This window comes from Astatotilapia calliptera, chromosome 11 (genome assembly GCF_900246225.1).
Source record: "Astatotilapia calliptera chromosome 11, fAstCal1.2, whole genome shotgun sequence".
NCBI classification, from domain to species: Eukaryota; Metazoa; Chordata; class Actinopteri; order Cichliformes; family Cichlidae; genus Astatotilapia; species Astatotilapia calliptera.
In genome coordinates this window covers 29,435,184-29,579,362 of record NC_039312.1, presented here as the reverse complement: position 1 = coordinate 29,579,362, position 144,179 = coordinate 29,435,184, and the positions used below count along the sequence as shown (strand labels likewise).

Genomic DNA, 144,179 nt, shown 5'->3' with positions numbered 1-144,179 from the left:
GATGCTTGCTGGGAATCCCGGGGGGGAAGGGGGGGAGGGTGCTTCTTGAATGACAAAGGCTAGCCAGCTAGCTTGCTGGTCACCAAGGAGGACTTCCTCTGGGGTAGATCTTGTGGCGTGGGAATGTGGTCACCAGTTACCAGATTCTTGTCAGGCCCTGCCACAGGAAGCTGTTTGTTCTTCATCTTGGCCTTGGCCATGTTGTAGTCACCCGAATCAAAGTACTTTTGCTGCGTGAAAAGAGAGAGCAGAGGTGCTACAAAGTTTAGCGACATGCTAAATACTGAGAACAGTGCTTACATATTTGTACAAAGGGTTATTGCTGATTGCACTAGTGCTATAGAAAACTTTCCAAATGTATTCCTGTGTAACAGATGGAGGAAAATTCATACTCATCTTTAGCAGCCTGAGTTTAACTACCATATTTTTTTAATGCTGAACACCACAATCATACCCATAAACCAGAACAGCTTTAAAAACCGGTTTTGTGTGTGCCTAATAAAATTTGAAACAATGCTAACTGAATGTAGCTTTAAGACCCAGCCGCATCATCTTCTACCTCCTTCCAAATTGCCTTTTATAAAATGAGGATACAGTCACCATATAAGCTGTAATCATTATAAAGCATGCTTTGCATTTCCTTCTTTAATATTGTTCCTTACTATAAATTTAACAGTGTTCAGTTTAACAGCTAAAGAGAACTAGAACCAGCACAATAACAAATATGTTGATAGTGCTCACACATCAGAGAAGATACCACAGTGGTAATGCTATTCTCTTTAATCAAATCATATGCTTATGTTTCAACATTTAAAAAATTTAAGTATGAGATTACCTACCTCCTCAGTCTCTGATAGTGTTTATTATCTTATGATAAAACGCTTTTCCCTCTGAATGTCTTGGCTACTCCTACTCCTACCCATGTTTCCCAGAATGACTTTCAACAACCTCTAGAGGTGGAAGCATATAGAGCATGTGTAGGTGGAGAGAGACATACAATTTTAAATCCGGGAAAAGTGAGATTGGAGTTAAAGTTTCCTTTGGGTGCTCTGTTCTGCAGTTCAAAATACAAATTAAAGTTACTCTGTCACACAAGCTGTACTGCACGTGCCATCAATCTAGCAGCTTTGTATTCCAGTCTATTGAGGATGGAGAAATTATTTTTCTCTTCGTTTCAATTAATTTACCCTTGTAGCACTGATGAATCAACAACTCAATGGTGGTTCTAGGTAGAGCCTTGATTCTTTGGTTTCTAAGGTGAGCATAAACTTTATCAGTTAGGTTTTTAGATCGCTGATATCTTTATTAAAAATTAAAGATATGTTCACTGCAATTACATTCAAATTGTTCGTTGTTCAATAATAGTAACAGCAGCTTGACCATACCAAAACAACAGCTATCCTTTTTCAATTTTACGTGGGGTGCAGGTGTTTAATGACTTGTTTTCTGAGAAGCTCTCATTAACGCACAGTCCTGTTTTTCCACTGCTGTTGCGGCTGCTGCTGTCTCTGATCGCATCATAGGCAAACTATAGTAACTCACTCCTTTTTGTAGTCTCTTCATCAGGAAGTCTGACCCACCGGGTCTCTGGCCCAGACCAGGATATTTGGCCTTCAGCTTCGCCTCTTCTGCTTTAACTGGGTTTGCATTTTTCTCTTGAGAGTCCTGTAGAGACAAAAAAAAGGTTTAACCCTCTTGTTTTGCAGAAAAACAGGGATCCTTTAAAATGTCGGTGGATGCAGCTTCAGAAAAGTTCACAACTAGAACAGCTGGTCATGTGATAGCCACTCACTTCTGGCCACCCTGCAATTCTACAACTTTTTCCACAAAGACTACAAGTTTACTGTGGAGCACAGGACCAGTACATTAAAAACACCTAAAAGTAATGCTGTGAAAGGGATTCAAAAGCATGACAGTGACTAGCGGAAACTTCATATACTCCATGATAGCATGAGTCACAGCATGACTGTCCTCCTCTTACAGTCTCTCATAACACCATAATGCCTGAGAGGAAACTTGGTACGACCAGGGACCTTAAGAATGAATGCTGAATGATTTTAGAAGCTTATGATAGTAACAAACAACTAAAGCTCTATTGGAAAGTTGTGTTGCTAAAGATCTTGTGACCAAAATATTGTTTATGCATATATTAAAAATAAAACTAGAATGTATAAAGCTGAAATCTCAAAATTACTATAAAACTAAACGCTGTAACAGAGTCCATTATTTATAGTAACTGAATTCTGCAACTTTCCATTTTTTAAACAAGACACAAAATCTATGCTATTAATTGCTAAATCCTATTGTGATCTTGTGCTCAACTGTGTTTCTGGTAATAGTAACTACTATGTTATGTAGTCATACATTTAGAGAAAATCTGAAAATTTGGGTCAAGAAATAACAACATGACCGGGCTGTCCAAACAATGCTAGGCTTAGATTGCTGAAGCCTACAGTGGGAATTCTGAAACAATGGAAGGGCTTGTGCTGATGCCTCTGCCGAATACTAGTAAAACTAGTCAGACATTGCCATTCAAGTACCCGACAGGTAGATACTGAAGCTACTAATCTGGGGCACCACCCTGTGCACACAGCAGGAGTCAAGCGCTTGACTCCATGTTAAAACTATTTCAGAAAACAGGCTAGTGCAAGACTATAATGGACAAACTCCAAAGGGCATTTAGACATTCCTTATAAACACACCTCAAGTGAGCTGCACAGCATAGACCTACTTCCACTATAGAGACAAGATAGGGCACTCAGCCTATAAAGCTTGCTGGGGCAGGGATAAAATGTGACCCAGGACACAGAAGCCGATGAACAGATTCCCTTGGGGGGGTGGGGGTGGAGGAGGTGTTGCACAGAGTGTGCTGATTCACTTGGGTCCATGAAGAGAAATTTATGAGGTACTATATTTGGTTTTGATGCAGGGAAACTGCAGATTCCAACACAGTCTTTGTGTACACAGTGGAACTGGGGAATATTTAGTTACAGTATAACTAAATATTCCCCTCAGGAAGGACTGTCTTTTTTTGTTCACTTAAAGCAACAGACAGGGTTAAAAGTCCTGTTTATAAGGTTTGCTTAAACTACTGGAAAAGCTTAAATGCACAGGCTGTGTCGCCATACGAAGAGATGAAATATTAAAATAATATTTCCTTTTGTGGCATCAGCTTAATTCACACAGAATCTCAGTAACAAAAACTCATGATTCAAATTGAGTTATGACAATATCAACAGTCATAAAGCAACATCTGTCACTGCAATACAAACAATTTCTATTCCCTTCAACTTTATGATTAGTAGGGCATGAACAGTAATGCACGGTTATAAACAGAAATCAACAAGTTTGCCAAGCAAAGTCTGAATTTTTAACTTCCTACCTTGTAAAGGCTGGGCAACGTTTAGTTTCCACTTTTCATTAGTTTTCTCGTATTGAGTAACGCAATTTAGATATGTGAATAATAAAAACAAAGTTAAAAGTACTTAAAATGAGAAAACTAGACTTTACATTATAACCTTTGCTTTATAGTGTTAGGACTGAACATCTTTCTTGTAAAGATAATAGATACTGACATTAATGTTAGCATCCACCACGGGTGTTTATCTTGTTATTTCTGCCCCACTGTTGGTACAGTGTAAATAAACTTAACGAGTGTCAACACTAATCTAACAGATACTGACATAAGAATGTTTGGCAAACCCTCGATCCTAATAATGGACTACATGGCATCGCTGCTGTGCTTATGGCATAGTATGGAAATGCGGAAGCACTGCAGCTGGTTGTCACAGTCAGTGCAAGACCACCAGGAATCCAGAAACTGCTAGCCATTCAGGAAAGACAGTTTTCTATTCGACTTTAGCGCAGTTATCTTTACTTACTCAGTGTGCACTGAGTGAAATTACCCAGTCATGCCTTTATCTGGAGACCGCAGGCCACACATTTAGTGTGTAAACCCCCCCTCGGGTACAGACCAATGAGGCCTGAGCTGCTGTGGACTCGCCAGCCAATGACACCAAGCAAGGGACAAAACAAAGTGACACACAAGCAAGGTGCTTCTATGCTATGGCAGCTACAACTAAACCACTTCCATTATACAGAGCAGCTCATATCGGCTGTACGCATCTTCCAGGTCTTCCCCGGTGCATTGGTGCAGCGCTAAGCTTACTGCAAACACTTATGCTAACTGATGCTAGCCACTGCTTAGTTAGCATGCTCTGAGGTTAGCTAACAACATCAAGATAGCAGGCAGAAACCCACCTGTTTTTCGTCCTCGTAGTCCACCTGAGTATCCGAGTCCAGGTTTTCTGACGACATTTTGTGAGTGTGGAGGACACGCAGGTGTCTCGTCGGTTGCTGGACCAACTCAAAGAGATGATTATTCAAGGTACCGTTTTGTGTACCTGTACTGGATCTAATCCTGCTTTTCTGAACACGACTGCTCTCCAACAAAAATGGCGTAACGACATATGACATCACCGTTAGGGCCGGCGTTTCCCTTGTAACTAACAAATACAGTAACCAATAGAAGTGGAGTAATATCCCACACGAAGCCAATAAGATTACGTTGAATGTGTCCCGGCTGTGATTGACAACCGGTTGGCCAATGAAATTACAAAGTGAAGACGGAGGCGATGCGGGGGCCGCGCTGCATCAACACAAATCACCACAAAAAACACATTTGGGGTAAAACGTTAGTTTTCAGTTAACGTTTGACATATCAAATCAAAATTATAACAATAAAAAAACAAAACAAAAAGCGGTAGACAAAAGGCTCTGAAGCCCTCTTTGTTTTTAGTTTTTATCTCCCTACTCTGTGATTGGCTCCCTGGTGGTGAACCTGTTGCTGCCATTGATTTCTACAGGTTGCTGCCCGTTAAACATTTAGCGGGAACCTTTATAATAGCTAACACCAAAAGGTTAGCTTTTATTTCCTAGTTCCCCAGAACGACTGTACCGTGTGTTTCTGGTTATTGTTCCCATGTAATTACAAGAGCATAATCTATAGAATAACTTCACGGTAGGTCAAAGTAGTGTGCTAGAGACAAGTAGAGGGCTACATCAGCTAGAAACTAGAAGGTCAGCTAGCTAGTTGCGATTTACAGTAAGTACAGTTTTCTGAGTAGACTCCTATCTGTCCTCAAATTTTCTCTCTTTGCTTTGCTTTTTATTTTATTTTAAATTTTGTTGTTATTTTTCACCAAAGGTATGGCGTGTGCACAGCAAGTGAGAACATCACAGGTAAAATACATTACTCATATGATTTTATTGTGATGTAATCCTGCAAACACTAAGTTGCTTAGCTAGCAGGCAGTTTCCTTTTTTTCCAACGGCAGTTTTTAGTTTTGTAAAAAGTAGTTTTTGTATTAACAATGGATCACTATTAGTGCAAGAGCCAAGGCGTCAACATTATTGAAATAATGTGGAATCACCTTTAGTGGGAATGGAACAAAAGGAAGCCAACATCCAAAGCAGAGCTTTGAATGTCCTTCAAGAAGTGATTCATTCATGTATGGTTTTACTGCAGTAGCAGTGTGTTTGGGATTATTGTTATGCTGAAAGATAAGATAAGATAACTCGTTATTGTCATTGCACAGTCATACATAGTACAGTAGTACAATGAAATTGGAAAACTGTCCTACGTCGGCACTACATATAACACAACACAACACGATATGACACATCACAACGCAACAGAAACACAACACAGTATATTAACTTAGTAATAAAAAAGAAGAAGAAGAAGAAGTGTATGTGTACTGCACACTGTTATTATTGCAACTTGTTATAAATATAAATATTATTATTGTTATTGTTATTGTTTTTACCATTGTTGCCTCCCCCCCAAAAAAGTCCAGGGAGGTAGCCAATCAGGTCAGCTATTTGCATTGATTAGGGCTATTGCCCTCTTGTAAAAGCTGTCCTTGAGTCTGTGTGCTGTGGTGTAGCTGGAGAACCATACAACGATGCAATATGTCAGCACACTTTCAATGGAGCAGCGGTAGAAGACGGTCAGCAGCTCCTTCTTCAGGTCCATTTTTCTGAGGATTCTCAGAAAAATGAAGCTGTTGTCAATCAGATGCTTTCCAGCTGCTACTGCATGGTGGATCAAATCTAATGTTACTTTTTTGCATTCATAATTACACTTTTGACAAGCTATCCAGTATCACTGACCCCAATCCATAACAGAGCCTCCACTGTGTTTTACAGATGGCTGTAGACACTCAGTGCTGTACCTCTCTCCTGACCTCTGTACATATTAATGTTGATTTGCAACAACATTTTCATATTTGGATTAATTATTTCATTTGAACTGTTGTCAATAATCTTCAGTCCAATTCTTTTGTAATGTGGCATACCTCAGCCTTTTCTTGCTATTTCAGTCCGTAAGAATGGCTTCTTAAAAGCCACTATTCTAGTGAGACTATTTATAATGAGACTTAAGACTTATGAAGGACATGGTACAGATACTGAAAGCCAATAAAACTGCTGTAGATAGTTTTTAAGGCTTGCCACCTTTGTCCATCACTTTTCCAGTTTTCTAAGATTTCATTGTAAGAACACACGGCACACTATGCTGAGATATGAGATATACTAACAGTAGAGTCACTTGGTTTGTGATAAAAGTATTGTTTGTCATGCATGTTTCATAAGTAATTATTTAAGTTGCATCATGGGTGAAATAACATCAGTGCTTTTTTTTCCAAATATCAACAGACTTACACAGAAACAAATTGTGGCACTAATATTGAGGTCCACAAAGATTAGAAAAATTCTGTTTGTGTATGTATTAAATAAGGTGCTATAGCTGAAACGCAGCTGTTGGAGGGCAGGATTTCTAATAATTGTGTTACCTGTCATGACTAAGCAGTGCTGAGTCTGATTAATTTGTTTCACTCATACAGAGCACTCAGCTGTTTCCTAATCAGATTGCCTCGGAGCAGCAGTCATTGGTTGTTATGAAGAAGCTTCTGGCCATTGCAGTATCTGGCATCACATACCTCAGGGGCATTTTCCCGGGGAAAGCCTATGGGAAAAAATATGTGGAAGGTTAGATTACATATGAACCTAATTTGACTGTACATCCTATTAGCTTTCAAGTTCACTTACCTGGAAAAAGTTCCATAGAACATTCACGCGTTCTATTTTTTCTTTTTAGATCAGCAAGTGATGATCCTCAGAGAGGAGCACAGCTGTCCTGGTGCCACTCAGATTCTTCAGTGGTAAATTACAGCAGCTTGACATTTGCTAGCAAGAGCTGTTTATTAGGGTCACTAAAGCCAAATAGACACCATCTTGTGGAGTCATATCAACTGCTCCATTGTGATGTACCAGTTTTGATTTTGTCTTCCAGTGTTATCCCTTTGACAAAATCTGTTCATAGACAAACCCCTACAGAGGTACTTTATGATAGTTCTCGTTTTAGTAGGTGTCACCAGAACTATGTTTTACCATAGGTAGACAAACAGACCTACAAGGTAAAAATAAGACCATCATATCTTTTGTGGTTGGTCAAAAATTGAACTTGATTGAACTTGGTGAAGTTGAAATGATATTCTTGATCTGTTTTCATCAAGAAGATATTTACATGCAGTGAACAAATATAATCTAATTAGTGCAACAGACAATTATGCTTCATAAATAAAACGTTCTAGCTCTTAGGGTCATGGAAAATGAGATGAGAAGTATATTGTTATGTTACACGCAACAGTTTCAAGTGTGTAACAGTGTAAATAAGGGACAGGTTGTTGAAGAAATTAGTTTTTTTTTAATTTCTTTTAAATTTACATTACAATTAAATTAATGCCAGTTTGTTCATCAAGAAATAATTTCAGTGGCTCCTTGTTCTTGTTTCATTTTTTGTGCTTAATTTTAATTATTATTTTTTCTATGGATCATAATTGTTTTTAATTTCCACCAGGATGCAAGGATGTTTTGATGCCATCGAAAAGAAATACGTAAGTCACATTTGACCTTTATCAGTCAGAAGATTTGTAATGTACACATACGTTAGGGGAGATTTAAAAAAATAAATTGTAATTTCCACTTTTTTTTGTATCAGAGCAACTAATGCAGTCAAAATGTTGTTTTTTCTTCCTCACCAGCTTCGGACAGTCATTATATCTGTGAGTATTTTGCTAATACTTGAATGTGTGTTCTTGAATAATGACTCTTTGTATTAAAACCAGTTAGGGTCAGCCTGGAAAAGCGAGTGTATCTAACACATGAGCAACTAAATGTCGGAAGAGCTGTAATGTTTTAGATAATTTAGTCTTATATTCTATGCGGTACTGATGTTTGTCCATTTGGCCTTATTTTTTAGATTTATACCGACCCAGAGAACCCACAGGTAAATATCAGGTTATCTTTTTGCAATATTCACTGTTTAACAATTTGAAGGCTGCTCCAGTCTACAGTCTGCATGCCTAAGTATCTATGGGCAAGATACTGAACCCAAGGTTGCTGTCCCATGTGTTCATTGGGGTATGAATGTGTGTGACCGTTAGATGGAAAGAAACTGGTTATAGAAAAAAGTTCTTGTATTATTGGGTGAATGAGGCACTTTGAGTAGAGTAGAAAAGTGATATATAAGAAGTGGTCCATTTTCCGTTTACTGTCTCCATAGTGATTACCTATAACATCTGGCATGTCGTCTTTTTCAGAAAGTGACCGAGTTTTACCACTTTAGGATCCAGTACTCTGCAGCAGGGGCACACATGGATTTTGAAAGGTGGGGTGTGTTTATGCTTACAGATTACACTCACGTATGAGAAAGTAACTTGAGTTTCTGTTTTAATTGTTACCTAGTCAATCTTTGAATTTGCCTGTCTTTCTTCGGGCCAGAAGTTGCTTGAAAGTTGGAGAAAAGAAGTGAGGAGCTTAAAGAGTTTTATGTATGAGTAAAACTTAAACCCAAGGTGATATGTCTGTTATTGTGTCAATAAATCGAAGCCTTGAAAGAATGATTACTATATCATTGTATCAGCACTGGGCTACAACTGAATTAAAGGGTGGAGCTCTTAACATCTCTCCAACTGCATCATCTTTGAAATGTGACTTCAGAGTGACTGGCTTATGTTAGACCACCCCAAGAAACTATATACCCTTTACCTGCCAGTGTAATGATTGTCTGGCAGAGCAGCTGAAGTAGCGGGCCCTTTTATGCTCATTTTTCTTCTTGCTTGACTTTCTTGATCAGCAATAACAACATCAAAGTCTCATCAATGTCATGTGGAAACACCAGGAAAGCCATCATCCTGCTGGTGAGGAAGCTCTACACTGTGATGCAGTACCTGGGCCCTCTGCCAGAAAATGTCTACCTCAACATGAAGCTGGCTTACTATGACGATGGTAACACTCACATCAAAATTAATGATTAGCATTAATTATATAGAACCCACATTTTTTTAAGGCTTTGAACATTTTTATTATTATTTTTTTATTAATTCATTATACCAATCACAATAAAGACTCTTAAATCCAGTGTTTTAGGTGGTGCTGCTTGATGTCTCATACGTGCCCCAGCTTTGATCTTTTTTGGCAGTTATTCAACAATGGTGATGTGCTTTTCTGTTTTTTGAAAAGTAGACAAAAAGAGATGAAGGTCTGGGTTTAGATGATTCATACGCAGGAAAAACAGAAAATTTTTCAGTGTGTTGTTACGATTTGCATATTTTCCTCAAATGGTGTCCAAGTGAATATTAACATATTAACAACAGTTCATTAACTTTTTTGTTTTTTTTACTGCCACTAAGTTTCTACACATACTCACACATTATATATCTATTCAGCTAATGCAAGTATCTAATCACACAATAACATAGTGAGAAACCCAGCCCATGCGCCAGACAGCAGTTGAGAGTACCCAGTCCTCTTGGAGTCACTGGATGGGGTGCTGGAGAGTGCTCCATCCAGAAACTTCATTGTTTCGCAGAGAGACTGTAACACTCATATGGGCAATAACAATGTGACTTGGAAGAACTGCCTGCCCTGACTTTGAATGTGGCATGGTCATTGGTTCAAAACAGGCTGGTCTGCGTATTTGAAAAAGCTGCTGATTTTCCCTTTCACTGTTGCTTCACTCTGTGTTTGCTTTTTTATTTTCCAGTTACTCCTCAGGCATACCAACCACCCGGCTTTAGGGAGGCTGACTGTGACACTATGGAGTTTGAACAGGAACCTGTCAAACTGACCATGGGGGAGGTGGTCAGCCCCTACCATACCTTAAAGTTTGACATGGCAACAGAAAGACACAGGCTAGAGCAGGTTAATTGAGAGAACTGTAAGATAAAGGGATAGAAAGTGATAAAAGACATTAAAATGCATATAAAGGTTTTTGTCTTTCTTTTTCATGAGGTTTATGTTAAATGTGCAGCTTTTTCATATTAGCCCTTCTGAGAGCTCAATAAGGCATATTCTTTAATTATTCAGGTGGAGGAAAAGTGGGTCTTGAAGATAGATGAAGAAGATGCCATCACCCGGGTCAGTGGACAAATACTTGGTTTTTTTAGCCCATTAAGTGATTTATGTTGTTTACAGTATTATTTATCCTGCGTAATAGCACATTATCATTTTAGACACAATAGTCTTTACAATGGCCAAAAAAGCATTGCTAAATGTGTTTTATTTACATAACCCTGGTAAATCAACATGATGTGTATAACTCGTTGGCGTTTTTATAGCAGATTTTACAAATTTTCCTGCTTTTTTTCCTCGAAAATGTGCTCTACATATTCATTTTATGTTAGAATGAAGTATGTTCTTGAGATCATTGTCCAATGCACTGAAGTAGTAGCTTCACTACTAACATACAAAGTGGGAAGTACCTAAATGATGCAAAAACCGGTGAGTCAGTGTCAGCATTTTGTCATTGTGGTAAGTTTTGACATTTTCCAGTCATGATATTCAGTAAAGCTGTTGTAACCCCATAGAGTGAAGACCCTAAATGTGTGGAGGAGGCTCAAAAGGAGAACACAATCCTGGAGAACACTGGTAAAAATCTGTAAACATAAAACAGTCTAAAACAAAGCAATAACTGAAAGTCTCCCATCTTATTTTGTTAAACTTATTTTCAGGATGTCTCAGTTAATAAACTGAAAAATCTTAAACTGAAAGATGTAGAATAAATATTATTGCTAGACTCTGTTAGTAGTCTTGACTAAATATGATAATAATAACTCAAGCTGAACTAAAACAATCTTAAGGTATTTGTGTTTTATGAATTCTAGAGGTGCAGGTGAGCTGTCATGAGGAGATCAATACTTGTGAGGAAGTCACAGAGGTATGTGTGACTCACTGATGATGCTCAACACATTGTGAACAGGTGACATTTAAAAATATATGACGACTTGGCCGTTAAAATGCACTATATCTGTTACATATGCCTGTGGTTTGTAGCTTTGTTGTTGTTTGTTGCATCGACTCAAAATATAAAAGCCAAACCAAAGAAAAACTTCTTTTGAGAAGTTATAGGAGAAATTATAATATTTTGTATCTGAGCATTCTGAATATTGATATTCTAGCGTTTTTTGGGAGCTGAAACTAAAAAAGTGTTTCAAGAACTGTTTTGTAAAATTGACTGGTTAACTGATGTGGAGGTTTATGGCGAGGTGAGGCTTATCCCCTAATGTTTCCATGACAGATAGAAAAAATAAAAATAAAGATCTGGATTTGATTCCAAATGTTGATCTTGTAGCTGTTCATCGAAACTCTTACTATGAGGTCCAAAGAGATACAAGTTAAGGAAGCCATTTATGAGACTCAATAAAAGGAATGAAACAGTTAATGCATTATTTTTGTGAATCCTTGAGTTAAAGCTGAAAGTCTGCACTATTTACAAAAAAACAGTGTTATTATCCAGAAATGTGGGGGGTTAACTTTGCCTTCAAGAGCGCTATAAATGCTAATACTAAAAAGTTAAGGACCTCTAATCTGTTCAAAACGCAAAAATGCTGACGGCAGCCGAGTGCCTCAAGTGTACTTAATAATCACTGGCTTTAAGGATCATCTCTCCTCTGTCAGATGGACACTCTGGTGAAGAAGACTTCTTATATGGAGGTGGGGACGAAAAGGACCAGGAGTGGAAGGATCATCAAGCCAACTATGGTCAGTCTAACATTTAAAACCTATTAGCTACAGGTCCTCGCCTCACTCTATTACAGCTTGACAACCCCCTCCACACTAAAACACTTTGTAACTGTGCAGAAATTGAAATTGTACTTATGAAACTCTCTAGAGTTTGTAACATTTTGAACAGTGGAAGACTAGTTGCCTTTTTTAAGGCAGCAATTACTATATTATCATGTAAACCTGATGTCTTAATCAGGCACATCTTTGAAATATATAATAGATATGGGCCCAATAAGGTCATCTCTGCTCATTTAGGATGTAATGGTCTTCAAGCACAAAAAGTAAGCACAAAATCAGGCATGAAAATGGTCATGTAGCTGCTTAAGTAGCATTGCTAACATCTTCTGTAATTCTGTATTAATGAAAACTCTTTTTATTATACAGACTTTTGTAGATTTTGCAAGGTTGGAAAAGTAAAGTGTGTTTCTCTACGTTTGTCAGCAGGAGACAAACCTAAGCATGCATGGGCAACAAACAGACTGTAGTTAAATAAATGAAAATAATTTGGTAGTTTATCCAAAACTACTACCTGTTGTCAAAAGAAATGTAAATGTGGGTGGAAACATGTCCTCACATGACCTATCACTCGGTTCGTAAAAACACGATTTGATTTGTTTGATAATACTGCAGTATTCGTGCATAACCAAGATGTGTTCTGCAGATTTAGGATTAATAAGTGGAAAATGCGTAGGAACCGTTTGTTCCACAGATGAGTCAACACTGGTCGCTTTGGTTTCTCAGAGTGGGATGGTGCCTGTCAGTAGACACATAAAGCCGTGCTTTACTAAATGTCAAATGCATGTTTCTTCTGCTGTTTTCAGGCTTCTCAGTTTCCCACCAGTCAGGAAACGCCGTCCACCGACTTGCCTACGAAGAAACGTAAGTTTAGCGAGCCTAAAGAACGCTACTGACATCACAGCCTACTGTTAATCCAGCAGTGATGTTTTTTCTTTTTTGAATTTCGATTTTGATCACAAGTTCCACAGTTTGATTTTTAGAACGTGTTACTGACTTTTTTTGGCGATGTTTCAGAAACATTTTGAGGTTGTGCCATTACTGTCCGATGGTTAGGTTTGTTGTTTGAATGACATAGTGATCTGAAATACATTGTTAAATGATGTTCATCAGTAATGTTGGAATACCTATGCCCAAAACAGTGTTTGTTACTTTTTAATGGTTGTTTGTTTTATTGTAACCATTATATATGCCCTATGTATAAATCAGTTTGCAAACTTTAATTAAATAGAAAGAGGGCATCAAAGTATAACCTGTGTTTTCAACTTGTTAGTGGAAAGGGGGACAAGGTACTACAAATTTGGCTGTAAATTATAAAAATGAGTTTTTACACATAGATATTTTTGCTGTATTTCTAAGTTTGTGCATTTATTTGCTCCATAGTGTAAGGGTTTATACATTTTCCACTGGAGTGACAGAGCTCCAGTTTAATGAAATATGCAGCACTACCTGCTGTGTCAATATCTTATGAATAAAATAGGGCATTTAAATTTTTTCAGATGATACATTTTTCATTATTAGGTGTCATAAAAACACTGTGGTCATTTCTTGATTTGGGAAAAGATGATGTACTCAACCACTAAAGCTTAAGCACTGAACACTTTCAACCCATCTCTGAAAGAATGTTTAAAAAAACCCTGCCTGCCTCTTGGAAAAACAAAACCTCAGTCTTTGAATAGACCCTGAAATGCCACCATTTGCATGCGAGGTGCCTTAAATGAAGCTGTTAAGTGAAAGTGGATTATATCTGTACACAGTGACCTTTGGGCCCAGATAAGGGCCCATCAGCAGCCTCCCGCCCTGCAAGCTGTGTGTTTTTAATCTATTGTTTTTCCCAGAGAGAGGGACATTTGCTGATAGACTGCCTTAACCCACTGCAGATCAATACTGCAGGAAGCCTTTGTGATGCATATCCAAGCAGCCTGCCCCCTCTCCCCACGTCTGCAGCAGGCCAGAGTGGAGAAAGAGAGACTCCATCAAATCAGCCCTCACTTCCTAACTCAGGCATTGTCTTGGTCGTCACATTTATTTCATAGTCTTTGTGTTTTATGGGCATTTCTGAAAACAGAGAAGCATAAAGCAGAATGGACTGGGAAATCCATGGTGGACAATACCCACTCACCGATGCGTTGGTGCTCTTTATGAGCTGTGAAATGAATCAGGGTTACCTAACCTCTCAGCCTGACTTTAGTGCCCTTTTCAGCATTTTTATTATTTTAACAGCAGGAGATTCTCTTGCTGTTGATAAGTGATGAAATGCCTTGACAACAAAGGCTTCTTTACAGGTGTTTTCATGTATTGTTGATAAACAGTATCTCAGTTATAGTAGAGATATTGTTACAAAGAAAAAATGCCTCAAGGCCTGGAAAATATAATGGCCTGACAAATAAAAATATTGAGAAATTATCTTCACTCAAAGGGGTTAACCTCTGGTGATTCAAGACTTTAATGCTTAGAGACGCAGACACTGTTCACATTTTTGTTAAAATTGTAAGAATGATATAAGGCCATGCTTTAAGGGTTGGTCAGTGTTCCTGTTAGGCACGTTCCAAATATCTAATGATAAAGGGTGGAAAAGAAATCTAAATTGCATTTTTACTTAGATATCAGATGAAACCATCAATCCTTCATTTGATCCTGGGACTCTACATCATTTCTGTACACACACGTCCCACAGAAATGAATTCTGAAATTAAATTCAGAGACACACGTCCAGTGGCCAGTGTTAACAGATCAATCACCTGGTCAAACAGCAGGAGGGGCCCACCGGATGGCTCTGCAAACCAATCACAAATGTGGGTTCGGATTGTCTAAGTCGATAGCTCTGGTCCATGGCTGCTTATGTACGGTCAAGGCAAGACACACTGACAGGCTGATGGACAGACAGCCGCAGTCCATCCCAGGGCTCCATATAGATTAAAGCCAGCTTCTGTTGGCCTATAGTGGCGTTGCTGTGATTGTGCCTGCAGGGCCTATAGGCCCCAAGGGGAGGCTGGGCTTTACAGCAATGGGGGAGGAGCACAGGATGGAGTGGACATCCAGCCCAGGGACCGTGACCCTTTTGACCTTGCCAGAAGGGCAGCAAATGTTTCCGAGCTGATTAGCGCTTCCCCAGCAGAGTGCCCTGCTCACAGTTAACCCCTTGGAATCAGATAGTTGGCAGAGATATTGGATGAAATCCAGAAAACATGTCATTCACGTATCTTCTGGAAAACCACATAAAACAGTGAACCATATCTCAATGTATTCTTGATCACTATAATTAATGTTACTATTAATACTATTACTATTGCTTCGCAGTATTTTTTCTTTGCCTTATTTTACTGCCTTTCACCGATTCTCCTTGAAAATTTTGAACTTTGAATTTCCGAATTTGAAAGAGAGTTGCAAACAGGACTTTCCAGACAGTTTTATTGGTTAATATGATTAAAAATGTATCTTAATATATATTATTGAAATAATTCCTTCTGCATAATAAGTAGAAACTCACGTGCATTCTGCTAAAGCAAAGCAATTTTATAAAATGTAAGATAAAATGACATTAAAACAAATTAAAGAAACTGAAACAATTAAAAATGCAGATCACTTTGATTTTAAAGTGTTACAAATAGATATAAATAAGCAAATACTCAAAACAACTTTACAAGATGTAAAAAAAAAAAACCAACAGCCTTAATTTAAAAATGTATTAGTGTTGCACATGTTTACATGAATCTCATGTTCATTCTCCCACAGTCTGAAGTAATTCAGTAAAAGGACGAGATGTCCTTTTCCTGTTTTCCTTATGTGTGGCAGAAGGGCAGCGTTGCTGGGTAAACACTGCCCTTCTGCCATAAATAAGATAAACATTACAGGTACAGTGCGGTGGAAAGGATCATCCAATAATAATTTAATCTGATAAATGATAGTATGTAACAACATTGAAAAAGTTTACATACATATAACCAGGTAACCATATAGACCAACAGTCTCACCATAAAAAGAGTGGACAAATTTAAAAGCAGGAATGATGTATGCTGAATGTCCACAAGGGGGTGATAAGTAGCCATGGACTCTGCTGTACGTATGAGGCCTACATAGATAACTCTGTGCCCTGTGTCTTGGCAGAAAAGCATCTTCTCTCTCATGCACGCCTTAATCAGCTCATGCAGTTTTGCTGCCACACTGTAGACAATTTAAAAAGCATGCGATCCTACTGAACAGCCAGCACAAGGCTATTCAACTTGTCTTTTGAGAGATACTGCAGTGGAGTCAACAGTATTGATCCAAATAAGGAATAATAAAAGGAGGGGAGGATGAGAGCAGGTGGTAGTGGGCCAGCAGATTCAGGGATTTAGTTGCACACCGTGTTTGTATGGTCAACGCTGCTGAGCAGCGAGGGGACCAGTACCTACTCGAAACAGATGCTCAAAGCAATGGGATGTGCCCCCATTGTGATCAGAGTGGACAGCTGAATTGTTTATCACCAAAGGGTCCTTTTCTTCAGTGGAAGACCCGTGCACAATGGAGCCCCCACCGTACTGACATACTGAGGATTTCTGCAGGGTGAAGCATAGAGGTGGGGGGTGAGTAGTTTGTGTGCATTGAGTAATAGGGGGTTTGTAGGGTGAGCCTCTGCCCGTACCCCCTTTTTTCTTTCACTGTGCTCAGATGGACCTCTCTGTGGCCCCCCATCTACTCCATAAAGCCCCCCTAAAGCTACCGCAGGGCAGGGGTTTAAATGTCACGCTTGGCCATCAGAGCGCCCAGCCCCCGGCTCGTGTCTCCTGGGGGAAGCACGCCAAGAGACAGGGTGAGGGAGAGAGGAAAGCTTAGGAGAGGGAGACACTTGCCCTTGCCCCATTGTCCATTATGATAGGCGTGAGCTGGTAACTGACTCCAAATCAAGTGTATCCTCTCACCACGTGCCCTAGCCGTGTCCTGCTTCTGCTCAAACACAAAGGCCCTCTGTGTTTTTATTTTTTCAGCCATCCATAGGTGAATAGCTGCTTTGGTCATGGTATGTCTGAACGAGCAGCTTAAAGGAGGCTGCAGAGTCTAAATTCAGCTGGCCAACGGACTGAATGATAAACACAGTTTGTCACCCCGAGATGCTCGAGATCCATCCACATTGCACTCTGGTGAGCTCTAACATAGCAAGAATCAATGCTAACTTTTTGCGTTCAGTCACACAAGAGGGACTTCAAAACGTTAAAGTGAGTGGAGGGGGTGTGGGGTGACAAAGTGTCAAGCTGAAATACAAGTACAGGACGAAATATACGAGCTGCTGGCCAACTTTATCCCGGCCCAAGGTCCTGGCCCATACCTTATACACACACAAGATTGAGTGTTTTATGTATCTATTTGTTCTAAATAGTGGCACACTTGACCTTGAGGCAAGATGTGTGTGGTTGCAGCTTGGCCCGGGAATCATCCCTCCTGTCAGAGACGGGAGGGAGTGACCTTGAACTGCCGAGGCACAGGCGTAGCTGAGTGCACAAACTCATTTAACTCCTGGGTTTGTTATCGACATGCTGTAATCGTTAACATTATGGATGATGAATAACTACTGACTGCCTTATACCTACGCAATATGTTGCCGTGCCATGCAGACTTGGACCAGCTAGGGGCCCACAGTGGCATTCGTGATGGTCAGGTGACTAAAGGCCCACATCACTTAGAGGTGTTTTTCTACCCACTTACAGCGACAGCTCATCAGGAGAGCCAGCAAAGCACACCAAGGTGCTTAAGGACATAGATCACTTCTGCGCTTTACGCTTTTCTCTCATATATATGTATATATATATATATAATTATTTATTTATTTTTTAGCACACATACCCCGATGTGTACTCAGGAACACTTAACCTCTAGCATCGGCTGTTCAGGCATCTGCAGTGGATTTTTTTTTCTCTGAGTCTGTATTGATCGTTCTAAATGGTTGAATTTACTGTAGTTTCTGAAAAAACTCAGAAAACAGACAAAGAAATTATTATGGTCAACATTGCCACAGCTGGGGGCATGAATTTTACATTTTTAAGCAAGTTAATTAATGTAGAAGTCATTTGTGAAATGAGCACAGAATAAAAACACTATAGAACATTGAGTTCATTTTTTTTTAGAGCTGGAGTGATAGCAGTGTGGTCTCTGATCACCAGATGTTCACAGGAACTAAAGTAAAAAACTAAAAGTTCCTTTGGGCATTCTTATTTGCATCTCCCCCGCATCTGATGAATTTATCTTAATTTTGAATTAGATTAAAAGATCAGCCAGACACAATTCTGAAGTAAGTCTGTCAGCATTTTAACCTGTTAACAAGCTATAAGGACAAAAAAAGCAGATGTCAATTTTAGGCGAGGATGCTCTACATTAAAACAGAATCTAAAATATTCTTTCAATAAAAATTCTAGAAGCAATCAATCAACAATAGTCTCTCGTAGTCTATCAATATGTCAATATGTTTGTTTAAAAAACAAAGAAGAAAACAAAAAATGATGGACAGAAAACCTTTTTCATTACTAGTTAAACAGATAAGGAAACTTCATGTACTTTATGGTAACACTGACTTGTAAATGCTTTGTTAATGTCGCATAAATTTTGTTTGTTAGCACACTGTGTCACATTTGCAACATAAAGATAGTATTGTATATGGTTATATTTTGTATCCTTACCTGAGCTCACCTTTTTCAGAAAAATAGACCCGTTCACTTAAAATCAGCAAGTGGAGCAAAACAAAAAATACATAAATAAAACAAAAAACCCAACAAAACAGCTGCTATTTCAATGAGAATAGAATCTTTTGTGTGTCACACATTATTCAGAACAACATATGTATTTGTCAAGCATTTTAAGAGGTAAATGTTGCTCTTGCTTGCATCACATACATATTGTGTAGTGCTCAAATGTCATGTGTTTGAGTAAGAATAATCTCATTTCAAGCCCTAATTATAATTGCAGGTTTGTTCTGGTACATTTCACAATAACTTTTATCAAAATTAAATAAAAAATGTACTACATGATGCAATCCCTTGTGCAAAAAACATAAAATAAAATTGTGCTAAAAATTTCTGAAATTGTACTTGTCAAACTCACTGTACAGTGAAATACCAAATGCAAAACCAGGTCACTGCTGTCAGGCAGCTTTTCACAAGTTGCTCAGAAGTTTTCTGTGGCACTGAATGCACATTTCATATACAATAACTCAGTTTTAACACTAAGCCCTCAGTTTGACCACACACAATCTGCCAGAGGATACAAGAAAAAGTTTGGGATTTTTTCTTCTCTCTCTCTGTGGCCTTAGGAGTTTGACTTTTGCCCTGCCAGTGTTTTCCTGCTCTCCAGGCTTTGAGAGCTTTTCATCTCACCAAGGTGCAAGGGCAGCCACTTCTCTCCACTCCCAGCCCCTTCCCTCCCGTCCAACATGGACGTACACATGCGGATTTCCAATTCAGCTATAGTGTGAGATTAGCAGCTCCACCACCCCAAGGCTGGCTTAAGACAGGAGGGCAGACATCCAGCAGTGTTGGTGGGATGCATGCGGGGGAGCAGATCCCACAAGACTTGTTTGAGGCCACTGTGGATTCGATGGATGAATCCTCAAAACACTCATGTGGTTGTTTAGGCTGAGCTGTGTTCTGAAGTGTCAATTTGTTGTCAACTTGATGACCTCACATATAGCTAACTCTCCACTGCGTGGGGAAAAGACATTTAAAGATATGTTATGTTGAAGAAAGCTATTTGATCTGTGGGCTTTTTTTGTTTTCTTTACTACAAAAACCAATAAAGCTGCGTGATTTTTGTTTTTAATTATTGAGGTAATGAATTGATCCATATAACATGATCATGCACGCCGCCTTATTGTTGTATAGGCACAATGGTGCTGTAGGCGCTCTTTTTTTTTTAAACAAAATTTAACATATTTTCTGATATGTTTCTAATTGTGCCAGCTGAACTGTAGCAAACCAGATCAGGAAACAAAACATGCGTAAAAGAATGGTAAAAGTTTTCAATAAATGCACACAAAGGTAGTAATTTTAATATACTTTTTTTTTGTTTATTGAACTTACCCTGCACCCTTAAGAACAAAATAGACCTTATTTATTTGACAGTATTACCATGACCTGCAATTGCACATTATTCTGAAATGCTTTTGGCAAAATTCAGCAGACTTACATGGAGATCTATATTAGTCAAAAAGTGATAGGACACCCAGGCCATTTGGCCACAAACCTCCTGCAAAACCCATCAGATGGAGCAGGCATCCGGTAGCAATAGCACCCATTACAACTGACCCGTAACATGTGGCCCAACTACAACTAAATTGTGGCTGAATTATTGATACAGTGGCGTCGGCCGCTTTGCAAGTGGGGGCATGAAAGGAAGCCAACATGGGAATGGTCTGCTAATTTTATATGGGAGCCTCAGGGCACATTCCTACCACTGAAGACCAAACATATTGACATATGTGTGTAGGGGGAGAGACTGTATATAAGTGCAACTTGGTTCGAAAGGAGAAAAATGGACAATATGACCCTCCATATAGGCTCAACCTCATCCACATGTATTAAGTCTTCAATTTTTTTTGTAAATATGGCTATAAAATGTGAAACTTTGAGAGGTGAAGTGGTGCATGAAAGGAGAACTTGACTGGTGGAGTAAAAATATATGCAATGTCCTTTACACTTTTGCTCTCCTGCTTTTCAGATTTCTTCCTAAACTCATTACATCTAAACTGCCTGTTTCACATTCATTTGTCAGTGTAATATCAATACTGTACTGAGAAATGGTGAGTTGAATGATGAGTGATGTATGGGATCATGTCATTTAGAAGGGTGGGCCAAGGGGGGGTGTGGGCTGTTTGTAGCTAAGCCAAGGTGGTTGACCATCAGTGAGCTGACCGGCTAATTTCTCCAGAAGTGCCAAAAGCCTTTGTGTTCTCAGTGCACTTTTATTTCCACCTTTCTTGGAATTGTGATGACCGTGCCTCGGGGCGACAGAGACACCTTGAGGAGTGCCCACCTTTAAATTTACTGCTCCATGACTTCAACCATGACCCCTCGCTTGAGGGATCCCTCAGGCGAGATTTAAACGAGCTCCCCCAGGTCTGCAGAGGCTCCTCTATTCATCGTCACGTTTTTAAAGACATGAATTGGACCTCTCTGATGGTTGATAGTAAAACTTAATTTAAATGAAAAAAGATTTCAGTAAATTGAAATAAAAAACATGCGGGTAAATGCAGCATGACACGTATGTGAAAATAGTCTGCCAGAGAGAAGTAAAAGGTAGAATTTGAAGTGACTGTGACAGAAGGACAGGAGGAATGTTGAGGTTTTCTACAACTTTCTGTCTTTCTTGTTTGCTTGCTTATTTGTTTTGGTAGGAATTTTCAGTTTCCTTAATACAAATACAGCTCCACAGTATTTACATTTCATCAGACTCCAGGCATTTTTCTCTTGATTTGATTTTTTTTTCAACTCATCTTTCCTATTAAATATGATCGCTTACATTTTTACAATTCTGCCTCTCTCTCTCTCTCCCTGCTGTTTTTTTTTGGGGGGTTTTGCTATTATGGAGGGCGAATGGTGAGAAAACCATACAATATACAGGCTATTGATCCACGCCCATCACTGCAGAAAAAAAGTCGGTACAGGGGGTGGGGGAACGTAGGGGGACTGGACACAGCGATCGATAACCTACTCTATCAGCCGTTTCCATGGCAACCGGTCGAGCAAGGACAGAGGGTTGCCATGCATTTTGCACCTGTCTATTTCCTATACCTATCGTGATAATGAAAATGTCAGAAAAACGAATGCAAAGGTGACAAGGGGCTCCTGTCTGGTGTCAACTTTCACAATTAAAAAAATTACATAAAGGTTAAAAGCTTGCTGGAAATCAGTGGTGAAAAATGGCAGTGAGGATAGTGGTTCTGTGGAGATTTAGGTGACCCTCCTTATGGGGGTTGAAGGACGCTCGAAGGCAAAGTAGGTTGCGGCATGTTGGGTACAAATCCAGGTTCCTTGTTCTGTGTTATTTTCAGAAGAAGACGTACAAATGACAGTTTGAAAATGGCAATTGTTTCCTGACACTGGAGACTTGGCCTCTTTTGTTGTTGACCCCAATTTGGAGGTCGAGCAGGCATGATCAATGTGGTGGTCATTAGCTCGCCATGAGCAACTGTAGACGCAACAGCAGAGAATTATGGCGTGGTAGATACTGAAAAGGACTGAGAAGTGAAGACAGGCAGGAGGGTGGGAGTGGTGCTGTGGCCAAGGTTAGCCCGAGCTTTCTTCAGATCAAAACCCAGCAGGCTGAGCCAGACAGACTGTCAGGAGAACTTGACACCCAGGCGATCACTGAGTCTCTGTCTTTCTGACCATCGCAGGCACTGAACTTCTAACCCCGATTGAACCACAGGCTCCAGAGCCATGGCGCTGAGATGGGTTAGCCCTTAGAGAAGGGAATAGATATCATGATCTAGGGCCCGTGTCGATCATATACTGTATTGATCGCCAATTGCAACTACTGCTGAAAATGCAGGATTGAGAAGGAGAGAGCAAGAGACAGAGTGGGAGGGAAGGCAATCAGCTGTGGCTTCTTGCTACGCTCAGTGCTCCTGTTTCTGGCTGTTGCGGTTGCTGACATTGCTGCATAGGAGGAGATGGTGGTTCCTGAGAGTGTTGTATGAAATGCATACGGCTCGTGCATTTCTTTGAAGACTGCCCTGTTTTACAAGTGTATTCTGGTATTTTCATTGAGGGAGAAGTCATGAATGACAAATCACAAACTGCTGCGGATTTGCTTGAATGACAGCATAGAGAAACTCGAGCGTGAGCACAGCATGCTGGTGTGTAGAAGGCAGCACTGCTGTGGACAACACAGCGGTTGTCCTCTAGCACCAGAGGCATTCTGTGTTTTGTGAGCTGTGACAGCGAACTATTGACAGGCACGTGGCTCAACACTGTTGTTCAGGGACCACTGGCTACTGAGCTGACCTTTGACACCCCATCCATGCGCTAGCCTTCATTGTTAGGGGTAGAGGAAGTGGGAGTAAAGGGGAAATAGATGACCCTTGGGCTCCAAATGTTTGGATCCTCCTTCCCCCACAGCTTCACCCCTCCCATCCCAACACTATCCATCCCTCCCCCTTGCCTTACCCCTCTTCCCCCACACACTCCACCTTATGCCGATCAATGACAGTTTCATGTGGCTTCTCTGGGCTTGCAGTGACGTGTGTCCTATTGATTTATCGACATTACTCCAGGCAAGCAAACCCAGAAGCCCCCTCTCTCAGTAGGCAGCCAGACTCCAACCCAGCAGAGGCGTACCTCCCTCTGCGCCGGGTGAGCCCGTGCCAAGTCATCCAACTGTACCAGTATCTGGAAGCAGCAGCGCATTAGTTGCAAACAACTGAACAGTATTCTAGTCTGACTGCATGTGTGCGTATGTCACTGAGAATGCTTTTAAGCATCACCCCTCCCTTTCCCAGTCTAGTTTCAGCCTGTCCCCCCTCTTCTCCTCTGCCCTCCATGAGACATGTAATAGGGACAATGAGTGAGACACCCTGGCACTCACAAATGCATTTACTGTCGCCTCCAATTTCCAGAGGCGACTATTCCACTTTTATGGTTAAAAGGTTCTTTTCTTTCGTCCGTGTCAATGTCATGCCTATGTGGTCATCATCCTTGTGGCTATTGCTCTCATCTCCCCTTTTTGCTGTCTTTTACTAAGGGGGGAGGCTCAGACCAGCCCACCCTTTTACACTCTTCCCCACCCCCCTGACTCTCCTGTGTCCAGTGTATTCAGGGAGGGGAGGGTAAGAGGGCATCTGGACACTCCCTGTGGCCTGGCTAGCCGGTGATTTGGGGGGTTTTCAGAGGGGAGGTGATCCAACACCATTAGGCTAGGACTGTGGCGATGGCAGCTGGCCCCAAAAAAAAGGAAGAGGAGGGGGGTCAGGGGCAGCTAAGAGATCAGTGACCTGGCCACAGTGTCCAGCTGGGGGGGTCATTTCACAGTCCACCTCCAGCCACGTGCTGGATGACCATCTGGGGATCTGGCAAACCCCACAACAGAGGTAGAATCATCTTCTTAGTTGCAGAGATGGACAACAACAAAAGTCAAGAAATCTGTCAGCCTAATCCGGAGTGAGGTGGGAGGGAGCACTGCAGCTGCCTGTTGTTGTTTAGTATTAAGTGTGCAGAACTACTTTTTAATGCAATAGGGTTGAATGTTTGCACTTCCAAGAACTTTAGTCTTTGCGAATAAATGCAAATAGATTATTTACTGCTTGAAGTGTTACTTGTTTTTCAATATATTTTTCTGATTTTCTTAACAAAGGAATTTCAGATATGAGTTATATCAGTATCACACATTTCCAGACACCACAAATAACTTGCATTGTCTAGCAAATAGTTTCCAAAAATTTTGTTTTTCATCCCAATAGAAACGAACAAAAAGCAGCAAAACTTCGCATCAAAATAGCTCCAACCATTCTACGTTTTGAAATTAATTATTCTTTCATTTGATGCGACATTCATGAGTTTACATTGTCAAAATTAGTAAAGATAACTATAGTTCAGATATCTTTGAGAAACGGGAGGTGTCACACAGGACCCCAGATGGACCACCGGATTCTCTTTTAGCTAAGCTGCTCAGTTTGATGACTCTGATCAGAGAGCAGCAGATGAGCACCGGTTTCTTGTCATTTCTAACCTGACCCCTCCTTCTTTGTCTCCACCCCTTCTGTCTTCTGCTTCCAAGCTCTGTCCTCCCCCATCTTTTCATCGTCTTCTCCTTCTCCCAGAGCCCTCTGTCTTCGAACTGTTTAAGGTGATCGAATTTTCCCCATCCTCCCAACGTGGTCAGAGGGGATCAAAGGTTGCTGACCCCAGTCTGATTGTAAAGATTTCAGTGAGGAAACTTCATCATAAATAGAAGTCCTGCTAAACAGATCTGACCTTCTAGATGTTTTTATGAGCTTAAAAAAATCACATTTTTTGATTTTAGTGGGGACCTTGTAATCCCTTTAACATTTATCATTGTTCTGCTAATGAAAGTGATCTTTGTGTTCATGTCTGATAGGCTTCTAATTAGATTCACATAGACCCATGTGGAAATGATCCAAAAGATGAGCCAAGGGAGTATTGGAGTGGTGGAGTTATTGCTCTCAGAAACACCAAAGTGCCACAATGTGCTGAAAGAAATTCATAAATGTGGTGGCGGAGTGGGGTGAGCTGCAACTGTGCACCAATGTAATCTTTGGTCAGCACTTCTTCACGGCCAATACCATGAAAGGAGAGAAATGCTCCTCTGAAATTTGATTAATTGCTGTCTCTCCGCCTCTCAATCCAAACATTGGTGGAAATGGAGGCCAGTTGACAGGACAGATACATCAGCCTCGGGACCTGCAAGCCCCTGGCAAGCAGAGGCATTTCTTATCCTGTAACAGGATATCCACGTACACTGAGGTGTGGAAAAGTGAGAACTGCATCGTCTTCATTTGGCCATAACAAGGGAGAGAGGGAGGAAGATTGTGAGGAGGGAAGGTATGGGGAGGAGGGGGGACAGCCAGCCAGCCAGGCAGGCAGGCAGCTCTCTAGGTTGGGCTGAGGCGTATCGATTGATTTCCCAATAGCCTCTGGTCCATGAGCAGCGAACTCTGGCCCCGGTTGCTAGGTGACCACACCATCCAAGATGGAGAGCAGGGTGATGAAGGGTGACAGCAGCTCTGAGGGTCAGTGGGGCCACTGGTCATTCTGCAGCCCCTCTGGGACACTCCGGACATGCAGATAATGCAATGAAATTGGACCTCAGCTTGCAGCGAAACTCGGGCAAAGCAGAAATATAGAAAAACAATATCAGAGCACAGTGTTGTTGTGTGGCATATTTGTTGTGCTCGGCTGTGATCGATGCTCGGTCAACATGTACTGTATCATTGCACGCACGTTGCCATATGCACGTTTATGACATACATTAAAACAGAGTACAATTGGAAAGCAGCTGTTAGATCAGTTTTTTATGAGGTTTCAGGTTTCACGTCACAGCATCTTCTGCAAAAATAGATTCCCTGAAAAATATTTATGGCACCCGTGTGATTTCAAAACGGCCGTTGACCATATATGAAAATATTGATTTGGAAAACAAAGGGCTATTCAGATAGTCATTGTCTAAAACATATTGCCTAAATTTGAAAATGGAGGTTATTGTCTTCTTGCAGTCACAGTAAAAGTACACCACAGTTCTCATTACAGAGCCAAAGCAATTTACTGAAATGTACAATTTACAAGCAGAAGAGGTCGAGAAATTTATTGTCATGGTTCTGCCAATATAAATATGCAGCACAGAGTTCCTTTTGTCCGGAGTGAAATTTTTTATCCATTGTCGTTGTAGGCTTAAATGCAGTTTATAATATAAAGTGCTTTTCCTTTCTGCAGACTGATTATAGGCGTGCAAGTAGAATGTTTTACAGCTTTTTATTCCAACTGTGGTTTATGATAAGACATCTTACATGAACATGTGTTTTTACTTATATAGTCTTCTGTTTTAAATAATCAGTCAGCGAAAGCTTCAATTTAAAAGCATTATAAATCTTCGTCAAATGCAGGCTACACACAAATGGCAAACAGTACAAAAGAAAAATACTGTAAACATGAACTGACCATAATCTATATCACATATTCCACAATGATACATGATACCGTAACGCTTTTCTACATATCGATTGTTCCACTGCGCGAGTGAAAAATGATATGGAGGTAAAAGAGAAGAAGAAGAAGCAGAAGTAGGAGGAGGAGGAAAAGAAGAAGCACGGGGGGTGGAGGGGTGGGGGGATAAACTGGGAGACAAATGTAAAAGGATCTACCTCACACTGTAAGCTTTGCACTGAGACAGAAGTTACCAGAAGGCAAAAAAGCAGCACAGAAGGGGGTGGGAGGTTTGTGTGTGTACTTGTGTGTGTGTCGGGGTGAGGGTCATGGGGAGAAACCCATTCAGTCAGCCCTGAAAGGCCACCTTGCATTCTTGCAGTTGCCTGTGTTGTTCCTGTATGAAGGATTTCCCTTCATCCTGTGCCATGCCTCTAATGTCCTCCTCAGAAGGAGCCTGAGTTTTTTCATGTCTGTTGGAGTTCCATATCCTGAGGAGGGAGGACTTATGTGTCTTTGTGTGCGCGCTTGTGTATTTTCCTTCCTGCTATCTATTAATAATATTGGGGAGAGAGACAGGGAGATAGAAGTGGATGTTTGCTTTGGTATAAGGCGAGATGTTTCTCTGTTTGCAGCCCTAAGCTGTGTGAGTATTCAGCTCTTAAATATTCCCTTCCCTTGTGATTTCAAACTATCTTGTGCCCTAAAGGGATGCATGGACCTCCCTGGCCAAATATCCACATACCTTTAACAGCAACTGGCAACTGACTTTTTTTTAAATGGGAGAATTTAGGGCTTGGTGGCTGGAGACAGAGTTAAAGATGAGAACAAATGGAACAGAGCAAAAGTACAGTGCTGGATATAAAGGCAGCCATTTATTAGGAGAGATTGGTACCTTAAAGCTTCAAAACTCAAAAACTGTAATAAGTGAAAAGCATGAAAAGTTCAATACAAGCTAAATGTTTTAAATTATCTGCCTAAAACCTTTTTTTTCTATTCCAATCTCGTCTTTGAGAAGCATTCAGTCCTACAGTTCAGTCCACCTGCCTACAGCTGTGAATGTTTTCCAAAGCATTTTTTTCCCCTTTCATCAGGAGAAAGTTACACACTCTCGTGTTTTGTCATGTAGATCACTGTAACTTTAATGTAACGATTGAATTGCTTTCAGTTTAGTCAACTTGATCAGAATGCTTGTACTGATTTTAAAATGACGATGCTTGTTTGTATGGCGTGTATTTGGGAGTTCATGCCAGGTTTCATGGTGAAAAATCAGAACAGCTGCTCTTTCAGAATTGATTGACATAACAGGTCTTTTGACTTTACCTCCAAATTGCTGATACGTGATCAGGGCTTTTTCTTATTAAAAGAACAACTTTGCTTGGTGCATGTATAACCAGCCTTTAAAAAAATTATGATATGCATGACCATTTTCTCATCCACCATCACTCTGTACGCTCCAAAAGCATATGTCTGAAGAGTTAATTTACAGGTGGAAGAATAGTGTTTGATAGCACCGAGTGTGGGGCTTGGGGTGCGGCTGAGTGCATGTTATGTGTGTTTATAGCAGTGCAGCTCAACTTTACTGTCTGAGTTAGTTTGTTTAAGGATCAGGCAAAAGGGCTATGACTCTAAAAGTCACTGCTTTGAGCTGACCCTGTAACCTGAATTTATCTGTCACAATCACTAATGTGACTCTGAGACTAGCAAAAGGCCTCACTCTTAACAACCAAATGATTCTACAAAAAAAAGTCCTGCATCAAAGGTATTTGAGCATTTCTTTAACTTCTTTGTCAGCTGCACTCGAATCACTATCAGTGTACGTCCCAACATCTGATTACTCACACATGAGAAGAGTTTTGACATAATTTTAGGTCAGGCTTTGCTGTTTATTAATGTGCCTTCTAAATAAAATGACTTGAATAAATTACCATTAAGGGCCTCTGCACCCAAGAGAGTCCTGCAGTTGTGTGTCCGTGTGTGCGTGTTGATCCGTATGTGTGCGTGTGTGTTTAGCAGCACAGAGCGAGGGGGAGGTGGATGGAGATCGTATCAATCGCCAAGCCAGGCCATTGAATGTATTGATTAGTTACCTTTCTTATTAACATGCTGATTAAAGAGAGAAGAGAGAGAGAGAGGGAGAGGGAGTGAAAGAGAGACAGATGAGGCTGCACACACACACGCACTCCTTCCCTCAGCTCGGATGGACGGAGAGGAAGCAGCAGCCGATGCCGGGGAAAAGAAAAGGATGCAGAGTGGATTTAACAGCCGAGCAGGGAAGGAAAATCAGGGAATAATTGGGAAGAGGAGGAGAGAGGGAAGCGAGGAGCGGATGCAAGAGAAGAGGAGGAGGGTGAGGAAGAGGAGGAGGTGGTGGCAGTGGTGAGGGGGTGGAAGTAAAAGGGAGGGGGGTGGTGGTGGTGGGGGGGAACCTGACTGGAAAAACCAGGAAAAAGAGAGAAACCCTGCTGCCTTTGATCCCCCACCAAGTTACACTGGCTGGATAGGCTGACACACAGTTTTCAGCTGGTAGACACACACTTTTACACCCACACACACTCTCACAAGCTTATACACACACACCTGAAAGCTAGCGTAGACACACACTCACACACCCTTAGAGACTGACAGGCCTTGGCAAACGCATGCATTACCGCAGCCGAAAATAGCTGCGAGTTTTTATGTGATCAATATGTAGATGCTTTTTAAAAGGTATTTTTATCTGTTAGTGACCATGTTAAGCAGCATGCAACAAGGGATTTCTTAAGATGCACACCAAGGTTGCCTGAGAAAGGGCGTGTTTTATTCCGATAGGGACCAGAAGGTGTGAAGGGCAAGATGGAGGAAGAGAGGGAGGGATGAAAAACAGGATGCAAACTTGTTTATGTGTATGTTTGTGTGGAGGCATTTGAGTTGGTGTGTCTGCTTGTTTCTCAGTAATTTTGCATGTAAGAGAAGAACGTGGGTTTCAGTGTTTCACCAGGGAGCCGACTCTCATTAGAAATGGACATGTGCATGTTGTCTCATTTAGAAAAATAGCTCAGGCTGTTTGCCGCATACAGTAATATGGTGACATTTTCGGTAATGTGTATTTTGTGCAGTGTTGCTGTGAATGTATACCTGCAGCTTGCAGTGCTAACAATCCAGGCCCAGAAATGCATGTGTGTATTATACATTAGGCCATGTGTTGTTCTTGCGTCTTGTTTTTCTTTAGCATGCGTGATCTTTGTGTGGAATCTTTTTAAAATTCACTCAAAGTATGTGTCTCTCGGCCCTGCCATTAATCTGATCTCCAATCAGAAAACAAGTGGAAAATGACAACAAAACAAATCCACTGACTGAGACCAAACTCTTTTTTTTTAACATTATTTGGTTGCCTAATTACTAAAGTATATTATTTTATTTTTTATTGGAAGGGAAAAGGGTTGAAAATGACCTTCACAGTCCTTTCCCCCTACAAATGTTATTTTTTTCTTCTTTTTTCCTTTTTTTTGGGGGGGGGGGGGTAAGTGTGAGTGGGTTTGATTAATTTTGCAAATGATATTCATGTACATTCATGTGACATCTTATTGGCCTCCACTTAACACTCAAGCCCCAGAAAAATAAATTGGATTAATTATTACTAAACCCCTGCACTTTCAGCAACAACACCTATATGCAATTAAAGCTTAGACAAAAAAAAATTTGTAGATGTAAAACACAGTTACAATTTAACATATTTGTCTCAGTATAAGGTGATGAACATGAAAACATAATTTCTGACCGACCTGCACAGTTAAAGCACCAAATTTAAATCATTTTTCAAAACTTGGTGAAAACGTCTGAGTGCAGGGCTTCGTTTACTTCCACTGCTCCCCGACTAACATTGGAAAGCGCTAATTGTTTAACTTTTACGAACTTGTAATGAGCACTGACTCAGAAATAGACACATGCACAGAGAGGGGGGGGGGGAATAAACTCAGACAAGTTGCAACTTATCGACCTTTGCACCCCCTTGAGCTCCATTTTGCATAAACACTTTTTCTTTTCTCCCCTCGCGGACGGGGGCCAGCAGATAATTTCATTTACATAAAGAATGCAGAGCCAATTACAGAGGGACATATTTGCATTTTATATGAAAAATAGTTGTAGGGCAAATAGGAGGCTGTTTAAAATGCACGGATCGATATTAACTGATGTGCGCTCACACACACACACAAACACACGCACACACCTACACTTTATCCCTTACAACTTCACAAAATAAAAGCTTTTATCTTCCCATAAATAAAAAAAAATTATAAAAAGTCCGAGAGATATTTTAAACACCTTGATATGCTGTTCGAAGGGAAAATATAACAAATGAAATCATTTAATTTCTCCTCATGTTTTCTTTGCTTTTTGCAAGTTTTGTAGATTTTTTTCTTTTCTGTAGTGCATTATTGGCTCGTGGGCACAGGAGGCGAACTCAGTGAATTAAACGAGTGAATTTGCATTAATCCAGATATGATCGATAATAACATTATTCACGCTGCGAAGTCAAGTTCCACATCACGGCGTACACGATCATTACTGCAACTAAACCTGCAAATAATAGACGAAAATAATGTGATTATCATTCATTCACTTGCTCAAACTTTCCAGCAGCAGCTCCAGTAGGCTATTTTACATTTTCGACCTGATGGAGGATGGGGCCAGGTGGACTCCACTCTGTGTCGAAAAAATAGATTTTTATTTATTTATTTAGGGGGTTTTTTTTGTTAAACATATTTCTATGTTTTGAGCTGTAGGCTAACTTAACCACCGCTGAATATGGTGTGAGAATAAATATCTATTATAAATAATATAGTATAATATTAGGCTTTATTCATTTTGCTGTAATATTTAGTGTGAAATCGAGTGTTCATATTCAGTTAACAGTGTGTGTGTTTGTGTGTGTGTGTGTGTGTGTGTGTGTGTGTTTTTTTTATCAGGCCATACACTGATAAATTGTAGGCCTGCATCATGAAAACATATTTGCCTGCAGCTTATTCTTGTTTGTTTCAACCCCCCTTAAAACAGCGTATGTGAAAAGGCCATAAAAGGATCACCCAGCATCATATTGATCACATTTTCTCATATTGGTGAACAGATCAAATGCTGAAATCATTTTTAACTTCATAATGAGCCACGTGTATGTTGCGCAGAATCAGTCTTGCAGGTTAATGAGTGCGTCATTCATTCAGCTTGTCTGATAACCAGCTAAATGTGTTGAGTCAATATGGTGGTTACATCTGTGCTCATTTCTACCATTATTATCATCAGGTATATTTTGTTCATTTTCTTCCCATTCAGGTCTCATCTAGCCATACTTATTTAGTTATTGATTATTCACATTGTGATCTGTGTAACGCCAGGTCTCGTGGTAATAATTGATTCTATCGATCAGTTAGGGAAGGGAAAGGGGAGAAAAGGCAACAACAGGGGCAAAGGAAGAGAAAAACAGCGCACTGTCAAAGTGATAAAATATTATTATTCACTAGTGAAAGTTTTATTTGTAAATTATAACAGGGTAAATTTCACTGAGCTCGTGTGATGTCAAAATTAAATGTTTTTGTTTGTTTATTTTGCAGACGCAAATTGTTACATTTTATTTATTAATTTTTTCCCTTTGTCTTTGCTAGTTTTCAAGTTATAACTTAGTTATTATGTGCTTTAAAAAATACAAACATTGTCAGGCACCTTAGTAAAAACCGGTTAAATAATAAACATTTTTAGAAAATAATATAAGGAAAGTTGTTGCTTTAATTACATTTGTTAACTCTTTACAAAGTCAGTCTAAAGATGTGCATGACAAGAGCATTAAAACTAAGTCTCAGTCGGCACAAAAACGTCAAAGTTTGATTAATAAGTTTTAAATGTCTGCTTTAAAACTTCTATCTGACACAAAAAAATCAAATAACAGTGCTACCAAAATTTCTGAAGTCAATTTAATAGATAGTTTTTTGTCTACATATGGAAAAACCATTATTATTATTATTTTTCTTTTTAAATATTTCCGCTGGTAAATAATGCCAGGTATCTAATAATAAAAACCATCTTTGGCAGCATAAGGAATTTATTACTTTATTAACAACTGTAGTTGTGATTTTTTTAATCGTCTCGTGAAAGCCATATTTGCGTGTCTTGCAGAGGAACAGGTGATATTTGTTTTTTCACGGTCGCCCTTTTCTAATGATTTCCATCACATAGAAAATCCCCCACTCCCACATATTTGTCTCACATGGTTTTAGTTTGGATCATATATAAACTAGTTGTAAATAAATGTGCGACGTTTATAGCAAACCCTTCATGGCACATTGTCATTGTCAAGCAAAATAGAAGTGACAGGTAACGGGGGGCGGTGAAATGAGTGAGAAAGTTAGACTTGATGAATGTATATGTGTGAATGTGATGAATAAAACCAACATTACTGATGGAAACTTCAGGTATGAAAACTGAGCTTTTCACACCTGAAGCTTTTTTTTGTAATATCCCTGATGAACTTTGTTTCCAGTACGCGTGTTTATGAAGTTGTTTTTTGTCACAAAAAAGATGAAAACTTGTCCACTGTATATTTTTCTTTCAAAATAAGACATGGGGGAATATTAACTGTTCTGTAAGTTTTCTTACATATGACAATAAATAACTTGAAAATCAACTTGTGTTTTGTGTTCATTGTGTAGCGTATGCGTGCTGCGAGCTGAAGTGTTTACACACCCACGCAACACTCAAGATTGTAGATGCCACAAATACCAGCCATTATCGCGCGCGCGCGTGTATGTGCGCTTGCGTGATTAAATGACGCATGGGTGTGTAGATGAGATGAAAACAAACTAATCTAATATGAGAATGAAACCTTGAATCTTCCACCTCATCATCAACAAGAGATTTTTAAGGATGCATGAATATATGAAATATATATTAATGTCTATGTTTGCAACTGAACAGGCAAAATCTCATGACTTAAGTCACCAGAATGAGAAGGATGCTGCTTTTTGTCGTTTAATTCTTCAGAATAAATTCCTTTTCCCTGAAACAGGCTGCATAAAATCGTCAATTTGGGTGCTTATTTTTTTCTTTTTCACGGCTGCAAAGAGAGCGTCAATATCTCATTCAAAACTGCAACCCTGCGCGTGCGCTTCATCCATTATGATTTACCCATAAGTGATCACGTTTACTCGGTGATTAACCAGAAGATTTGAGAAGGGAGTGTAAGCTGCAGGATGAAAACAAAAACGTTGCTGTATTTTTCTCCTACAGATCAGTGTGGTGGATGTTTGCAGGCCGTCGTGTCCAGCATTCATAGCACGTCCATATCTGCAGACATTTTTTTTCCTAATAAAATATGAATTTATGAATCTTGACAAGCCAGATGCTGGAAATTCATCTGCTCGGGAGAAGCTGTCTCTCTCTCTCACACCGTCCTTAATCAGTGCAACAGAAAATCAGCCGCTTCTGTTCCTTTGACTGATTCTGTTTATTTTCTGCTGCATGCATGGTCATTTTAAGGTCAGGACAATGTCCTTTGACCCCCTGACCTTCCTGCTATTGCATGTTTGTTTTATTGGCGATGGAGGACTGCAGTCATATGTGTCTTTAATGAAACTTCAGCTAAACGGTTGCAATCTAAAAAGGCTCAGCATTGGATTTAGATTAAAAAGTCTTTCCCCACCCACCGTATCTATAAAGCAGGCCTTCCTTTGATAAGAGCTGCAGTTAATACTCAAACAGAGCATCCTTCGGTATATTTATTGCCTGTATTGTAATGGGGAAGTTGGGCATCCACCGTTTCTTTTCCCAAGTCCTTCTGAGGGCATCAGCTAAATGGCTGAAATGTAAATGTTTTGGCTGCAGTGTTGCTGATCCTGCTGCCGCTCTCATTGTGAGGAAAGTGACTCTCAGAGCATCAGCTAAATGCCTAAAATGGAAATACGCTTATTATCTGTGATCAAAAGATTTGAAGCTTGAATAAATCAGATAAATCAGGTGGATAGAAATGCATTTTTTTCATCAGAACTCATTAGGCATAAGACAGAAATATGAGGCTTTTTCAGAATTGTTATGACTGTATGTGGCTAACTTCAAAACCCAGTGTTGACAAACCCACACCCTGAACATCCTGCTGTGTGTCAGTTTCCCCTCTAGGCCCGCTGCGTAAAAGTTGGGGCGTTTTGCAGCTCGGGTGTCGGCCTGCTTTCTCGGGTTTTCCAGCCACAGCAGGTGAACTTTCACCCCGACCTCCGAGAGGACCTTTTATTTTCGTTCTGTAGCCGTTGACCATTTTTACCTCCAGCTACTTGCCATCCATACACGCATCCCTTCGTGCTTGCTGTGCGCGGGGCGGATCGATAGGGCAGCATCTGCTCCAGGAAGCCCGCGGTCCCACACCGCGCACCGCTTCGCTGTTTCCAAACGCCAGAACTGCTCATCTCTGAAAATTAAACTGACAGACAGATATGATTAGTATGCGCTCTGCCTCCCTGCTTCTGTCTGTCTCCCTGTTTCTCTCTGAGGCCGATTCGCGCGCAAACATGCACGCTCAGGTCTCGCCACACAGACCAGATGTAATTTGCGCATATTGTATGCGCATGCAGGCACTCTCATGTAAACACACAAGTTGCACAAGCCACACCATAAGTGCACAGAGCCATGTATGCAGGCGCGCATTAGCGCGCTCCCACACACAAAACGAGAATAAACTAAAAAACAAACAAAACAAAAAACAAACAGAAAACCAGGTATTGTAAGATGCTAAATTTACACACGCACGCGCTCTCCGTATTCCGGGCCTGCATTATATGTGTCTACGTGGTGCTGCGACAGCAGCAGGTCGTGGGGCTTCTGGAAAAAAGGGTCGCATTGATCTTCTTTAGGGACTTTCCAGATTGAAGTGTTGGCAGTGTGAGTGAATGGAGGCGCGTGCTGAGTGCTGATTAAGAGCTGAGCAAAACACGAGCGCCACTTGACACCATTGTTTTCCTGAGAGGTAGGATTTACATTAAACCAACACAAGATATTAAGACCAAAAGCACAAATCATTTTCTATTAATAGTTTATAAAGAAAATAATAAAAACAAATAAATTGTGGCATGGGTTGAATTTTATACACAACACACTGCTAAATGAGATATGTTTATATTATTTATTTATTTCTATTTTTTTATATTTATTTCTATTTTTCCCCTCAGTTAGTGAAGTGACTCATATAACTACATATTCACTAAAAGGGCCTCCTGTTCTGCACATATACTTGAAATTATATTAGGGGGGAAAGCACAACCTTTGACAAAATCATGACATTAATAAATGAAAATAGCATTAATAATAATTTCAAAAACAAAAGGCTCGCGTGTTAGCTAGCGTGGTCTCTTTCCGTCTTCGTGATATATTATTTCATACTGACAAAAGGAGCAACAGCATTACTTGTTACATAAAAAGGACAGAATGACATTAGCTGCAGCCAGTGAAATCAATTGATCAGACGCGATAAACAGGCGAGCGCAGCAGAATGACCAGGCTGTGCGCACATAATTCATAAGTTGTGCTTGCAATCAGCTGAAGAAGGCTTAACCTGTGGGGTTATGAGAAAGAGAGCATCTCCACCTCAACGCTTCCCCCGCCTCGTCACACCCACACCCTCTCCCCTCCTCCCCCCGGAGAGAAAGGGTTAATTGGAGTAGGAATTTCATCGCACATCTGTCAGATTTTTAAGGCCGTGACGCACTGAAAGCAGAGAGTCAATGTGAGCAAGGGGGAGGAGGAGGAGGAGGAGAAGGAGAAAGAGTTGGTGGTGAGATCGATGAAGTGGCAGGCAGAGGGAAGAGGAGGAGGAGGAGGAAAATCTCACGAGATAATGAAAGAACAAGAAGAGAGCTGCTAGTGTAGAGCAACAAACGAGGCTAGAACGGGACATTTTTTGGAGTGAAAACCAAAGACTGGGAGAAAAACAAGGACGGAAAGACCGAGAGAGGCTCGTTTGTGACCGCAGATGGTTTGTGGTGTCTGGTTTTAGTGAATGTTACACCCCGGGGCGCAGCGGACCAATTGTGTGAATCTGCAGGCTGCTTGCTGACAGAGTCGGAGAGATGCACAGGACGGACAAGAGTCGCGGACGCGCTCTGAGAAGTGGATAATAAAGGTAGGATTTTGCACGTTTTTGTAAAACCAATACGTGGTGGTGATATATTTTCTGAATCGCCACCATGTGTGATAGTTAGTTTACGTGTCCTACATGTGGAGCGAAAATGCAAAGGAACTGGTCATTTACAGCGCTTCGCATGCGCGCTGTGGGCTGCTTCTGTATCATAACTTTGCATAAGATTCAAAAAGAGCAAAAATATTACATTCCAAGAGAATATTAGGTTGGAGTGAAAAGTGATATCTGTGTTTTCTGGCGCTTTCCGAGGAGTGTGTGTGGCAGAAAAACAAAAGTGCTTTTTAATTAATTTTTTTAAATTATTTGTTGCTCTTGTTGTTGTTTGGGCTACATTTTATTTTCTCTCACTGGGCTGCTTTATTTTTTCTCTGTAACGACTGAAGTTTAAATAAAGCGAATAACAGCGCCTGTCTTGTCTCACGCAGGCACAAAAGCGAGGCTTTTGCCGAGGAACCAAGCTGAGCACCAAAGAGACAAGCAGAGCGCTGATGCACAAGCGAGAATAAAATCTCAGTTAGAGCTCCTAATGTTGTTGCAATCTCGTTTTCCGGGAGTTTGAGGAAGTACTTAACGTTATCAGATAATTAATTAGACACCCTATAAGCCCGGAAATCAATTAATTCACAAATCAATAAATCTATAGTCTGGTGTAACAAGAGACCTTACAGACTGTTGGCCCAGTTGTCCAACAACAATAACAAGAGGAGACCAGCCACACATCACGGCAAGAAATACAACTTTATTTGTTGAAATTAACGATGGATGGGAGTCTAGGGGAGATGTCCCTCCACAGCCACTCTGATCTGGCTCACAGCCAGGATGGCAGGGCTATGCTGCACTCCCGGGACCTTTCAGCTGCTTTCCCCAGGCCTTCCCTTGGGGGCTCCTCCATGTCTCTGGAACCTGAGCCCCGTCCACCAGGCTTCGATCACTCCATGTCAGCACTGGGCTACAGCGGCGACTCCCCATCCAGCTCTGGCAGCACATACACTACCCTGACCCCCCTGCAGCCCTTTGACGACAAGTTCCACCACCACCATCACCATCACCCCTGTCTCCCTGTCAGCAATGTTATTGGTAGCTTTACCCTTATGCGTGAGGATCGAGGCCTCAGCACCAACTTCTACAACCCTTATGGCAAGGAACTGGCCATGTCCCAAAGCCTGTCGCCTCCATCCACAGGATCAGGCCTGGGTTCCTCCATGCATGGCTACGGAAGTCTGGGCAACAGCCCTAATGGTAACGGCAGTCAGATGCTCCCTGGTGGTTATGATGTACATGGCGGGAGCCTTTTCTGCCGAACATCGGATTTTGGCCGAGAGATGTCACCGCCAGGCCTAGGAGGAGGTGATGTTTCAGTGGGGCATCAGCTAAATAAAATGGAGACTCACCAGCATGCCCCAGGCCATCACCCACACATCTATAGCCAGCACTACCAGCCACACCATCACCCGAGCCAGCAGGCCACCAAGATGGGTGACCACCTGCACTCTTCATCGTCTGCTTCATCCTCACCCAGCGAGGGCATGCTGCTGGGCTCACAGGGCAGTGGAGGCAGCACTGGAGAGGAGATCAACACCAGGGATGTGGCCCAAAGGATCATCACTGAGCTGAAGAGGTACAGCATCCCCCAGGCCATCTTTGCTGAGAGGGTTTTGTGTAGGTCACAGGGCACACTGTCTGACCTCCTGAGGAACCCTAAGCCCTGGGGCAAGCTCAAGTCTGGCCGTGAGACCTTTAAAAGGATGTCCCGCTGGCTCCAGGAACCGGAGTTTCAAAGAATGGCCTCGCTCAGGCTGGAGGGTAAGATCTGGCTTTACTCTGTATTTTTTCCACACACACACACACACACACACACACACACACACACACACACACACACACACACACACACACACACACACACACACACACACACACACACACCACACACACACACACACACACACAGAGGCTCAAACAGAAACCACAACAACAGACACGCTCACTCTCCTTGTTTTCCCCAAACGCCTCCCTTCTCCGTGTCTTCCAAAAAAAATCTCCTCTCCAGCAATCAGTATGCAGCTCAGGTTGGTACATGAGTAAAAGCAAAAGCATCATACTGATGTTTCCCTCCTTCCCACTGCTGTGAATGTACAACCGCTGTGTCTGTTGTCTCATCAGCCTGGGTAATAAGAACTTAGCAGCACATTAAGGTCAGTTTGATCAAGAACAGGCCATATGTGCCGTTCCTTTGTTTACTTTGCTCCCAAACAGTTCCTATTGATTTGTACAGTAGCTACAATAAAAAAAACCCCACAGACATTTGCCCTCCTCTTAAATGAACCATGAAGATCAGTGTGAGCAGCGATTGGCAATTTAATCGCTTTTGAGCCCACAAAATAATTTGCGCAGATATGCCATTCTGAAGCGATTGATTAATTTCAGCAGTGATTTATATCTGCTCAGCGCCTGACTCAAGTTGAGTTGGCAAGGTAACTGATGCAAATTAGACTTGAGCTTTTGCCAGACACCTTTTATCAACGTTGTCACTGAGGCAATTACTGCGGGGCTAAATACGGATGTTGTTCAGCTCTAAGGCAGCTCCTTCCAGGTTTCTCACATGTGGAAAAGAAGATGTTGCTGCTTAAGTGAGGTGCATGTAGTCATTAGTGCAGAATCACTCAGTCATATGGAAAATTTGACAACAGTTTTGAAAGTTAATAGAATTTAGTTACAAAGTAAAAAAAAAAAAAGAAAGTTTTTTCCAATGTAGAACACCAGCTTTCTTCTTTTGCTATGATTTGCTACATCTTTTCAGTTAAATAAATATCATAATAATAATATTTCATTGTAATTATTTCTTGCTTTTTATACAGATTTCATGGCAAATTTTAATTATTACTAGTATTATTTTTTAAAGGCACATTACAGTGTGCTGCTTGCCATTTAATATTCTTTGGGGATGTGGATTCAAGACGTGACAGCACGCCGTACAGTGCCGTGTTACAGTGTAGTCCCTCCACAGGGACCTAAGACCCATCTGATACACGCAGCACAGAAAGAGATCCAAGTGAACGTGGTAATATGAGATGAGCATAGACGAGTGTGTATCTGCAAGTGGTCGGCTCACTGCGGGGGTCTGTGAGCTGTACGTGTGTGTGAGCCTCCCCACTTGATCACCGCTTCTTTCGTTTCTGTTGGCAGCTCGACTGATTAAGCCGAGCAACACAATAGGGTTCATAGGTAATGATTGTGCGCTCTTGCAATCCCTTCACAATTATTGATCTTTGATTGTTCAACTCTGAGAGCACATGTGTACATCCTCCATTCAGCAAAACGTTAGCGCAATCACAACCAAACCTCTTTTCTAAAGATTAGTTATCTTGGGTTTTGCTCTGTAATTTGACCCAAACGCCGTTTGATTAATCCCATCCCGTGATGTGTGAATGCTTTGTACGCAAAACACCTATTATCTCCCCCACGAAAAGGCAAATCTTCATCATGATAAATCAGCCCTTTGTTCTTTGGAGCAGATTTAATCATCGTTCTTTCTTTATGTGCAGCATCCTTGTTTCTTCATTGTCACAAACACAAACATTATTTTTAACGAGTCAGACCGCCAAGTCCGAGCAGCCGATCAATCAGACTCATAAAAAATTAAAGTCCCTACACAGAGAAGCGTACTAATGTTTGACAATGCTCCTACTCTCTCTCTGCTCTCACACTCTCTGAAATTGCATATTTAGTTCTTGGCAAAGGCACAATTTGGACAGCTCGGCACTTTTCTACATAACCTACTTTCCGAAGGGGGTTGTTGTGTTTTCCCCCCCCTGGCCAACCCCCTTTTGTTTAATTACAAGCCTCTATTGATTTCCATGGGAAAGAGCAGCACGCTTTGCCCACACACACCTCGGCCGCATCGGCAAATCGAGACTGGAATTAGAATGCGCGGTGCCCTGTGCTCCCCAGTCTGAAGATAGCTCAAGTGCTCTCTGCTTCACGCCTCAAGTTTTAAGATGATCCTCCTTAATGCAGCACTTGCTTAAATACATAGAAGGCCCTTTAGTGTCAGCCAGAAGCACTGTTATTTCCATAATGTCTCTTCTATAGAGGGCTGCAGAGCTCTCTCCAAAGCTTGACGCACTGTAATTGTGGAATTTAGTTGCTGCCATTTTGTATTTTCATATGTCTTTTTTGCAGAAACCTTTTGGTAAAAATACTGTGATCCCTGGGATTTATCTGCAGTATCTTGTGTGTGTGCTGTATGGATTACTGCACTGTATATGAGATGCATCTCCAGCCCAACCTCAGGCTGTGGAGGAGGCAATCAGGATTTAGTCAGAGAAGAAGGCAGGATAAAGACCACACAGCCTTGCTCTGACACTTAAAGTCAAGGAGGGGGGATCAGAGACTATAACTTTAAAGATGATGGCCGAAGCCCTTGACTAAAGGTCTAAATGAATAAGAAAGGTCAATGCGGTTTACGTGTCAGCTCCAGTGCCCGCACCACCCCCACAGTAATGAAAGCCACAAAGCCTTGTCCACCGCTCGCTGCGTACAGTTCACGTTTTGCTAGCGAGGCTCAAAGGTCAAACCCAATGCCATTTGCATATCAGGAATTGCAAACAGGCCGGCGTGACCTTAGCTGTGCAACATCAAACAAACAGGGTTGTTGTTTTTGTTGTGTTGTGTTGTTTTTTTTTTTTTATCTGACTCTTGCAGCTCCCCCCACTCTGGCGCTGAAGGGGTTAACCAGCCTCTGTGGGTCGAGGAGTCTGAGCTGCACAGATTTAATCAATAATTTCTATCAGCCCCTGGCCCAAGAAATCAGCAGGGGGTGGGCTGGGGCTGGGTGGGGGTGGGGGGTGGAGGGGGTGTGGAGGGAGAGGACAGGGAGGGGAGTGGTGGTGGTTGTGAGGGGGGGGGGGGGGGGCTGAGACGCCAGGGGGTAGGGAAAGGGCTTTCGATCACGTTTCAGCAACACGAGACAGGGGCATACATCATGATTAGGGGCTGTTCCCACGATCATAAGAAGCCTATAGGGGAATATTTATGTCTCCAAGAGTAGCCCCGGTGCTGGGGATTTATAGCATGGTAATTGTGAGCCTTTTACACATGATTACAGCATAAGGAAGCATTTACTTAATGGTCGGCGTTATGATCGTCAGTAAGGGAGAGAGCTGAGGATAGGATGGCGGCGAGGAGGAGGAGAGCGGCAGGACACGGCAGCTCCTCCAACGAGCCATAAATCCACGCTACAAGCGAGCTAGCCAGCACTATCATGTCATTCCTTTCATTACTACATGAGCTCAGAGTGCACCACTGTATATACATTCCATAGCTGCAGCTCACATCCCAACACCCCCAACCCTGAAATATTGACCGTGGTGATGGTATAACTCCTATGAAGAATGCAGCACAAATACTATATATATATATATATATATATATATATATATATAATTTCACTTGTGGTGATATTGACATGTTGCTGACATCTCGGCCTGTTCAGATTTTAATGAGACGTGGTTCGATAACTCTCAGAAATGCAAACGAGCTCTGGATGCCTAAAAGCTAACAGGCCCCTGTAATCTCAAGTTGACAAGAGTGCATCCCCGAGTCAAAACACTTCCTTCAGATAATGATTTTAGAGGAGAATGTTCACAGGGAATTCATGGGGAGATTTATTCATGTCCAGTTGAGTACTTAAGTTTCAGAAACTCAGCTGGATGTTAGAGCAATCAAAGCCAGACGGTGCGAAGTACACACACACACACACACACACACACACACACACACACACACACACACACACACACACACACACACACACACACACACCCTTTAGACCTGCGTCTAATTCTGCTGTTGTGATTGCACTCTGTGAAAAAAAAGATGGCGGTGAGGTCACACTTTTTCCTAAAACGCTCTGCTAATGAGAGAAATTTGCCACTGTGCGTTTGAAGAGTGAAAAGACAGTCATACAGTTAACATCAGCAGCACCCCTCAGTATGTGAGATGTTTCTCAATGGGAAACTGTGAGCCAATCAATTGGACGCGTCAGTGCTGTTGTGAGAGCAAAAGGCAGCATCTGTGTTTTATATAATGTATGTTTGCAGCGTGAGTTGGGTTGTGTTTCTCCGTGTGTTAGGGTTTGAAATATTGGATCTCAAGGTTATTGCGAGCTGAAATCTCCATATAATCACATATTTTTTTTGTCAATAATAGAACTCCATACATATTTCTCTGTGTTTTCTTAATATAAGTTAAAAAAAAAATCTGCCTGTGCAGCAGGATTATTTCAACCAGCTTCAACACGAATACAGCTTATTCCTCTCTTGCTTGAAAAATGGTGTGTGTTAAATCTCGAAAAGAAAGAAAGAGTTTCTCTTTTCTTGCAATAAAAATGACACGTTTGTTACACTGAGGGCTGTTTTGGTTGGCTAAATGCTCAAAAAGCCCAAAGAGCATGTGTAACCCCAGCATCTTATCTTTCTGAGATCGAGAAAGCTTCTGACACAACATGCCAAATAACATGCATATCTAATATCATACCTATTAGAAGAATTCATATTTTATACCCCCCCTGAAAAAAACCCCACTCTCTATATAGGCACTAATCCATCTGTCCTTGCTCATTTGTGTGTGTGTATTTGTGTCTTTGTGTTTTTTGTGCACGTACACCAGTGTGCTTACACTTAGAAATGCATTTGATACCATCAGCAAAATAGTCGCCCAGCAACCGCACAGTGCTGATTGAAACCTCTTAAAAGTGTGCATTTAGGTAATTGCACGACTCTCCCAAATATGTTTTAGCCCACTTAAGGCTTCTAAATGCCCTGGGCAATGCCGACTCTGCTTGTTTCACTCACCCCTGACGTAACCTGCCTTTAATAGAAAATAAATTAGTTCCCCCTAAAGTGATTATTACTCACTCACTGCCGCCACATGTAAATGACTTTTATGAGAAACTAATGATGTTGAAGTGTCCACTAAGGGAAAGGAAAGAGTGGAAGTGGAGGGAGATGGTTAGAGAAAAAGAGCGGGATGGAGGGTGGGAGGGAAGGGAGGAGAAGTTGGCTCGGTACACAAAGGCAGAGGTTGGTGTTGTGTTTCCTGTAAATACAGAATTACAGCGTGTTAGAGGTGAAAGGTTCAGCGATGGATATGCAGAGGAACATGCAGCCTGAATTCAAAATGCTCGTCTGATTCTCAAAATGGATCTGAGCTCAGCCCACACGCATCAGGCTATTTTTCTCTCTCACTAAACAAAACTGTTCTTTGCACTCTTTTTTTTCCCTTCAAAATAAATTTCAGACTTTTTCGCGAGAAAATATCGATTATATAATTGGGCGGGCTGCCGCAGCTAGAGTGGTGTTTAACCCAGACCCCGGGATTTTATTTTGTGGTTGTTGTACGCAAGACTTAGATTTAAAAAAGAATCACCAGAAGACTTAACTGTTACTGTAGATTGGATTTGGATAACTTTGATACTGGACAAATGCTGCTAAAGCTTTTTATCTTCTGAGGACTAAAGATGCAGAAATATACGGATGTTAAATAAGGGAGAGTCTAAGAGGGACAAAACGTGACATTTGATGTGATGAAAGGTTATATTTCAAATTTTTAAGGGGAGAAATTTGATATACATCTGTTTTTGTGTTTGAATTCAATTTTTGTTTGGAAGATATTGCCATTATCAGTGCAACACCAGATTTAGTTTGTCTCCAGGCCATATCTATGTAAAAAATTAGACCATTTTCCAAAATGTAATTAAAGGGAATAATGAAAAACATCATGGAAGACTTCAGGACTTTGGTCTGGATGTAGTTATATGTTTTTTTCTCCCTAGCAGCTTAGAGCAGCTCACTGGTAATAAGATGTGATAGGTTGAACATCTTGATTCCTTTACTGCACAGTGAAACAAGTTGCTGATTCATCTCTTTTAACTAATCAAAGTTGCTTAGCTAATCTGTTTTCTTTCAACAAATCCACTTTCCCACAGCTTAATCCATTTGTCCTAGTTAGCCAGCCAGTCTGTTAGCTAACCTGCTTCCCCTTTCCTTTTTTTAATTTATCTTTTATCCATCTGCCTGCAGCCTGCAAGCGTAAGGAACAGGAGCAGAACAAGCTGGAGCGCAACCAGGGCCCGAAGCGCACCAGGCTGGTGTTCACAGACCTGCAGCGGCGTACGCTTCTGGCCATCTTCAGGGAGAACCACCGCCCAACCAAAGAGCTCCAGGTCACCATTGCCCAGCAGCTGGGCCTGGAGCTCTCAACTGTCAGCAATTTCTTCATGAATGCCCGCCGACGCAACCTCAACAAGTGGGCAGACGAGGGCCGTCCTTCTTCCACCGGTTCCTCGGGCTCCAGCATTTCCTCCTCCGCAGTGTCCTGCAGCACGGCGTGATGCTAGACCGTCGCGGAGGTGCGGTGAGGAGGGCGCTGAGGGAGCAAGGGGGCACATAGACTGGTCTAGGCAGAGATCAGCCGTAATAAATGTCCTCCTCGTTATCAGAAGGAGAGATGGAGCCAGCTATTATAGATGAGTTTATGAAGATGAAGCATTTTTCCCAAACCAAAGTTAATTGCTCCCTTGAAAAGGAAGGGGCAATGCTTAGTGATATGATTGCAAGATGTGAGGTCTTGCCTGTATAGTCAAGGGTGCAAAGATGATTTGACTCAAAGAAGAGTCACACCCTTACATAGACACCATCTCATTGCATTATTTTGATTATGTAGATTAGAGATAATGAGGGTATTGCAAATCAGGAGTAAGCATATTTTGGTGTACCTTCAAATCTTTTCTCATCTCTCCAAACGTGAAGAATCAAGAGGTGTCGTTTGCTCACATCTGGAGAGCTTCATTGTGTAACTTCCTAATCAAGTGATCGCCATCATCCGAAGACATTAATCCTTCCCCGATGTTATTGTAGTCCCTTTATTCCTCCAGAATCAAGGTGAAAGAGGAAGAAGAGGCATTTTTTTTAAGTCCTCTTTTTTTTTTTCTTGGAGAACTGAATGCCCTTTTCTTAGCATGTGTTTCCATGGTAATGGTTCCCAGGACTGTATGGCGTTGTTCCAAGCTTGGAGCCTGGAATAATCAGGAGGGTTCTGTAGCGCCTGTGACTCCCAATTGTCAATCATTTCCCATCAACAGGAGCCTCTTCTGTATTGTGTCAAGACGGTCCCACCTCGAATGAATCAGAGTTTTCAAGGGGGAATCGCGGCACATCTCACCGTATGCCAGGACAGAATCGATAAACACAAGTAGGACACAGAAACAGACTTGTTGGTGCAACCGTCTAGCTTTAAGACTCTCACTGAGCTTCCAAATTAAAGCTCCACAGCCATTTTTTTGGACTCCAAATCAAAAAGAAAAAAACCAAAACACACACACAAAAAAAACGAAAACAAAAACAATTTGAACACAAAGGCTCTCTGGAGAAGAGGTACACCTGACACAATGTATAGTGACATTGTAGTATTTTTTCCACTCATTTCCAAACAACTGTATACTCCTCCATTACAAAATCTTTTTTTTACAGATGTCTAGAAAATGGAGGAATGTGATTCTTTCCAATGTTTTTGTACAGATTTCAAGCACATCGCTCTATTTATAGTAACACGTTGGAAGTGTGGGGCAGTTTGTTTCAGCCCTGCTGACGTACAAGGTCATTTTTTTGGTCCACAAAGGAATGGCTTTAACCATGCCTCCTTATAGCCAATAGATGAATCAAACCAAGAACTTTTCAAATGCAATTAATGATCTGATCAACATATTTATTACTGCATTTGTGTATTTATTGGTTTCCCTTTTTCTTTCCTTTATTTATTTGGTTATTTATTTATTTATGCTATCTATATACTGTAAGTATTTATTTAACAATGCTCTGTATGTCTGTGTGAAACTGAAAACTTTTTGTGATGGGCACTTTTAGCTGTAGAATCCCATCGTAATACCAAAGATTAACATTGCCTCCCTGAATGTACGGCCTGAATCCCTAAACCCAGTACCCGATCCACCCGGATCCAGCCCGACCCACCCAGTGATGTTAAGTATCTCTCTATCTTTAAGGCCTGGCCCTTTTTGTTTTCTTTGTTTTGTTGTAGAATTATGGGGAATTCTTTACTCTTGCAAATGTCTCTGCTGTCAGCTCTTAACGCCAAGGCCAAAGCTTGTTTGAATGTTGTGATAATATTTATAATTAATAATACTACCAATAATGACAATAACAATAATAACAAAGATGATGTGGCATCCCATAGGCTCACAAGTTGCTTGTAAAGTTGTGTTCAGACCAATGCCATCTGGCAGAGTGCGTAATGTGTCTGGGGACCCACTTAAAGCACTGTCTAATGTTGCGTAAGTCCTTCGGGGTCACGCGCAAACATGCGTACTGTGCATCTGCCTGGGGAAATGCATGGTTATGACCCCCCACCCCGCCCAATCTCCCTCACCTAACCCCTTCCCCAGTGCAGTGCAGACACTACTGTCTATGTCCTTCTCAGTGTGATCTCACCGTCCACCACACGCAAAGGCTTCTGCTAGTTGTCTCAGTTCCAAGACGTTTAGTAGGGTTCACTCCTGACTCCTCCCGTGTTTTCCTCAACTTGAATTGAGATACTGGAGTTTTTTTCTGGGTTTGTTTGCTGTCCAATGTGATTCTTAAAGGGTGTTCCTCATCTTCCGGGGAATTGGATTTATGTACCCGTGGTTTTTAAGGTCTTTTGAAGGTTTTTCCCATTCTCGTTTTCTGGGAATCTTTAATTTCTTTTGTAAGATTCTTTAGTTTTATGACCTATGCCCTCTGCCATCCAAAGTTCAGTGTTTGAGAAGTCTTAGATTTTGTTGTAAGGCTTGTGGGGCTTGTCCCTGACCCTGTAAGAGCTTCATGGATCTTTCCAAATCATTTGGAGTTTTGGCATTTGTTCTAGGTCCTCCTTCCTTACCTGGATTTTCCATTCTGAGTAGTGGGTGCTGAAATCAGGAGAAGTCACCTAAGATTTAATTTTCTCACTCTCGACTAAATGCTGCCCAAGTGTGGCAAAGCTAGATTTGCCGTTTTCAACATTGACTCTTTCCCTGTCTCATTTTCTCTCCCTTTCTCTGTCTTTAACGTTGTAAGAGGCGGATTGCCGGGGCCCCCTTCACAGCGTGCACTTGAAAGACGGGTGGTCATGAAAGAGGCCATCGACTTTTTCGTGGACTTCAAAGGGGAGGCTTTTTTCATCCCGTCTCCTCTCTGGGTATCTGGTCTGGGGTCTGCTCTTGGCCAGACCTGTGGGCTTTAGGGGGCATTCAAAAAGGGGTGGGGGGAGATCAGAGAGGAGGCTGAATCGTCCAGAATGAGGATGGTGGTAGCAGTGTGTGCGGAGAAGTAGGAGGGGGGGTTGTTTGAGGAACAGGAGGTGTTGGAGTAGTGGGGCATAGAGCTGAATTAAACTTTAATGAGCAACAATTGTAAGCATGCTGAGAGCTACGGGGGGTGGCAGTGGGGTTGTGTGGCTGTGTCTGTACAGCGGTGAAAAAATTAAAAATAAAAGAGCTTGAAGGCTCTTCTGCTGATCTCTGCCCACTGCTGTCATTGTATCAAAGCTGAGGTGACACCTTTCAGGTTTTTCTTTGTCTCTCTGACTGCGAGTCTAAAATGGAGACAGTGCTTTTTGTATTGAGCCACCCTCTGCTCCGTGTCAAGCAGGGAAGCTCTTCCCTTTCTGTACAGAGGGTAGGCGGGAGGGAGGAGTGAATCCAGTTGGCTGCTGCAGGTGATCCGCATTGCCATTTTAGCCTGCGGCACCCCCTAGTGACTTTTCTAGAAACTTGACCCTGAGACAAGCCTGGCAGCCGAGGCCATTGCAGAGCAATTCTTAGGAGCGCGTTAATAATGAAATAGCAGAACTGAAAGTTGACATATACTTTCAGAATAAAAAATTTAAAAAGACCAAAAAAGTACTGTTTTTGATAACGTTTGAACGAAAAAACAACCAAAGATCAATGAGTAACTGCTGAATCATTATGTAATGTAGGTAGTTTTAGCAGTTCCTCATCAGAGCTACCGTAGCACTCAGAGGATTCAAAAAAGCACCAGTGGGGTTCCGTGTGCTGGTTATTTATGTTGCATAAATCAGTATTATGTTGAGCTGGAACTGAGAAACTGACATGAAGCAGTGTCTTCAGATGAAAGTCTTTTGACCCCAGTGTCTCCCCCTCTGTCCCTGTCTTCTCCCGTGTGCGTACATGAAGACTTTACCCATCTACCTCAACTGTGTGAGATGTTGTGTGGCAAAAATGTTCCTTAACCAAAGAATCCATTCTGTCAGGGTGTCTGTCTATCTATCTATCTATCTTGTCTGTTCATCCGTCTCTTCTTCTTCATGCCTTTTACTTCTTCAAACCAAATGTGCTGGAATCAATCTGTGAAGGGGCTGAAGGAACCCCCTGTCCAGCCAAAGCTCAAGTCGAGTATGCTAGTGTCCCATTGATCCATGTTCTGTATATAAATAAAATCATTCTCAAGACCAAAAAAGAAGGAGGTGACAATCCAAGCAAGGAGGATCTTGCTGTAATCAACGTTGCCTGTTCCTTGTTTTCCAAAAGCTAGAATTATGCGAATTGCTGTAATAGAAAAAAAAACCCCCAAATCAAGCACTCATCCTAACATAAAAAAAAAGATCAGAGGAGACAGAAGCTATTTTTCCACATTTGTAAGCCACCCCTCCCACCTGTTTTTTTTTCAAAATGTTTAGTGTAGTTGAAATACTGTTCAATCCCACTGTTGTAAGTAGGAATTAATAAGATCCATACAAAAAGCTTTAAACGGGAAAGAGCTGAGGGAAATATCTGACTGAGTCTGACTTTCCCCAGCTTGGACTCGACCCACCATGCTTTATTGTGCCATTCTTGTCCATGTGTTAGACTTACTAATGAATGTGGCTAACCAACCAAAGGCTTTAAAAAAAGATATACAAAACTTTAAACGTCAATCATGGTGGGACATTTTGTATCAACAACTAAAGAAAATCCCTTTGAATACCTCATGTGAAAATTGTTTGTTGTGATGTTGCACTAAAAAAAATAAAAATGACTCATTTGTAACCCAACACTGCAGTCTGTTGACTTTATTCTGACCTTGTTCAAGATGTTAGCAGGAAAGATATGTGGGTTTTAAAGGCCAACACCAATAGCTGCTCTGAAATCTGATTTATTTTTTATTTTGTCCAAAAACAAGAAAACACACTTACGAAACCAAGGCTTCCTTTTAAACGTCCTTTTTGTTTAACGAAAATGCTGTATAACATGCACATTTTAGTACTCAACCAGTTAAAACCCTCAACATCCCAGGCATGTTTACATAAATACATATCCCCCTTTTGTCAGGTCTGTGATGGCAGACTGTGTGGGGAGTGTGGACCCAATTGCAGAGTAAGGAGGACTGCAGTCAAAAATGAAAGTGAGCTTTTTATTTTTGACTGCACAAAATACAACCAAAGCAAAAGGGAGACTAAGATTAAATCAACAAAAACTAAACACAAGGTACCAGAAACAAGGAAACCTGAGACTTGAAACATGACGGATGATGAACATGATGAGGATCTGACGAGGGACGAAGGGACAAACTCACACAATAAAGATACACAAAGGCAAAAGAGAGGGAACGAAACAGAACTAACTAAAAGTAATTAAGAACCAGAAATCTAAATGATTAAACCAGGAAACTAAGTAATACCAGAAAAGGGCTAAGAAACATAAACCGCTACCATCGTAAGAAAACAAGGCCAAAAGTCCAAAGACATAAACGCAGTAACAGACACAGCACCATGACACCCTTAAAGTTAAATATTATAATTCCGTGTTCATTATTTTGTGAATAAGGAACCAGATTTTTGGAAAATGTTTTATTTTTACATTGAGTCTGATTACATAATATAAGTGTCAACAACAAAGCAGCAGTACATGTTGTGTTGTGAATTTAATCTTAATCTCACTCATGTCATAAAATATACAGTAGTCCAGCGCTAAACATCCAGTACATTCACAACTTTTTACCACAGATATAGAAAGATTTTTAATTAAACCTTGTAACCTTGAACAAATGTCTATACTTCTGGTAACCCCCTGATTTAGTAGTTAATGCTAACCAAAGTAAACATTGGGGGATAAATATTTTTCTTTAACTTGTGAAAAATCAAATCTTTTAAAGCAATTGCTGAACCTTACCTTTCAAGGAGAAAAGTAGTTTGAACTTTGATAAGCGGGTATACCAAAAATGTGTGTACTCACACACAGAGATACACACATTAGCATTTCCACAATGTCACACGCCAAATAAAGTCAGTGATAATGATTCCTCCTCAAGATATAATTTTTCAAGAGAAGCACCAAAAAGTGTTAGTTTGAAGCTGTAGTTTTTGAAGACTTAATAAAAAAAGTCATAAATGATATATTCATTTATATTCATTTTGCAAGAGATTCATTTCAGTTCCCTCTGCAGTTACATGACGGGGTAGCAGGCATCCAGAGCAATGCCACACTGATCATTCTGGTTGCGTGCCATCCGGATGTATCCCTGATCTCCGAAGGAAGTTCCCCAGCTGGAGAGTACAAAATAATGAATTATCAGATAAATGTAATTAAATGTTTTAAAACTTCACATTTTGTTATTGATGTATTAAATCATTCTTATCTTGTTTTTTTGACGTTTTTATTAAAAAAAGAAAACAAAAGAAGATAAAACCAGGTCCAGTGGATGATTAAATGCTTGTTCATATGAATTCTAAAAATGAAATGACTTCAGCAGCTGGTACATTTGTTTTTTCATCTTTGAATAAACATTAACAAAACTGTCTTTCTTCCTACTTTTACATCTAACTCAGTATAGTTTATGTTTAAGTATTAACAAAGGACAGGGATGTCATATGAATGGATGTGTCCATTAGTCGAACCTCAGATACAGGAGGAACAATGCATTTTTTTGTCCTGGTCGTGGAACACTTGACCAGCTCTTGGTCTGCAAAGTCCAATAAGTTGGACTTGTTCCTGGTGGGTGATGGGCTTTGCCAGGGCAGCCCTTAGTCACCTATTCTTTTCATAATTTTTATGGACAGAATTCCTAGGCGTACCCAAGTGGCAGAGGGCTTTCACTTGGGTGGTCTCAGAATGTCATCTCTGCTTTTCGCAGATGATGTGGTTCTGTTGGCTTCATCGGGTGATGGCCTCCAGCTCGCCTTGGAATGGTTCGCAGCTGAGTGTGAAGCTTTGGGAATGAGAATCAGCACCTCCAAATCTGAGGCAATGGTCCTCAGCCAGGAAAAGGGTGGAGTGCCCACTCCGGGTCAGGGACAAGTTCTTGCCCCAAGTGGAGGAGTTCAAGTACTTGTTCACGACTGATGGGAAAAGGGAGTGGGAGATGGACAGATGGATTGGTGCTGCGGCTGAGTGATGCGGACGCTGTATCGGTCTGTTGTGGTAAAGAGAGAGCTGAGTGTAAAAGCAAAGCTCTCAATTTGCTGGTCAGTCTACGTCCCTACCCTCACCTATGGTCACTAGATGTGGGCAGTGACCGAAAGAACGAGATAAAAGAGGCAGAAATGGGCTTCCTCCGAAGGGTGGCTAGCCTCCCTCTTATAGGATGAGAAGTTCAGCCATCCGGGAGGGGCTCAGAGTAGAGCCGCTGCTCCTCCACAACAAAAGGAGCCAGTCGAGGTGGTTCGGGCATCTGACAAGGACGCTACCTGGGTGCCCCCCTGGGTGAGGTGTTCGGGGCATGTCCCACTGGGAGGAGGCCCTGGGGCAGACCCAGGACACTCTGGAGAGATTATATCTCTCGGCTGGCCTGGGAAAACCTTGGTATTCCCAGGCCAGGTCAGTTTTTGCGTGTTGATGATATGTACTTTTTTAAAAAGCCTGACTTCTCTCTTTCACTTCTTATTTGTCTTCTAGAGTCCTCCAGTATGCACCACATTAGTGAACAGATGGTGGAAGACAATAAAGGCCCTGTCCATGAAATCACTTTGTATATAAAAGCCAGATTCAAGAGAAATCAGTGAAAATGTCTCACCTGTTCTTTATGAGCCAGTAGTCTTGTCCATTCAGAGTGCCGTAGCCCACAGCTAACACAGCGTGATTCACATTCTGAGTGCATGATGGGTCATTATACACTCCTGAAATTATAAGAAGAAATGATCAATCTGATTAAAAATTTCTAAGCAGCCATAAATAATAATTTCCAGGAAAACTGAACTCAAATTTGTCTTCTAAAAAAAACAAAAAAAAAACCTCCTTCATCCTCCAAACATTTTAAAACTGTTTTTCCATTTACTTTGCATCTGATGAGGTGTATCTTACCACTCCTATATAAAATAAACGTGGGCCGCCTAGCATCAATTCCCACTGAAATGGGTCCAATGGTAGCAAGACTCTGCTTCAGAGCGTTCTCGTCCCCTTCAGGCAGACACTGGTAACTGGAGCAGTTGGCAGCACGGGTTGCTGGGTTGTAGTGGCACTGATCATCCTGAAGTTAAAGGACAAAATGTTAAAGGATCTGATGCAGTCAGGAAAGAACTTCATACACATTAAAAAAAAATCTAAAAATATTCTTGTTTTACAACATACAGGGCTGCCCTAAGGCAGAATTGGGAGGGGCACCAACAAATTGAAAATATATTCATTAACTAGGTTTTTGAACTCAGTTAAAATCACTCCTTTAGTCTTGTAGGCTCTCCATTGATTGGACTGCATCTCACTTCTCAAAGGAATAAGTCAGTGGTGTCATAATTTGCACTTCAGGACAAAAATAAACCTAACGACTGTTGCAAACTACATAGATATTGTCATAATTTCCATGCTTGATATTTTTGGTAAGGATAGTCACTGAGTATTTCACATTACAAAGTTCTTGTTTTGTTTTTGTTTTTTCGTTTTTTTTTTTTAAATTTTCTTTTGGCTAAATTAAAAACATTGCCACCCCCGCGAGGCTGGAACAGTCTGTTGAATCGTCTCAGAACTGGCCTCCTCCACACAAACAACAGCGAACTACATAAAGCCTGGAGGACAAACATGTTGTCCGCTCCGATTAATTTATTGTTGCTCCAAAGAGACGTTAACAGCTGACCACAGACAAGTGTGAGTGTTGCTGTCTACAGCCTGAAGGATCGGACTCAACTTCTTGCTGGTGTTTATACACCCACCTAGGTGTCTCATACAGGGTTTTGTAAAGCTTGTGTTAGAGTCCTATGTTTAAATTTTTGTAAAAGTTTTGTAAAAGTTGGCTTGTTGGAACAGAATATACTGATTTCAAATTATTTAAACTCTGTTATTAATTGAATATAATATAAAGACGGTATAAACTAGGATTATATTAGGATTTTATTAAAAACATAACATTTCTTAATTAAAAGTTACAAATTGTTTTTATTTCTACACACATTTTAAACTAAGACATGTTTTTCTTTATATAATCATAATATAATCCTAGTTTATGTTTATCTTTATGAGCAAAAAATAACTTTGCTACTGTCTACTCCATTTTTGTTGTAAATAATGAATTTTGATATTTGACCTTCTGTTAACGAAGAAGGAGATACACTTTATTAATCCCATTGGAAATTAGTCCACTGCATTTAATCATTCACTCAGTGAAGCAACCACCAATACAGTGTCCGGGGAGCGGTGTGTAGAGATGCTGAGGAAAGTACCTTTCTTAGGGGTACTTGCTTCTCACATGTTTAATATTTGTATTAATTATATTTGTCCCTACTAACCTGGAGATGGCTGATTAATGAAAGGAGGGTGACAGGGATTGTGATGAATTACTATTTTAACTGAGATTTTGTTTTTGCCTTGGAATTATCACTTAAATAAGTGCTGAATGTTCTTTTAGCACAGAAGTGTGCACATGAGGTCACACATGCATGTATGTTTACTTACATGTCCTGTATATGGGTATGAAGCATCAGAGTCAATTCCGTGGTTGTCGATGACATATTGGAAAGCTCGGTCTATGTAGCCTCCGTTGCAGCCTTCGTTACCATATTTGCCAGAACAATCCACCAGGTTTTGGGGACTGAGATCCACCAGCTTTCCTGTTGTCTTGGCTAACTGACCTTCCAGGGCCCCTGCAACACTGAAGGCCCAGCAAGCTCCACAAGCACCCTGAATAAAAAAAAAATAAAATGTCATGCTCATATTCTTAAGTCTTCCTCTAAATGTCCACTTTAAGAGCATAGAAGCACTTTTTATAACTCCAATTCCAAAAATATTGGACCGCTGTGTAAAATGTAAATACAAACAGAATGCAATGATTTTCAAATCCAATATTTCATTTATAGTAGAACATAAAAACTATTTCATACTATTTCATGTCAGATATTAGCTCATTCTACATTTCATGTTAGCAAACGTTGTCTCAAAAAATTTAGGCCACTGACAACCAAAGGCTGGGAAGGCTACAAAGAAACAGCTGGAAGAATACTTTTCAAATAATAAGGTTACTGGCAACAGGTCAGTAACATGATTGGGCATTAAAAACATCTTAGAGAGGCAGAGTTTGTCAGAAGTAAAGACTGTCAGGGGTTCACCAATTTTTTTCACCAAAAACTGCTTATATGAACTGTGAAATATTTTTAGAAGAATGTTCCTCAACATAAAATTGTAAAGACTTTGAACATCTCAATATCCTGTTTTCTAACATACATGATTTATTTTATAATCTTATCATATCATATAAAAAATGCAAAAATATAAATAAATAAATATGCACTGCTTTAAAACAGTGATGATTGCTATGTTCTAGTGTGAATACAGTACAGGTTTATGAGATTTGCAAATTATTGCGTTCTGTTTTTGTTTTTTTTCAACAGTGTTACACCTTTTTTGGGATGTAAAACTATGAAAAAACATAAAAAAAATAACAAACAAAAAAACCCCAGAGAACTTTCAGGGTTCAGTAAACGAGAGGCAGTCATCTTCTTCGTAGTAGTAAAAGTGGATATGGTGAAATTCTTCTCGTGCAAACATGAACTGATTCTTCTCAGCAGCACTAATACACAAACCCTGATATAAATGACCTCTTTTTTTTTACCTGCATCTTGACACTGGTGACATAACCCTTCTCTCTCCAGTCCACAGTGTCTGGTATGCCAGAACCTGATGCCCCTGCAAAGGGAGATGGCGCCCTCTGGATGCCAGTCGGAGGTTTGAGAGTTGCAAAAGACTGCAGGATCTCTTCTTCTGTCTATGAGGAAGAACACAAATTATGGAATGAGACACAAATATCTGTTACAATCAGCCTTTTCTGTCTGAATGCGGAAATTCCAGTTCATTTAATGGATGTAGGATTATTTTGACAGTTTTTTGATGTCGCTTTCAATTAAATAATAAAAAACACTTGACATTTTTAATTCATGAAAATGCTATATTATTATTTAAGTTTTTGTTGATTTTTGCTACAATCATTTTATATGTTCCCAAAGACTGGGAACATTTTAAAATATTTTTTTCCCTCAAACGAATTATTTGTTGATTGCGGATAACCTCTCCAGGACAATAAGAGCCTTTTTAATATTGATTGAATGGAGAGAGCAGTCAAAAAAGAGAACAGTTTCAGTTTGCTGCTCCTGCTGTTGCACGAGATCATATGTAAACAAATAACTACCATTTCAGATTTTCATGAGCACATATTAAAAAAATGCCCTGATAACACTCTTGACAGTATGCAAAATAAAACCAATGTGTTAAAAAAGGTAAACATGTTTCACTGTCCACTTTATATACAGTAATCTGTGTCTGTCCTTTTCAAATCTGATTCCTCTCAGGAATCACATTTGTTTCTTTTGGTATAGATGAAGTCAATAAATAAACAGAATGGACTCAGTTCTGTCTGAATGCTCAAAAACATTCTCCAACAAAGACTAAGGTGAAGCAGGTCACTGACCAGACAACGGTTGAGATTCCAGTATGCAGTCTGAGTGCTTTGGTTATTCATTAAGTTAGCTCAGGAATATACTGTAGGGTCTTGAGTGGAGAATAGATCCTAGTCAGCCTGATGATTATTTGAGCTAAGAGGAGAAATCACCTCATTACTCCAGTCAAGTCTCAAAGGCCAGAACCAAAACTCTGCAGCTAATCAGGAAAGAAAGGTTAGAAGAGCCAAAGGGTTAAAGGTAAAGCTTGGTGCTTTACCAGTTAATGTTGCTAATTTACATTCTGCAGAAAGTCAAAGCAAAGGTACCATAATTTATTTTTTGAATATTTGATAGTTTTTTTTAAACTCAGTTTAAGTGTTACCACAGCATATTGAAATGTTATGAATGCTAACTGAATAAATTAAGAGACCTGAGATAAAATTAGCAATGTGAAACTATACATGTGTGCCCCAACATATGTTTAATATTAGCCTGCTTGACTTGTATTTGTTTTTGTTAGAGGTATCTAGCCTGCATTAATTGATAAAGCACCCAAAAGACACTAAATACAAAATATGAAGACACTGAAACATGAAAACTGACACGGAACATAAAGACAGAGAAAGGGGAACTCAGAAAACAAAAATAGGGAAACCAGAAACATGAAGTGCCAGTAATCTGTTATCTATTCATAGCTACTCTTTAAGACAGATCAGCTTTAATTCTGTTGACCTTTTCAACATCATTAATACAATCACCATTAATGAATAAAAAATATCATAAGTCAAAAGCATTAATGAAGCAAGAGAGTGTCTCACCAGGTCTCCCATGTGATTCATGCCCAGTTCATAGGTGTGAAGTCCCATTGAGGCCTCCAGGTTGTGCACGGTAATCATCTTCAGGTTATTCTCCCACAGCTTGCGGCGGTGAGCATCCTCCACCTCACATAAAGAAAGAGCAGATGAGGTGAAAATGCCGTATAAGTTAATTATAAGCCTTGTGCAGAGTTTGTACATATATAACACAAAAAAATATTTATTACTACTACTTTTTGTCACATACATCTTTTTTGTAGCTCTTCCCATGTGTCTTCTTCCACAGCTCCCAGTGTGCGTCCAGTGTGGATTCAAACATGGCTGCTGCCCCGGCACACAGGGAGATGAGCAGCAACAGCAGGCCTGCAAACACACAAACATAGACGATGACACGAGAAGACAGGATGTCACCTGACCTTTGATGAGACTGATGCTCACTAACACACTGAGAAAACAACCTGCCTGGCAGAAAGTTCTGGTTTCCAGTAAGAAACAGACCTTAGTTTCATAAAAACCACACATAGAGACTCTGGCACGACACAGGCCAAAATATTTTCAGTGCTGTTTTACATACTAACAAAAAGAAAACAACAAAAAGATGGAGATAGGCGTTTAGTAACTCTAAAGGGTCAAAAGAGGCCACAATTATTTTTCTAGATACATCCATGGTTATTTTTCCCAAATGAAAAGGCATTTTTTTCACAATTTTACTGTCTCTAATTCTCAGAATGGGGACAAAACACACTTGTAAATATTGGTTTACGTCACTTGTTATCAGATTGCTGGCAATAAATCTAAACCAAACTGATCTAGGTCACCTCTGCGTCTCAGAAACAGGGCATAAACATATCAGCATGTACTAGAATCAACAAAAAGGTCTCAAAATACAAAAAGGGAGAGTGTTTGGAAAGTTTTCTTACAATGACTAAGATGAAATATACAAAACTGTAGACATTAAAGTGATTCCACTGAAAACTGCTGTTTGAACTCAGAGTTCAAGCATGTTACCAGGCTGTAATTGGTGCTGATGTTGTCTTCAGGGGTTTTATACCAAGGTGGCTCATTGGCCTCATCTACATAGCAAATAGTGATGTGTCATTCGCGAACGAAATTGCTCTTTGAGCCGACTCTTTGAAGTGAACGAGGCAAGGCGTGTTTTTCTTTTCTTTCTCTCACCCTTTCTCTCGCACTGTTTTTCCGCTTCACTCCGCATGCGAGCCTTGTGCTTGCGCTGAGCAGAGGGGGGAGGGGCGGTAGTTAAACTCGCAGTAGCACAGGAACAGAGCGGGAGGGCAAGAGAGCCAAGGACAACAACGTCACATCAGAAAGGTACAGTGATGGGAATAACGGCGCTACAAGTAACGGCGTTACTTTTTTCAGTAACGAGTAATCTAACTAATTACTGTTCCTATCGTTACAACGCCGTTACAGTTACTAACAAGAAAATGCGGTCTGTTACTATTTTTCAACAAACAGACGGTTGAAGCTGTGTTCAGCTTAACGCATCTTATATCAGTTGCACGGAAGCAGCTGTAAGTAATCTGGGCGATACAGCTTTAAGCAGCTGCGCACGCTCCCGCGGACGGTAATCATGATCACTGTCTAGCACAACACCTGGAGCTAAGGGGGCAAAACAATGGCATGAGTGCTGCTGTTTGACTGAGGAAGAATAAAGTAGTCGTGGTAAGCCAATCACACGGCCACTTAAAGACAAAGCAACAAGGTGATATATACCAGTTTTTAAATTGTGTTGATAGGCCATGTAAAACCAGAGTCATGATAAACAATATATACGTGTGTTTTTTCCTCAATAGTTTCGTCACGTTTACTGTCTAAGGACAGCGCTAGCAAGCACGCTCTGCTTATGAGCAAAAAATAAAAAAACAAAACAAAAAATAGGGGAAGTTTTAGGAGTGACGCGGAGAGAGAGAGATAGAGAGATAGATAGAGAGAGAGAGAGAGAGAGAGAGAGAGAGAGGGAGTTTTGAGATGTGAGAGATTAGTGACGTTTAGCGTGTTTGGGGTGTGTAGTTAATGTGTTGTCTGGTGTAGTTAGTGTGTAGTGTTGTGGATAGTTTTGTGTTGTGTGTCAGAACAATGAGGCGACTGTTTTTTTTTTTTGGAATGGCACAAATAATTTGTGTGGCATCTTATTGAATGCAGAACAGCTGATTGTTCTGTAAATAGTTTGAAATGGTTATTTAAAAAAATCAATGTAAAAGGTAAATGGATGCAAATAACTTTGTTGTTTGCAAAACTTGTGCATAGGATTTTAAAATTGACAATTTATATTTCCATTTAAAGTTATGAAATATGATTCATTAAACATGTTTGCGATTGTTAAAAAATATAACTTTTTCTTCTCTGATTTTATGTTCTTTGTCTGATTTTAGATCAATTGTGTTAATACAGTATGTCAAAATGAAAACATAACTGTAAATTCAGACACATGAGGTTGTGCTGAAAAGGATGATACCAAACAAGGTAAAGTAAATCGTTTTTAAAGGTGAAATGTGGAGGGAAAATCAAAAGTAGTTAAAAAAATGGCCAATTATACCCTGGACCCCAGAGGGTTATATGTTTTTTTTTTGTTTTTTTGTTTTTTTTAAGTAATGCAATAGTTACTTTTCAAGTATTTAATTACTTTGAGAATATTGTAACTCAGTTACTAACTCAGTTACTTTTTTGAAGAAGTAACTAGTAACTATAATTAATTACTTTTTCAAAGTAACTTGCCCAACACTGGAAAGGTATAGTAACCATCCACAATTTTCAGTTGTGGATGATAAAGGATTCAGAAAGTTTATTCATGCAGACCTATATGACAGAGAATGTGGATCTTTTTGTTTTGCATATTTTAATCTAGATTTAATTGTGTTGTGGTTTGCGGTGTTTTGTGTTGTTTCACTTTAAAGCTGAAAGTTTAAATAGTTAAAAGTTGAAATGTAAATAGTTGTTCTTTTGTATTATATGATTTATTGATTACATTTTATGTGGAGTGAATAAACAAAAGTATATTTACGGTGGCCCCAAAACACGTGCAAACTCAAAACACAACAGAAGTGCTCCAGGATGCTAGGCACAGTGTTGAGCTTTTGTTACCTACACATGCCAAGAAGTACCAACGACTGGATTTGGTGTGCAACAGGTAAATGAACATTTTTTTTCAAATTATTTGACTATATATGAGTGCTTGTGTATAAATACACAAACAATACACATATGCTTTCAATTGTGTAATTTAAGTGATCTAGATATCTCTGTTTTGGAAGTTCAGTTAACGCTAGAAATGTGTTTTGGAGTTTGTAAATGCTTCAGAGTTTTTACATGCTTTTTGGAGTTTGTACAAGCTTTGTCTCCAAGGACCACCATTTATATTTATATGTAAATATATAAATAAATAAAACCACGTTGTTGTTTTTTTAATTACTAATTTCTTTTGTGCATGATTTTATATTGTTGTTGATAATAAATGAATTAAAGCAACAAAACAACCTGAAGAATCGATTGGGAGCTGAAAGAGCCGGGTTTTTTTTTTTTTAGTGAGGCGAGCCGAAAGAGCCGGTTCTCTAAAAAGAGCCGGAATTCTCATCACTAATAGCAAAAGTCACTTTAAAAAAAAACAACTTTTTGCACAGATCACTGTGTCTTTAGGGTCACTGTGTTAAGATGAGTCTCAAGTATCACATCCACATATTTAAGGCTGTGCAAGTTTTCAAAATGACTCCACAGTCACAAGACCTGAAGTGAAACTTATGAAAACGCAAAAAGTACAGCGATGAATATGAAGCTCCACCTCTTATACCTGGTACAGTTCTCAACTGGGAAGAGGACCCTCTTCAAACAATACCGGTACATACAATACCCTCAGTGTATAACCTTAATTTAATATGATATATATAATATTTTTTAACGAGAATTTATAACTCATCAGGCTTCTCATACTAATGTATGCGATTTAAAGCAATTTAAGTAAGCCATCTACTCCGTTTGTACTTGGAGTTTTACCCAAAAGTGACTTTGACTGGCTCTTTTTTCCGCTTCGCTTTGTTGTCAGTTTCATAAATACAAATACAAAAACGAAGAATTCCGGTTTTATATTACTTTTAAATTGTTTTACTAAACAAATGCTACAGCGTAGTTGTACAACACAGCCTTCATTTCTATGGTGTAATTACATAAGAATATACTAAACATACACCGAGTGTGTTTGGACAATTTCTTTCTTTCTTTCTTTTTTATTTTTTACAATTATTAAACATTATAGAAACACTTTACTTCACTGTCATGACATTATAACAAGGTTACAATGTATTTTTTATCGTTGAACACACCTGCAGCCTGAACAAAGAAAAGTCTTTGAAAGCTACAAAAACGAAAGTAAACTAAATTATGAAGCTTTTTATGGGACGATGTCCGCCTTTTTGTTTTACCAGCGATTAATATTTCTACTAAAGCTGTTAAAGTATTACTGGAAAGTGTTTCACTTGCCTTGATTAGTCGGACTCATCTTTGCTGCGCGGAAATTCAGTCTGACTGCGTTTCCTTGTTGCTATTATTTAAGAACGAAGTGTCACATGTTCTCTCGCAGTTCTTCCTCTTTCGAAAGTAAAAGCTACACCGTTTTCCTCACAGTGCAGGAAAGGAATAGTTGAACGCATAAGATATGAAACAGAAGGTAAACAAAAAAACACTTATTCAGAGGTTTTCTCAAAAATTGAACCACACAATTGCACACTTTCGGAAAGTATGACAAGTACACACACTCAGCATTTTATGCACATTAAAAGTGTCTTACTTCCCACATTTAGCCTTTTCATTACACCCTATGAGCAATCAAGTTTTTTTTAGTTTTAATTTATTAAGTTATTTATCTTTAGTTCAGTGTAGTTGGGTTTATTTCCAGATTGGGGTTTCCTCGTTATTATTTTATGTTTTAGTTTAGCTTCTTATTAGACTGAGAGTTGTGTTTCTGTTTTATATTAGTATGACAGAGGCAAGATTAAAGTTCAGAATAAACATAACAGAAGCACATCGTTTTGTCAAAGAAGGTATCTCACAGTCATGTTTCATATGCCAGAATTCCTTTCTTGAAATTACAAATTCGACCAAGCTGACAAAGTTATTTCCAACAATATTTCCTTTGAGTTTTCATTTGATCTTGTGAGTTTTGTACAGAATGGCATAAAATCATAATTTTAGCTGTAGCTACCCATATTAACTATGAGACTATCATGTGTGCAAATGACAGTTTTCTCTGAGGGTTAGAAATATGGAAATGGAAAACTTGGAGAATGGAAAATTATATTATGGCAATTTACTTATTAGAATTTTATATTTAATTCATTGAAACTAATCAGAAAGGTCAGGAAGGTCATTAAAAATCTTGGAAGTTAATTCTGCAGTTACAGAAAGTCAAAATAAATATTTGACCTGTCAGCTGTAAATGAAAGATCATGAGGTCAGTACGTTGTCTGCTGTTGGATGAACACAGAACACTGAAAGAGGAACAAACCAAATCATGCATTTCAGTCATGAACATATAAGTTCAAGCAATGGTTTCATGGCACTACATGCTTTTATAGAGTAATTCAGCACCATATAAATAATAATCATTAATGCAAACTCCTTGTGGTGCCAACTATGGCCGAAAAAATACAAACGTCACTCATTTTCCTACATGAAAATAGTCATGGAGTTAGTGTTGGAGTGATGGTGTTCCTTACTTCAAAAAATATAGAAATATTGCACACTTAGTAGAATAATTAAATTATAAATATAAACACAACAGCCACTTTATATACCTGTTAAACCACTCATTAAAACAATGACTGATTATCAGCCAATCCAATGGCAGCCACTCATTACATTTAGGCACATAGACAGGTCAAAACAACCTGCTGAAGTTCAAAATGTGAAAATATCCATTGATATTATAGGAAGGAAACAGTAACTCAAAAAAATCAGTAATCATAACCAAGGTGTGTAGAAAAGTCTTCCAAATCTTTGAATGCACAACATGTCAAGCAGCTGTTATGGCCGGTCTAGGGGTGGGGTGTTCAGAGTAAATGCTTAAGTGTATATTCGTCTTATAGTAGTCTAAGCAAAGCCCATTCCCTAGTCTGTTCACACGATGGGGTAGCTAGCGAGGTTGGTGATGCCGCAGACATTGCCACGGTTATGTGCCATCAAGATGTATCCCTTGTTGCCCCATTCCTCACCCCAGCTGTGAAGAAAAGACAAAAGATGGACTTGGAAATGACGGAGAAAATGAAATATCACCAGGAGTCAAACAGCATTTCAGCTTATCATTTTGACAGATGACATGAAAACAAATCAACAAACAACCAACACTTAATTTTAGTGGACATTTGAGCCACCTGATGCCATTCAGACAAGTGACATGTCCCACCTGTTCTTTACAATCCAGTACTTCTTCCCCTTGGTGTTCACTCCATAGCCTACTGCCAGTACGGCATGATTGACGTCATCTTTGTTACAGTTGGGATCGTAGTAAACACCTGGGTTCACAACAGAGAGAGAGAGAGAAAAAAAGAGTGAGCTGCATTAGTGAACAGTGGATAAACGATGTACCTCGCACACTTTTTAATGTTGAATATAACCAGAAAGCTGTTGATGTGTTATTATGTTTAATTGTTTTACTAGCTTATACAGACCATTATAACTAAATTTTACTGCTGCCTAATTTAAAGTTTATTGCTCAAAATGAAGGTGTGAACTCCATGTTTAGTTTATTTAATTCATATTTAATGAAGAAATCCTGACTAAACAGGCCCTTAAATTCTAGGATTTTATTCCACACACTTTCCTTCCCTTATATGAAGTAGGTGCAGGTAACAATTTCATTTGACCAGACATATGAGAAGTTCATATGTTCATATACCATGCTTGTAGAACTGGAAGCTGCTCTGTTGTGCATCGATGCCCACAGACACTGGACCAACTTTGTAGAGTGCAACAGCCAGCGCGCGCTCATTACCCACTGGGATCTCCTTGTAGCCTTTGCACTGGGCTGCCATGCCTGATGCATTGTAGCGGCAGGTCTGATCCTGCAGGCAAGACAAAGGAGGAGAAAATGCTAAAAGCGTTTGTTGCCGATTTTAAAAGTGTCAATTCTTGATATTTAAGATGCTACTTTTCATGTCCTTACCTCACAGTATAATCATATTTAGGTAGAATATCGAATTTTAATCCAATGGTTATTACTGATTAACCGACAATAAAAGAAAGTTAATAATTGCTGTATAAAATCAATAGTCAAAATACTTGCTATGCAAGGTTTTAGTACCTTGTGACTCTTCTGTCACATGTTATATCACATGATGTGTTTGGTGCAATTCCAACTAGCCAAACAATAGAGAGACGGCAGATTTTTATCATTACCGAGCAGATGTACTTCCTTCTCATATTACCAAATGACTAAAGAGGAAACTATGCTCACTCTGTGGGAGAGTTTCCACTTCATCATTTCTGCTGAATCACCTCCCTCTGGTAAGATGTTTGCAGCTACTTTACTGTCAAAATGAAATATTTTCTTCCTCGTTGCATGTTGTTGGTGAAGCGTGTGAAGGGGACAAATGTGACACCCTCACAGCCAAGTGAGAACCTCTTCACCATCTATGCATCTGCAGCTAACAGCTGATTACTGGGTATTATTTATAACAACTAGGTTAAAAGACTTTTTATGCAAAGCTTCTTTGTAAGAGTGCCTTACCAGAACAACTTCGAGCTTATCTTAAGTACTGGAAGAGGTGGGGCAATCACTCATTTAAAAAACAACAAACACCAACTAAATTATACTTGTTTATTACTTAAAAAACCCCGCTTGACTGCTTTGGACCATCTTGCTTTTATGTGTTCAAGCACCCAGTGATATTAAAATATAAGTGCTTAGTTTATAGAGGATGTGGCACTCACGACATGAAACGAACTGAAGTGAAAGGCTCAGATTAATAAGCTACTTCAAGTTTAGTTGTGTGTTTGGCAGAGTGGGTTGCTCACCTGTCCAACATATGGGTAGGCCGCTTCAGAGTCAATACCTCCATTTTCATTCACATACTGGAAGGCATTGGTCATGTAGCCTCCTCCACAGCCGTCGTTCTCTGTAACACAGTCCACCAGGTTCTGAGGACTGAGGTCAACGAGCTGCTAAAACCGTTTGTTGCCGATTTTAAAAGTGTCAATTCTTGATATTAAAGATTTTCAATTTCTACTGTGTGTCAGTGTACTGACACACAGTGGCGCTAATGAATGAATACATGCTAGGTATTAAGTGAAATATTGGGTTATTATTAGTCAAAAGATTTAGGAATTGCTACTGGAGCTCATGGGCAGTAACTAATAAATACACACACACACAACACAAAATGCTTTTGCAGGTACCATGTATTTAACCAAAACCAAAGGAAAATAACAAGGAAAGAAAAGGGAAAACTTCAATAAGCACTCCAGCTGCAGCGGTGCAATTAATCAAACATACCCAATTGGGGTGTATAAAGACAATTAAATAATCCTATACCTTTTATCAAGCAATATAGATTCTCAAATCAACAAAAAAATGTTCCCCTATAAATAACACACATCAACATCAAAAACACTGATCCACTCTGAAAGGGAGAAAGTCCATGGATTTTATCTATGAATTTTATTTATGCAGTGTGCATTAGAGATATCCAAGCACTATTGTCCATAAACGGGGGAATGGTGTGTATGAATGTGGAAATCAGTGTGATTGGATAATCTTTGATAACTTCCTACCAGACCAGTGGAAGTGGAAGCTTCAATGCAGAACGACTTCTGCTCCTTGCCGTTCATTGGCTGGCCATCCTTTTTTTTTTTTTTTTCATCCTTTTTTAAACCCAAAAAGGGTCACCTGGCCTGCATCAAATAAACATGGCCAATAAGAAATCACAAGAATATGAAAATATCAGCCAGTTGAGCTAAATACATTAAGTTATTCTTGTTCCTGTGTACACAATTTATAGATAGATAAATAATTAAATAAACAGTATATTTTATCAATAAGAATTTAACAAAAAATAGTTCAACTGCTATATACAGATTGTATAGCTTCAAAACATTTGTTATCCAACAAATATTAGTCAACTCAAAACAATCCAATTAGCGTCAGCTGCTAGCACCACAACAGTCCAAAGTTCAAACTCACCAATTCCGTTCTGTTCGGTGTATGACAACACTATGCGGCTCTTGCTCACAGTAGTCGGTGTCTAAGTCACATAAAGTTATAGTGGTTGTTAAAATAATGCATTAGAACGGGAAAGCAAGTGTTTGCCAATACGAACCTCCAGTAACAGCTCTGTCAACTGGCTTGCCTCCACGCATCTGACCGGAGGAAGCCGGGACATGCTTTTGAGCAAAAAATTAAAAAACAAAACAAAAAACAAAACAAAAACAAAAACGCCCTTTTGTGTTGGTGGAAAAATGTGCCATGTCGACCAATCAAAAAATGATATGGCAACATGACATTTGGTTGTTTAGGAGAAGTTTTGAGAGAGGGAGAGGGGGGGGAGGGGGGGGGGGGAGAGGGAGAGACAGCAGAAAAACAGAGAGAGTGAGTACATACGTATTGAATGCAGAACACCTGATTGTTATATAAATAGTTTGAAATTGTTATAAAAAAAGAGGGTAAAATGTAAATAGCTGCAAATAACTTTGTTGTTTGAAAAGATTTGTGCATATAACATTAAAATTGACAATTTATATTTGCATTTAAAGTTATGAAATATGATTCAATAAACATGTTTGCGATTGTTAAAAAATATAACTTTTTCTACTCGGATTTTATGTTTTTTGTCTGATTTAGATCATTTTTATGTCAAAATGAAAGCATAACTGTAAATTCAGAAACGTGAGGTTGTGCTGAAAAGAATGATACCAAACAAGGCAAAGTACATAGTTTTTAAAGGTTAAATGTAGAGGTAAAATCAAAAGTGGTTAAAAAAGGCCAATTATACACTGGAGCCCAGAGGGTTAAACATTTTTTTTTTAAAGTAACGCAATAGTTATTTTTCAAGTAATTAATTACTTTTAGAATCTTGTAACTCAGTTACTAACTCAGTTACTCTTTTGAAGAAGTAACTAGTAACTATAATTAATTACTTTTTCAAAGTAACTTGCCCGACACTGATTTTAATCCAATGGTTATTACTGATTAACCGACAATAAAAACAAATTAATAATTGTAGTATAAATTAATAATCAAAATACTTGCTATGCAAGTTTTGGTACCTTGTGACTCTTCTGTCACAAGATTCACAAGGTACCACTGATTACTGGGTATTATTTATAACAACTAGGTTTTTGTGAAAAGTCTGCAAAGCTTCTTTGTAAGAGTGCCTTCACAGAACACACTTCTAGCTTATCTTAAGTACTGGAAGTACTGGAAGATAATTTAAAAAAGAACAAACACCAACTAAATTATACTTATTTATTACTTGGAAAAAAAAACTTGCCTGACTGTTTTGGTCCATCTTGCCTTTATGTGTTCAAGCACCCAGTGATATTAAAATATAAGTGCTTAGTTTATAGAGGATGTGGCACTCACGACATGAAATGAACTGAAGTGAAAGGCTCAGATTAATAAGCTACTTCAAGTTTAGTTGTGTGTTTGGCAGAGTGGGTTGCTCACCTGTCCAACATATGGGTAGGCCACTTCAGAGTCAATACCTCCATTTTCCTTCACATACTGGAAGGCATTGGTCATGTAGCCTCCTCCACAGCCGTCGTTCTCTGTAACACAGTCCACCAGGTTCTGAGGACTGAGGTCAACGAGCTGCCCGGTCTGCTTGGCCAACTGCCCCTCAAGGGCCCCGGCAGAGCTAAAGGCCCAGCAGGAGCCACAGGAGCCCTGTCAGGGGTCAAAGAAAGACTGGTGAGTAAGAGGTTTAGTTTGATATGTACATACCACTATGACTGGACTGTTGCTGACAACAGTAAGAGGAAACTAAGCCGACATGGAAGCTATAATCAGCAGAAATGTAAGAAACCCAGACCAGACCAGAGTTGGTAGGAAACAGGAATAAATGTGCACATTGTAAGGAAATAAATACCCAGCTGTTCTGATAGGCATTATTGTTTAAGCAAACCATTTGCAGAGAGCCTGTTTTTTTCATCAAGATTTATCATATTAAAGAGAATCAAGTTAAACAGATTAAATCAACATCACAGCAAATGCTGTGTCTTCTCCTGTCTGTCCACCGGGAGGCAGACTGTGACCACATTGACAATGAAAGAAAGCCATTTCTGTTTGCTGATCGAAATTCTGTAACTGCTGTGAATTTGGGTTGTAAATAGAATCAGCTGCTGGGCAGTTTGTGGTGTTCAGTAATGTTGAAACAGTGTTAATGACACACAGTGAGAAATGGTCTTTTTTACAGGTCTGGACTGACACATCCAGCGCTAATGAATCACTGACACCGCCATCGTGTTTGGCTTTCACCCAGGAAACAGGGACTTGCTGTAATATAGATGAACGTTTATGTTGAATTTAAATGAAAAGGTTATTCTTGTTAACATGTGTTGGGTGTAACTAATGCTTCTGTGCCTGAAAAGGTACAGATCCCTTCCCTGTATGTTATGAACAACCTCCCTGGAGGAGTGCATGATGTAATAAACTAGATTAATGCTTATAGCTCTGAAACACTTACATGTAAACATACATTTGGTTTTAAAGTGTGTCTCATTCCCTAATCAGACGAACATTTATTAGCTTATTATTTTCTTTTCTTGGCCTTCATTTTGAAATATCTGAGTCTTCACACCTCTAATGCTCCACGTCAGTCTGCTGCTTAGAGATGCAGATGCCCCAATTAAAAACTTTGTAAATCTTAAATCAGATCGCTGAATGTTGTTTGTGGCTTTGAGCTCTGCGATAACAGAAATTTGCCTGAACTGAAGAAAACATCAGAAACAGAATTCAGTCATCATAAAAGGAGCTCAGGATGAAGCAGCAGAGCTGTTACTATGCAGAGACTGCAACCAGTTTGCTGCATAATTCATGAACCAAAGGAACCAAAGCAAGAGCTAAAAAAAAATAAAAAAATCCTGTTTATGGCTGTGTGTTCAAATACATCCGCCAGGGGGAGACAACGTAACACACAATCCCTCAAAGAATGTATGTTTTACTAATTTATATTATCTGGCCTGTGAATGGCCTGTATTTGTATAGCGCTTTACTAGTTCCTAAGGACCCTAAAGCGCTTTACACATTCAGTCATCCAAACTGTTGAAATACATTCATACAAATATAGTCACCAATTCCACCAGATGAATGTTGTTTACATAAATGTTTTTTTTAATTTGCTCTTAACAACCAATTACATCTAATAATGAAGGCCTTTGTTACCAAGTCAATTAACCATGAGAACAGCCTGTTACTTTTAGTGTTGATCTGAGCATTAAGTGGGACTGGTTACGTCTTTAAATGTTTAAATAAATGCTGCAAAGATTCAAGCTTTTTTCCAAGTTTTTCTGAATCTTTTTTTTGAGTTTACAGTAAAAAAAAAAAAAAAATCTTCACAAATTGTGAAGTCAGTCTTTTCAATTTTACACAGGTGGTTGGATGTTACACTCTGGAAATGGAAGGAAGGTGAGTGTTATTAACCATGTGGTCCACGGACACGCTGCACCTCCACCTCCATGACAATTTTAAGCTGACATAGCAAAAAGCTGCAGCCACGCTGAGTCTCTATTTCAGCCCACACTGAAAGTTCGGACTTCAAAGTTTTTAAATTTTAATTACAGGCCAGTAAATCCAGAGTTATGATAATATATATAAGCCATGCTTTTTCTAAATACTGTCGTCACGTTTTTGTGTGTGTGTTTTAAGCGTTTTCTAAGGACAGCGTGAAAACAGTAAAGAAAGGAAAAAAAGCCACCTCTTTCCTATCGGTAGAAAAATGTACCATGTGGACGAATTAAAAAAAAGTCAACATGTGGGATTTGGTTGTTTAGGAAGAGGGAAAAGTTTTGGGAGTGACAGTGACAGTAATGGCAGCGAGACAGAGCGAGTGAGAGAGAGAGCGAGAGAGAGAGTTTTTAGATGTGGGAGATTTGTGACGTGTGGAGTGTATACTTAGTGTGTTGTGTTGACTTGTGTAGCTGTTCTGTTGTGTAGTCGTTTTGTTTTGTGTGTCAGTGAGGGCACTAATGAATGTCACAAAGGCACATTTGAAAGGTAAACACTGTCACCAAGTAGAAAACCAGCGGAGTGATACACCTCCTGTTGTCAGGCCTGCAGGTTTATCCCTGTGCCGTTCTCCTCTGTCTTCTGGTGGACAAACTTATTTTTTACTGGCACACATCATTTGTGGGGCATCTTATTGCGAAACCTGATTGTTCTCTCATTTTAGTTTTAGTAATATTTTTAAATGGTTGTAGAAAATGAAAAAACAAAACAAACAGCAGGTGTATTGTCTGCATTTTTAGATAAATAGTTGTATATGTTTAGAAAATGTACATTTTATATTTGCATTTCAAGTTATAAAAATTTACTCAAAATGTCTGGGTTTTTTTTACAGTAAAAAATACTACTAGGATTTTAAGTTCTTTGTGTGATTTCAGATCAGTAATAGTACTATTAATAGTAATTGTAGTACAAATGCAGTATGTCAGTGAAAAAAACAACAAAATTCAGTTGAGCTGAAAAGAATGATACCAAACAAGGCAAGGGGAAAAAAATAAAATGAAACAAACGTAAACTCAAAAGGAGTCAAAAATGGCCGGTTGTATTTCAGGCCTCAGTGGGTTAATCCAACAAATGATGAAAAATTAGGTTTAAATTTTTGTTCATGACAGTGCATTTCTGACATTTTGTGTAATTTAAGCATCTAACAATGTGATTGTTTTCTAACAAAAAACAGTGTGAAACTTAAATTAGACTTGTGTTTGTAAATGAACCGCCCCATGTTGTGTAGCTTTCTGGATTGGGCTACATATTATTTAATATACAGGCTATACAGTACATAACATCAAAACTCACATGTTTTATGTAACTAAAGTGTGTAATTATGTGGGCTACAGACAATAATTAAGTTATAGACTATATTTATACGAAAAACGTGTATACTTAGTGCATTTGAATCATTTTAACCATATGTAACCACCTGCATATGTGGGGGGTTGATTTCTTTGCCACCCTAAGAAAATTTCTCTAGATCCGCCCCTGCTCACGGGCACACAGGGAATAAACTCAAAAAGCACAGCTTTATTGCTGGAAAACAGATCACAAATAAGACAATATTAAACTGGGAAAATCTAAATGTAAGGTACACCAGGAAACACAAGGAGAACCACACACAGCATATGAGAGATCTCAACACTAACACAGAGAAACACAGGGCTTAAATACACTGGGAAATAACGAGGGGAATGAGACACAGAAGGGGAGCACAGCTGAGAGAAATTGGACATAACCAGACCCAAAGGAAGCGAAACTCAGTACATTCACGTAGGACACAGACCTTCAAAGTAAAACAGGAAATGTAACAGACACAGACTTGACTAGGGGAGACAGCACTAAGAAACACAGAAAACAACAACAAGGAGACATGGAGGGCAGCTACTAAATACTTAGAAAACTAAAGAGAATACAAGAAAGCCAAACTAAGACACTAGACTAAAGAATAAACTGGGGCAACAAAGAGAAGTAAGATAAAAATACAAAAATTTAGAGACACAAGAAACTCAAAACACTGGGTCACCGACCCAGCACCGTGACAAACAGGGGAACTGTTGTGTCCCTCCCACCTGTTCTTTTCAAAATGTTTAGTGTAGCTGAAATACTGTTCAATCCCACTGTTGTAAGTAGAAATTAATAAGATCCATACAAAAAGCTTTAAACTGGAAAGGCTGTGGGAAATATCTGACTGAGTCTAACTTTCCCCAGCTTGACTCGACCCACCATGCTTTATTGTGCCATTCTTGTCCATGTGTTAGACTTACTACAGTCCAGCTCTGAGGTCTTTACACTGCCTGCCTGTCCGTCAGAGGATAGACTTTAAAGTTCTGATGCTGGTCTATAAAGCTCTGAATGGTTTAGTACCAAAATACATCAGTGACCTCCTGACCCACTATGAACCTTCCGGATCCCTCAGGTCATCTGGATCGTTTTTTTTTTTATCAGTTCCCAGAGTCAGAACCAGCCACGGAGAAGCTGCATTCAGCTTTTATGCTCCATATATGTGGAACAAACTCCCAGAAAGCCTCAGATCAGCTGAAATTTGCTTAGTTTACTTAAATCCAGGTTGAAGACTCACCTATTCTCAGCTGCATTTGAGTAAAACACCAAATCCACACTTTTAAGCTTAAATTTCAAAGCTTACATTTTAACTACTGATTTCATCTGCTGTTCTGATTTTATCTACTGTTTTTTTTAAATCAATTTTAAATCATGCTTTTTATTCGTTTTTGTTTTTTAATGTCTCTGTAAACCACTTTGAATCACCTTGTGGTTGAATTGTGCTATATAAATAAACTTGCCTTGCTAATGAATGTGGCTAACCAACCAAAGGCTTTAAAAAAAGATATACAAAACTTTAAACGTCAATCATGGTGGGACATTTTGTATCAACAACTAAAGAAAATCCCTTTGAATACCTCATGTGAAAATTGTTTGTTGTGATGTTGCACTAAAAAAATTAAAAATGACTCATTTGTAACCCAACACTGCAGTCTGTTGACTTTATTCTGACCTTGTTCAAGGTGTTAGCAGGAAAGATATGTGGGTTTTAAGGACCAACTCCAGCACCAGTAACTGCTCTGAAATCTGATTTATTTTTTATTTGATCCAACAACAAGAAAACACCCTCACGAAACCAACTCTTCTTTTTAAACGTCCTTTTTGTTTAACAAAAATGCTGTATAACATGCACAATTCAGTACCTGGTCAGTTAAAACCCTCAACCTCCCAGGCATATTTACATACATACATATCCCCCCCTTTGTCAGGTCTGTGATGGCAGACTGTGTGGAGAGTGGACAGAGTGTGGACCCAAATGCAGACTAAAGACACGGTACTGGACTGCAGTCAAAAATGAAAGTGAGCTTTTTATTTTTGACTGCACAAAATACAACCAAAGCAAAAGGGAGACTAAGATTAAACCAACGAAAACTAAACACAAGGTACCTGGAACAAGGAAACCTGAGACCTGAAACATGACGGATGATGAACATGACAAGGATCTGACGAGGGACAAAGGGAGACTCACATAATAAAGATACACAAAGGCAAACGAGAGGGAACAAAAGGGAACTAACTCAAAGTAATTAAGAACCAGAAATCTAAATGATTAAACCGGGAAACTAAATAATACCAGAAAAGGACTAAGAAACATAAATCGCTACCATCGTAAGAAAACAAGGCCAGAAGTCCAAAAACATAAATGCTCAGTAACAGACCTATCACCATAACATCTATAAATTTACATATTATAATTCCGTGTCCATTATTTTGTGAATAAGGAACCAGATTTTCGGACAATGTTTTATTTTTATATTGAGTCAGGTTACATAATATCAGTATCAACAACAAAGCAGCAGTCAAAAAATATACAATTGTCAGGCGCTAAACATCCGGTAAAGTCACAGCTTTTTACAATAGATATAAACATATTTTTAATGAAACCTTGTAGCCTTGGACAGACGTCTGTACTTCTGGTTACCCCTGATTTAGTAGTTAATAATAGCCACAGTGTTGGAGTGTAATGGAATACATGTACCGCCGTTACGTATTTAAAATACAAAATACGAGTAACTGTATTCCGTTACAATTACCGTTTAAAAAGGTAGTATTCAGAATACAGTTACTTTGTTGAAATGAATGGATTACACTGCGGTATTTTTCTGTTTCATATGTTAGGCTATGCCATCTCTATTTTTGGGAATTCCACGCCGGTGGAATGTGTCTGTGAGCGCGAGGAGGGAGAAAAAGAGGTGAAAAGTACGAGATTCACCGACCAGAAACGGGAGCTGGAAGCATCTAAATATAATAATAACCATTGCAGCCAAAAAGAATGCCTGAGGAGCCCATTTGTAAGTACGCTATTAAGACTCGACTGTACACTGTGTTTGTGTTTTCCTCCGAAACAGTAAGTTCCATTGGAGCAGCCTTTCAACGCCTCTCTCTGTCTCTCGCTAGCAAAGTTGACCCAGACAACAAAGTAAAGCTATTTTTCAGCTATGAGCCGACACGGAACCCACCGTATTAGCCAGAGGACCCTTTTTTACGGTTCGGAGCCACAGAGCTGTTTTATATACGCGCAGAATTGTTTTCTATACGACATACATGTCCATCCTACTGATACTCATTTTATATTAAAATGTAAAAATCCTGTTGGTTTTGGTATGGTGAATAACCTTCAGTAATAGTAATAAATCACTAGCAATAGTACATTCATGTAGTTGTAAAAAGCATGATAATATATTAAGTAATCCAAAGTATTCAAAATACGTTACTCTCATTGAGTAACGTAAAAGAATACGTTACAAAATACATTTTCATGTATTCTGTAATTCGTAGTGGAATACATTTTAAAAGTAACCTTCCCAACACTGGATAACCACAGTAAACATTGGGGATAAATATTTCTCACTAACTTATAAAAATGAAATCTTTTAATGAAATTGCTGAATCTTGACTTTTAAGGAGACTTTTTCGGAAAGCAGCTTGAGCTTTGAGAAGAGGGTCAGAAGAAAAAAAACATACAAAAAAGACTCTTAAACAAGCACTCACACACAGAGATAGAAACATTAGCATTTCCACAATGTCACAAGCCAAAGAAAATATAATGCTTCCTCCTCAAGATATCATTTCTCAAGAGAAGTACCAAAAGGCATTAGTTTGAAGCTGTAGTTTTTGAAGATAAAAAAAACTACAGCTTCGAGGTGATCATATAAAAAAGGGTCATCATATATGAATTTTTTATTTTTTTTTTGCAAGAATTTAATTTCAGTGCACACTGTAGTTACATGACGGGGTAGCAGGGATACAAAGCGATGCCACACTGGTTGCCTGTGTTGCGTGCCATCCGGATGTATCCCTGATCTCCGAAGGTTGTTCCCCAGCTGGAGAGTAAAATAAAAAAAAAAAAAATCATTATGAAATAATAGCTCATCGGTGAAATTGAACTGTTTTTAAAACTCCACATGTCATTCAGCAGCTGGTTGCTTTGTTTTAATCTATGAATAAACATTAACAAAGCTGTCTTTCTTCTTCTTCTTCTTCTTCTTCTTTACATTTAACTAGGTGCAGTGCATGGTTAATTATTAATACGGATAGGAAACTTATATACATGGGTATGTTCAAACTTTTGATTGGCTGTATTCTTTTGAAGTCTTGATGTTTCCATGGAATAACTAATGTTTGATTAAACTTTAATTTAATGATGGAGGCCAACTGGTATATCGCAGCCCAACAGTCTGGAGAGTTATTGCTTAAGTTTAAAAATATATATAATTTAAAGAAATCCACTTTAGTCCTGTCAGCAAAAACTGAAAGTCTGAACAGAATGTAACAATCAGTCTTTGCATGTTATTAATGATATGTACTTTCCTAAAAAGCGCTGACTTCTCTCTTTCATTTCCTGTTTGTCTTGTAGAGTCCTCCCAGAATGCACCACATAAGTGAACAGATAGTGGAAGACAATAGAAGCCCTGTCTATAAAATCACTTTGTATATATAACCCAGATTCCAAAGAAATCAGTGGAGTGAAAATGTCTCACCTGTTCTTTACGAGCCAGTAGTCTTGTCCATTCAGAGTACCGTAGCCCACTGCCAACACACCGTGATTCACCTCTTGTGTGCATGATGGGTCATTATACACTCCTGAAATGATAAGAAGAATTACCAATCTCATTGTAACATTCCAAAAAGCTAAAAACAATAATTTCCAAGAAAGTTTTATTAATTCAAGCTTTTCTCGAAACATCTTCATTCCTCCAAACTTCTCAAAACTATTTTTCCATATTAATAGACAAGAGTACACTTGACACCTGACGAAGTGTATCTTACCACTTCTATAGAAACTAAATCTGGGCCGCCTAGCATCAATTGCCACTGAAATGGGTCCAATGGTAGCAAGACCCTGCTTCAGAGCGTTCTCGTCCCCTTCAGGCAGAAACTGGTAACTGGAGCAGTTGGCAGCACGGGTTGCTGGGTTGTAGTGGCACTGATCATCCTGAAGTTAAAGGACAAAATGTTAAAGGATCTGATGCAGTCAGGAAAAAAAATTAAAAAATAAAAATCTTAAATTATTCTTGTTTATTAAAAACATACAAGGCAGGCCTTAGACAGAACTGAACAAACTGGGAGATGGGACCTCATACCACTAGAAGTGACACCAACCAGCAGAGCAGTCCTTGAGCTTGCTCTACTTGCCCATTCTAATGTGACATTTTACATATGAATGATACTTTGGCAAAGTTGTGGATTATTTTGGATTATGAGCTGCAGTTTTTTTTTTTAAACCACCCCTTTAGTCACCAGACACTGGAAAACAGGCTCTCCCTTGACTGAACTGCACCTCACTCATAAAAGAGAAAGTCAGTGGTTTCATAATTTGTACTTCAGGACAAAACTAAACCTAAAGATTTTTTCAAAATACACACATATTGTCATGTCCATATTGAATATTTTTGGTCACTATGCTTATAGAATATTTAACATCAAAAAGTTGCTTTTTCAAATATCTTTTTCTAAAATTAAAAACATCGCCACCCCCGTGAGGCTGGAACAGTCTGCTGAATCGTCTCAGAACTGGCCTCCTCCACACAAACAACAGCGAACTACATAAAGCCTGGAGGACAAACATGTTGTCCGCTCCGATTAATTTATTGTTGCTCCAAAGAGACGTTAACAGCTGACCACAGTGTGAGTGTTGCTGTCTACAGCCTGAAGGATCAGACTCAACTTCTTGCTGGTGTTTATACACCCACCTAGGTGTCTCATACAGGGTTTTGTAAAGCTTGTGTTAGAGTCCTGTGTTTATTATTTTTTTTGCAAAACTTTGTTCACATTGTATGAACAACAAAAATAAAACAGAATATGATGACTGAAAATCATTTAAACACAATATTTAAATTGAAAATTGAAAATTAGACAAAGACAACATAAACTAACATTATATAAACATATTAAAAAATAGTAACATTCCTTAGATTAAATAAAAAATAAAGTAGCTTTGCTCCTGTCTACTCAATTTTTACTGTAAATAATGGAGTCAGATGTTTTGGTTTTACCTTATGAACATTCACCTATCACTAATATTATAGCTGAAAACATCAGTTAAGTACGTAGGTATGTTCTTTTAGCACAAAAGTGTGCTTATAGGGCCACAAAAAGGTTGTGTGTTTACTTACACGTCCTGTATATGGGTATGAAGCATCAGAGTCGATTCCGTGGTTGTCGATGACATACTGGAAAGCTCGGGTCATGAAGCCTCCGTTGCAGCCGTGGTTGCCATATTTGCCGGAACAATCCACCAGGTTTTGAGGACTGAGATCCACCAGCTTTCCTGTACTCTTGGCTAACTGGCCTTCCAGGGCCCCTGCAGCACTGAAGGCCCAGCAAGACCCACAAGCACCCTAAGATAAAAAAAACAAACCCATAGGATCTAAAATACAAATATGCTTATATTCTCAGTATTCCTCTAAATGTCCATCTTAATAGCACTGATGCACTTTTTAACAATACCAACTACAAAAAAAAAGTCCTGCAGTGATTTGCAAATCCCATAAATGTTGAAACTGAGACACTTTACAATTTCATGACAAATATGAATTCGATTTTGAATTTCATGGCAGCAAAAGATGTCTCAAAAATGTTGGGATGGAGGCAACGAAAATTTTGAAAATAATTAGACTAACTAGCAAAAGGTATTTTACACAGCATCCCAACACCCTTGGAATTATGGTTGTAAAACTTTGACCCCAAATTACACATCTGACTGCACTTGTAGCTGTGACAAAATAAACAAGCTGAAACACACTGGTCTGGCAACAAAGGTGTTCTTTATATTTGTTCTGTTGCTTGAGTTTTCCTTTCTGGTCTCTTTCCACACTTCTTAGAAATCCATAAAGAAATCCATCTTGATTTTGATTTAATATATACAATTCATTGATATAATAATAAATAAAGACAGAGTGAAAAATCCCCCTTCAACAATGTTCCTGTAGCTTGTCACTACATCAGACAGAAATAGAATAAATTCCTTGTGCATCATTTCACACATTTCTGTGTTTGGCAGCTCAACAGGCGTTTGTAGAGGTGTTGGTGAAGCAAGGGTCCAGCAGGGTGTAGGAGGTTAAAGAACTCAAGTGATTAAATGAGAATGTTTTTTGGTCAGTTACATTTACCCTGTTGCACAGAACAGAAGCAATGCCAAAATCAATATGTGTGTGTCTCTGGTTAAATGATATTCATCTGCACAACACAAGTTAATAATAAATTGGGCATCAAAATCTGTTTCTTTCTTTTAAAATTATTATTTTTATCTTTATGATTTTTCCCCTTAGACTCCACGCAAAGCAATTTCAGCACAGAAAGTCATATGGATTTAAAATACCCTAAAGTAATGCATATTTTAGCACTAAACGTTTCTAGAGACAAATAAAGTGAAGCTTTGGAATGGACTATTTACATACAGAAAGAAAAGGCAGAACATTAAGACATATATTTCCTTATTTCACCTTCATTTTTGTATATTAATCATCCAAAAACTAAGATAACGAGACAGTTTTGAAAGTATCTAGGTTAAAAAAAAACCCTGTAAGACTGTGCTACCCACCTTCTTTGCACCAAGACAAATGGATGTGACCAAATAATTGCTAAACTAGCAACTGTGGTAATGACATCCTGTGTAAACATGAACCTTTTCAAAGAATAAGGAACAGGATGAATGGGGGATATGTTGACACTACTGCCTGTGTGGCTATGAGACATCAAATGTTTTTGCTCCTCTCAGCAGCACTAATACATATACATTGATTTAAATGCCCTCTTCTTTTCTTTTCTTTTTACCTGCATCTTGACTTTGGTGACACAACCCTTCTCTCTCCAGTCCATGGTGTCTGGTATACCAGAACCTGATGCCCCTGCAAAGGGAGACGGCGCCCTCTGGATGTCAGTGGGAGGAGTGAGACTGGCAAAAAACTGCATGATCTCTTCTTCTGTCTATGAGAAAGAAAATGGCAATGATGAAATAAGAAACAAAAGCCAGTCACAGCTGGCAGACAGTTATCAAAGTTTTCAACTTCAATGTGCTTTATAAACTTTCTAAAAGCTTTAATTTTTCATATAAATCTCCCCTATGCAATATTTATATGTTATAATCTCCCTGACTTCATTAGAGCCATTTTAATGTTTAATTTCATAATCAAACTTTGCATCTAATCCAACTACTAACCAAGCTGCAGGCAACTGGAGCTGTAAAAACATTGTGGTGCATCAAGTGCTGCTCCAAGCACTAACAGGATATGTCAACAGGAAGACCAAACATGTTGCAAGACAACAAAAGGCCATGGTGGCTGTCTTTTTGATTTAAGCTACACTGTAAGAACAAGTCCTAATATAAAAGTATTTTACTTGTATTTTACAGTTTCGTTCTGTTCTTCTAGAATATCATTAAATTTACATAAAAAGACTGTGATTTCACATTTCAAATGTAAATTAACGTAAAATCACCGTAATGTAATAAAACAGAACTTTCTTGTTTTTTGTCTGTACAATCTAAATATGATTGTTAAAATACATTCACAAATGTATCATGATTGCACAGATATTTGTCCGTTATTTGAAGGATTGAACTGTTGAATTCAAATGTAATGCTATGGCAAAATATATAACATGATTCCTATAAACGTTGTTTACATAAAATAATTATTACTATTATTGCTACTTAGGGCCATCGTGGCTCAAGCGTTGGCAGTTCGCCTTGTAATCACAAGGTTGCTGGTTCAAGCCCCGGCTCGGACACTCTTGGTCATTGTGTCCTTGGTCAAGACTCTTCACCTACTGGTGATGGCCAGATGGTGCGATATGGCAGCCTCGCCTCTCTCAGTCTGTCCCAGGGTATGCAATCCATTATTATTTAAACCAACTGTTAACAGTATGTTTCTGTACATTTAAGTATTATTATTCATATTGCCACATTCATTGACCTTGTTTATAGGTAATTTCATTGTTTGATCACATTAAAATGTTCCTAATTTAATGTTTAAAAGCACTTGAGAAAGGCAAAATCCCATGTAAAATTAGGGCAACAAACTGTATTATCATTACTGAAAATAACTGTATTTTTATGAGAAAGTTATTTTCTGTTATTGTATGTTATTACTTTGGCGCCCCAGCTGCAGGAATATTACTGTTTTTCTAGGATTTTTTTTTTTTTTAACAGTGTAGACTTTTCACCTCAAGAATAATTTTCCAGAGCTCCATCTCACCAGACTTAATTTTTGGGTCATAAAGCTCGAGATATTTCTTGATGTAAACTTCTAGTTTCTCATTCATTAGCTTAAACATGAGAGAAGGCAACAAGGGAAGAAAGGGTGCTTCTACAGAAGCTAAAAATGTGAGCTGCAGAAGTGTAGATGTAAACGCAGGAAGTGAAAAAAAGTATTTTGAGGGGCAGGTGGAAACTGATCATATAACTGTGGCATGAGGTTTTGAGCCAGCATTACTGTGGAGGTTTTATGTGGAAAATGATGGTCAAGTGTTTTGACATAACTCTGTTGGGCCTGAACACAAAGACTTTTGAGCCACTTGTAGCCTCAGTTTTCTGCCAGTAATCTATCATCCATCACACACCCAGCTACTCTTCAATACGGATCAGCTTTGATCCTGTTGACCTTTTCAACATCATTAATACAATCACCATTATTGAATAAAAAATATCATAAGTCAAAAACATTAATGAAGCAAGAGAGTGTCTCACCAGGTCTCCCATGTGATTCATGCCCAGTTCATAGGTGTGAAGTCCCATTGAGGCCTCCAGGTTGTGCACGGTAATCATCTTCAGGTTATTCTCCCACAGCTCCCGGCGGTGAGCATTCTCCACCTCACATAAAGAAAGAGCAGATGAGGTGAAAATGCCATATAAGTTAATTATAAGCCTTGTGCAGAGTTTGTCCATACAAATATAACACTTTAAAAAAATATTTATTACTACTTTTTGTCACATACATCATTTTTGTAGCTCTTCCCATGTGTCTTCTTCCACAGCTCCCAGTGTGCGTCCAGTGTGGATTCAAACATGGCTGCTGCCCCGGCACACAGGGAGATGAGCAGCAACAGCAGGCCTGCAAACACACAAACATAGACGATGACACGAGAAGACAGGATGTCACCTGACCTTTGATGAGACTGATGCTCACTAACACACTGAGAAAACAACCTGCCTGGCAAAGAGCTCAAGTTTCCAGTCAGAAACAGACCTTAGTTTCATAAAAACCACACATAGAGACTCTGGCACGACACAGGCCAAAATATTTTCAGAGTTGTGTTACATGTTGACAAAAAGAAAACAACAAAAAGATGGAAATCAAAACAAAGAATAGGCGTTTAGTGAAATATGAGCACAACTGAACTTGTTTATGAGAGCCCCTGATATTTAATTCTTCTTATTAAAATCCAACATTTACTCTAAAAGGTTAACAGAAGCCACAACTATTTTCCTAGATTCATACATGGTAATTTTTCCCAAATTAAAAGGCCTTTTTTTCACAATTTCACTGTCTTGATCTGCTTCTCAGTCAGAACGCGGAAAAACATGATTGTAAATATTGGTTTACGTCACTTGTTATCAGAAGGGCTGGCAACAAGCTGAAAAAGGCATACAAGAATCAACAAACAGGCCTCAAAATACAAAAAGGGAGAGTGTTTGCTCAGTTTTCTTACAATGACTAAGAGCAAATATACAAAACTAAAGACAGTGAAGTGATTCCACTGAACACTTCTGTTTGAACTGAGTGTTCAAGCATGTTACCAGATTATAATTGGTGCTGATGTTGTCTCCAGGGGTTTTATACTGAGGTGGCTCATTGGCCTTATCTACATAGCAAAAGTCACTTTTTAAAAAACAGCTTTTTGCACTGACCACTTTGTCTTTAGTCTCTGAGTGTTAAGAGAAGTCTCAAGTATAACTTCCACATATTTAAGGCTGTGCAAAATTTTCAAAATGACGCCACAGTCACAAGGCCTGAAGTGAAACTTATGAACAAGCAAGAAGTACATCCATGAATATGAAGCTCCACCTGGTACAGTTCCCAGCTGGGGAAAGGACCCTCTTCAAACAACACACACAATACCCTCAGTGTAGAACCTAAATGTAATATGATATATATAATATTTTTTAACCAGAATTTATAACTCATCAGGCTTCTCATACTAATGTATACGATTTAAGTAAGCGATCTATTCAATTTTTACTTGGACTTTTACCCCAAAAGCACTTTGACTGGCTCTTTTTTCCGCTTCGTTTTGTTGTCAGTTTCATAAATACAAATACAAAAACGAAGAATTCCGGTTTTATATTACTTTCAAATTGTTTTACTAAACAAATGCTACAGCGTAGTTGTACAGCACAGCCTTCCTGTCAATGGTGTAATTACATAAGGATATACTAAAAATACACCGAGTGTGTTTGGACGATTTCTTTTTCTGCAATTATTTAACATTATAGAAACACTTTACTTCACTGTGATGACATTATAACAAGGTTACAATGTACTTCTATCGTTGAACACACCTGCGGCCTGAACAAAGAAAAGTCTTTGAAAGCTACAAAAACGAAAGTAAACTAAATTATGAAGCTTTTTATGGGACGATGTCCGCCTTTTTGTTTTACCAGCCATTAATATTTCTACTAAAGCTGTTAAAGTATTACTGGAAAGTGTTTCACTTGCCTTGATTAGTCGGACTCATCTTTGCTGCGCGGAAATTCAGTCTGACTGCGTTTCCTTGTTGCTATTATTTATGAGCAAAGTGTCACATGTTCTCTCGCAGTTCTTCCTCTTTCGAAAGTAAAAGCTACACCGTTTGCCTCACAGTGCAGGAAAGGAATAGTTGAACGCATAAGACATGAAACAGAAGGTAAACAAAAACCACTTATTCAGAGGTTTTCCCAAAAACTTGAACCACAGAATTGCACATTTTCGGAAAGTATGACAAGTACACACACTCAGCATTTTATTGCACATTAAAAGTGTCTTACTTCCCACATTTAGCATTTTCATTACACCCTAGGAGCAATCAAGTTTTTTAGTTTTAATTTATTAAGTTATTTATCTTTAGTTCAGTGTAGTTGGGTTTATTTCCAGATTGGGGTTTCCTCGTTATTATTTTATGTTTTAGTTTAGCTTCTTATTAGACTGAGAGTTGTGTTTCTGTTTTATATTAGTATGGCAGAGGCAAGATTAAAGTTCAGAATAAACACAACAGAAGCACATCGCTTTGTCAAAGAAGGTATCTCACAGTCATGTTTCATATGCCAGAATTCCTTTCTTGAAATTACACTGAAAAAAATATGTTGTTGGATTTACTTAATTCAATGGTGGACATTTGTTGCACACAGATGTTTTGCTTTGGCAGCAACTTAAACAATTGAGTTAAATTAACACAATTTATTCATGTTCAATAAACCTGTGCAATTTGTGTTGATAAAATGTGACTTAAACATGTTTTGATGAAGTAATTTGAGCTCTTGGAATATTTTAATCCTTCACAATTTTTTCACTTTATCCCAACACCATTCAATAACTTTTACCCAATACTACTTGGTCACTTAAATACTACATGTTATCTTCAAATTACATTTTGTTATTATATTCTAGTATCAAATACACAATTTTCAAATGGAGGCCTTATAACAGATTGTATTGTTCTCTTCCAAGATGGTTGCTGGCATCCACCAGTAACCTTTAAAAACAACATGTCTAATTTCACTGCATTGACAGTAGGTAAAGAATTAAACTGACATTACTCCTCTACTGAATCTATATAAACCAACAGTTAAATAATGTCAGTTCTTCCGTGTTCTCTGGAATCAATCACAGCAAAGAAATTGGACTGTTTCTTTTGAAAAATGTTACAGGACAATACAAAACATTCTATTTAAGGCCTCTGACGTCAAGATTCAGTTAAACAACAATTATAACTAAACAATTTGAGGAAATGTTAGTTTCCATTAACATTAAATTAGGTTACTGAATTGGCAAACACCTTCCTATTAACATTACCCATTTTACCCCAATAACTAAAGAAATTAGCACTTGCAGGTCAAAACCTTTATTCAAGAGACGCAAAAATAACATTGATACAGTGACTGTCAAAAATTACAGCACTGATCATACTGTGACATCTTGGTTCAAAACAGCACACTTAGAAATATTCAACGTTCTTTACTTCAACTGAATGAAACTGAAAATACCATTTCACACGACCCATATGGGATATTTAGACTGTATAACTGTTCACGCTACATCTCTTCACTAGTAAAAGAAAGAAAAAATACAAAGAGAAATTGAAAAATGCTGCCAAACAGACAAACAGAGAACTTGTACAGAGCAAAAGGAAAAACAAACAACAACAACAAAAACAGCTTGTCCTCATGGCAGTTGCAGAGTATATAAAAATGAACCCTGCGATCTGTTCCTGGAATTGAGCTTCAAAAATGCAGCAGAACAAGTGTGAGATTTAAATGTCCTCTCACCTAGAGCTGGTCACCTCACATGCATAACAGTGAGCTTCGTTGCAGGAGCAGTTTTGTCTTAGTTGTGAGCTTTTCTTGAGAGCTGAGTTGCATCCAACTCCATTACCACCCTTTGAATCACCTCAAAAGTGTAGCAGAGTTGTGATGGGTAACTCATGTTGAAGGAATAAAAAAGGTCCAAACAGCATGGCTACTGCAAAGTTCACGTTATCCAGATCTTGAAGAACAACATCAGAAAAGTCATTGCCTGGTGCATCTCTGGAGACAGATGTTCATTGTGGTTTTCTCAATCTGTGCAGTGGCCTCAGTCAAGTCCTGGTTAAACACAAAACATTTCTTTAAGATTCCTTTTTAAGCTCATCTCTTTTGAATCTACCAGTTCTAATGTTAGAGTAATTTAAACCAATGCAAGCAACATAGTAAATAGCTATAGCCAAAGAGTGGCCTGCCATGCTGCCATTCATGGTCTAACAGAGTTTCTAAGAGAGGGTGAAAAACATAATAATTTCAAATGCTTTACATTAGTTTTTGTTAGAAAGACACCGGCCCATCAGAAATCCAGGTTATGTCACTCAGAAGATGTTAGAATTTAGACTTTCAGCCCCACAATTTGGTTAGCTGTTGGTCAGTTGGTCTTTTTTTTTTTTTTTCAAACAAAAGCTAATGTAAATATTGGTGGGATTTTTCTTTGTTCACTAGAATGACAAATTTAAAGTTTTTTCACACTGATGTGACCCCTAATACAGGGGTGGGGCCTCAAGGGCCGGCGGCCGAGTTCACTACTAGGCCTCATGTGAACTTCAAATTATTAAAGAGGACTACTGGTCCTAACCAGTCCAATGAGGATCAAGTGGATAACTAAATGCATTTTTAAATGTTGCAAAGCCACAATCTACTCATAAAACACTCACCATGAACTCCTGCACCAAGATGTTGCAATTGTCTTTCACACAGATGCGGAGCACTTTGATGAGACTCCCTTTGAGCATTAATGTCATCCTAAAGTATTATAACAAAGAAAACAGAGATTTGTGAACTTTTCAGTAGCACAGAAGAAAATGATCCCAGACAAAAACTCTTGACTTTTTAAACCAGTCAACATGCAACACCAGCATCTACAAAGCAATATCAAAAGTTCCTGTTTGACATCAACTTTATGGATATATAGTTTCCAGAACATTTATTTTTAAAAAAAGATAATTTTTTCTCAGTGGGCCAGTAAATGCATGACAAAAAAGAATGGCATCCTTTCAGTGGAATCAGTACTCACAGGTAATAGTTGACTGTTTCAATGGATGCAGCATAAAAATCTTTTACTGACCTAATGCAATACATATACACTTTGTAGTTAAAGAATTTTAAAGTTCTTACTGTCATAATGGCAGCTACATCCTTTAGCTTTGTGCCCTGTTCCCCCAATCACTTTGCAAATACTTTCAGCAGACTGTCAGAGAGAAACTCAGCTCCGTCAGAAACCTTGACTGTAAAGGCATGGTTGGGATGCACTGGAATGCTGCATTTCATCTGAAATGACATAAAATTATTTTGAAATAACAGCAGGCACTGTGCTTGGTTAATCAGTAATGTTTTGTTGAATAAAAACTGTGTTTCCAGATCTTATGGGATTAAAAAAAATCCAAAGATGTTTGTTTCTGATTTGCAACCCAAGAACCCACAAGTTACAACCTCATTTTAGTTCAAGTGTGCATTAATGTGAGTCCAGTAATCACCTTTCTGACAATACATACAGGTATAAGTTAAACCTATGGCAGATTTTGGATTTCTCAGTTGTTTTAATAGGGTGGTCTATTTGTGTATGCATGCACCTAATAATTATACAAAACCTATTATAATTAAGTTACAGAAACCTTAAGCGAAAATAGAATATACTTTCTTACCATAACACCTTGAACCCACAATCCATCAGCTGACTCCTGGTGAAATGCAGAATAGATGTGGTCTCTCAATGTGCATCAACAAAAACAAAAACAAAAACAAAAGGACAGCAGGTGAGGGCAGGAGGGGTAGGGATGTAAGCTAGCATAATGCCGCTAATGATATTAGCTAAAGCTGTTCAATGTCCAAAATCTCACTAACACCACGGTGCAGTAAATACACAATGTAACTGAAGAGTCAGTTGGCAAATCTATTCACACAGAAAACCAAATTATGTTATGAGTGCCTCATAATTAGGTTTAATGTGATATTACGGCTCTTGTGCCAAAGACAAATTCAAATGAAAAAGCGCCAATTCTTTGATAACAGATAAAACAGCAAATAAGCTAACGGCTCTTTTTTAGCATGTTACATGGCGACACTCTAGACGTTTAACTACATTTGGCTGAAATATGGTAAATATTAATTCAAAAAATCAAGACATACCAAAAACGTAGAGTTGGCTACTCGACTTGACTGAGATGGATGCCTTTTTTGAACCACGATCCAAAGCCCGCGAGATGAAATCACGCGTGGTTTCACGAGATTTAACGTTGCTATCTTATTGACTTACTTCACCTGAACATGATATGAACAATTTAATACACCCTTTCTGCATATCATGTAGTTTTTACACTATATAGTTACATTTATCTTTAAAACATGAGGTAATTGTGTTAAATACATGCAAGATGCTTACATAAATCCAAGAGATGGCCAGTCCCTTTTTTTCAGTGTACAAATTCGACCAAGCTGACAAAATTATTTCCAACAATATTTCCTTTGAGTTTTCATTTGATCTCAGTGACTAATATTCTAATATTCTATTATATTCTATTGCCTCAGAATGGCATAAAATCATAATTTTAGCTGTAGCTACCCATATTAACCTTACTATAAGACTATCCTGTGTGCAAATGACAGTTTTCTCTGAGGGTTAGAAATATGGAAATGGAAACTTGGAGAATGGAAAATGATATTATGGCAATCCACTTATTAGAATTTTATATTTAATTCATTGAAACTAATCAGAAAGGTCAGGAAGGTCATTAAAAATCTTGGAAGTTAATTCTGCAGTTACAGGAATAAGTGGTTCTGGAAAGAAGTGAAGGTCAAAATAAATATTCGACCTGTCAGCTGTAAATGAAAGATCATGAGGTCAGTACGTTGTCTGCTGTTGGATGAACACAGAAAACTGAAAGAGGAACAAACCAAATCATGCATTTCAGTCATGAACATATAAGTTCAAGCAATGGTTTCATGGCACTACATGCTTTTATAGAGTAATTCAGCACCATATAAATAATAATCATTAATGCAAACTCCTTGTGGTGCCAACTATGGCCTAAAAAATACAAACGTCACTCATTTTCCTACATGAAAACAGTCATGGGGGTTAATGTTGGGGTGATGGTGTTCCTTACTTCAAAAGATATAGAAATATTGCACATTTAGTAGAATAATTAAATTATAAATATAAACACAACAGCCACTTTATATACCTGTTAAACCACTCATTAAAACAATGACTGATTATCAACCAGTGCCATGGCAGCCACTCACTGCATTTAGGCACATAGACAGGTCAAGATAACCTGCTGTTCAAAATTTGAAAATATCCATTGATATTATAGGAAGGAAAAGTAACTCAAAAAAATCAGTAATTATAACCAAGGTGTGTGGAAAAGTCTTCCAAATCTTTGGATGCACAACATGTCAAACCTTGACGCAGCTGTTATGGCCTGTCTAGGGGTGGCCAGACCACAACGTAAGGGTGAGCCATCTTCATCAGAGCCAAGCAGCCACATCACGCAATTGGTAAAGTTTGATAATGATTTATTTACAATATATTGATTCGTTAGGTTATTTGACACAAACGAGGAGCTGATTATAGCTTTGGGGTGGACCTAAACAACAACAAAACAAAACAACAAACCAAAGGAGCCTATCTCGAGTATTCACCAAACTTACCTAATCAAACCAAATGACAGCAACTTGCCTCCCTAACTACGAAAAACAGGAGAAAACTATCATCAAACAAAAAATATTGTTCGGTGTGATGGATCTCACACTGTAAGAAAAAAATCCAAAAAAACAGTGATATTCCAGCAGCTGGGGTGCCAAAATAATACCATACAATAACAGAAAATAACTTTCTCATAAAAATACGGTTATTTTCATTAATGACAATGCAGTTTGTTGCCCTAATTTTATATGGGATTTTGCCTTTTTCAAGTGCTTTTAAACATAAATTAGGAACATTTTAACGTGATCAAACAATGAAATTACCTATAAACAAGGTCAATGGATGCGGCAATATGAATAATACTTAAATGTACAGAAATATACTGTTAACAGTTGGTTTAAATAATAATAATAATGGATTGCATTTATATAGCGCTTTTTGAGACCCTCAAAGCGCTTTACAATTTCACTATCCATTCACTCTCACACACTGGTGGAGGCGAGATACAGTTGTAGCCACAGCTGCCCTGGGACATACTGACAGAAGGGAGGCTGCCATATCGCACCATCGGCCCCTCTGGCCATCACCAGTAGGTGCAGGTGAAGTGTCTTGCTCAAGGACACAACAACCGAGACTGTCCGAGCTGGGACTCGAACCGGCAACCTTCTGATTACAAGACAAACTGCCAACTCTTGAGCCACGATCGCCCTAAATAACATTATTTGATGCAAAAAAAGTTTATAAGAATCATTTTATATATTTTTCCATAGCATTACATTTGAATTTAAGAGTTCAATCTTTCAAATAACGGACAAATATTTGTGAAATTATGATACATTTGTGAATGTATTTTAACAATCTAAATATGCATATGTACAGACAAATATATTTGAAAAACAAGAAAATTATGTTTTATTACATTTACAGTGATGTCATGTTATTTTACATTTGACATGTAAAATCGCAGTCTATTTATGTAAATTTAATGATATTCTTGGAAAACAGTACAAAACTGTAAAATACACAGTGAAATACTTTTATATTACAATTTTTTTTACAGTGCAGTTTCTGCTGCCGCATTCAGATGGTTGGGTCAGAATTTGATCTAAACAACATGAAATAATGGATTCAATCTGCCTTCTATCAACGCTTCAGCCTAGTGGTGTTGTAATTACAACTCTTTCTCCAATCGATCTTTCTGAGTTAACTTCAATAATTACTTCCTCCAAACCATCAACGTGTCTTTTAGACCCCATTCCTGCCATTAATTAATGCTTCAATCTTAAATATGATCAACCTATCTCTAATAATCGGCTATGTACCACAAGCCTTCAAGCTGGCTGTAGTTAAACCTTTACTTAAAAAGCCATCCCTAGACCCAGCTGCTGTCTTAGCTAATTATAGGCCAATCTCCAACTTTCCTTTCATATCAAAAATTCTTGAAAGAGTAGTTGTCAAACAGCTAACAAATCATCTGCAGAGGAATGGCTTATTTGAAGAGTTTCAGTCAGGTTTCAGAGATCATCACAGCACAGAAACAGCTTTACTGAAGGTTACAAATGATCTTCTTATTAGAATATTAGCGCCAAATCACAACAACAGTCGCCTTAAGGTGCTTTATATTGTAAGGTAGACCCTACAATAATACATACAGAGAAAAAACCAACAATCACATGACCCCCTATGAGCAAGTATGTTTGCGACAGTGGGAAGGAAAAAACTCCCTTTTAACAGGAAGAAACCTCCAGCAGAACCAGGCTCAGGGAGGGGCGCCCATCTGCTTCAACCGGTTGGGGTGATAGAAGCAAAGGACATGATTTCAGTGTAAGCTGCCAGTATTATCCAACATGATCTGACAGCAGCTCATTTACAGTTTTATGGAATGTGAGGCTGTTTAGAAAATCTGGAAATGTAACACACAGAGTTTGAGCATATCATATGATTATAGTTTATCATGTTGTGGTGTATCATTGAATTATTGTACAGTTAAATCCTTTCATCTGACTTACTTAAGTGCCCACATGGAGTAGAACCATTGGAAAGTATTTTTGAGTGCATATCCTGATCCTTACATAACTTATTCCCATATTTGTTTGTGTTTTTGTAAAAATTCCATAAAATGTTTTTTACAAAAACATAAAAAAATTCCAAATGAGGCATTCAAAGTCAAAATGAACCCTTTATTCAATTTCATAGAAAACATCTGTTTACAATGTAATCATTGGAAAAGTGCAGAACAGAACGACAAGTCCTTGTGATCACAAGAGAAAATAGTTATAGGAACTCACACTACCAGCAGGAAAGGAGTAGCTCCCATTGCACAGCAATGTTTCCTGTCTTTTTTCACACAGAAAGCAAGTAAAAGTAGGGACTGAAACTATCACTGACTACCAGTCAAATACTGTAAAAAGAAAAAGTATGTTGTGCCATGTAGATATGTAGATTTAACTTGCGACTTCAGCATAAAACAAGCCTGTGTTCTGGCTTAGGTTTATTCAACAGCATGCTCTGAAGTTACAATAAACTGTATGTGTTTCTTTATTAACCAGAGCACAGCAGAGGTCTGCAGGCATGAGATAACTCATGGTTTAAAAGTGTTTTTTGGAATCCAAGACTCAGAAACATTTAATGCCTGTTTTCAGTGAACCTGTTCGTTATCTCCAAATTCCATTTCCTGTTAGAAAAGACTGTAAACAAACATATTGTACTGTAGTGGTTGCGGATGTGTTGAAATGAACATTTACTCTGAACATTTCCAAGTGTATATTCGTCTTATAGTAGTCTAAGCAAAGCCCGTTCATTTTCCCTAATCTCTTCACAAGATGGGGTAGCTAGCGAGGTTGGTGATGCCGCAGAGGTTGCCACGGTTACGTGCCATCAGGATGTATCCCTTGTTGCCCCATTCCTCACCCCAGCTGTGAAGAAAAGCCAAAAGACGGAGTTAAGATGGAACGATGGAGACAATGAAATATCGCCAGGAGTCAAACAGCATTTCAGCTTATCATTTTGACAGATGACATGAAAACAAATCAACAAACAACCAACACTTAATTTTAGTGGACATTTGAGCCACCTGATGCCATTCAGACAAGTGACATGTCCCACCTGTTCTTGACAATCCAGTACTTCTTCCCCTTGGTGTTCACTCCATAGCCTACTGCCAGTACGGCATGATTGACGTCATCTTTGTTACAGTTGGGATCGTAGTAAACACCTGGGTTCACAACAGAGAGAGAGAGAAAAAAAGAGTGAGCTGCATTAGTGAACAGTGCATAAACGATGTACCTCGCACACTTTTTAATGTTGAATATAACCAGAAAGCTGTTGATGTGTTATGTTTAATTGTTTTACTAGTTTTACTAGGTGTGAACTCCATGTTTAGTTTATTTAATTCATATTTAATTAAGAAACCCTGACTAAACAGGCCCTTAAATTCTAGGATTTTATTCCACACACTTTCCTTACCTTATATGAAGTAGGTGCAGATAATAATTTCATCTGACCAGACATATGAGAAGTTCACTGACCATGCTTGTAGAACTGGAAGCTGCTCTGTTGTGCATCGATGCCCACAGACACTGGACCAACTTTGTAGAGTGCAACAGCCAGCGCGCGCTCATTACCCACTGGGATCTCCTTGTAGCCTTTGCACTGGGCTGCCATGCCTGATGCATTGTAGCGGCAGGTCTGATCCTGCAGGCAAGACAAAGGAGGAGAAAATGCTAAAAGCGTTTGTTGCCGATTTTAAAAGTGTCAATTCTTGATATTTAAGATGCTACTTTTCATGTCCTTACCTCACAGTATAATCATATTTAGGTAGAATATCGAATTTTAATCCGATGGTTATTACTGATTAACCGACAATAAAAGAAAGTTAATAATTGCTGTATAAAATCAATAGTCAAAATACTTGCTATGCAAGGTTTTAGTACCTTGTGACTCTTCTGTCACATGTTATATCACATGATGTGTTTGGTGCAATTCCAACTAGCCAAACAATAGAGAGACGGCAGATTTTTATCATTACCGAGCAGATGTACTTCCTTCTCATATTACCAAATGACTAAAGAGGAAACTATGCTCACTCTGTGGGAGAGTTTCCACTTCATCATTTCTGCTGAATCACCTCCCTCTGGTAAGATGTTTGCAGCTACTTTACTGTCAAAATGAAATATTTTCTTCCTCGTTGCATGTTGTTGGTGAAGCGTGTGAAGGGGACAAACGTGACACCCTCACAGCCAAGTGAGAACCTCTTCACCATCTATGCATCTGCAGCTAACAGCTGATTACTGGGTATTATTTATAACAACTAGGTTAAAAGACTTTTTGTGCAAAGCTTCTTTGTAAGAGTGCCTTACCAGAACAACTTCGAGCTTATCTTAAGTACTGGAAGAGGTGGGGCAATCACTCATTTAAAAAACAACAAACACCAACTAAATTATACTTGTTTATTACTTTAAAAACCCCCGCTTGACTGCTTTGGACCATCTTGCTTTTATGTGTTCAAGCACCCAGTGATATTAAAATATAAGTGCTTAGTTTATAGAGGATGTGGCACTCACTACATGAAACGAACTGAAGTGAAAGGCTCAGATTAATAAGCTACTTCAAGTTTAGTTGTGTGTTTGGCAGAGTGGGTTGCTCACCTGTCCAACATATGGGTAGGCCGCTTCAGAGTCAATACCTCCATTTTCATTCACATACTGGAAGGCATTGGTCATGTAGCCTCCTCCACAGCCGTCGTTCTCTGTAACACAGTCCACCAGGTTCTGAGGACTGAGGTCAACGAGCTGCCCGGTCTGCTTGGCCAACTGCCCCTCAAGGGCCCCGGCAGAGCTAAAGGCCCAGCAGGAGCCACAGGAGCCCTGTCAGGGGTCAAAGAAAGACTGGTGAGTAAGAGGTTTAGTTTGATATGTACATACCACTGTGACTGGACTGTTGCTGACAACAGTAAGAGGAAACTAAGCCGACATGGAAGCTATAATCAGCAGAAATGTAAGAAACCCAGACCAGACCAGAGTTGGTAGGAAACAGGAATAAATGTGCACATTGTAAGGAAATAAATACCCAGCTGTTCTGATAGGCATTATTGTTTAAGCAAACCATTTGCAGAGAGCCTGTTTTTTTTCCTATAAAATAATCAGTCATCAAGGAATAACAGCATATTTAAACCATATTTATCATATTAAAGAGAATCATTTAAACAGATTAAATCAACATCACAGCAAATGCTGTGTCTTCTCCTGTCTGTCCACCGGGAGGCAGACTGTGACCACATTGACAATGAAAGAAAGCCATTTCTGTTTGCTGATCGAAATTCTGTAACTGCTGTGAATTTGGGTTGTAAATAGAATCAGCTGCTGGGCAGTTTGTGGTGTTCAGTAATGTTGAAACAGTGTTAATGACACACAGTGAGAAATGGGCTTTTTTACAGGTCTGGACTGACACATCCAGCGCTAATGAATCACTGACACCGCCATCGTGTTTGGCTTTCACCCAGGAAACAGGGACTTGCTGTAATATAGATGAACGTTTATGTTGAATTTAAATGAAAAGGTTATTCTTGTTAACATGTGTTGGGTGTAACTAATGCTTCTGTGCCTGAAAAGGAACAGATCCCTTTCCCTGTATGTTATGAACAACCTCCCTGGAGGAGTGCATGATGTAATAACACTAGGTTAATGCTTACAGCTCTGAAACGCTTACATGTCCACATACATTTGGCTTTAAAGTGCGTCTAGAAGTAGAAGGACCCATTTCAATCTTATTCCCTATTCAGACGAACAAATAATAGCTTATTATTTTCTTTTTTTGGCCTTCATTTTGAAATATCTGAGTCTTCACACCTCTAATGCTCCACCTCACTCTGCTGCTTAGAGATGCCCCAATTAAAAACGTTGTAAATCTGAAATCAGATGGCTGAATGTTGTTTGTGGCTTTGAGCTCAGCGATAACAGAAATTTGCCTGAAATGAAGAAAACATCAGAAACAGAATTCAGTCATCATAAAAGGAGCTCAGGATGAAGCAGCAGAACTGTTAGTATGCAGAGACTGCAACCAGTCTGCTGCATAATTCATGAACCACAAGCACCAAAGCAAGAGCTAAAAAAAAAAAAAAAAAATCCTGTTTATGGCTGTGTGTTCAAATACATCCGCCAGGGGGAGACAACGTAACACACAAGCCCTCAAATTTATGTTTTACTAATTTATATTATCTATCACAGTTACCTATTTTTGACACTCATATAACAATGATTTCTATCATAATTTGTTATCACAATAAAGAAACTGTTGAACATTGTAAAACATTTCCTACAAGTATATTCACCAATTCCACCAGATGAATGTTGTTTACATAAATGGTTGTTTAATTTGCTCTTAACGACCAATTACATCTAATAATGAAGGCCTTTGTTACCAAGTCAATTAACCATGAGAACAGCCTGTTACTTTTAGTGTTGATCTGAGCATTAAGTGGGACTGGTTACGTCTTTAAATGTTTAAATAAACGCTGCAAAGTATTTTTCTGAATCCTTTTTCTTTTTTCGAGGTTACAGTAAAAAAAAAAAAAATCTTCACAAATTGTGAATTACATTCAATTTTTTCAAGGCAACAGGCTGCTGAATGTTTTCATTTATACTAGAGATGAATATAAAGGTGTTCACCTACACTTACATAAAACTTTTTAAAACTATTCATTTCTGATTTCAGATGGTTTCATAAACATGTACTTTGACTTTGTGTAAAACAATGTCAGATATTGCCACTGAACACAACATAAAATGTGTAACTGAAATCCCAGTTGATGTCATTATTCTTGCCTCTGCCTTCAACAGTAACAGTTCCCCACAGAAATCACAGAGGTTTTGAGTTTCACTCTTAAAACATTTCCTGAAAATAGCCCTAGGAACTTTTTCTTAGTTCTCCACAAACTTTTAGACAAACAATCATATGCCAGAGCCCACAGGAATCCTAACTGTAGATTACTCTGCTAAAATCTACAAAAACTTCCTCCAGTAAGAAACCTGCAGTTTCAGATTTGATTTCCAAGAACTGTGACAGAGCAGATTGTCTCTGTCCTCTGTCCTGTTTGGTCTGCCCCGTGTTGCGATATGCTACACTGTACTTGATCACGTTAAATGTTTCCATTACACAAGCTGTGCCCTTGTGCTGCTATCAATTGTGTGTTGACTGACACATTTCATTTGAATGCTATCTCTAAAACACTTGCACTGAATCTATTTATTCACACATTTCTGATTCATGCTTTTTTTTTGTTAAGTGCCTATTTCTTTTTTTATTAAAAGCAGCAGCCACACATGTTTTTTTATGCTCACTTGGTCAGTGAATTGTGGTTGTGAAAAAAAAAAGAAGTTAAAGCCGCACTTTGACAGTTAAAGAGCTGCTTTCTGAAAACCAACACATGCAGCTAATGATACCAAACAACAACATTTCAGCTGATGATATTAATCCACACTGACAGAAACTAGTCAAATATTATTCAGTTCTCACCTGGTTCTTAACTGAAGTCACCATGCCCTTCTTGCGGTAGTCAACAGATTTGGGAATTTTGGAGGGCATGTCATCCATAGCCAGTGTGAAACTGCGCTCCTGGTTCACTGGGATTTGCAGGCCAGTCATCTTCTCAACCACCTCCTCTGAGGTCTGCATGAACAGAAACACAGTTAAGGTATTTTAAATTGTGTTTCACATCGTAGGGATGTTACTGAATGAACATTTGAACAAAGTTGTAGTCGGGGTCATAGGTCATAACATCCAGGCAATGGGATTTTTGAATAATTGAATGAGAGAAAGTGTTCTTGAAAAAGAACCAGAGTGCCGGGGGGAGCTGGAATACAAAAAGATTTTCAAATGTGCATATGACAAACTGCAGACTTCAAGAAACTGCAGGCAAAGGAGTAAAGGAGAGAGGGATATAAAGAGGTCAAAGGGAATTCAAATTTGTGATACATTTGTACTTTTTACTGGCTGCCACAATGGAACTTTTTGCTAAATAAAATAAAAAAAATCCCCACTTTGTTATTGTCTGGATTCCCTGGGGCTTTTATTACAGCTGAGTCTAAAAGTAGAAAGATCATTAATGGAAGAAATACAGGCCATCTGTTAATTTCGTTTATTTAATTTAAGTGCTTTCAATCAAAATGGAAAAGCATCCTTCATTTCCCACCACCTGTTATTTCATAAACATGAAATTGGCCATTTGTCAAGAATTCAGATGCGCATACTTGTTCTATCACTAATAAATGAGCTTGAGCCCTGCCATGTTGTGCTTCATTTCTGGAGCAGCCTTTTAAAACCTCTCCGTGTTGATGAAAAAAAGCCACCATCAGTCACAACCCATGCTGGCATGTCACTGACACCGGCTGATTTAAGGACACCAAACCCAGTTTCACATCAAGGGGCTGCAGCATGCATTAGTGAATAAAAAAAGCAGAGATGACAAACCGACTGCAGCTGCAAAAAGCCAAAACTGCTGAAGAAAACATGAATGTGACATGCAGGAGCTATTTTTTACTGTCAAAATTACCCAGATCTTACTCAAACAAGCAAAATATTTGCTGTTCCAGTTTCTCAAAAAGGTGGATTTGATTGTGTCTAGCGTCATACATGAAAGATGTACCAGAAGAAACAAAATATTTTGTACTTTAGTATATTCAAATCTATGTTGGTGTGTTACACACTGCAAGTGACATGTATAAAAAATAGGGACAGATGATCTTATAGAGATGTAATGTGCTGGGATCACATACATGTCAAAAACAAGATGTAAAAAAAGTGAACATGGAGTCGTGATTAGGACAGAGATGTGCCAGACTGCATGACGATCCACAACCAATAAGAGCGTCTGGTTTTTCAGAAACAGGCTTCTGGGACGAGCAGTGTGAGCTATGGTATGTCCACTGACTCTTCTTTTTGTCAGGTTTTAGACAAAGTCTAAACCAGTGTCCTTACCGTAATTGTCGGGCTATAAGCCGCTACTTTTTGCACAAGCTTTGAACCCTGCGGCTTTTAGTCAGGTGCGGCTTTTCTATGGATTGTCCATGAGCGGATTTGTTTTGTTTGTTCCGCTGTTGTACGGCACTACGTTGCCTGGCGGAAGGATCGGAGTTCAAGAGTGGTATGTTAGTCACATGTCCATCCGCCAGGCAACGTAGTGCCGTACGAAGTAGCGCGAAAAACAAACTTCAAAGTAGCACTACGCGTTCAGCTGGAGGCGTGGATGATGAGCGGCGATAAACTTGCAAAAAGCAAGTTATGCCCAACTCCACCACTGGATTCTGACAGCGTGGGAAAGTGTGAAAACATCCACGATCACCAACGGATTTCGAAGGGCTGGACTGCTGCCTGATGGAGAGGAGGCTCTTCAGAAGGTGTTCGACTCTGACACTGACAATGAGGATTTCTTTGGTTTTGAAAGTGACAACGAAAGAAAGGAGCTGAGAGTGGATGATGAAGCCACCCTGAGCCTGTTCGTTTCCGACACTGGAGGAGAGGACTTTGGTGGTTTTAGTGCGCAGGAAGAAGAGAAAGATGATGGTGAATGACTGACTTTTCTTCTTGTTAAAGCCGTGTCACTGCACCTGAGCCTAAAAGGTAGTCTGAATCTATTTTTCTGGTGTGCTGTAGGTTATTGTTATGTACTACATTTGTTACTCATTTATGAAGCACAGTACATGTTTTGTACTTGTAATTACCACTACTTGTACACATACCCTAAAAGGTTATGCAAATATGTACCCATAACTTGTTTTTCAAAATATTAATAAAAGTGGTGTGTCTCCAAACAGCCATCTCTTTCCTGACAATTCGATTTGTACATATTCTCTTACATATAATAAGTCAACATTGAAACACCTGCGGCTTTTAGTCAGGTGCGGCTAATGTATGTACAAAACAGGATTTTCCCCTGATTTTAGCTTGTGCGGCTAATATTCAGGTGCGCTCTGTAGTCCGGGAAATACGGTAATTATGATGCACTTCATGGAATAAAAAGTTTTATCTGGTATTTGACAAGATTGAACTCACCATGTCTCCCAGATGGTTCATCCCCATCTCAAAGGAGTGAATGCCCAGCGCGGCCTCCTCGTTGTGAGCCTCAATCATGCGCATATTCTTCTCCCAAATGGCCCTGCGGATCCCCTCCTCACCCTGAGGGGAACAAAAGTACACGTCACTGTACTTAAGTTAAAAAAGAGCTCCCTGGCTTACACTTACAAAACAATCCACATTTTTAGAAGCTTTAAAAGTATCACAAATAAATATTATAGCAGATGTTATAAAGAAGTCATTATCATTTCGTTGCTTCCATTATTATTAGAAACAACGGTGACCCTCCTAATATGAACAACAAGAGGACTTTTACTTTCTAGGATGATGATGCAGCCTCACTTTTGAACTGGTGTGAATGGTTTTCTTATAAAAAAATCTTTATAAAAAATAAAAGAAACACTTTTTCCAGTCTTAAAGTTTGCTTTCCTTGTTTCTACACTCATGCACGAACACCTGACAGCTGAAAGAAACTAATCTAGGCAAACAGGACAAATTTGCATTATAATTAGCAGATTAAAAAAAAGCTTGTCTGTGTTACAGCCCCATTTCATTAATTAGGTCAATTAAACCAGTGCACATTCACACAACAATCTTCCCTACAGATTATACATATGTGGGTTAAAACATTAGTTTGCCTTTATTCAAATTCCACCACTATGTGTCATCCACGAAAGAGTAATATTATAATATGGAAGTGAGATAGAGCCAAGTGTTTGGTATTGAGAAAATCAAATATGCTCTACTTAGTAGTCTAGGTAATCTCACCAATGATTAGCATAACTATAAGCATTATTTCCATCTTGATATTCATTCCAGTAATGGAAAATGTAAATATGGTAAGGGGACTTTGATTATATTAGATCAGTGATGCCAATTCAAAGAAGGTTGAAAAGCTCTCCTGTGCATAAATACTGATTAAAATCACCATGAGGGGGAGAGAGAGATGTCTTTTCTTCACACTACAGAAACACATGTTATAAAAACTATATACGCACATTCAGTTCATGAATCAAAGCACATGTAACTATACACACTCATGAAAACTAGACATAAACACACACACACATGCCCCAGCTGTGGAGTGCTGACCTCTAGCTTGAGGTGAAGAGCAGAGGGATAACAGATGCTCAGTGAGCATTCATGGAGTAAATCACAGTCCGCTATGGTTTAAGAGCAAACTGCAAACAACCCCTTCTTCACAGCCAGGAAGAGAAACAGAGTATAGGGATTTTTTTGCCGCAGAGAAACCGAGAAAGAGGAGTGGAGGACTTTCCTCTGTTAGAAATTTCTGGCTCTGGTGATATGACACATAAAAAGCTAATGATAAAACTAAATTACAAAATATGCTAGGATTTTTTTCTCCTCTTGTTTCATAATATCATTAAATAATGATTTAAATACCCATAGTTGTTGAATTAGTCTTTTAAACTGAAAAGTGTTGAATTATACTAAACAAAAAAACAAAAATTTAAAGTTTAAAGGAGGATCCAAACATCTACTGGTTATGGATGAGAAAGTTGGACTGACAGAAAATTGCATGTCCTGCTTCAGGTAAGCTTCTGTCTGTTTAATTTTCAGCCAAAACAAAGAAGAAGATCAACCAGTGCTGCCATCAAGTAAGGAGGTAAAATTATCAACAGTTTAAACATAACTGATTCGATCATATAAAACAAAATGTGACTGGGGAAGCATATTTGTTCCCTGTTAATGTTGCTGATGCTTCCTTCTGTGACTCTCTGGCTTTACCTGATCTGCTGTTAGCGTTTCTGCCAAAATAACTGAAACTGGTGGAGCTTCCTTAAAAAGGGCAGCTTAGCCTGCAGACTTACAGAAGCCTGTCTTGGGCTAAGATGTGGAACATGCTGTGTATAAATAAAATATGAGTCTTTGCCACATGTGTATGCAAATGTATTAAACCATGTAAATTATAAATAACTACATGTTGCTGAGACTGGATGAGGTTTTTTTTAAGTCAAACATAGCATTGTGCAGTCATGTCTATTCCTTTTCAAGGAGCAAGTTGCATCAGATAAGGAAAACCAATGATGTTTTGAAACTGTGATATGCACATTTGATGGGAAAGCACATAATGTGCATATTTTTTTATTTCATTATTTCATTATTTCATTTTAGAATTAATGTATTCACCAAAGGCTTCACCAATACTGCTCTCAGTTTTGTTTTCAGGTTTAGTGTTTTATTTGTAGAAGTCCTCTTTCAGGAAAATCAGATTTAAAAAGAAGCATCTGCTTTTTAAAAACAAAATCTTTATATTTCCTACCTTATATTTAAGTTTTCTTTGTGCTATTTATATCTCTTAATTTTATCATTATTTTAACTCTAAAACAATAGTAACACACACTCACCAAGCCATTGTATTCTTTCCTATGTGTGCTCTTCCACTCTTCCCACTGGGCATCCAAAGAGTATTCATCAAAACGGCCCAGCGCAGAGGTAGCCAGCAACAGCACACACACAAGTGGCAACATCCTAAAAGAACAAAAAACACCTTCATGTTTTTATTTATACCAAACCCAAAAGTTTTTTTTATTAACAAAGTTTTATTTTTTACAATAGAGTTTTCATATTTCAAAAGTGTCACAACATTATAATTAGGGTATGTGTACGCATATAAAATATCTCAGTGTTATCTTATGGGTGTCCAAGAGAGGAGTTACTGTCAAAATTCCCATTCAGAAACAGAAACAGTTTACCATATGAACTTGCTGGAGAAGCTTAGGTTTGAATCAGATCACTTCTTCATTTATAACCTTCCTGTCTGCACTCGACTGTCATAAGGATAAAAGCTAATATATATATCTATCGATATCTATATATGCTTTCCTATAATCCAGTGAGAGCATTGTGTTTCTGCAGGGGTTTACTCTCATGTGGTTGGTTTCATTATCTCAATCATGCCACAGTGACAAAAACAAAATGCTAAGTTGCACTTCTTGGGAAACAAACCTCTATTCCATGTTTTGGTTTGAGACAGGAAACTCTCAGAATAATTCTTATATGATTTTCAACGAATTTCACTTTCGTTTTCAGGGTCAGACCGGACAATGCTGGATATAGTTTGACAGCAAACGTGAATGACAGCTACAGGATGAAGTCTCAAACACAACTGAACTCCACTGAGAAAATGTTTTCACTCTCGCTCTCATCAGTGATTCAAACATTTTAACTGTGGGTTTTTTAAGTCCAGGCAGTGTGAAATTTTTTCTCTGCCTTTGTTTCTTGGGCTTTCTGAGTCCATCTTGTATTTTAATACATTGTGCTTCTAATCTGCATTTGTGGGCTTTGTTTCCAGTAAAGGTCGCTGACCTTGGAGTTTCTCTTAACTAAGAGCAGAAAACAATATTTCCTTTTGTTTTCTTTTCTTTTTCTTTTTGATTCCTGCTTCCTACACTCATGGATTATACACAGCATGGCTTCACCTTTGGGTGAAAATCTATGTTTTAAATAGAGCAATCCCATGATACATGCCAGTAATTCAGCATATGTGCACAATGCTGAGTATGAGTCACAAGACTTCTCCCTGTGGTAGCTTATGTTTTGAAAATAAATTTATATTTTGCATAAAACATTAGCATTCATGACTTTTTTCACATTCCCAGATGTGTGGGTTTTTTTTTTTTTTTTTTTTGCATTGGTATGTCAAACTTTCCAGAACTCAAACTGGCTGCCAGTAAATGTTACGTCTCCCTGCCCCCCTCTTCCAAGAATGACTCTATTAATGTGCAGTTGGGTCAAAATTGTTCTGTAATCTTTTTTAAGGCTGATTACTTTCTTAGCTGCAGAAAAGCTATGCATATATTTGAACCAACATTTATGGAAAAATCTCTTTCAAGGTCTTGAAAATCAGTTCATGTAATTAAGTAAGAGCCATGTCTAAGTTCAGTTCAGCTGAGTTGTTTTTACTTAAATACTAAAATATCAGAAAGCAGCAGTTCTTTCAAACTGATTTAAAGTTTAAAACAATAAAGTTACAACACGCACAAAAGAGCAAAAAAGATTTTGTGTGTTAGGAGTGTTAGGAGATCAGCAGTAAACAAACTTACCTGAAGTCCAAAAGTCAAAAAGCTCAGGGAATTCTTCCGAGTTTGACTTGGTCTTCCTCTGCTGCTGAAGTAGGTCAGTGGGCGAGTTTATATCGGCTGAATTTTGAGGAAGTACAATGGGAGCTCCAGGCCTGGGGAGGAGTTTTCTTCTAACATGGAGGGAAATTACATCTGGTTTCACTGAATAAACCGGATGATGTCAGGTGTCAGGTTACAGAGACATGTCTGAAAACTCCACAGAGGATGTGGCACTGCTGCAGTCTGGGTTAGTGCTTGAAGTACAACAAAGGTGCTTTGAAAAAAAAAAGACCTGGAACTTGGCCTTTCTTTACAAGTCTAACACTGATTATCTTTTATAGCAGAACACTGATTTATATACATGATCATGCTTTGTATTTTGTTCAAGAATCAAAGTGACCTTTTAGTCTGCTTTCAAGTTTACTCTAAATCATGAAGAAGAAGAATAATGCTAGGTTAACATAGATGAATGGATGGGTCTCTGAGTGATTAATTATTGAGCAAAGATATTTTTATTCCAAAAGGAAGGAAGGAAGGAAGGAAGGATGCAGCAAAAAAGGCACATGGAAAAAAACAGTATGGTACAAGTGTGTACAATGTAATAGTTGTCAGCCAATAAACTGGGTTACTCAGTTTGCACTAAAAATAATTTGACGGTGGGCACCAGCAGCGGCTGTTACAAGAAAACATGTCATCTCCTGCACTGCAAATTTAGTACTGCTATTATTTATTTAGCATTTAGTGTGGTCATTATGAGTATCACTGGAACCAAACCAACACGATAAGTCAAAATATTTGCAAAGTTTTTTTTCAGGCCTGTCGGCTGAAGATTTCCAGAGACTCTTCCAGCGCAATTTCTTTTGTCTCTTGTTATGCTGAAATTTTTCTCAGCAGAACATTTTCTCAGAATGTTCTGACACTTGGTGTGGAAAGGCTATTAAGGCTACTGTTAGGTATTTTAGTACCATGGGAGCATTTACTGGATATTGTTTTATAGTGACATTATGCAGGAAAACTCTGTCATTCAATAAGGCCCCTTTGTTTCAGTGTTTTTCTCTTTGACCCAAGAATTGATGTGTGAGAATCACAGGCTGGTACAAGGTTGAAATACCACAGAGATCACTCCCTCAGCTACATTAGTTTCTTAATCTTTTAGACGCCTGTTGAAGGCCAAATGGTTTGTTTCAGATTTCACTAATGTAAGAACTCTTCGTTTTGTGCCTTGAAAATATGTCGCTGAGATAATCACAATTGTAGCTGAACTAATAAACTACACAAAGGATGCTTCTTCACCCAAGGGCAGGAAGACGCTGCCTTATCTTGGTCTGTACTGGTTTAAACTGATAATCTGCTGTCTCATGAATTTTACCCTCTATATAAACTGTTGTACTTGTGAATAAAGTTGAGTCACTTTGGGAAGACAATCTAAAGCAGTCTCTGTTTTCTTGTTCTCCCAAGCTGCTCCCGAGCTGCTCGTACTAACACGCTGAATGGCATGCTTGAATATTACTTGAGAATATATTTGACTGTGTTACAGACTAAGGGACATTCTCTGCTGATAGGTGAAGGTACATTCTCTGCTGATAGACGTCCACGCCTCGGAGGAAGCCGATCCACGGAGTAGGCCCTGGAAACAGTTTCCTTCAGCTACTATATGTATTTTTTTATGTTCATTGTGTGTAACTGGAAAACAATTTCTCTACTTGAAGAATAAAAACCAAACGTGCTTATTTTAGATTTTAGATTAATTATACAAGAACACAGCATGTGAAACTTGATCATGAGTGGCAGTTTGATAAAAAAACATTCCCACGGCAGAATCCAAATAGGTCTTTGCCATATTTGTATTTGCTCCAATTTCTGTCTGTTTGGTGGTACTTCCTCTTGCTGTTAGTCATGTGTGTATATACATGAATGTGTCTTATGACTCCTATACTCATACTGTTGTCTAGCACATATCTAGACAGTGAATTAAATATAGGAGCATCCCGTGCAGCTGAGATGTCCAGTGATACATGTCCATGTTGCTACAAGTTAATCAGACGTATAATCATGTCTCCATGAACAATAACACATTGTTCAATGGAGAGGCCTTGCTAACACAAGTGCTTGCACTACCATTATCACAACTGCTATTACAAGATTATTCATGCATATCATTACATATCAGTCTATCATGTGTTTGTGATCTGGACAAATATATATTTATGCCACCTTGAACTTGAAACATACCAAGGTTTTGCAGGCAATGAAACTTTAAGATGCTAACATGACATTTTGGTGCACAGCTATGAACAATAAATGACAGGACTATACCTTGTCTTGTATTTATGTAAATTTAAATCTTTATTGGCTCCTTAATTCCCTAATCAGTAGTGGCTATTTTATGCATGTCCTTGCTCAATACAAAACATTGATCCAGCACAACATGAAGTTTCAGCAATTTGAAGTAAATCAGACAAGCATGTATTAAACAAAGGAAATTAAGATACCAGTTTGAGTTGTTTAAGTCAGACTCCTGTTGTCTCATGTTAGCTTGAGCTTGATGTGTTGCTGAAAAGAGACAATTTGTATGTAGAACCACGAGTGTGGATTTTGCTCCCCATAATTTATCTTGCCATTGCATTACTGAGGGATATCTTCAGGTGCTAAAAAAACTACGAGTGGCCATGAATCCATTTATAAGATGGACAATGACAATGATTTTTCCATCAATATCTAACTAAAACACCTTTTTAAACTCAATAGTATTAAAATCTAATCTAAACTCATTGAATACTGGAAGTAAATGAAGTTCTCTGTAATTCCGATTGCCACTCTGAGATGAAAACATCAAACTTGATGGCGAGTTAGGCCTGTAGAACTAATTTTATTGATAGCGGTAGATGAAGCCACAATTAAGCCACTACAAATACACAAAAATATACTAAATGGCAAAACAAGGTGGGACAATTAAAAAAATAGACATGAATTACCTTGTTATTACTATTGTTATTACTCTTGTTAAAGTTACATGTCATTATTAGATATCTAGCTAAAAGCTGCTGATAGTGGATTGCAAGTCCACAGTGCACATTTTTTTTTACATTATTTGGCCTGATGGTGATATACTTTTATATTTTAATCTTTCTTGATAGATTTAAAATATGACTTTTGGTTTAAATAAATGAATTCTCCAAGATTTTTGTAAATTTCTGCGATGTTTAGCATATTTTTTTCATGAGTAGGTTCAGAGCTGTATTCTGTTTTGTTTGAATTAATTATCAAGTGATATTATTCTAACCACTTATGAAAATAGGTCATTGCAAAAGCAAGTTTTGAATACATGACACCAGCATGTATTAGACAAAAAGAAAATGATCCAGAATCCTGCCTTGTGGGACTCCTAAGGTTTAAAAAAGATATTACATGACTGATTTTACCCACTGGGACAGTTTAGTTAGAGGAAAACCATGAATATCAAAAGGCAAAAATTTAAATGAGCAGAGTTTGTTCAACAGAATCCGACGATTTACAATTTCAAAGGCTTTATGAAAAAATCAATATGCAATCGGAGACGGTATCATACAGTGCACAAATGCAGCTGTCGCTCTCTCCTTTGCTGCTTCAGTTCTCCTCAAGGTCAAGAACAATCTTGGGTGCTGTGCTAAGATTCCTGTTGTGTTAAGATCTCTAGTGTGTTAAGTGCAGTGCAGGCAAGCAGCTCAAGGCAATGGCTTTCATCACTGACAGCTCACTATCTAACTGATCGATATTTTAACTGATGAAACATCTGCTCACTGGATTTCACCAGGCTGGAGAGTGCATCTTAAGCCTTTGTAAGACTCTTCCTTCCTCTTTGGCACTTTAGATAATGAGATTCATGAACGGGCGGTATTTTGATTGATCCACCATGCAGCACTCAACCCCAATCTTAGCATCAGGGAGCATACCATCTTGCAGCAGGTCATAACCTGTGTGTAAATGTATGTATTTGAGCAGATTGATTTATACAGGTATTCCTTACTAAAATGGTTACCTAGCAGTCCGTATAGCTCTGTTTTTTCTTCTTGAGTGCTAAAACAATCTATTAATATCTCCACATGGGGCTGATGCTGAGAATGCTTTTCTGCATTTATGACTTTTTCTCATGTGACCACTTGGCAGCCATTTTTTGTTCTTGTCTGACTCTTTGTTTTGAACAGTGAAAAGTACTCTGAGGCCCAGCTCAGCAGTAAATTCCTCTTGTCTTCCGTTTTTTCTCCTCCTATTAGGTCACATCTGTTTCCCATCTCAGCACATACTCACTACCCACCGCAAAACTGGAAACAGCTTACCTCCCAGAATCCTCTGCAAGTCATATGATCCTGACTCACCCCATCACGGGATAGGGTTGGGTTTTATCATTACAAAAACTGAACTGGCTCTGTAATAGCAAGAAATAGCCTTACATCACAGCGTTTAGGTACTGCAGAGTAAGCTGAGTGACATCTCATTTTCTATATGCATGTATATGGCTCTCAGAGGACAGATTATATGCCCCGAATGCTGTAACTTGTTGAAATCCATTGCATTTGAGCACCATAGAAAATCAGGCTTCATTCAGATTCTTTTCCCCTGGCAATCTAGTGAGAAAGCCCAAGAGGCTTTAAATTCTCATCTGAACTGTGTGCACTTTTCATTGACCAGTTCAGAGATTAGTGCCGCAGACACCAAAGAGGTTTTAAAGGCTTGTTTTGATTCCAACAGATTAGACAGTGTTGTCTTTTTTCATTCCAAGCTCAAATTGTTTATAGCAGGGGGAAAAAACCCATTACGTGTATACTGAGTTGTTGTTGTCTGAGCCATGCATGTCCTGCTTTCTCTATGAAAACACGAGTGTCTGTGTTTTACATTAAAAATGAAGAGGAGATGTTTGTCATGCCCTAAAAGCTGCCATTCAGTTTTGCTGTATAATTCTGTCTAGAAATAAGAGTAGTGGCCTGAAGCCAGGTGCATCTTTGTGTTACTGATGCTATTCTTCTAGAATTGTCAAATTTGTCTAAGGTATTTCTGAAAATTTGTTTCTGATGGATTTTCAGTACCTAGAGTGAAGACAAGACTTCAGGAAGTTACTGCTTCTGGTCACACAAAAAAATCTTTTCATACTTACATTTTTAGAATTCCTCAATTAGTAAATTAGCAAATATTAAAGCTGTTTCACTACTTGTGACTGTATGAAAGCTTCCTGCTATAATAATCCCCATTTCTGTTTCTGAATTTGATCCATTTTATTATGTAAATAAGGCTTTTTATGTCACCAAGAACAGAGGTGAGTGTGATTCTTCTGATCAGAAGAGTCACATACTGGCGTCTATAATAATAATAGGAATAATTTTCCAAGAGCGTTAAATCAAATTTCCCATATTACATGTTGCAAATGAAAGTAGCCAATATGTTTCAGTACAATCTGTATAGCTCATGCAACACACTGAAAGATAATAGCAAAGTAATAGTGGGAACAAATTAGTGCCACCTGGTGGCTTCTTGCGCCTCCTGTCAGAATTTACAGTAAATTTAACATCGTAAAGTGGTCATATAATCATATATACCAAAATGATAAATTTCATATTTTTTCAAGCTCCATTTCTTTTATCATGGCTTATGTCCAATTCAGGCAAAGCTGACACACTGGCACAGCTGATGTGTATCTGAGAGCGTGTCATGAGAGACATTTTCCATTGAATGTCAATTCAGTGTTCAAACAAAGTAAATTCATAAGGTACTTCCAAAAGCAGCACTGAGAGGGATGTGTGCAGCAATGAGCGACACATACAGTATGTGCAATAAAGCAGCCAGGAGCCACTGGGGCTTTGTGCTAATACCATATTACTCCTGAGGATATAATATCCACGATGACCTTCAGTTTCATTTGTACATTTCAGTAACTTGTCTTCATGGGAAAGCAATTATTTTTTACTGTTGAGTAGCTTTTACTATTGTTATTTGTCACTATTTCTTCTAGGATAATCCTTTTTGTTAGTATCAACATTCAAGATGGATATTTGGCAAATTTAGAAACAAAATGACCAATAAATCAAAAAACAAAAAATCTCACAGTTTATAAAACAGAGCTCACACTCGGCCAGCAGTGATGCTGGTTCACTGATGACTGAGTTTAGCACATTTATCTGATCATTTCTGATCTGAACTCTGTTACGCCCTCTCGTCAGCTCATTTGACTGAGTTCATTTCAGAGTATAAAATAAATATTCTCTTCCATGAAATAAATCAGATCAAATTTCAACTTTTTGATTTCAGCTCAGATCGTATGCCAGAATCATTATTTAATATCTATTCTGGTAGAAAATGTTGCTCTTGTTTGCTGCAGTGTTCTAAGAAACTCTAAAATGGTTTTTGGACCTGTTTTTGTAGCTTCGTAATTATATCAAGATAAACTCAGCACTGTTGTCAGAAGAATCAACATGCAATCAGCACAGAATTTGAATAAACTACTGCCTCTGCTGTTCAAATACAAATATGTAGTAACAACCTGTATCATCAGCAAGGTTAAAAAGGTCCCCAAAGAACTTGTGTAGAATGCAAAATGAGGTTGAGCTGACCAACATGTATTCAGTAGGTTAATTAGATGAATTGCCCTAGAGGAGCTCTAGGGGTTGTTTTGGCAGCAAAGTCAGTGTGGAAAAGAAAACAGAACAAGCAACAGAAAACAGACAAAAACACACAGTAGAACTACACGATTCACTGAATCACGGATAGATTCCCCGGGGGTGGTTTTTGGCCATGTCTTAAAAAAAATGGTCTTCATAAAACTGTTGTGAAGTTACTGTGGCTGAGGTAGAATTGTATAAACTGATGAAATCCACAACTTTGTTTCATGACAGGTGAATGGATTTAGCCAACTTTGCTCGCCTGATATTGGTTAGAAAGTCACTACCACTGTCCACATGGTGCATTTCACACACACAAAAACAAACAAATTCTGTTAATACAAGAGTTTTAGTCACTACCCACTTACTGGATGCACACAAAATACATATTAATAGTTAACTATTGCAGTAAAGATGCAAGAACAAGAGCACTTTAACTGGGTCAGTGATTCCAATTAATGTGACAAGCAGGTAGCTGGCAGCTGTAGCTACCAGTTACTCAAAGCAACCAGGCAAACAGTTTATTGTGTAAGGCTTAATTTGTGCTCTAGAGTTAGGCACTTTGAGATTAGAGTCTATGGGGAAGGGCTACATTGCACTTCCCCATTGCCTTGAAATAAGAAATTGCAGTTTTGCACTTCTAGACTAATTTTTCATGTTAATGGTTGGCATTTTAAAGCATCATCAATAAGCACAACTCAGTAAAGACTGCAAATCATGGGGCAATGTGGTGATAGGTTTGATAAATAATGGCAGCTTTATACCTGTATGGACCATTAACCCAAAAACAAAGAACAAAAGATCATGGATTTATTTCCTAATGCCATCATTTGAGCTTATAAACAACACTAAGTGGTGAAAGAGCCAATTATAATAAGAAATGTCAAGGATAACAGCTAAATTTAAGGGAAGTTACATTTTGCCAAAAACTTGTAATAAAATATAAACAAAAAGATTTCATCTTATGTCAACTTCTAGAAAACTTTGACTGTCTTAATTTATTCATTCCCCTTTTACAAATTTGAAATCCATATAAAATTCAATAAAAAAATTAATAAAATAAATTGCAGAACAGTGTTTGCTTTATTTTTAAAGCATCACCTCGCTTTGAAGCTTTCCTTTCTGCATCTTCATCATATACCCATGAGTAAATTATCAACGAATCTCACCATAAGCTGGCAGAAAAACAAAGTCATTCACGATTCCTGGCATCTAATCTCTTTACATGGCCTGGTTGCTGTGCATCTGTGCAGTCCGTTGATGCACACATGTGCTCTGATGTTTAAAGGATTAGTATTTATTCTAAGCAGAGAAACCCCCCCATATCACACACACGGAATTGAAAGCCCATTTCACAAACAACCTGCCAGCACACATTCATAATTTTTCCAATGGTTGATCTGTCACGTGCCAATCCATCTCCAAGTTCGTTCTTCAGGGATTAGCAGCCCACACGAGGCTTTAAAGTGCTGCAGTGGCTTACACTTCTGTCCTTTAATTTATATTTTTAGGGTAGGGTTAGGCAAAAATTGCTAATGTGCAGAAATTAAATGTGCTCAAAGCGTCTAGCTTAAGTGACACCCTCTTTATAGTAGTGCCAATATGTTAACCCTGAAGAATGTTTGAGCACTCAGCATTAGTCGGACTCTCAGCTGATGCCTCAACATGGATTAAAATACTAAAAGATCTATTTGTGCTTGTTTACTTTGGTCTGTGAAACAGCACAAGTGTCACCTTTGAAATCAGTTGCTAGTTCATCACAGCTTTAATTTAAAGACAGATTTAAATGAAAGGTTTAGAGAGGTTAATGAAAAAAAAGCATCAAGACTTCAAAAAGATGCATTTTTGAAAAGGTTTCATTGAATATCAGAAAAAGGGGATTTAAAACTCCATTTAAAACGCCACCCTTTGTCAGAGACCGTCTGGAAAAATAAACAGTTTGCTTGTTGAAGGTTTTGAATGTAGATCGTGAACATGTGTAAGGGTAGTGATAAGAAATACGCTGCATTTGCCTTAGCCTTTTTCAAAAAAAGACCCATTTATTATAAAGATGACCCATTAAGGAATAAATAAATGATCCTCACATAGTATCCATGGTTATAAGATGAGACGCAGTCTGTGGATGGCAGCAGGGAGACCAGATGTCGCTGGCAGCCATTATAAAAAGGATAATCACTTGAGAAGCCTTGCTTCCTCTTCAACAACCTGATAGAGGTTCCTGTTGGCTAACTGTGCTGAGGCATTTAATTAAGCATCATATCAGCCAGTCAGCACTGTGGATGAAGCTTTAATAAGCACATGGGTCACCCTCCTAAGGATTTTTAATGTTATTAGTTACTTCATTGATCTTCCAATCCAGTGTGTACCAACAAATCAAACTGAGATGACTGCTCTCATACACAAACAAGCTCGCAACAGAAAGGAAAACAGAGAAGGGCAATCAGGGGTAACCAGCCCTACAAATTATTCTCCTCACATGCAAATGGACACGATGGACGTCAGCTATTTGTTTTTGTCTGGTAAACCACATGCTGTTGAGAATCTGGTCACGTTTCTGCTTAATCATCCAGAACCTGCTCTTGACAAATTACCCTAATATAGAGGACTAGGGGTGAGAGCAAATTGGGTTTATAGGTACAATTCGGCGCCAAGGAACTGATGTACAATTTTCTGTTGATATTTATAATAACGTGCATTTAGAATTGACTGTCTAAAGAGGAATGTGTGTATCTATTGAACAGTCACATGCCTTTCTTTATCAGTGTTGCTGTTATTTGCAGGATTTCCACAGAAGTTTGCCCCGAGGGGCCAAAGGTCTGGCTTCATGATTCCTCTCTCCTAATTAGCTCTACTTTCCATTGCTCATCTCATCTGATGTTGAGCCTTCTTGGGGGTTTTATTCAAATTAAACCCCGGTGAACAGAATACCACCGCCATTCGAAAACACAGATGGATGTGTCTTCATTTGTAGAATGCGAGTTCACCTTCAGGCAACACTGTCCCTTCAATATACCATTATTGATGAGCTGTCTTCTTGGATTACGGCGTCCAAAACAATCTCTAGAATAATAGTTAGCTGAGCGCTCCGGCAATGATGCTCTCATTGTTTTGTCCACATCCTCTCTAGATTGCTTGCGTCTACAAGCTCCCTTCGATTATTTCAGCAGCACATATCAAACATTCCTGTATGCTGAGTGTTGTAAGACTTCTCTTAAACCTACCTGGATATGAACTGCTGACTTGTCCATCAAGAGCAGCCACCTGTCTGGCAGATGGTCTGTCTTCTGCTGCAGGGAACTGAGGAAGGATGCCCTGCTCTAATCACTGAGCCGGAGGCCAATGGATGAGGATTAATTAAAATGGAAAGTGAGGTTAAGCCCCAGTCAGACTCCTTTTGGGAGCTAAAACTGAGATCTTCAAGCTTCCTGAAAATCTGCTTACTGTCTGAAAAAACAATTTTAGTGCTTCGAGGAAACTAAAGCACAGACCTTATTCAAAACTTTGATACAGCTGTTCTATTGCTAATAATCTGCTACATAAATTGGTCAGATTATTTCTTGATATGTCTTAATCAGTATGATAAAGTGTCTACACAATGACACCAAGTATACCTTAAAAGTTAAAGGCATCTGTTTCTGTATTTTTGTTTTTTTATGCTTACATAAAAGCAACGTTTATGGCACTAAATTAAAAGCCCAAAGACTATTAAATCAAACTTCAGCTGTTTGTCTTGTGTTCTTTACTGTCAACAAATGAAAGTCTACTGTTATAAATAAGAAAAAGTGTAAAATATACAGTTTATAGTGGCCTTTAAATGACTTTATAATGAAAAATCAAATAAAAGTTATATTGAGTTCATAAAGTATATGAGCTAACTGTATTTTTTTATTTAGGTACACACACACACACACACACACACACACACACACACACACACACACACACACACACACACACACAAGAGTGATTAGTTGCAGAATTACTACATTTACTACATTTCACACAAAAGTTTAACTGCCCAGATGACCTTATGGTTGCATATCATATCAGTGAAAATTAGCTCCCCACTCCCAGTTTCATTCCTGGTCAGTCTTCTCCTGGCAATGTTTACTTTAGAAAAATCGAGTGTTTCAAAGCGAAACTTTTTAAAAATGAAATCTTTTATAAATTCTGTCCATTTCTGAAGACAGTCTCAGCTCTCTTGGTCTCTCTTGGATTCCATTTGCTTTTAGTGGGTTTCCTCGTCTGTTTCTATTGCTCCCGAAGGGAGCTCTGACAGGCACACATGGTAAAATCCAGAGGGAAGGTCTCTTTGGATGGGTGACTTTCCATTTCAGCCTGGGATGCATTAACTGTGAAAATTTTTCTGCACCTGTTTGCAACAGCTGAATGCTTGAATAGTTTAGCAACGGCCTTTGAGAAATGTTTGCTCCCATTTGATGGGTGCTTTGAGACTGAAAACCACTGCAGCTGCGACAAACACCCAAAGAATCAGTCATGTTTGAAAACACAGTGTACCAAATGAAAATGAAACATTTAAACAGTTTTATTGAAAATTGATTTAAATGTTCAATTATTATCTTCTTCTTTTTTTTCTTTTTTTTGCAAGAGGGCAAACACATGTGTATCTATTCTGTAGAAACCACTTCAGTCTGTCAAAGTTTATGTCACACTTACAAAATCACTGAAATGTTTCCATATTTGAGCTTGACTTGGAGTTGGTACTTTAGCATTATGAAAGAATAAAGAATAAAAAGAATTTAAAAAAATGCCTTCTGGCTATGGTTGAGCCAAAAAAATTCTCAAACACAGCATTAGATCTTTCATGTCTATCATCTGACAATGCTGTTATTTGAATAGTAAACTACACGGAGACTATGATGGACTGTAGTCATAGACTAAGAAGTTGAAATAGCCACTGCAATATCACCCACTGCTTTTTATCTCCTTTTTGAAGCCTCAGTGTTAACATTTTGTTTTCTTTCCTTTTTTTTGGAACCAGAGGAGACCGCATCTGTTGACCTGGTCTCATGGCAGTTTGTGATACAGTCATGATCTGAGTTCATGAACTGCCATGAGTCTGGCTTAGAGTTTAGTGTGCACCTGGCACAATTACACAGTGGAATAAAGCACTATGTGAGGGTGAGGATGTAGCATTAAAGGCCAAAACAGCTTCATGTCACAAACAAAAACTCAGGCGTAAGGCTGTTAAACAGAATCTGCAATCCAGTGATGTTCAAGTGCTGTTCACCTGCTATATGATTTTTTTAGGAACTCTTAAAACTGTGCGAAAGGATGCTACAGCTTGAAACCATCAGCCCCTGACTAGGTGCTCATGGTCAGTCTGCAACACAGCGGAGAGGTTGTTCCATGAAATACACATTTAGAATGAATTAATTTTTCATTAAATCTTAAAGAAGTTTAATTAGCTTTTCACTGTTCATTGGTAATGATAGGTTTGTAGCTTGAACCCATCCGCTGGAACGCTGAAGACAATATAATTACACTGCAAAGCAAGACACAAGTAGGCAAGCTTCTTCATGTTTCTCGTGCACGGGAGAGAACCGGACAGGCACCGTTCCTTCGCTTGACCCCAGTTGCTCTCGTCCGTTCTCCCGTACCACTGTTCTTTTATTGAGGTTACATGAATATGCATAAGTTCATTAACATATGACGTCTACATACACACAAAGAGTACCTTGCCTGTGTGTGTGTGTGTGTGTGTGTGTGTGTGTGTGTGTGTGTGTGTGTGTGTGTGTGTGTGTGTGGACTGCTGATCAAAGGGTCAAACATCCTTGGTCAGGAAGAGGGTAGCCTCCCCCTCACCCTAGATGGTTCATCCTAGATAACACGGTGAGGAAGTCCTGCAGTTCATCTAAACAAAGAGCACTTAGACTAGAACAGACGCAACTACGTTAATCCTACCATAAAACAATAAGACACGGTATGACCTCTCATGCTCCCAAAGTGCTGTCACAAAGTTTGCAGACTATCAAGGATCAAAACCTCTACCAATCTACAACTAATTACAAAACTCTAAGCATATATAAGTAAATATTTCTAAGCATAAATGACAATCAACAATACAAATCTAACAGGTAACTCGATAGTTAAACCCAGATCTGTCCTTTTATCTTTAGCATTTCATGTGCTATTCTTCCGTTCATCAGTTCTGATCCTGGTAACATCTGGTCACATCTTTATTTAATGCTTTATTTAATGCTTTCTTGTTCCTGTTGTATATAGATCCTTGCAAATAAATCCATTTAGAAGAAGCTCTCAGTCCTGCATGTTCCTTTTATGCAAAGTATCACAGATACTGAAGTGACCAAAACCGTACCCCTGAGTACTCACTATAAGGGGGTGGCATATTAAGTTATCATCTAAGATTAGCAAGCTTGATTATAAAGATGTATCCATGAATTGTAGAGATATATGTGCACTGCACTGTTGCAGATACCTGCTTATGAGTACTGAGTAACATCAAAGTAAAAAACTAGAATTTCGCTGCACATTTTATCGTGGCAGTCTTTGGAACTGGTTTGTATTTGAAGGTTGGCCACTTGAGAAAATTCTCATCTTCATTTTTCAGCACCAAATTTCTTAATAATTATTAGGTAATTTATAGACGAAACTTAATTGAAGATGTATTTTGATAAGATTTCCAACCTACCGCGTTATTATTGTGTGTTTCTCTATATCTTACTCAGGAGAGCTCTCAAAGCACGGACCACGGCCTACAATATGGGGCTCACATCGGGCGATATGACCAACTATAAAGCAGCTTCTTATGGTTTAAGGAAGACTGTGAAAGCGGCTAAAAGGCGTTACAAGGACAAGGTGGAGTCGCATTTCCAATATGGCGACTCCCGACGTATATGGGACGGGCTACGAACAATCACAGATTATAAACCCAGCACTGTGAGATGTACGAAACCGGAGTTAGCTGACGAACTCAATGCTTTTTTTGCGCGTTTTGAGGTGCCTCAGTTTCAATCTCAGAGCCCTGCACCCGCCCCCGCTGCTGAACCAGCACCACTGATACTCTCTGAGCATGACGTGAGGAGAGCTCTGAGGGCAACCAACTGCAGGAAGGCAGCGGGACCAGATAGCATACCGGGACGTGTGCTAAGAGTATGTGCAGATCAGCTAACTACAGTTTTCACTAACATCTTCAATGCCTCCCTGGCCCAGCAGGTAGTCCCCACCTGCTTTAAAACATCAGTGATTGTTCCGATCCCTAAGAACACCCGCCCAGCCAGCCTAAATGATTATCGCCCAGTGGCCCTAACATCTGTAGTGATGAAATGTTTTGAGAGGCTCATGAAACCCTTTATTAGTTCTTTCCTCCCTCCCGACTTGGACTCATTGCAGTTTGCATACCGGACAAATAGATCCACTGGAGATGCTGTAGCACAGGTCCTGCACACCACACTGAGCCATCTAGATGAGGGACGTGGGAACTATGTGAGAATGCTGTTTATAGACTACAGCTCAGCGTTCAACACCATAGTGCCCCACATCCTTACGGATAAGCTCCGGGATCTGGGATTCAGCACATCCTTGTGCAGGTGGATTCACAGCTTTTTGACTGCGAGACCACAGTCGGTGAGAATAGGGGATGTGTACTCTCATACCCTTTCACTGAACATAGGGGCCCCCCAGGGATGTGTGCTTAGCCCTCTTCTTTATTCCCTCTACACCGCGGACTGCACGGCCAGATACCCCACTAACTCCATTGTGAAGTTCGCTGACGACACAGTGGTGGTAGGACTCATCTCCGGGAATGACGAGAGGGCCTACCGAAGCGAGGTGGACGGATTAGCAAAGTGGTGTGTGGCAAACCACCTCTCCATGAATATCAGCAAAACAAAGGAGATGGTGATTGATTTTAGGAGACAGAGAGGCGAGAAAACTCACACCCCAATTCAGATCAATGGAAACCCTGTGGAGAAAGTCTCTAATTTTAAATACCTCGGTGTTTATATCAACGAGGACCTTAATTGGAACACACATACGGACTTCCTCATCAGCAAAGGCAGACAGCGCCTCTATCATCTGAGGCGTTTAAAGAGGTTTAAGATCTCCAAGAACATCCAGAGGAGATTCTACACCGGGGTCATTGAGAGCATCCTGTGTAATAACATCACGGTGTGGTACGGGAACTGCACAGTACAGCAACAGAAAGCCCTGCAGAGGGTCGTGCGCACAGCTGAACGCACTATGGGAACATCTTTACCAACACTGCAGGACATCTACGCTGAAAGGTGCAGATCCCGGGCCATCAGGATCACGAACGACTCCAGCCATCCCGCTTACAAACTGTTCAGGCCACTGAGGTCAGGGAAACGCCTCTGTAGCCTGAAAACAAGAACTGAAAGGTTCAGGAGGAGTTTTTACCCACAAACAGTGAGACTCCTCAATCAAAACACAAATCGGACAACATGATGGACAATTCCATACACAGTATATAATTTTCTTTTGAGTTTTATCCTTATTTTTATTTGTATTTTATCATTTACATCTGTATTTACGTAAATACGTATACTATAGCTCTTAACTATTACAGCGTAATATTTTGCACGATATTATACATTTTTATACTTTTATATAGATATTTTTTTATTATAAGTTTAGTAAGATGCACAGTCGGGGGGGGAGTACTTTTTAGCCGGAAAAAACATTTCACTGTGTGTTGTACTAGTTATAACTACATGTGACAAATAAATAAAGAATTGAATTGAATTGAATTGAAAAAATAATTCTTGGCTTTTAATTTGACGTCTGTTTCCCAGTGGGAAATTTGTTACACATGGGAAATATGTGTGTATGTGTATGCATATGTGTGCATTTGTGGGGAGTGGGGAATCCATTAACTTTATTTTGTACAGTCCTTTTATGTTGTATCTCTTTATGACAGAAGGCTTCCATTAAGAACAGCTATAAATACTTGCTCCTTGAATTGGTTGCATACCACCAGGTCTCACAGTAAGTATAAGTGTGTGTGAGTGCATGATGTGTGTGTATGTGTTTAGAATGTGAGGTCCCTATTAAACAGGTTTTTAGCCTGCGGTATGGAGCATCTCTGTTCTGAACGGAGGGGGAAGGTCAGTCTGCCTCATGCTAATAAACAAGAACTGCACACAGTCAGTCCACTGACTTCTCTGTGTGAGCTTGAAAAATACATCTGTATAATTATGATAATCTAGGTTTTGAAAGATTATGACCTCACAGGAAAACTGAACCGAGGTGAACTGAAATGAGAAGTTAAAAGGATGTCATTAAGGCCATTAAAACCTTTTTTTTTCTCAGATTACACTTGAAAACATCATTAATAAGTGTTTATGGTGGCTGTCATGTATACTGGTGTTTGTGGGAGAGACAGTAGGGGCTTTCCTTGTCTTTAATATCCAGCTGTTTCTTTAATCTGAAGATTTAGCTGTCCCATACATATCTGCACATTTCTCCCTACAAGCTTTGATAGTAATGTACTGTCCTGGAAGCGTGCCAGGCCTCACTCAGAGTAGAGGATAAAAAAAAGGAAAAAAAAAATCACAAATCCCCTCAGAGCTGACAGCTTGGGGATTTTTCCACCCATATTATTATTATTTGCACATCTCTATCACGCTGGATGTGTTCTAACAGTTACTTTTGTGACAGAAAGCTAGTTTTATTCACATCAACCTGTTGTGAGTACAGCTGTGGTCTTAGTAAAGCACTGTATTGTTTTTTTCTTTTTTTAATTTCAATGAAAGTAAGAAGTCTTAAATTGTATTTCCATGTATTTTAACTGGTTAAAAGCAGAAACACCAAATAAATGAATAACTAATACTGTTGAGCTGTCAAGGTCCCAGGTTCTGATGCAAAGAGAGTCAGGCAGGTATTTTAATAGGCTCCACTCCCCACTTGAAACCCTACAGAGGATAAAGTAGGTATAACTAATTGTATGGTGCATAAAAACTTAATACACTGCAACACTGTTAGTGAAGAGCCTGACAGGACTGGAGACAAGAACTGTCAGATGATCAAATAGACCATAAAACTTTCCTTGACCACTTTTTCAAATAACTGAACCTAAACAAATCTCCTTGAAATGAAAAGTGTTTACATTAGCCAAAATTCCAAATCCAATTTGTCCTCCAAGCCAACAATAAATACAGATATAGGTTAAACTGTACAGAGAGAGGTGTATGCTTATATAGGTAATGTGCATCAATATCCATGTACCATGGTAGCACTGAAATATAGATATCAGCTTTGCATTGTGTTACACCCAAATTATTTAATTAAGAAAACACTTTGAAGTAGTTCAGTATGCATGCATAGTAACTTCACTCTGCCAGGTCCTCGGGGATATTTTGTTGATTTGTCTGTAATGTTGAGACTAAAAAGGGTCTAAGTATAACCCAGCAGAACACCCTAACTTAATAAAAACATTCTGATAATCAATTTTAACCCATGACACTCTCAGAAGGCTAAAATTTCTCTATTACAGAAATGTGACTGCATTTTCGGTTTTCCTATCTTGTTTTTTATGTTCTTTTTAGCACTTCAGACTCATGACAAAACTTTGACCATGTAGATATGAGCAGGTACAAGTTTAGGGTAAATGTAGTACTCTTGGTTTCAAGACTTAACTTATTTCGTCATTACATTGAGTTTCAATCTGAATCAGATGACCTCATATACAAAATATATCATTATAGTGATATATTAATTTCTATTTATAGATGTATTTTTGAGTCGTTGTTATAGACAGGGAGCAGTAGCGCACGTAAAGGTTGAGGACCAATAGACTCATTCTTCGTTACGTGCGGATTTGCAGCTCCGACGCATGGCACCGCTCCAGCCTTAAATCTGTGTGACTTTTGCTCCGTGAGCTGAGCAGAGGGATGGAGATGCGGAGAGCGCAGCATCAGTAGCACCGCGGTTTGAGCGCAGGAGCTTCTCCACAGAATCAACCACTCACAACAACACAGACAGAGACACAGCCGACCTAAATTACTTTAGTAGCGCAATTATTGGAAAACTCCCGGAGGTATTCGGCAGTTGGAAAAGGAAATTAATGAAGAAGGAGGGCGAAGTAAATTGCGCGACTCTAGCGTGACAGATGTTGGAAAAGTCTGGCTGAATGTAGACCAACCGAAAAGGGAGAGGAGGGAGAGGGAAACCGTCCTTAACAGAGATGAGTACCCCTTTCTGTGGGAGATGGGCAGTGAGAGTTTAAGCGCTGAAGGCTTTAATGCGATGATTCAGGTGAGTTTCTTTATTTTCCTACAAACTACTTTGTAGGGTTCCATGAACCAGTCATAACAGAAATAGGCCACACTATATTTATTTAAAGCACGAGTTGAGCTTAGGTTTGGTCTTCATCTTAGGGTAGGTGACTCTAAAACGAGCCAGTGTTTACTTTATATTTTATTTTTATGTGGAATCGCTAAAGTTCGCATTCTTACCACTAGTCGCAGTTCTGTGAGAACTTAAACAAAATTGAAAAAAAAAAAAAATGAACCAAACATTTATATTATTTATGTATTTGTAGCCTACACCGTGTTTCTATAACATTTAGTCCAAACCAAGTCTGTAGAATTGCAAAACAGATAGTAAAAATATCATAACAGTTATAATGTGAAGAACTTTTGTGCCATTTATTGTGAGTTGTCTGGAGATTGCCAGGGCTGAGTTTAAACACTGACCTATATTTTATTACTTGAAACCACAAAGATAAACATACCTTTAATGTCACTTTAATGTTCAGCCAAGTTTTTTCTAGAGGTCTGCTTGTTTCTTGTTGTTGTTGTTTGTGTTGTGGAGTTAGAGTGTCCATGGGAACAGTAATCCTCAGGATAGTTTGTTCCATAAACCTAAAAAAGGGCCACAGCAGACTTTGTTTTAACAGCGTTTAGGCAGGATTACTGACAGCTGTAACTGCAGCCTCATTTCCCCTGGGGCAGTGCAAGTCCCTCCGTTTGTCTTTATACTCTATACTACTTTGTAGTATACGCCACAGTATTTTCAGTACTGTCGCTGAAAGATATGTTTGTCAGTTTGCTATTATTAAAGATATGATCATCACCTCACCTGTAGTCAGGATCCACATTTCAGTGAAGGTACAGATATGAACTCAGACCAGCAGCCAACTCTTTGTCCCCCCCTCCTGTCATAATGAGGACACACATCATATCGGTTGTGGCTCAGGAGGAGCAGATCACCATCAAGGGAGAACCAAGGATTTGACACTTGGGATTCTGCCAAATGGCAATTTAATCAGAGGGCATTTTATGCACAGGAAGTATGTCAGTCTCCTTGTTAGAAACTGATTTATCTGGACTGTTATATTGGGCAGCCACTCCAGACCTCAGTTGATTGGAGCCTTAGGCAAAGAAGTACAAGACAAGTTTTTAATTGTTTTTCACTTTTATTGCACAGCTTCAGTGGCAGATATATGCAGCTGGGTCTTGAGGTATGTTGGTTAGACAGTGACTTTGCATGCTAATGTTGTGGTGAGTTTATACATTTATCTGTATTATTGCTTGCATGATATCATAAAGAATGAAATTTTTCTCCTTTGTTTTAATGTTAAAAAAACTTTGATGATGAATATTAAGGGCTTTTTTGTACTGCGGGAAACTCAGAACCTTTGAATTTAAATTTCAGATCCCACTTTAGGTCAAAGTAGGTAAAATTAAGTGGAGTATAATCAGCTTTGGTCTGCTTTCTATATGCTCCCAGGTAGAATCCAGACATTCATTTTATACCTGCCAAAGAAATGATCTTGAAGAGCTTGGCCAGATAAATAGTGTAGTTGGCTCTTTGGTGGAAAGAAATATCATCACCCCTTCAGTTATATATATATATATATATATATGTGACTCACATGAAGACTGAAATTATTATAAATTTAAATTAAAACATACTTTCTCTTCAACTGTCAACACTGTCAACCATCCCACTTGTTTTCTGAGGTAGAGATTTTAGACAACGTTTTGCTTAATTAGAGTGTGCTGTCTACACGATTAAAAAAACATGTTTAGCTGTTATTTGGCAGCTTGAACCTAAAACATTTGTGGAAATAAATATTCTGTAGAAAGAGAAAAAATCTTTACAAAGAAAAAGCAAGCTGTTGTATAATATTAGGTTTGTATTAATCCTAACACACTGTTTGGGTCAAATTTGACACATTTTGACATAGTCAAAAAATAGTCTAATTGTTTACTGTTGTATTGCTCTTATACATTTTTTCTACATTTTCCTTGTTTTTGAGCAGATTTGACCCATATCTTTTTAGATGGATTTTAGATCTATCAGTGTGGGTCAAATCGAATAAATGATGGTTTTAGGGGATCTTTGAAACTGTAACACTGTATATTGTTATGCGACATTGGTGACAGAGGACAAGAGAGACCTTTACACTGTAACAAGAGCATCACATCACCTATAGCCCTTTATTATTTCCTCACATATCGCACAGAGACAGGCACTGACTGATCATGGGGTAATCTGAAAAACAGTGAAACAGTAAAACAACATATATAGGAACAGAAATCATACAGAGGTCAGAGGGTGATTTGAGACATGGTGCCTTGACATGAGATCTGGAATAGATAGACAGACAGACAGACTATTTACACATTAAAACTAATCTGTAGTTCAAAAACTCTTTTACGCACGTATTATGAGGGAATCCTTGGCTTTACATACTGTAAAGGCACAGATTAAATTGGGCACTTTTGTAAATTTTGATTTGATTTATTATATAGCACAACTTTTGCTCATGTATTTATGGAACTTGTGTTTTCCTAACTTGTATGGTTAATTACAAGCAAACTTTTTTGTTCAGCATCCGTGAAGACAGCTTAAAAAGAATACTTTACAATACTTCAAAATGACACACATTTCCATATAAACCCATCACATGAGGAAAAAAAAGAGACATGTAGGTGGGAGATTACTTCACTGCAGCTTTGACTTCTTTCCAACAGCAGCTTCTTAATACCAGGCTCCGCCAAAGAGCTGTCTGGGATAAGGTATATTTTAGCCTGGAACAATGCATCCTCATTTCCCCAGCCGCAGTTTCAATCTTAACAGCTATGAGATTAACATCACAGTTCCATTTAGTACTTCTGCCCCCCCCCCCCCCCCCCCCTTTCCTTTTTGTGCAAAAGCTAAATCTCTTAATTTTCACATAAGGGGCCATGTGCGGTTTGCCTTTTCATCAGTCTTAACTTATCCTGGTTTTGGAGGGATTGCACATGAAAACGACTCGTGTACTGTATCCAGGGCAGAATCTGCACAGCACATTTGAACTCACAGTACACAACACTCACTATTCAGGCCACATAGTCATTTGAAGTCCTTTTGTAGATGAACAGAAACATCAGATGTTTACTGCCACTGGAGGAATGTAGTCAGGGCTTGAGTAAAGACTTGAAAGCCACTGGCCCATTGCTTGTGTTAGCAGCAGTCTTGTGTTGTTTGGCCATGAAAAAGAAAAAAATATGTAATAGAGGATTTCTTTCATGCTACGTGTTTTTCTAGGTTGTGTTTCCATTTTCATGATGCATGCGTCCTTTCCGGTTTATTCTATTATTTTATTCATCTGTAAGCCATTAACCCATTTCACATGCGAAGACTAACCCAACGTCCAACAAAGAGTAAAGCATAGGCACTTCCTAAGCTTTTCTATGGTAAGCGTCCCGGATTGTTTCCTTCAGGGTAAGATATTGTGAGGGCAAGGAAAGAGAAAATCAAAAGGGGCATGTTACAGTATGTTACTCTTATTCTGTTTGTGTATTTTTATGACTCTGATGTTTTTTTGATCTACTTAATTCTACTGGTTGTCAGTCAGTGAGTGTGCTTAATTTTATCATCAAGTAGTTGTTGAGTCATACACTGGGGCCATTCAAAGCACCTCACTTCAGAAAAAATAATGTATAGTGTGGTGGTAACACAGTTGCTAGTTTAATTCCAGACAAGGACATAAATCCCCTTTGGGTGTTGCAGCAGGAAGGTCATCCAACCTAAAACTCTGCCAAATCAAACATGCAGAGCTGAAAGTTAGCATGCTTCAAACCATTGTTGTGGTTACTGGAAGCTCGATATGTCATATACAGATTGAAACCACAGTAGGTCTCAAGCTTCTCGATCAAGCTGTTTTGTTGTCATTCACACAACTACTTTCATCAGTTTTTGTATGTATAACTGCGTGCAATTTCATGAATGTCTACAAGGACATGCTGTTCAAAAGCACTTCCTCATTTGTATTATTCATTGAATCAAGTCTACAAAGGCACACAGAAAACAGTCTGTGAAGAGATAAAGAGAATCCAGTTTGATGCAGTTAGTATAAATAAGGCTGTGACCTCAGGGCTTTTGCTCCCCCTTTTAGTGCAGACATTGTGAACACGTATAAAGGGTTTAGGCTTTAGAATTTGGGCTACATTAAACATGAACTAGTTTTTCTGAAGCAAACTCAACTTCTTAGTAACCTACCCTATCTTTATTCGCTTTATCCGCTATTGAAAATATCACTTCCTGTCCGCTAGGAAGATTTAAAAAAGCAAACGTCTTCAGGCCATTAACCGGGTCCTTTTTCTGACCCCATTTAGCCATAGTCATAAAGGCTGGACAATATTTGCTCTAGGTCAAAAAATAAACAAATAGAGAACTAGATGGAGTGGCCAATCAGAAATTTTCAAAGAAATAATTAAAAGTAATTAATACAGTATTGTGAACTGGAGTAGTCAAAAGCTTATGTCCTTCTTGTCACATTCATGGCTACTGCTGGGCCTCACATTGTAGTATTTCTTTCCATCTACATGGTGTAATTGATTGCTTCTCAATGTAAAAATACAAAACTATGTATATTAGACCTAAAATTTCCCTCTTTCAGAAAAAGAAAAAGCCGTATTGTTTAATGCTGTTACTCCATCAAGACGTCTTCACTGTGTTTTGGTGGAAGATCTAATGACAGAGCGTGTTGTACGCTGTTCAAATCACCAAGCTCTTTAAAAGAATACTGTCTCGAATTTAGCAGTGCAGTTCTTATCAGAACTTTATCAGACAATTTGGGTCATTCCATCTCAAATCTATGCGGGTCTTCTACTCGACCATCTCCAATTTGCATAAAAATGTTATGGTCCAAAGTTTTTTCTTCTCAGTCAATTTGTATTTTTTCTTACTTTTGTTCTCTTTGGACAGATTTAGGACAAAAATTATGCAGAAGTTGGATGGCAAAATTCTACCATGTTCATAAATATTCATTATGTCCAATTCGTCATTGACGATGACGAAGAGTCCCACTCAAGGCACTGACAATAAACCCCCATTTTATGAAATTAATAAGAAAGGGGACTTGACCAAGTTTTTTTTTCTTTCCCTTTTTTCTGGTGAGATGGGACTAAGTCACTTTCTGAATAGCATTGATTTGTTTCCGTTTGCTTTTGTGTTGCTAAGACTGTCTAGGCAGGCTTGTGGTAGTAGCCTTGGCTGCTATCAGATTAGCATTAGCATTAGGTCTTCTAAAAAAGAAAAGCTCAACCTGCATAAAAGGGAAGATTATGGAGTTGGTGGATTTCTGTGAAGTAAAAGTTCATTCTGTCTTTGGTGTTTGTAGTGATTTTATAATTTGGCTTATTTTAGATAAAAAAAAAAAAATTATATCGGGAAATGTGATCAGAAATGTCTTTTTAAGACATTTTTTAAGGACTTTTAAATTTCATTTGTTTTCTAGTTTTCAGTTCTCAATTTTCTCAATTTAGGCCTTTTAGCTATTTTACCTCTTAATTGTTTTCCTTTCCCAGATTCCTCCAGATCATTCTTTTCTCCTACTGTTACTTATTTCTACTATTTCCTCTTCCCTTTGGTTCTTTTCACCGTACTTTTCAGTATTTCTTTATTTCATACTTTATATTTCTTCTTTTTACCTCACACATTAGTTTTCTCTTTAATGTTTAATGTGTTAAAGTGTATTTTTTTTTATAATTTTCTTTGCACGTTACTTTTGCTGGTAATCTTTAATTCATTGGAATTGTGTAGGATCCAGGTAGTTCTCCTGTCTTTTGTCTTTCATCACTATAGAAACATAATTTATCAATAAGCAGTTTAAGACCCATTCTGCTGTTCTGATTGCAGCTATATTCTGCACTCGGTATGTAAGTTGTCCTGAATTATTGAGTTTTTCATCTATGATCTGTTGCAGGTTAAGAGCCCTCAGCTCCCTATTAATGTGTGACCTCCCATTATCTCTTTGTTGTATAATGATGGATCCAGTGCATCATATCAGTTAGCTGAGATGACCTCATTTGTCACATCACATAGGGTGCTGCGCTGAATCTAATTCCCTTCCCTCATTTATTTGTGCTATTATTAATATTGCAGACGGTGCACTTTGCATGACGTTGCACAGAGTCTTAACTCTCTCCTTGTCGGAATGAGGAATTACAGCAAAGTGCTTTACCCAACACACAGTCTGGAACAAGGCTGATGTGAGTGAATCTGTCACTGTGACCCAGTTCCACCACACATTAAATTGGTAATCACACCAATATTCAATCACACCATACTTAATGTGTCTGTTCTTTGTTCCGTCTTTTTTTCTCTTGGCAAAATCAATGATAGTGACATGCATACACCAAGAGATAATAGAAACAGAAAAAATACACAACTCTTGAAGACAGAGGCACAGAGACACACGCTAATTATTTATAACCAAGAGCTTTTAAAATTTGGACACTGTTATGATGGGCGATAATGGAGTTTGTTCTTGAGAAAAATCTTTACCATGTTAAAATTAGCTTCATAAATCAATCAGTGATCTTTGGCAAACAATTTATACAGTCCTATTTGTCCCAAGCAAAAGCTTATAACCATACTGAGATATTTTCTTCTTTATCTCAGTTGGATGTGTCAATTTCAAACATGCAGCCAGGCAAGAACAATCCTCCTTTGCTATACTCATATATTCACAGGTCTTTGCTTTCCTCCCAGCATTTTAGAAGGTGATCAAATTAGAAATGTCTTGCATGTGCTCCACACAGTTTGTAAAATGTTGGCAATGAATGCAGAGATTGCGTAATGTAGACATGAATTATGTGAAGATTAGATTCTACCATCACAAACTGGATTACGTAACAACACCTGGCACCTGATATGTAACTGCCTATTATTGTTTCATTCATTAAAATTTGCATAACATATCTTAAGTCCCGCAAATTATATATATATATATATATAGATATATATAGATATAGATAGAGATATAGATATATAGATAGATAGTAGCTACATGATTGTAGTATTAATCGTAATTTTAAACCTAAAGAACTATGAGAAAATATGAACCATATTTCATTTTGCATCTGTTATGTATATCTTTAACATTTCCGTTGGAGCTGTTTATAAACCCACGTGTTGCTCTTCGACTCTCCGATAGGCTGCTAACTGCAGCCAATAAATAATCGTGTAAGGTTTCTCCTATTTGGACAGTATTCATAAACCAGTTGTGCGGCCAACAGCAACTTTAGTTTCTTTAGAAGATACACAATGCTGTTGAGTTTATATACAATTTACAAAGCTACTGAGCCAAGCTTGCTAATATTTAGCTGATGTAAAATACATCCATTGGCATATATTTTATGGCCATTATAAGCTTGTTTACGAGCATCATTATAAATACACAAAGACATTAAACAGAATTTTTTTATGGAGCACCAAATTTAAGTCTTTTAATATCAAACATTTTTTAAGCCTTTTTATAACTTTTTGTTTTTAAGACCAAGGAGAAAAAAGTAATAAAATGAAACATGTATGTACTTGAATAATACCGTACAAATTCATAGTATAGCGTGGCCTAGATGCAAGAACTCAGAGCGTTATGCTGGGTTAACATTATGCAATTTTGTGATGTACTCGATGAATGATGACAATGTAAAAGAATAGTGTCAATATTGTGTTTGTGGCTCTGTTATACTGTAAGAAAGTTCAGTATTGGATGGCATAACTGTGTTGTACAGTACACAGTGCTTTACTTTAAATTCAGAACAGTAAGGCATGCTAATCTGTTTGCCCTATTTTAAAATGCATTGTGTTTTCATGTAACCTTTAGATAAAACACAAAGTTAGTGTACCTCAGGTTGTTTCGCAAAATGTTTCACAACATGAAAAAACACAACTTCACATTATATCAGATCCAATATCAATTTTAAAAAATTAGGGCATTACATGTAAGTCCTTTGCTAAGTATAACTGCTCTTCTTTCTCCCCATCTTGTCTTTCTTACATTTTTCTCAACGACGTTATCCTGTACTCTTTTCTGTCCTTGGAAAATGCATTTGTGTGACAAACTGCACACTGCACAAACAGTTAGTGACATTTTTTGAGCTTATAAAAATATTGCATTTGAAATTGCTTGCCACTTAAAAAATGTTTCTGCCTTTGTGCTAGCTTCTCTTCTGTAGGTGCTGAAGTATTACAACCACAACTTATAAATATCCAAAAAAAAAAAAAAATCCAAAACCACAGTTCCAGATCATCCCTCTGCATTTCAACCCCTGAGTACAGCACTATAAATGATGCATAAATTATGGTTTTGCTTCTTTCATCTCTTTGTATACAAGTGATCAATTCACCTTGTCTTTTGCCTTTTATGTGTTATATATTTATGTGTTAAAAAATTCTCAGAGATTTCATTGGAGAAGAAAACTGAGTTAAATTTATACAGCACATTTAAAAGTAGAGTGTTTTGTATGCTCCAGTCGTGGGACAGTATACAAACAAATAATGGAGGAACTATATTGTGGGCTGCAATTCATTTCTTATCATCCAACAGTTTGTGTGCACTAAGCTTGATGTCTGGGAGTAGTGTATGACGTCTCACAGTGTCCATTTAATTTATAGGATTGCTAAAATCTCAGAGTGTAGGCGTATTTAGAATACTAAAGAATCCTGTCACCCAGCTAAAAACCTTTTTAATTTCCTCCTTCTCACTAAGAAGCATTAAGAAAAGAACATCCATGTTCCAGAATAGCATCCTGAAACTTTACATCACTGTGAGACACTAAACTCAGTACAGCAGGCTAATCAGCAGGTTTAAACAACTGCACAATAAGGCACACAAAGGACTTCAACAAATGTTAATGCTTTTAAACTAGGCCTTTTTACCAAATTGCCTTTCGTTATATTTTGCAGGATAGATTTTGCAAGTTTATTATTTAAAATTAGCTCAGTTCAGAAGTTTAAAAAAAATAAATCTTGAGTTTTTTCACACTTGGGGCCATTTTTTCCATCAAGTGTGCAACGTGTTTCGGCTACAAGATTCTGCATTTTCTACATCTGAACACCAGATCGATAGATCTCTGCAATATTTTTAGTCCATCATACTCTTTGGCAACCTTGGGATCAAGATTTTTTATAAATTCAAATTATTTTGAATCTTTGTTTTTGTTGGTTTCAACAAGATTTCACTTATTAGCATAAGTTAGTGACCAAATGTGTGACCCTGCTCTCAATGGGGTAAAACTATAGTCGGTACTTTTGCAACTGTAGCTCCTTTTGTGATTCAGTTTTTCTCTGAGCTTTTACACTTGTATTTCAGATATTTTCTTTATAGATGTGCCTCCTGACATGAGCTTGTTTACAAAGACTTCCTCAGATACACCCAAAGGGGAAAGACCAGGAGACTTGTGTTTTCTTTCTATGCACTGAACAGCTGTTCTGCCAGTAAACCCTTTAATATTTGCTGCTTGCATGCAGGTCTCAGGGGCCGTCACATTGTAGCAGGTGCCAGAAACCCTTAAAAAAAAATGGAAACGCACAGCTCCACCATCTCCCCCATCAAACGTGCTTTTAACAACTTGAGTGCACACACCCACACAGAGAAGACACAAATTCATGCTCTGTGATCCCTGCACTGTTGTTCTGTTCCAGTCTTTTTAATTGGGGATTTGAGCCAGGCTCTTGTCTTTCTCACTGTGACAAGCTAAAAATAGCCCTTTGACAAGTGTCAGAAAACTCAACCGGGCTCAGACTGTGCATTCTGTGTCAGATGGGGCTGCTTGGCGCAGGGATTCAAGCTTGGGGCATCGAAATTCAGTGGAGTGGATACTGCCAAACTGTCATCCTGTGGCCCATGTGAGCTCATGTTCCTGTTCCATGCACCTGTTGCTAAAAGAACTTTTCTTTTCATCTCAGTAATTGGATTCTGTCTGTCACAATTCTTCACATTTTGCTTGAAGTCCTTTGGTGACAAAGCGATCGAACATTAAAGAACTCAGCTAAGGTGGAACTTTAAAGGGCTGAGTTTCAGAAAGACGTCCCTCAAAGCTAATGAAACCACAGTGCAGGCTACAAGAGAAGTTCAGGTTAATTGAGAGTCATTGCCTCTTTCTTCCTCGTGGCAGTGTTTTAGCAAAGTAATGATGCAAATTGCTTTTCAGTGAGTAAATACATGGATCATGTTAGGTTTGATGAATAAGAGGAACAGCAAAAATGTCTCATTTAAGCTGTGTTTCACATTTCTGGCATCAGCATAAACAAACAACATCCATACTCATGAAGCCATCTCAGTGACTTTAGTAGTCACAGCAATCATTAATGGTATGCTACTTTTAATTTAAATCATTATAATCTTAATTCCTGTGGAAGAACACAGCAACTTCGGACAGTGAAGAAATGACTGAACCTGCAGCAACACTAGGGCAAAGAAGAAAGTCCAAATGTTAACATGGGTTGGAAACTAACCACAGACTGATGTAAGGTGATAAGAGCCCGAGCTGAGAGGCTTGATGAGTTATGTCTGATGAAAGAACAGAGAAAGGGAAAACTGAACAGAGTATGGAAGGTGAATTATGTCGAACAATTATGCGACAGTTGGAGCCCATCCAAAATACTCTGCCAAAGAATTGTCTGATGAGATGTTACATCACTGATATTGTTTGCATTTTGGCAATGTGAGGGGTTATTAGGTAAGAGCTGGCATCTTCTTGGCTTTAGGCGAGTGGATATTTTTGACTCATGCATAAAAAGGTTTTTGCAGGGTCATCAAATGGCAGCTTCATATTGGTCAATCAGAGTCTGCAGTATCTTGCCAGACTCTGGCAACATAAGCAAATCCCAGGAACTGGATGGAACAAGTTCTCACAGTGATCAAACAGCATGCTTACTAAACAGAATTAAACTGAAATGAACCTGAAGTGACTTCTTAGAAATGACTGCAGGGTATTTCTAAGAAAAATATATAATAAAGAAATACAAATATACATATATAATTGAATTAACCAGAAATAATAAAACACTTAGAAAGACTGAAAAGAAATACAGGAAACGTTTTATTATTAACAACTCATTGTGATTCAAAAATGAAACAAAATATAATAAAAATAAGTTATTTGCAGAGTGTGATTTTCAATAAATGATTTTTTAAATCTATTAATTTAAATTGGTAGCTTGTTTTGGAAAAAAATGTATCCATGAAAATAACTGCAACTATAGTAGGCAAGACTATTAAACCTGTTTTTGTATTCCCAAAGGTAACCACAGATTTGTATTTATTTATTTTATTAAATGGATTAATTTAACCCATAGTCTCCTCATCTTCAGTCTTCTTTTCTAATTCCCCCTGTAGGAGGTCTTCTGCAGTGTGTTGACCCTCGTTTGCCTGCATAACTGCAAACAGTACTGTAGTAAAATATGATGATCTGCTAAACTCTTTTCATCTTCATCTCATTCAGTTAGCTGTGTAGCTTTTGGACTGTAATGACCTATTGTTTCTTAGTGGCATATTGTAAAGCCACACATGGATCAAGGTAGATTTGGAACACAACCAGAATATCCCCCCATGCATGCAGCAGCAGCTGTACTGTCAAAGAAGCCCAGTCACTGACAGGGAAAGTCATTTGCACAAAAAACAAAATTGAAAGTTGCAGCACTAAGAAATGCTGAGGTAATATTTAAAAAAATAGATACCTCTGTATATATTCAAATTTTTAAAAACAGTAAAGCTTTTAGTATTTTTATTTTTGTGTATTTGTGTTTATCTTGACAGCTTAGCGTCTTAAACCAATAAAAACCATGCTGTAGTCAATTACTGTGCATGTGTGAGCAACTACAGAGTAACACATATTTAAATGCAGGGAGTTCTCCTGGAAATACAGATATAATGTCTGATTTATTTTCATTTGTGAAGGTTACAAAATTTAAGGGGGTACTCAGTTTTCCATTTGTGCCAGTCTTTGACAAATGCACTGACAGTGCACTTTTTGTGTATTGTTTTTCATTCTAATGAGAAATTGTATTATTAATAGAAACAACAAGTGTTTCAGTATGATAGAAAATAGTTAAAACAATTAACACTGTAACATGACACTCATGTGACCACAATCCACACAGGGTGAGAAATAACAAATTCATTTATTTCCCACTTTCTAATTTGATGGATGGGTCAGTCCTGGGTATAACTCTGGAGTCGTGACCTTTGGCTGGACTGTATCTTTATGGTGTGCAGATAGACACAGGGGAGGTGTGAAACCAATTGCTGATTGGCTGGAAGGTCTCGGCAACTGACAGGGTACAGGCCTGGGATATCTCCCAGCTGTCAGTCTCTGTCTCTCACAACTTAGCTCAGGGGGGGGGGGGGGGGGGGGGTATCAGCATATTTAACTTGTGAACCCCATCAATGGACAAAGTAAACCAATGCAGTTTTGTAAAATACTATATTTGCTACTCATGGTCCATTTCTTTAGGTTTTTATTTTTTTATTTTTTTATTTTTTTACAGTTTTTAAAGAATATAAATTTAATACCATGTTATGTATTTTTTGCCATTTTTAATAGTTGAAGAACTTGAGCTTGAGATCACATATACTACATAAAATTAGCATAACAATTAACCTGCAGAAACAAAATAATAATAATAGTAATAATAACAATAATAATAATAATAGTTCACAAACACCAGTAATAAAACGTAGCATTTTACAGCCGATTTGACTTTAGCTGTGGTCAGTAAAAACTGGGAAATCACCAACTATGCCTGGCTGACGTCCAACATTTATTGGTATCTTTCTTGTGTGACTGCACTCTAATATATTGGTCTAAAAGGAGCCCTGTGAGTCTAAGAGCACAAGTGTTGGGTTTGTGAGTCAGCGCTCCCAGCCTGCCAGTATAAGAGCTGTTTGCATGAAGAACAAGGATGAGACAAAGACTGTAGAGCTCTGGGACTGTTGGCAACTCAGGCACTCAGAGGAGAGGCTGCAGCGAGGGTGGGTCCACACTCTGGAAACTGTTTGATGGTGAAGAGTAAGCTGCAGCTGCTGCAGGTCAGACACAGTTTGGCTTTAGTATTTTGAGGATTATTTTTGTATTGTATCTTTTTTATATGAAAGGAAATATCCTGTGTGAGAGCAGTTCAACTTCTGGACTTGGAGGTTTTCATGCAGCTGTGGAAAAGTGTTAAGAATTAAGATTTGTTTCTTTTAACGTCTGTTAGGTAAGATTTGTTCTTCATATTTTAGCAGGTCTTAGTGGTAGTTGTTGGAGAAGAGATGCATAATTTATATTAGATTCTACATTCATCATTTTCTTAAATTCAACTGGCAAGCCAGACAGCAGCATTATGTAATTTACTGATATTTCACTTTGCAGCATTTTACAGACAGCAGGGCTCTTTTTTGACTCTGTTCCCTAAAGTTTGGAGGTTGCTTTTACTTATCACTCAGTTTCTTCACTGATTATTTTAGAATATCTTCATACAAGATTTATGCTGTAATATTTTCCTACTTAATTTGTACCAACAATGGAGGCTGCTTTGTGTTATCATGTCTTCTAAACATCTATATGAAAATATGTTTATCATTATAGTGCTTTACTCTAAAGCAACACCGTAGAGCAAATTAAGGTACAATTTAAACAAAAGATATTTATGCACAAGTCTTGATGGATTCAATAGCTCTAACACTGACTGCATTAATATTCTGTTCATAGTTGTGAGTAATTAGAACAGATTGGCTATAAAAATAGGCACTTTCTGTTGTTCACTTCCTTATGTAAAAATGCTGTTGCAATGCACCTACTGACAAGCAGAATTAATTATGCAATATACTGATTGCAGGACTCAAAATTCACACAATCTTGAATTCTTGATTTCTTTCACTTTGGCAGTGATTGGTTTAACACACTGGTCAAATGGTTGTCTTCCCCTCATGTGAGGTGCACACTGGTGCCTCAGACACTATTCTGTGTGTTGCCAGATGCTACAAAATGAATCATTTAACTCACAGGACTGGGTTGCCTTCTGAGAAAGCTGTGTTTGTGGTGGTTTTTAATCCATTTGGTTTGTCCTGCTAGGAACACTAAGCTGATTAAATAGATGGGGTTAATAGATCTTACAACTAATAAATGTTGAAACTTACTCAGCCTGTTGTGGAGTTGCCATTTTTTCACTTAGTTAACCTTGGTTTTTCTGATTTTCTTTTATCCTCAGGTGACACAAAAGGGCATGTTGTTGACAGAAAATCATCAGTGGACTTAAGCTTGACTCCAACTTGACTGCCACTGGTTATGAAAATCTGCACTTCAAAACTAAAACGGTATGTTTTGATTAAAATGTAAGCTTGTGAGGGCAGTGAATTCAATACAAATACATTTTGCTTACACTCTGTCTTAGAAACATTAAGCTCCTATAGAGAAAAACATCTTTATAAATGTTTTTAAAAAAGGTAATTATGTGCATCTCTTTTCAGGCCGGGCGTAAGATGTTTGTGGAGTCAGTCGTCCGATGGGGCTTGTGGAGCATCCTGCTCCAGTTTGGACTGGGCGTATCTGCAGGAGGCTGTACTCCAGGCTGTCTGTGTCGACCTGAGCCCAAAGAAGTGATCTGCTCTGGAAAACACTTAAATTCAGTGCCAGGGGCCTTGCCCAGTGATGCCAGACGTTTGGATTTATCCCGCAACAGGATTAAGACTGTGGGACGCCGCCAATTTTCTGGCCTTGTGAAACTTCAAGAGTTGGACCTCAGTGATAATATAATCTCCATGATTGAGGTAGAGGCTTTCCTGGGCCTACAGAATCTCAGGACACTTCGGCTTAAGAATAACCGCCTCAAGATCATCCCAGTTGGGGTGTTTTCTGGCCTGTCCAGTCTAAAATTTCTGGATTTGAGCCAAAATGAGATTTTGGTCTTTCTGGACTATACCTTTAAAGAAATGGTAAATCTGCAGACACTGGAAGCTAGTGAAAATGACTTGGTCTTCATCTCCCAGCGTGCTTTCTTTGGTCTGCAGAATCTACAGGAGCTCAACTTAGACCGTAGCAACCTGACCTCAATTCCCACTGAGGCATTGTCCCAGCTCCAGAGCCTGACACGTCTACGAATGCTACGCCTCACCATTTCTACACTTCCCAACAATGCTTTCCGTAAACTGCAACACCTGCGCAGCCTCCTGATCACAAACTGGCCAGCACTGGACACTATAGCTGGCAACAGCCTAATTGGTCTAAATTTGACCTCGCTTGTTATCAGTAGCTGTAACCTAAGTGCAGTTCCTTATTCTGCACTTCGTCACCTGGTGTATCTGCGCTTCCTGGACCTGTCCTATAACCCCATCACTGTTATCCAAGGTAACCTGCTTGGGGATCTCTTGAGACTTCAGGAGTTACACTTAGCAGGTGGCAGCCTACTACGAATAGAGCCGGGAGCCTTCAGGGGACTAGCCTATTTTCGCATGCTTAATGTGACATCCAATCAGCTCACTACTTTGGAAGAGAGCGCCTTCCATTCTGTTGGGAACCTTCAGGTGCTGCGGTTAGATGGGAATCCCCTAGCATGTGACTGCCGGCTTCTCTGGGTGTTTCGTCGCAGAGTGCGCTTGAACTTTGATGGACATCAGCCCACTTGCTCCTCTCCTGATACAGTAAGACAGCGTGAATTCAAAGACTTCTTAGAGAAGGAACTTCCAAGGGTTTTTACCTGCCGCCCTGCTCGCATCATGCACCGTAGGCCGCAAGAGGAAAGAGTAGAGGAGGGCACTACTGTTCTCTTTTCCTGCAAGGCTGATGGGGATCCATCACCATCTATGACCTGGATCTCATCCCATAAAAATGTGATTTCTCCAACAGGAAGAATCAGAGTTTTACCAAATGGAACTTTAGAAGTGCGTTTTGCCCAAGTTCAGGATAGTGGCACGTATCAGTGCCTGGCAAGTAATGCAGCTGGCAATGACAGTCTGACTGTCAGCTTGTATGTGAAGGGGCTCCCACGCAACCGAAACATGTCTTTCGTCACAGAGGAGGGCTTGGTAGAACCTTCAAATACCCAAGCTGCAAACTCCTCAGCTCAAATGGCTAAGCCATACCCATTCGATGCAAAGACCTTGATCATTGCAACCACCATGGGCTTCCTGTCGTTCCTTAGCTCAGTTGCCATCTGTTTTGTCTTCATGTTTTTCTGGAGCCAGAGCAAAGGTCAAATTAAACACACTGCAACTATTGACTTTGTTCCTCGGTCTTCCATGGGTGGAGGGGGAGGGGATGGAGGTGATGGTGGCAGATTTACCATGAAACTCATTTAAAGCTGAGTTAGAATTAAAAGGAGCGTTTATATAGAATTTGAGTCCTTCTGTATCACTGGTGATTTCCACTGAGACACTCAAAAACCAACACTACTATTTAAACACCCCCTAAGAAGGCAAATCGGAGCCAGTGTGATGCACTTGTGCCAGTCCTCTTCTAATTTTAGAGTTGAAAGTTCCATCTCAGCACCAACATGGCTGTGTTATCTAACTAATGAATATCTTATGATCCAGGGATGGGATAATGTTAGCAGATTGTAGGTGGAGCTGTCTGCTGGTTGCTGTGCATTTATTTTCAAAGACTTGTACATGGAAAAAGCTATTCCTTTTTTTCTTTTTTGAAGCATGTATTTACTAAACAGTTATAAATCTCATAGGTTTATGTAGTGACTGAGACCACAGTTAGAATTTCACAACTATCATATTTAAAAAGTACCAGGTGCTTGTTTAATCATCTTTATTGTACTAATGTGCTAACTTTTGTTTTCTTTTGCCAACACAATATAAGCCAAGCTAATTCTGGTTAATTCTGCTTAACAATTGAGGTAAAAGACTGTCAATTCAGCATTGGTTGTAAGACTTTAACATGTACATATATAGCCATAAAGCTTTTGATACATGCAATAAATTATTGGAGTAGAGTAGCCAAATAATTTCTTATTCTTAATTCAATTGTTACATTTTGGACATTAGAACTTTTTAGAACGTTTCAAGGTTGCTGCTTTGGAATTGATAGCTAACCCTAATGTACATAGGAATGTATCCTTTCCCTTTTCAAACAACACATTTTTCAGGTCTGTCAGTCTTTTTACAGATGTAGTTAGCATGTGATTGCATTTGATGAATCTTTGTTCAATCAAAAATTGCATTGATTTTGCTTTTTATATAAATATATACAGCAGGAAAAAATTTAGCTTTTTATATATATATATATATATATATATATATATATATATATATATATATATATATATATATATATATATATTTCTTTTGTAGCCATCCCACCCCACCCTCACCCCTTAAAGACACACACACACACAAGCTAAAAAAACATGTGCCTCAGTAACATTCTCACCATTGACAGAGAGAATGCTCACCTGATCATTTTCATCTTGTAAATATTTAGGTCAAGGGCGTTTGTGTGTGCACTGTTCATTCTGTCATTTTATCTAGTTCTGCGGATTAGTGTCACTCAAATAATGCACTCTTTTTGTGTGTAAACTGAACCGTGTAGATGCACTACGCACAAAGCTTTATTATGCCATGAGAGAAGGATGTAGGTCTAAGGATGCAGCATCCACATGTTTGTCTATTATTTGATATCTTGTAAAAATGACTTTTCAGTGATATGTCATTAAAAGCCTACATTTAATTCTGGTGTGTATCCATGTACGATGATTTATTTGCAATGTTATTGAATTAGAGTGTTTAAAAAGCATCTTATCTCTGCCAGCAGATCTTTACCTGAAATTATTCTATTGTTGAAAAAATTGGCAGCTTTTAGCTTTTTTTACATAACGAAAGCGGTAAGTCTATTGTGAGAAATGGGTGTTTCAGTTTGATACAAAACGTAGCCTTGTTGCCTCACTGTAAGACCGCAAAGCTACAGCTGGCACTCAGCCACACAGATGTACATTTGTGTTTTTCTTTTCTGTGAAGTTGAATGATTATGTGTACAGAAGAATGCTGGTATGACTGCCTTTTATTTATTTATTTATTTTACATTTTTTTCCAGAGCCACGTGTACCACATACAAAATTACAAATAATCTATTTAGTTAGACATTTACTGTCTTTTTCCTTCCTCCTTACCTGCATACATAATTTTTAATGCTGACTCTCTGTTCACAACACAATATTGTCCCTGAGTGTGAGATAAATGTTAAATAATGAACCCTCGTTTCACCTTAGCACTCTTCAGAGACTTGCAGTAAATTCACTGGACAGAAAATAATTTTGTTTGTCTAATGCAGTTGCCCAGAATAACCCAGAAAAATGGAGGACAAAAAATGATAATCACGTGTATGAGCAGAGATTTAAACCCTTTTGGATTACCTCTGCATGTCTCAATCTGTTATATAGGTCTGTCTGGCGGGTGCTATCCTCCAGCCCAGCTTGGCCCGTCATATTATCTATTTTAATACAACTATGTGCTCCCATTGGACAGAAAGCCAAAAAGGCAGATTAAAGTGGTGTTTATAAGTCACTCCCCTCATGACTGGCATGCTCACACCACTGAGAACACCGTGGTCTTTGCTCTTAGTTCGTTTCAGACTCCTCTATTTTTAATGTAACTATGGAAACATTTCTTTACAACATAAGGTGCATTTTAAATTTATGACGTTGGTATTTATTTGACACTACCCTTAGTGACACGGGAACAGGCTTAACACCCAGACCATCTAAACTACAACCAACTAACAAAAGTCTCAAAGCAGAGTACTGGTTTTTTATTATTATTGTTCTTTATTTTTATCTTCAAAGAGTGAAAAGTCAAGCTCCATTAATTTAGAAAACACTTTTATCATGATGTTTTGTTGGGGCTGATATTCTTAACTATTTCAGTTTTGATTTAAAATTGGCTTTGTACCCTTAACTGCTGTAATTTTCTCGTTTTATCAGGTGTGACTCAGTTTCAATTGTCCTAGTGTGGACATAAACGGTCTCTGCAGCCCTTTAGATAAAAGACCCTCAGAAAAGAAAAGAAAGAGAAAGAAAGAAAAGACCTCGCTGGCAGTATTACTCTAACTAAATTGAACATGATGCTACATTTTCAAACAGAAAAAGGTGGCTTAAGGCAGATAGCAGGCTTTTTTGATATGAATGAATTTCTAATATGATTACTCCTTATGATGATTGCATACTAGAAAAAATAGTAAAACTACATTGTATAACAAAATGCTGTTACCACAACCAGATATTTTACTGCAAGATTTGCTATTTCATTAGAAAATGAACAACAAAGCTTTATATGTAATACTGACATGCTCAATATGAATATTTTTTCAGGCTTTCTACACATGTTTCTTTAAAGAACTGTTAAAACATTGAGTGAGTAGCAGTCAAAACGCAGGCATCAGCTCTGTTTATTGATGTTTTGTCCATGTAACTCATAGCTTTTTTATGCTGCTGAAGTAAATTACTGTGCTGACTGTTTAGTCACAATTACTAACTCTGTTTGATCACTAAACTCTTAGATGTTCTTTTATTTTATGTTCTATCCTGGTCTTATCCCAGCGCAACACAGTTGAAAAATGTTGGTGGCACTATGAAAATAAAGTCAAGTGAGGGAATCACCAAAGCTTTCAGGCCTAATCCTCTTTAGGGCATCAAGACTTGTACCAAATCTCATCACAATCCATTCAATATTTTAGATTTCTCGCCACACTGGACTGACTGACATTACTGTGCTGTGGTGTGCAGGATTTTTATTTCACCTGCTCAAAGAACTAATGAGCAATGCTATCAGTAATAATACATTACAGAATTTTATGTCACTTTATGACTGTGATATGAAATAACCAAACAAGACTGAAAGTATTCAGTATTGCCTGTTTCCACTGTTATTCTGCAGTTACTCCTACTGCAGAATAGAATAACAAGCATACTGTTATTTACATCACTAATCTTTAAGTGTTTCGTAACACTCTCTAAATAACCATTTTGCATCATTTAGCTTGAGAACCTTTGAACTAACAGGGAAGAATTAAATTAATTACAAAGAAGACATAGGCACATGCACATACTCACACAAGGTATTTGCTAATTTAATACTAATTTACATGAAACTTTACGTTTTTCAAATCAAGTTTTAATATGCTTACTTTTAAAGCCCGATCATTATACCTATGTAAACAAGTGCTTAACTAGATTCATTTTAGTTGGTGAGTTTTATTTAATGGTAATAAAATATCTTTCAATAATTTTCATTTTATTTTAATTAAAAAAGATTTTAAATAATTAATAAGTTATTACAATGTCACAGTCAGAAATCATTGTTATTTACCACGACTACAAACTGTGTTGTTAACTGGTTGCTTCACACATTAATGGACTGGGACCCTTTGATGCAGATGACAGTGTTTGAAATATCTATGTGACAGTTTTAGGCTTGTTGTCTGTCCAACTATGGAGAAAACAAAATGAGCAAGCAAATTAATCATACTATCTGTTAAAGGTTAATTCATTATCATTAAATATCAGATTTATCTTGCTTCTGTAAATTGTGTTAACTGTAAACTGCAATTTGACAGAAAGACGGTCTTAAAACTGACAGGACAGCCTTGTTGTAATCCTTAGTTTTAAGTAATTCCCAAAAGGTTGATTCTGTTCAGCGTTTTCAATGAGAGAAACGTTTCCTCACTCTTCCAAGTGACTTCTTCAGTATTAGTTTGAATTAATGAAACCAAGACTAAAAACCCTGCTTTTGGCGCCATCTGGAGGTTGAACATTATACACCCAAATAAACGAGTACATGCATTATTTCATTGTTAAGCGAGGAGATTTGTTTAACAAACACATAAGGGTTTATTGTGTTAAATTGCTATTTGATCAGTAAGGAGTGAAAGCATAAAGAGTGGGAAACCAGTTAGCTAACTGTAATCTAGATACAGTGCATTACTGATACCAAAGCGGAACGCATGCCTCAAACAGACATTTTTTTCCCCTCCATGTCATACATGAATTGAGCCTCTGGATTTGCAAATATGTCTAGATTTGAATTGGTTTGTGGCATTTTCATGCAAAGCAAGATGATGTTGCCTAATTTGTATTATCTAGTTAAAGACTTCTTCCATGAATCCAGATCAAGACTGAGATCTGGATCAATTCCATAAAGTAATCACTTTGAGCTTGGGCCAAGCCCTACCTTTAGTAAATATTTCATGCAAATTTAACCTTAACTATTAACCTTAATCTTACAAAAATTGCTGGTGGATCCATTAAGGATAATAATAAGTAAACATACAGACCAAACACAGTACCGTACAATGCAAAATATGTTGCCATTTGATGGTAAGCTGTTGTGGCCTGAGTGTCCTAAGTTACGTATGTTGTGTACAGTCTATCTGAAATCTCCATATGCTTTTAATAACCATAAACATAAAAATAATAAATAAGTAACTAATCCACATATGGATCAGAATATATCCCCCATGTGCCCCTGTGTGAATTCAATAAAAAAAAAAGCCAATTATGAATGAGTGTGTAGTTGATCTTCCATTAACAAGTGAGGGTGACTCTCTGACTAAGCTCAAAGGCCTTGATTATAAGGGGTTACACAAGGAGACAGTAAAGGCCTTTGAAAGAAGTTAAAAATGGTAAATTGCCCCCCTAGTGGGCGGGATTTCAGAGGCTTGTTTCTTCCAGGATCCACCTGTGTGCCTCATAACGTGCTTTCTCAGTGAGGGAAACACAGGAATGCCTCTAATTTGTTTCTCAATGTGCTATCCTGCTGATTTCCCTCCAAGGAGCTCACTGCTCATAGAAATTTCTCACAGAAGCCCAGATGAAGGTTTAGATAGTGCCTACAGAGAACGATTTTATGAAAATGGAAGCATCTGTTTAGTTGCCTACACTAAGAGGCATTCACCATTAAGAGTGGTTCAGTTTTTCAAATTTGAGTTAGCTTCCGTAATGCAAGCGCAGCAGAGTAAACCTGCTGATTCATTCTTATTCAGGCACTCAGGCAATTTATGGAGACATATTGATTAGATATTACAGTGAGGAAGTTGCTGAAATATCATCATTGGTTGATGGTAAAACTTGATATTTTTTCTGTTAAACTTCCAATCCCAGACATTTGGGGTCTCTCTGATGGTTGCTATGGGTTTCTGGGTATCTTGGGTAAAATATATCAATAGTGTCAAGGTTCGAGTTTTTGAGGAGGAGACAAACGACTGCATGGTCCTCAGTAGATGTCAAAATAGTGGTTTTTATTATACACATCTACATGTGGGGAAGATGAGCATCATAAACCTTTCAAAGCTGATCTCCCCCGAACAACCATGTCACAAGGCTTTTATTGCAATGATGACGTCAAATCACATGATAAGTATCAGTCAGTTGTCAGAACTCAAGAAGTTCTTCTTATATGGCCTCCAGATGTTTCCACTCAGTCCAGCACTCAGAGAAAACCAGTGTGTGCGGTGTGTATATCTATTCGTTTCGATTGTGAGTGTGTGTATGTCAAACAGGGAGCATGTCCTGAGACGCCATCACAGTTCTCCATAAGTGTGTGCGTATCCTACATGACTATGTAGGTGCGTGTAGTGTGGACTTAAATGTGTGTACTCTGTGTAAGTGTATTCAATTGTTGTCCAGAACCAAATATGGGGTTGTCTTTAGTCGGCCTCAGTTTTGACAGCATTACATTGGAATGTGTGGGGAGTGTGTAGTGCATGTATCTGCAGACCTCTTATTATTGCTCAGTTTAACATAGATATAAATCAAAGATTATTCTGTCAACTGATTCGACAATGCTAAATGATTGATTAATTATAGTTCTGACTATAAACTGTCACCATAAGAATACAAAATAAAATATCTCTTGTCCACACTAGGCTTTTAAAGAA

The 144,179-nt window shown here is 38.7% G+C and overlaps 7 protein-coding genes across 15 annotated transcripts in view; 2 read left to right on the top strand and 5 right to left on the bottom strand.

Moving 5' to 3' along the window:
- ensab (endosulfine alpha b) overlaps nucleotides 1–4,552 on the bottom strand; it is a 7,958-nt gene extending 3,406 nt beyond the window's left edge. The window contains exons 1-3 of the mRNA XM_026183928.1: nucleotides 4,261–4,552; nucleotides 1,543–1,665; nucleotides 1–230 (exon numbers count right to left, since the gene is read on the bottom strand). The exon at nucleotides 1–230 is cut by the window's left edge and continues 3,406 nt beyond it. Coding sequence (XP_026039713.1) covers nucleotides 60–230; nucleotides 1,543–1,665; nucleotides 4,261–4,476 — 510 coding nt within the window. The 5' untranslated portion in view covers nucleotides 4,477–4,552 and the 3' untranslated portion in view covers nucleotides 1–59. The remainder of the gene's footprint in view (nucleotides 231–1,542; nucleotides 1,666–4,260) is intronic.
- Nucleotides 4,553–4,684: 132 nt separating this feature from the next.
- On the top strand, nucleotides 4,685–46,729 carry LOC113031648 (HORMA domain-containing protein 1). 5 transcript variants are annotated; one of them, XM_026183925.1, is made up of 17 exons: nucleotides 4,685–5,104; nucleotides 5,207–5,241; nucleotides 6,906–7,050; nucleotides 7,160–7,223; nucleotides 7,922–7,958; nucleotides 8,106–8,126; nucleotides 8,324–8,350; nucleotides 8,664–8,731; nucleotides 9,200–9,351; nucleotides 10,109–10,266; nucleotides 10,432–10,482; nucleotides 10,932–10,992; nucleotides 11,229–11,281; nucleotides 12,022–12,105; nucleotides 12,951–13,008; nucleotides 36,775–36,900; nucleotides 37,344–37,673. In XM_026183925.1, the coding sequence occupies exons 2-16, from the start codon at nucleotides 5,209–5,211 to the stop codon at nucleotides 36,882–36,884; spliced, it is 1,122 nt and encodes a 373-aa protein (XP_026039710.1). In that variant the 5' UTR covers nucleotides 4,685–5,104; nucleotides 5,207–5,208; the 3' UTR covers nucleotides 36,885–36,900; nucleotides 37,344–37,673. The 5 variants fall into 5 exon arrangements, with proteins under 5 accessions (XP_026039710.1, XP_026039709.1, XP_026039712.1 ...); XM_026183924.1 differs by lacking the exons at nucleotides 36,775–36,900; nucleotides 37,344–37,673 and adding an exon at nucleotides 45,000–46,729; XM_026183927.1 differs by lacking the exons at nucleotides 36,775–36,900; nucleotides 37,344–37,673 and adding an exon at nucleotides 19,424–19,722.
- Nucleotides 46,730–50,344: 3,615 nt separating this feature from the next.
- LOC113032328 (cathepsin S-like) lies at nucleotides 50,345–62,218 on the bottom strand. Its single transcript, XM_026185194.1, has 8 exons — nucleotides 62,112–62,218; nucleotides 57,868–57,983; nucleotides 57,624–57,746; nucleotides 55,983–56,135; nucleotides 54,830–55,054; nucleotides 53,249–53,414; nucleotides 52,962–53,064; nucleotides 50,345–51,495 (listed from the first exon to the last, which is right to left on the bottom strand). Exons 1-8 carry the CDS (start codon nucleotides 62,128–62,130, stop codon nucleotides 51,396–51,398), a joined length of 1,005 nt encoding a protein of 334 aa, XP_026040979.1. The 5' UTR covers nucleotides 62,131–62,218; the 3' UTR covers nucleotides 50,345–51,395.
- Nucleotides 62,219–63,746: 1,528 nt separating this feature from the next.
- On the bottom strand, nucleotides 63,747–68,505 carry LOC113032064 (cathepsin K-like). Its single transcript, XM_026184721.1, has 5 exons — nucleotides 68,407–68,505; nucleotides 65,643–65,759; nucleotides 64,525–64,690; nucleotides 64,033–64,141; nucleotides 63,747–63,846 (listed from the first exon to the last, which is right to left on the bottom strand). Exons 2-5 carry the CDS (start codon nucleotides 65,715–65,717, stop codon nucleotides 63,747–63,749), a joined length of 450 nt encoding a protein of 149 aa, XP_026040506.1. The 5' UTR covers nucleotides 65,718–65,759; nucleotides 68,407–68,505.
- A 7,056-nt stretch (nucleotides 68,506–75,561) lies between these two features.
- LOC113032063 (cathepsin S-like) lies at nucleotides 75,562–83,629 on the bottom strand. Its single transcript, XM_026184719.1, has 8 exons — nucleotides 83,556–83,629; nucleotides 81,835–81,950; nucleotides 81,587–81,709; nucleotides 79,675–79,827; nucleotides 78,015–78,239; nucleotides 76,669–76,834; nucleotides 76,380–76,482; nucleotides 75,562–75,722 (listed from the first exon to the last, which is right to left on the bottom strand). Exons 1-8 carry the CDS (start codon nucleotides 83,572–83,574, stop codon nucleotides 75,623–75,625), a joined length of 1,005 nt encoding a protein of 334 aa, XP_026040504.1. The 5' UTR covers nucleotides 83,575–83,629; the 3' UTR covers nucleotides 75,562–75,622.
- A 7,791-nt stretch (nucleotides 83,630–91,420) lies between these two features.
- LOC113032203 (cathepsin K-like) lies at nucleotides 91,421–103,482 on the bottom strand. The gene is made up of 8 exons (XM_026184938.1): nucleotides 103,397–103,482; nucleotides 101,699–101,822; nucleotides 99,309–99,431; nucleotides 96,774–96,926; nucleotides 93,908–94,126; nucleotides 92,789–92,954; nucleotides 92,367–92,475; nucleotides 91,421–92,176 (listed from the first exon to the last, which is right to left on the bottom strand). Exons 2-8 carry the CDS (start codon nucleotides 101,819–101,821, stop codon nucleotides 92,077–92,079), a joined length of 993 nt encoding a protein of 330 aa, XP_026040723.1. The 5' UTR covers nucleotide 101,822; nucleotides 103,397–103,482; the 3' UTR covers nucleotides 91,421–92,076.
- A 17,445-nt stretch (nucleotides 103,483–120,927) lies between these two features.
- lingo4b (leucine rich repeat and Ig domain containing 4b) lies at nucleotides 120,928–138,503 on the top strand. 5 transcript variants are annotated; one of them, XM_026183513.1, is made up of 4 exons: nucleotides 120,928–121,299; nucleotides 122,473–122,506; nucleotides 135,520–135,625; nucleotides 135,779–138,503. In XM_026183513.1, the coding sequence occupies exon 4, from the start codon at nucleotides 135,791–135,793 to the stop codon at nucleotides 137,603–137,605; it is 1,815 nt and encodes a 604-aa protein (XP_026039298.1). In that variant the 5' UTR covers nucleotides 120,928–121,299; nucleotides 122,473–122,506; nucleotides 135,520–135,625; nucleotides 135,779–135,790; the 3' UTR covers nucleotides 137,606–138,503. The 5 variants fall into 5 exon arrangements, with proteins under 5 accessions (XP_026039298.1, XP_026039297.1, XP_026039301.1 ...); XM_026183512.1 differs by lacking the exon at nucleotides 122,473–122,506; XM_026183516.1 differs by lacking the exons at nucleotides 120,928–121,299; nucleotides 122,473–122,506 and adding an exon at nucleotides 134,065–134,299.
- The last annotated feature ends 5,676 nt before the right edge of the window (nucleotides 138,504–144,179 follow it).

Coding starts and splice junctions, on each gene's coding strand:
- LOC113031648 (XM_026183923.1), top strand. CDS start 37,677: ATGGATGGGAGTCTAGGGGAGATGTCCCTCCACAGCCACTCTGATCTG. Junction 38,722..44,999: donor GGCCTCGCTCAGGCTGGAGG/GTAAGATCTGGC, acceptor ATCTGCCTGCAG/CCTGCAAGCGTAAGGAACAG.
- LOC113032328 (XM_026185194.1), bottom strand. Junction 53,065..53,248: donor GTTTATTTTATATAGGAGTG/GTAAGATACACC, acceptor TTATAATTTCAG/GAGTGTATAATGACCCATCA. Junction 51,496..52,961: donor TACTGGCTCATAAAGAACAG/GTGAGACATTTT, acceptor TGTACTCTCCAG/CTGGGGAACTTCCTTCGGAG.
- LOC113032064 (XM_026184721.1), bottom strand. CDS start 65,717: ATGACCAATGCCTTCCAGTATGTGAATGAAAATGGAGGTATTGACTCT. Junction 64,142..64,524: donor CTTCCAGTTCTACAAGCATG/GTATATGAACAT, acceptor TTGTGAACCCAG/GTGTTTACTACGATCCCAAC. Junction 63,847..64,032: donor TACTGGATTGTAAAGAACAG/GTGGGACATGTC, acceptor TTTTCTTCACAG/CTGGGGTGAGGAATGGGGCA.
- LOC113032063 (XM_026184719.1), bottom strand. Junction 79,828..81,586: donor TGAATCACATGGGAGACCTG/GTGAGACACTCT, acceptor TCTTTCTCATAG/ACAGAAGAAGAGATCATGCA. Junction 76,483..76,668: donor ATTTAGTTTCTATAGAAGTG/GTAAGATACACT, acceptor TTATCATTTCAG/GAGTGTATAATGACCCATCA.
- LOC113032203 (XM_026184938.1), bottom strand. CDS start 101,821: ATGTTGCCACTTGTGTGTGTGCTGTTGCTGGCTACCTCTGCGCTGGGC. Junction 99,432..101,698: donor GGAAAGAATACAATGGCTTG/GTGAGTGTGTGT, acceptor TGTTCCCCTCAG/GGTGAGGAGGGGATCCGCAG. Junction 96,927..99,308: donor TGAACCATCTGGGAGACATG/GTGAGTTCAATC, acceptor CTGTTCATGCAG/ACCTCAGAGGAGGTGGTTGA.
- lingo4b (XM_026183512.1), top strand. CDS start 135,791: ATGTTTGTGGAGTCAGTCGTCCGATGGGGCTTGTGGAGCATCCTGCTC.